Source organism: Callorhinus ursinus, unplaced genomic scaffold, assembly GCF_003265705.2.
Source record: "Callorhinus ursinus isolate GAN/ISIS: 27379988/994484 unplaced genomic scaffold, GSC_fseal_2.0 scaffold4, whole genome shotgun sequence".
Taxonomy (NCBI): Eukaryota; Metazoa; Chordata; class Mammalia; order Carnivora; family Otariidae; genus Callorhinus; species Callorhinus ursinus.
Window position 1 is genome coordinate 43,998,444 of NW_027397066.1, and position 108,741 is coordinate 44,107,184.

General features: G+C 38.1%; 1 protein-coding gene across 5 annotated transcripts; it reads left to right on the top strand.

The window, feature by feature from the left end:
- Positions 1-18,550: 18,550 nt before the first annotated feature.
- Positions 18,551-85,385, top strand: EXOC1 (exocyst complex component 1). 5 transcript variants are annotated; one of them, XM_073891712.1, is made up of 20 exons: positions 18,551-18,708; positions 22,945-23,078; positions 29,169-29,299; positions 39,692-39,851; positions 42,706-42,726; positions 44,218-44,405; positions 46,480-46,707; positions 46,918-47,050; positions 47,695-47,804; positions 55,346-55,495; positions 61,568-61,673; positions 66,180-66,224; positions 67,483-67,646; positions 68,204-68,311; positions 69,773-69,849; positions 70,398-70,626; positions 77,232-77,415; positions 79,848-80,047; positions 83,301-83,495; positions 85,133-85,385. In XM_073891712.1, the coding sequence occupies exons 2-20, from the start codon at positions 22,955-22,957 to the stop codon at positions 85,283-85,285; spliced, it is 2,706 nt and encodes a 901-aa protein (XP_073747813.1). In that variant the 5' UTR covers positions 18,551-18,708; positions 22,945-22,954; the 3' UTR covers positions 85,286-85,385. The 5 variants fall into 5 exon arrangements, with proteins under 5 accessions (XP_073747813.1, XP_073747815.1, XP_025743169.1 ...); XM_073891713.1 differs by lacking the exon at positions 18,551-18,708 and adding an exon at positions 18,745-18,888; XM_073891714.1 differs by lacking the exon at positions 66,180-66,224.
- The last annotated feature ends 23,356 nt before the right edge of the window (positions 85,386-108,741 follow it).

The window sequence follows — 108,741 nt, forward strand, 5'->3', positions numbered from 1 at the left end:
ATCTGACTTGGTATCAGCTCAGGTCATGATCTCAGGGTCATGGGATTGAGCCCCACATCCAGCTTCATGCTCAGTGCTGAGTCTGCTTAAGTTTCTCTCCCTCTGCTCCCCCTACTCTCTCTCTCTCTAAAATAAATAAATCTTTTTTTCCTAAAGATTTTGTTTATTTATTTGACAGACACAGCGAGAGAAGGAACACAAGCAGGGGGAGTGAGAGAGGGAGAAGCAGGCTTCCCGCTGAGCAGGGAGCCCGATGTGGGGCTCAATCCAGGACCCTGGGACCATGACCTGAGCCGAAGGCAGACGCCCAACGACTGAGCCATCCAGGCGCCCCCTAAAATAAAGAAATCTTTTAAAAAAAGACCAACAGTGCAATTTGCTAAAAAATTAGAAAATAATATGAACAGACATTTCATTAAGAATTGCAAATGACACTTAAACATATGAAAAGATGATTGACCTTGCCCATAATATGAGAAATTTAAATTAAATCTACAGTATGATCCTGTTTCTCACCTATTAGGTGGGCAAAAATCCAAAACTTTAACAATATGTCACTGGGAAAACAGGCTCTCTCATTCATTGCTGTTGGAAATGCAAAAGGGTACAAATCCTATAGGAGAGGAATTTGACAATGTCTTGCAAAACTACATATACATTTACTCTTTGGCCGAGCAATTTAATTTTTTCCTAGGACTCTATCCCAAAGATATTTTAGCAAAGATACAGAATGACACATGCATAGGCATGTGACACTGTTTACAAGAGCAAAATATTTCAAATAGCTCAACTAATCATCGTTAGAGGCTGAATGGAATAAACCGTGGTGCACACACACACAATACAGTACTGTGCAGCAGTACAAAGTGGGAAATAGTGAAGGCGCCAGGTATGCCCTGAGTGGAGGCTGTTAGCATGGAAAGCTGCAGGTGGGCTCACTAGAAGCAGGTTATCCTAGGTGATTCGTTAAAGACACATATTTGGCTTTCTCCTGTAGGTCCTAAGTTAGAAGTGGGGACCAAAATTAAGGAAGTTGTCAATTATTAATCAAGTCCAGGCCACTTGGACCAGGCTATTTGACTCTCTAGGCTGATTGTTACAGATAGTAGTTTGACTTCCTGGACTGGTTATTGCACCTACTAGGTTGCTTCCTAAGCTGATTGCTGCAGGTTGTGGGTCAGAGTTCTATTCATGCATGTAGTCTGGCCATGGCCCATTTGCATATTCAGAAATATCTTAATTATGGTGGTAGTCACATGACTGTATGCTTGTCAAAATCCACTGACTCTAAACCATATTCTGAAGTTTGTCACTCGTAATATTGGTAATGTTATTTTGAAACAATTATGAGAGTATTGAGTATTGTAAGATAAAGCATATGTTATCATGTTAATGTCATTAGAAACAGATTTCAAGCTTAAGAGAGAGAATACATAAGAATGAAATCAAAGAAATTAAAATCCTGAAGGAGGAATTTAACTGAAAATATTAATAGAAACTCGTCTTTTAAAAAATAAGCATGCATTTTCTAGATTTGTCCACCAAGACCTTGAAGCAAAGACATCATGAGCAATGAGCATCTTAGCTTTCAAGAGTTGTCTATAAATGCTATTCTTTACTGAAAAGGATGCAGATTGCTTAAAAAAAATTACTGATTCTACGTCTGGGGCAGAAAATGCACAAGATGAACATGGGACATCCTCATACACCAGGAAGAAAGGAAACTATCAAAGTCTATTGGGATCAGTCAAAGGACAAAGGAGCCAATTTGAAGTAGCTCCCACCGGCCTAGGATGGAGAAATCTAAGCGTAACAAAGAAAATGACTATAATAGAATGAAACACAGCAAATATATATATAAGTCCATGAATTTCATAATATTAAAAATCTCATTTATCATCATTGGAATATCTGAAGATTGGTAGATAAAAGAAAGATTCAAGCATGTATCTTGCCTTTTCTGTAGGAACTGTATTCCAGGGAAGATTTAAAGAAGAATTCCAAATAATAAATACAGGAGGAATGATAGAACTAGAAAGTTGCCGTTTTGCAATCTCTAATGAAATAATGGATTTAGGCAACAATTATCAGTGAATGCTAAAACTATTAGGGGAAAGTTTATGGGGAACTTTATAATGAAGGGACCAGGCTGACACCACTTGAACCCAATGAGCCATCTTAGTATCACTAGAAGTGGGTCAGCCAACCTGAAGTACTCATGAGGCGATGAAGTAAGTACATGGCATCACCAATGAAGGAGTCTCACCTGAATCTAATCCATCTTCTAGGTTCTAGCCACAGGAAATATGGAGAATGAAGGAATGAGCTAAATGACACCCAAATACAGAATGCGAAATTCTACAGCACCAGTGACTCAGTTTCCCTAACAAATCAATTTTTTAAAGCATGGAGGGTGGGTAGGAGCACTGTTTACTATTATCTTATTTCATAAAAGAGACTTAAGAAATATAGTGTCCAGGGCACCTGGGTGGCTCAGTTGGTTAAGCGACTGCCTTCGGCTCAGGTCATGATCCTGGAGTCCCTGGATCGAGTCCCGCATTGGGCTCCCTGCTCGGCAGAGAGTCTGCTTCTCCCTCTGACCCTCCCCCCTCTCATGTGCTCTCTCTCTCATTCTCTCTCTCAAATAAATAAATAAAATCTTTAAAAAAATTAAAAAAAAAAGAAATATAGTGTCCAAATACTACATGTGGACCTGGTTTGGACCCCGATTTGAATACACCAAGTATAAAAAGATAGTTTTGAAATAGGGAAATATGAACTTATAGAGTATTAGATATCGAGGAATGGGTTGTTAATTTTGTTAAGTATGATAAGAATGTGGTGTGTTTGTTTTATTAAAAAATCCTTATACACTAGATAAGATAGTTAGATACTGGGATATTTCTTGGTAATATGTCATGAAGCAGGGATTTATTTTCAAATACTCCAGGGAGGAAAAAATGGAAGACAATAAAAAATAGGATTGGCATAGTCATTATCGAAACTGGATGATGAATCCATGGGAGTTTATTATACCAGTCTCTCTACTTTTTTGTACATTTAAAATTTTCATAATAAAACATTTAAAAGTACCTTCATCTATTGTCCTGAAACAAAGATTGAAGATCATTTCGAAATACCATTGTCCTATAAAAGGAGCCAGAATTCCTTGAGAAGGGGCCAGGCAGGGAAAATACTAGATAAGTCCAGAACATCTTGTGCCAGAGGATGAGGAAGTACTCAAAAAAAAAAAAAATGGATGAGGAGAAAAGACTCAGGAGACAACTTGAAATAACTCCCAATGGCCAGGGCTGGAACAATTTGAGCAAAACTAATAATGGAAGTATTGGAACACAACCCAAAGAATAAATATAAAAAAAAAGAATAAAGTAAAGATGAGCACATACTAATGGAAATGAGTGAGTGAGGGGAGAAGGGAAAACTCTTCCTTACAGTACAATTCCAAATAATAAAAGCAGAAGGAATGAAGGAAATTAATAAACGCAGAAAAATGAGAGAAATAGAAAATCACCAGTAAAACACCACACAGTAATAACTGTTACAGGCAAGATCAACAGATGAATGCTAAAATTAGCGAGTGAAAGTGTAAAGAGAAATAGGATGTTTTCATAGCCTCAGAGTGTTTCCCTTAAAATATTTGTTGACTAAAAAGGGGGGAAATAGTAACTTTACAGTGGCAGATACCTGATAGACACCCCCTTAACCAGGGGATCAAGGTTAATATCACCAGCAGTAAGGGGACGTATCAATGTTGTGTGCCCCATGACATCATGCACAGAGAAAGGCACATCACTTTTGTAGTATTCTTCCCCAAAATCCATAACCTTCTTCTAACCATGAGAAAACATCAGACAAATCCAAATTAAGAGTCATTCTACACAACACTCTTCCAAAGTGTCAAGGTCCTGAAAGATAAGGAAAGACTGAGTGTATTCGCTAGGGTTGCCATAACAGAGTACTACAAAATGGGAGAAGCAGCAGAAATGTATTATCTCACAGTTCTGGAGGTCAAGCTAGAAGTTGGAAGTTAGCAGGATGGGTTACTTCTGAGAGCTGTGAGGGAAGGATCTGTTCCAGGCTTCTCTCCTTGGGTTGTGGATGGCCACCTTCTCCTGTCTCCAAATCATCTTCCCTCTGTACACATCTGGGTCCACATTTCCTCTTTTCATGAGAACAATAGTCATTAGATTAAGTCCCTTCCTAATGAACTCATTTTAACTTGATTACCTCTAAAAGGACCCTATCTCCAAATAAAGTCACATTCTGAGGTGCTGGGGTTTAGGGCTTCAACAAATGAATTTGGGGTACAAGGGGGGGACACAAATTCAACCCATAATAACACTGATAAACATATGGAGGAGGCTTAAGGGGATATGACAACCCAATGCATTATAGGATCTTAGAATGTATCCTGAAACAGAAAAGGGATATTGGTGGAAAAACTGGCAAAATCTGAATAAGATCTAAAATTTTAGTTAGTGATATTATCCTAAGGTTAATTTCTTAGTTTTGGTAATTGTACTATGGTTGTGTGAGATGTTAGCATTGGGAGAAGCTGGACAAGAAGTGTGGAGCTCCCTGTACTATCTTTACATTTGCTCAGGAAGGCTAAATTTTTTCCAAAATAAATTTTTTTATATCAGAGAGTTGATTTTTGATCAACTGTATGTGAGTTGATTTCTATGAAGTAGCTAAAAGATGAACAAGGCCGTCATATACAAACAGCATCAAAATGTGGAAAAATGAGTTAGTGGTGTCTCACTCCCTGAAACCAAGGTACCTAGTTATCTAGTTGCATTGAAAATGGAAATGCCCTCTAGTTGAGTACAACCTTGATTACACCTTTTAATCAAAACAGGCAGTTCAAATGACGATATGCTAGAAAAATCTCATATATTCCATGCCAAGTCTTACGTTGCCCTTTCCAACTAATAAAAACCAATACATATAGCTCACATGTTTGCTTCTCGGGTAAGGAGTTCAGACTGTGGTTAGCAAAGTGACCACTTCCTGCATTGGAGTGATGTCTTTATAGAGAGAATAAAGATAGTATCTTATCACTTTTGGACTATACACAGGAGGCACTCAAGATATATGTATTTATTTTCTTGACATGTAATCCTTATAAAGGAAGTCTGACTCTTTAAGTACTCATTGAAAACCTCATCATATTACATTATTTTGTGTTTTTTCTCTCTTCCCTTTGCCTTTTCTGTGTTTTTTCCAACTTGTTTTTAGTTTAATTCCTCTGCAAGCCAAAATGTCCTATTTCTCTATATTCTGTTCTTAAATATGTTTTCTTGTACTCCTTTTTACCCTAGCCACTGTAAGCAGTTTGAAATTCCCAGAACCTAGTTACCAAGACCAGCAGAATCACCCATATAGGCATTCAGGTTGCACACTACACAAGAGCACCACATCTAAAGGGGAATTTTGGATCACCCAGCTGATTTCTGCAGCAGTGGGGGAGAGCTCCCTCCTCCGTAAACCCTCATCTGCACTCATGGAGATTACCTAGCACACACTCTACTCTTGACAATGTTCTGAGCAGCAGTTGGTAATAGCTATTTTCACAACAATGCCATATAACAAACAACTACAAATTGGAATGCCTTAAAAACAACAAGTATTCAGCTTTTGCTCATGTATCTTTAGGATTTACTGAAATATGGCTGATCTAGGCTAGGCCTGTCTGAACTGGGCCGAGGTGGCCTCCAAGCTTCAGACTGAGTTCAGATTTGCTCCACATGTCTCTTCCTCCTTGGACCAATGACTACCCAAACTTTTTTTTCTTATGGTCAAAGACAAGAAATTTTTGAAATTTTTTTAAAAAGGGCAAGTCCAATTGTGCAAGCACATTTCAAAGTTCTCCTTATATAATGTCCACTAGCAAACCACTGGTCAAAGCAAGTCACCAGACCAAGCCCAAAGTCAAAGTACAGTGAAGTATACTCCACTCACCATGAGATCGTCAGGAATGTAAATGTATAATAGGAATACAGGGGAGTAATAGAGACCAATTCCATAATCTAACAAACCCCTCATGTTGCTTCTCTTGCTCACCTTCTTTTCTCAGAAGACTGAGCCATTCTGGCTTTGTTTCCTCATCTAGATGGATATTGGAAGGATGAATGGTAGCACAGTATGCATTCTGCCTGCCTGGGCTCTGGAAATCTCTCTCAGGGGGAGTTATTCAGGTCGTACAATAATATACTACCTAAAAATTTTTTTTTTTTTTGAGAGAGAGAGAGAATGCGCAAAAGCAGGGAGTGGGGTGGGCAGAGGGAGAGGCAGAGAGAGAATCTCAAGCAGGCTCCATGCTCATTGTGGAGCCTGACACAGGGCTCGATCCCATGACCATGAGATCATGACCTGAGCCAAATTCAAGAGTCAGACACTTAACCAACTGAGCCATCCAGGCACCCCATATACTACTAATTAAAATTTATTTTTTTATTTTAAATTAAGTAAAGTAAAATAAATTTAAGGCATTGCATCGGTGAGAAAGTAATAACCTCACAGGGTAGATATGCCCAATGGTCATCAGTTTTCATTCCAAAGTCTTTGGAGACATGATAAAAACTGTTCATCTTTGGGTTCCTCATGGTACATAATACAGTGCCTGCCCCCAAGGACATTTTATAAATATAAAAGTGAGATTTTATTCTGACAACCAGATTTATTTTTATAATAAAGAGACCTAAAATTTAAAGATATTTACATGATTGATTGTTGTCATACTTCCCATTTGCAAATGATACACATTTTTTTTTATCCTTAAGCAAATGGCAAATAAGCCTATGATCTTGGAAGTCCATTAACATGTTACCACTGAAGGCTGATTGTGAAAGAAACTTGGAAACTCTCAGTTTCTGAGTAAGTGGAGCCAAGTCCTGATAAAAGAGAAGTTATGGACACTTCAGCCACTTGTTTCCACAGCCTCTGAGAGTAGCTTATTCATGATATAACAACAGCCACTTTTCCCTTCTTGGGAAAGTCTGAGCCAGGAAATTATTTATTAACATAATTGTTTCCCAGATATTATATGTATGGGTGCTTAAAGAGATACATTTTTTAATCTTATGTAATATTTTTAATCATCTAATTCTCTATTTTAAAAAATCTTCTTTAAATTTATCTTTTTTTAGGGGCTCCTGGGTGGCTCAGTTGGTTGAGCGACTGCCTTCGGCTCAGGTCATGATCCTGGAGTCCCGGGATCGAGTCCCACATCGGGCTCCCTGCTCAGTGGGGAGTCTGCTTCTCCCTCTGACCCTCTTCCCTCTTGTGCTCTCTATCTCTCATTCTTTCTCTCAAATAAATAATCTTTAAAAAAAGATAAATTTTTTTAAAGATTTTATTTATTTATTTGACAGTGAGAGAGGGAACTCAGAAAGAGTGGGAGAGGGAGAAGCAGGCTCCCCACTGAGCAGGTGCCCCTATTTTAAAAAATCTTATTAAAAGAAAACATCAGTAAGAATAATGACGATTGGGGCATCTTGGTGGCTCAATCGGTTAAGCATCTACCTTCCCAGATTCCCCTATTTTAAAAAACTTATTAGAGGGCACCTGGGTGGCTCAGTCGTTAAGCGTCTGCCTTCGGCTCAGGTCATGACCGAGCCCCACATCGGGCTCCCTGCTCAGCGGGGGAAGCCTGCTTCTCTCTCTCCCACTCCCCCTGCTTGTGTTCCCTCTCTCGCTGTCTCTCTCTGTCAAATAAATAAATAAAATCTTTAAAAAAAAAAAAACTTATTAGAAAACATCGAGGGCACCTGGGTGGCCCAGTTGTTAAGTGTAAAGACCAGACTTAAACCCAGTTCTGCATGACCCAGTGATGATATATATCCACCATTTTGTGTTGCAGAGGACTATAGTAACATAAAGAGATAGTCATTAAAATACTACTATGTGCTTACTATGCATTCTCGGGCTAAATAATTAATCTGTGCCTCCATTTTCTAGTCTTTAAAGTGAGGATTATAAAGATTCTTACCTCACAGGATTGTAGTGAAAACTAAATTAGTTAATACATGTAAAGTGCTTAGAATAGTATATAGAACAGGGGCACCTGGGTGGCTCAGCTGTTAAGCATCTGCCTTCACCTCAGGTCATGATCCCAGGGTCCTGGGATCGAGTCCCACATTGGGCTCCTTGCTCAGCAGGAGGCCTGCTTCTCCCTCTCCCACTCTGCCTGCTTGTGTTCCCTCTCTCGCCGTGTCTCTCTCTCTCAAATAAATAAATAAAATCTTAAAAAAAAAAGAGAGAGCGAGAATAGTATATAGAACATGATAAGTGCATTGGTATGAGTTCCAGGAACTGAGAATACATCTGTGAACAAAACAGATAAAAGTCCTTGCCCTCATAAAGCTTCATTCTAGAGAAAGAGAAAGAGCAAGTAGACAAATACCATATACGTTGGGATGTAATGTCATAGTATTCCAGAATGTAATAAGAACCATGAAGAGAAAAACAAAGCAAAAATGGAAGATAAAGAATGCTAAGTTGGGACATTTATTTTATTTTTCATTATTTTTATTTTTATTTTTTTAAGTAATCTCTATACCCAATGTGGGGTTTGAACTCACAACCCTAAGATTAGGTGTCACGTGCTCTACTGACTGAGCCAGCCAGGCACCCCTGGGATACTACTTTAAATAGGGCTAGCATGGGACCCCTCACCGAGATAACATTTGAGCAAACACTTGAAAAAGATGCAGTTGTGAGCCATGCAGATATTTAATGGAAAATCATTCCAAGCAGAGGGAAAGGCAAGTGCCAAGGTCCAATTTGCCTGGATTTTGAATGGAGTTTGTCTGGATTTTTCATGGAACAACAAGGAGATCTAATGAACTAGACTAGAGTGATCAAGCAGAGTAGTGGAAGATGAAGTCTTGGTGGGTAGAGAAAGGAGCAAATTGTGTAGAGCCTTGTAGGTCATTGTATGACTTTTATTTTATTTTATTTTATTTTATTTTATTTTTAAAGATTTTATTTATTTATTTGACAGAGAGAGACACAGCGAGAGAGGGAACACAAGCAGGGGGAGTGGGAGAGGGAGAAGCAGGCTTCCCATGGAGCAGGGAGCCCGATGAGGGGCTTGATCCCAGGACCCTGGGATCATGACCTAAGCCGAAGGCAGACGCCTAACGACTGAGCCACCCAGGCGCCCCATTGTATGACTTTTAGAGCTACTGGATGATTCTGAGCAAATGGTAACATAATTTGACTTATCTTTTTTAAAAGGATCACTCTGGAGGCTGTGTTAAGAATGGACTGTGAGGAGACAAGGGTAGAAAAGCAGAGCATAGGGGGCTGTAAGAGACAGTTTGGGCAGCAGTAATTCAGGAGAGACATGATACTGGCAATAATCAAGGAAAGGGTAGCCATGGAGATGGTGAAAAGTGGTCAGATTCTGGATGTACTTTTGATGAGGGAAATCTGTGTTCTAAGGTGGCCAACCAACCCAGCAAGGGACTCCCAGTCCCAGCCCCAGGGCCGTTCCGGGTTTTCCCTCCTGCCCCGCCTGCCACACCTGTGTGAAAGTATATATATACATATATATGGTAAAAAAAAAAAAAAGTATAAATTACCCCCTTTGTTTGTGCCAGGGCTCAAACCTTTGGAGATCACTCTCCTCTGAGCCCACCGGCATTAAATAAAGCTCTTATCTTCCAAGATCTCTGAGTGCTGCTTGGTTCTTCCGTTGGGTGATCCAGTCCAGGTTCCCTAACATTTGGTTCCCTGATTGGGAAACCCAACCGCGCTGGCCCCTCGTTGCCACCGGTTTGGGGGCAATGGCGGGGCAGTGACAGAACAAGGGATCGGGATCGTATCAGAGAAGGTGCGCCCTGCCTAATTTTTGGCAGTCTCCTGTCCGGGTCACCTCGGGCCTGCCCCGCTCTACTGTTCCTGCCCTACTGGAGGAGACTTGGCAGGTGAGGACCCGGTCCTGACGGCGGATTCCGGTAAGGCCTGGGGCCCCAGGACCCAGACAGGCCCACTGTCGGGGTGGAAGGGGAGCCTGATCTCCTCCCAGAGACCTCTTAGAGATCTCACAGGGAGGGAATGTAATAACTTCTGGAGTGAATGTGTGAGTGAATGGGCAGTCCGACCTGGCTTGCTCAAGCGGACTGATTCTGTGACTCCACAGGCGGGCACCCGTAAGGTCCCCAGAAGCCTACGGAGTCTGAGTGGGCCCATCTGCAATTCCGTGGTGAAAACCATACGGTCTATGGCAGCATTGGAATAGTTTTTGATTGTAAGTCACAACGCTGAGACCCCTACAGCTAAACCTCACCCAGGCTCCTTCAGGACACAGCCAGATGGGCATCTGATTGGTCTCCTCACCACAGGAGGTACCCACCCCCTCTTGTCTGTCTCTGCATCACCACACACAGGAACATCACCATGGTGTCAGGGCAGAGTAAACCTACGGTTCTAGAGACAATGACCAGTTTCCGTTCATTGACTCCTGGCTAGAAATTGCCCAGACTCTTACCCCCTGGGTGCGATTTGCTTGCAATAGGCAAGGACAGTCCAGGGTCTTAATCACCTCATCCAAGTGACCTAAAGAAGATTGGCAAAAGCCCCAATCTCCACAAATCCTAGCCGGAGATCCCAAGGATGAACCGATCCTGCCCCCATCGTATGCACCCCCAAGACTGTCTACACCTGGCCCTTCAGCTCCAGACACTCCACCGCCATCGGTTTCACCAGCACCCCCAGGCCCAAAGGATCCACTTTTCCAGGACCAGAAGCCAGGCTGCATCCCAGGCTGGGTGCAAGCACCCTCCAAATGCCAGTAGGAGAGACATGGGAACCCGACAGACACGAAGAAGACTGGACGGTCCAACCCAGCCATTCCATGATGTATTATCAGCCCTTCTCCAACACCGACCTCCTCAACTGGAAACATAACACTCCATCCTACTCTAAGAAACCACAGGCTATGGTAGACCTCATGGAATCCCTCTTCCAGACTCATCGGTCAACCTGGGAAGACTGCCAACAGTTACTCCGCACCCTGTTTAACAGAAAGAAAAGGGGGAGAATAATGGAAGGTGCACGGCAGTACCTGGAAGAGCATGCACCAGTGGGAGTCATTGACTCTGCTGCCTGGGCTAATACGGCCGCACCAGAGGAGCGCCCAGCATGGGACTTCACCACAACTGAGGGAAAGGCCCACATCTGCCGGTACCAGGAGGCCCTCCTCCAGGGAATCCGGGCAGGAGCTAAGAAACCCATGAACATGACTAAGGTATCCTCGGTCACTCAACCACCGGGGGACTCCCCTGGGGACTACTACGGAGAGATTATGTAAAGTCTACAGGATATACACTCCATTTGACCCTGAGGCACAGGAAAGACAACAGATGGTAAACACCTCCTTCGTGGCTCAGGCCACCCTAGACATCAGAAAAAAACTTCAGAAACTAGAGGGTTTCACCAGGATAAACATCACCCAGCTAATAGAGATTACCAATAAGGTATACATGAACAGAGAGGTCACAGCCGAACGGGACCCCTGGCAAAAAGATGAAAAAAAAAAAAAAGCCTCCTCGCCACCGCCCTGAAAGAAAAGGATGACACAAAGGCTGGGAGACCCCAGCCACTGAAAGGAGGGAGACCCAGGACCCCCTTGGCAAGGGATCAATGTGCCTACTGTAAGGAGAAAGGGCATTGGAAAAACGAATGTCCCAACTGGGGAAAGGCTCAGAAGCCCGGCCACTACAAGGAAGAACCCCAAGAGGAGGACCTCATAGGCCTTGAGGGAATAAACTCAGACTGAGGGGGACCGGGTTCTTTCCTCCTGTTGGGCCAGTATCACCCTATAGGGACCGACCCCATGGCCAAGTTTATGATTAAGTCCGTGTTCACCCCAAGCCTTGCAGTCAAACCCCCAGAGTCAGACAGAAACTAACTCGCCTTGGCATATCCCTGGGTCCCCCATCCACATGCTGCAAGTATCTATAGCACAACTGTTAGGTGTGATTAACGCCTACCACCAAGCGCTTAACCACTCAAATCCACCCCTAACGTCTGACTGCTGGATCTGTATGAACCCTGGTCCCGTCCATTGCCTAGGTATCATCCTCAACCAATCGACCGTGTCACCTCCCACCTCGGCACCGGGGACCTCAGATTATCCCTTTCTGGCTCCAGTACCGCTGTATGGAAACTCTTCCTCTCCCGTCATGGGCCACAGTCAGGTCTGTGCGCCTAACAACACTTTTCTGGCTTGTGATCAAGGTCTATACATCTGCATCACCCCGCACAATCAATCATGCACGCTTGTCAGTCTCTTACCCGATCTTTCAGTCCTCCCTGGGAGAGACGTCCCACTTATATGGAGACCTCCTAGCTGCCCCCGGCGCTCCCCCAAGGCCATCCCTCTTCTCGTGACCCTACTGGCTGCTTCAGGTGCTGCCCTCAGCACCACCAGCGTCGGGATGTCACAGGTTCAGTACCAGGGGTTAACTCAACAACTCACAGCCAATTTTTCCACCCTCACTCAGTCGGCCCTGGCCCTGCAGCGCCAACTCGATTCACTGGCCTCAGTGGTCCTCCAAAACAGGCGCGGGGCCTTGCAAGAGGGGCTCTGCCTCTTCTTACAGGAGGAATGTTGTTTCTAAGCTAATGTGTCGGGGGTGGTCCAAGAAACTCTGACCAATTACAGGAACGAGTACATTGCCAGTGGGAAGCACACCAGCAGACAACTTGGTGGGATTCCCTCTCACAGTGGTTCCCTTGGTTCACGCCCTCTATTGGCCCCCTCCTAATGCTCCTCTCATAGTAGCATTTGGTCCTTGTATTCTTAATGCCCTTACTAGGTTTATCACTGCTCAAATTGCTAAGATCAGACTCCAGTTGCTCCTTACTCACTATCGCCCCTTAGAGAACGAAAATGATGCCCTCTAAACTAGGTGTTTTAAGGGCCATCAAAGGGGGGAATGATAAGGGAAATCTGTGTTCTAAGGTGGCCTACCGAGCCAGCAAGGGAATCCCAGTCCCGGCCCTAGGGCCGTTCCGGGTTTTCCCTCCAGCCCCACCTGCACGCAAAAGTGCCACAGATATGGAAGTAAAAGTGTTTAAATTACCCCCTTTGTGTGTGCTCTGGGCTCAGACCTTTGGAGATCACTCTCCTCTGACCCCACCAGCGTTAAATAAGCCTCCTATCCTCCAAGATCTCCAAATGCCGCTTGGTTCTTCCATTGGGCGATCCAGTCCAGGTTCCGTAACACTTTGGATAAGATTTCTTGAAAGATTGGATGTGGAATGAGAGAGAGAGAGAGAGAGAGAGAGAGAAGAGAGAGATACCATTAACCCAAATAGACAAAACTGAGGGAGAAGCTGTGTCTTTCATGAATCACTTTAAATCCTTCAAGAAGGATTGCAGGAAGACTTTCATGCATCACTTTAAATGCTTCCAGCTTCACCCCCTATTCTAAGTGTTGGGCAGTGACCAATTCTGTGCAGGTATCAACCAGTACCATAAGATCAATCAAAGTGGCCCATGGCATAGGTCACCTCAATAAAGTACTCTTGTATTGGTTTTTCTCCCCTATTTTATTTCCCCTGTGCCCTCATTCTGTTCCCTGAATTCATATTCTCAAATAAACTACAAGCATGTAAGCCTTCATCTTGGGCTCTGCTTTCAGGGGAACCCTGGGCACTAAAACTGGCTCTAGAAAGGAAACCTTCAATATGGGATTTTGGATCCTACAACACTGATCACAAGACAGAAAGGACCCCTGCTGGTAGTAAGTGGTCGGCGGTAAATCACAAGTGGTGATAACCCCTGGCATATAGTAACGTCACAATTACCAAGACTCTCAACTCTAATAGATTAGAATGAGGGGCAGACAGAAGATGAACCATTGCATTACGTGGTACATATGGTACTTCAGCATTATGGCAGCAATAATAATTATAAGATGGGCTGATGTCTGTTAACTGCTTTGGATGTCTTAACAAAAGAAAATGACAGGCTGTGTTCAATCAATCATGGCACATTGTGAAAGCTATAAGGCCTCTAGGGCTGTGTAGCCACAGAGCAGACTGCTAAAAATCAGCTCCAACATATAATCATAAGGGTGGCAGAGCTACAAAGAAGTCTGAATCCACAGCCTTGAAACATCACCCATGTCAAAGCCAGGTCCCTAATAGGAAAATAATGGGACCTTGAGATCCAGAATGGGGACATTTGTGTAGACATGCCTTATACTCCTATGCCTTCAGATTTTTTGTTACCCTCTGTGCCAACAGTCTCTTTCCTCCTGATAAAGGAAAGCAACCTCTCCTTGTCCAGAAATTCTGCAAAAAAATATATCTGAGGCAAGCGCCTCCTAATTTAATCTTATTTCCCTCAATACCCACCCCTATTACTCTTACCTCAAGTCTATAACCACAGTCAGATCTCAGCACAACCTATGTGGGGGATTGCAATCCTTGCCCTAAGGTTAATTAGACCAGGATTTCTCAATCTCAGCACTTGTGATATTTGGGCTGGATAATTCTTTGTTGTGGAGGGCTGTCCTATGTATTGTAGGTTGTTTATAGCATCCCTGGCATCTACCACTACATTCTAGTAGAACCCCTCTGACAATGATGACCAAAAGTGTTTCCAGCCATTACTAAATGTCCCTTACGTGTCAAAATCACCCCTGGTATGGGTTACTGAACGAGACTAACTGATAAGGAATTTCAAGACTGCTACAACATACCAATATGAACCAGGGGAATATCTGTGAGAGTGAACATTTAGAGTGTTAAACCAGAGGGATCAGGTTATAAGGCTGTCCGGGGGAGAATTTATATCCTGGGGCCATTCGCCTGTGATTCTGGATTTAATGTTTTGGCAATGACATCTAGAGTCAGTTCTAATACAAAACCTTGATATCTACTTAAAGTTTGGATATGATGATGGCCTGTGCTAAATGAGATGTTAGAATAATTCTGAATGGGTATTGAAAAAGGAATCAGAAGACAGAAACAGGAATGTTAGAATGAATTTATCGAGGTGCCTAGGTGGCTCAGTCAATTAAGCGTCTGCCTTCGGCTCAGGTCATGAGGCCAGGGTCCTGGGATCAAGCCCCTCATCGGGCTCCCTGCTCAGCAGTGAGTCTGTTTCTCCCTCTCCCTCTGTGCCTCCAGCTGCTTGTGTGCTCTCTTTCTCTCAAATAAATAAATAAATAAATAAAATCTTTTAAAAAAAGAATGAATTTATCACGTGAGACTAAAGAACCACCACTACAATGTGTTTCTCAGAAGTCAGGATGTTGGAATGAACTTGTGAAACCAAGTACCCATCACTTGGATATGCTCCCACAAGGGTTCTAATGCAAGTTACTTAACGCTCAGGTCATTTGTTTGAGCAGATCTAATGGTGCTAGAGGGATCTATGATAGATAAAAATCACTTTGACATTTCTGGAAAGCTCCCAGTAAGAGAGTTGCAGTACAGGTCCCTCATGTTCTGCAAGGCCATGCCTTCTGAGGCAGAGAACTAGTCACTGGGAAAACTAGAGCTATTTATCATGGGCTGCATAGGATCAGATCCATCAAGTCATAAGCACACAGATACAGCAGGAATGTATGAAGTATGGAAATGGTATAGGATTGAGGCTGAGCACATCCAGCAGACACAAGTAAACTTGTGGGTGGATCCAATTCCTGGCACGTACTTCTACAGCACAGACATCTGTTCATCAACTCATTCCTACGGCCTTTTGTGAGGTTCCCATGACCACCTAACACAGAGTGAAAAATTTAAACCTGGTTCACAGATGAGTTGACATATTAGGTTGGTAGGCAGGCAAAACTGGACCGCTGTTGCGCTATAGCTCCCCACAGGGATGGATCTAAAGAACAAAGGTGAAGGGGAATCTTCCCAGCTGGCAGAGCTTGGAGGAGTATTCTTCCTAGATTGCTTTATAGGGAGAGAGAAGTGGCCTGAAAAGAAATCTTTACAGATGTCTAGGTTTTTCTGTCTTGCCTGGAGTGACTCTGCGAACATCCATGATCACCGGAAGTATAACATTTGTGATTAACATTATCTCAACCAAGGAATCCATTTCACAGCCAAAAACCAAACCAACCACAAAGTGACAATTATACACATCACCATGGAATCCACTGATATTGAAATATTCCTCATCACGTAGAAGCAGCCAGGCTCATAAAAATAGTGGAGTGGCTTGCTACAAACCCAGTTAACAGAGTAGCTTGCTACAAACCCAGTTAATGTGCCTGCTTGGGATTGAGGTGTTGTCCTACAAGATGTGGTAAATGCTCAAAACCAACCAATAAAGAGTATCCCTGAACGGTTAAAGACATGGCTCCAGAAACCTAGGAACTGGAGAAGGATTGGCCCATCTTATCAGTGACTCACTTATAGATTTATGTTTCCTGACTCTCAAATTTGGGGTTTGCTAGATAATAATAATTAGTTCTCCAGGGGTTGGGTGGAGGGATATTTCCACCAGAATACACAGCATGGAATTCAGTGAACTTGAAACTCTATTACTTGGTCACCTTGGGCTTCGTTCTTGCCTTTAGTGGGCAGTTTTGAGACATCTCATGAAACTTCTCAGAAGGTCTTAAGAGATCAAGAAAGCATTCAAATGTGGTGATGACCAACGAAATAAAACATCATTATATTGCCTCTCCCACTTCCTTATTTTACTTTTCCTCCCCCTTCTCTTACTCTTGCTCCCTGGGGTCAAAGTCCCAAATAAACTACTGTACATAAGACTTTGTTTCAGCCTCTACTCTGGGAAAACCCAAGAGGGGAGAGGTGAGAGAAGAATTTAATTTTGGACCTATAAGGTTGAGATGCCTGACGAGACATGCAAGTGGAAATGTTGGGGAGGCGGTCTATACACAAATCTGGGGTTTAAGGAAGAAGTCCAGACTTCTGAAATGCTGTTCACTTCACAGCTTTGAAGAGGGTCACAAACATACAGTTGCTAAAAAGAAAAAAAGAGCATAATAGGACAAAATAGCACATGCAATTGTCACATAAATGTGTCGACAGTAAGAGTTCTAGTACTGAGCACAAAGGGCCAAATGGGTCTTTTTAAAGATAGGACTAGATACAGATCCTGCTCTTAAAAGGAAGATCATTTAATGAAATTGAAAAGCATTCCGAATAGCATTAACTAGAGCATATTAATCTCAGTAGCAAATAGGTCCTTATTAATTCTGATTTTTTCCAACAAATTATATATTCAGATAAACACTGAAATACTTTACAGAGCTTATTTTTCTCTTCCATCCCTGACAAAATGAGTCACTTCTCCTTTTGCAGTCCCGTGGTAGTCTCTTTTGTCTACCTTTGTTGTTGGGATACATCTCACCAAACTATAATTTATCCCTGTATTTCATTCTCTTTCCCCAATGAGAGTGTGCCCTCTTCTGAACGGGATCCCTGCCTTTGTATCTCCAGCACCTGACACAATGCCTAGTATAGAAGTGGCACCGTTTGTCAAATAAATGAATGCACACTTGAATGGATCCCTGCAGAACGTCTGCAAAGGGCTGTGTTGAGCAGGAGCAAGTTGAGCACACCTTTGAATTCCCAGCACACTTATCTGACCTGTACATCTCTTTGGTCCCTTATTTTGTATCTTATTTTATATGTATTTGTACCTACCAACCTGTGAACTTGTCAGGGTAAGATTTGTGTCTGAATCACCTCTGCACTTGGGTGAAGGTACCTGGCATAAAACCAGCGACAAGAATATGGAATATGAATTATCTGTTTTGCAACCAGCAACCTCGGCATCATCTGTGCTTCTCAAACTTAAATGTGCACAGGCGTCATTTTGTTAAGATGCAGGTTCGGATTCAATAGATCTGAAGTGAGCCAGAGAGTCTGCAGTATCTAAAAAGCACCCCCTGATGCCCAGCATCTGGTCTGAGGACCACACTTTGACTGTCAAGGTCACTACATCAATGGTTCTCAACGTGAGCTGCATTTTAGGATCTTCTCGGAAGATATTGAGAGTACTGAAGTCTGAGTCCCGCCCCTCAGAAATTCTGATTTAAGTCATTTAAACTCCCCATGCTAGAGTAGCAAGGACCTAGGGCTAACAGACCTTTACATATACAAAAAAAGAAAACACTTAATCGGATAGCTTCTTTTTTTGAGAGAGAGAGATATACAGAGAGACATAACATGAGCAAGGGGGAGAGGCAGGAGAGGGAGAAGCAGGCTCCCCGCTGAGCCAAGAGCCCAAAGTGGGGCTCGATCCCAGAACCTAGGATCATGACCTGAGCGGAAGGCAGATGTTTAACCTTCTGAGCCGCCCTGGTGCCGAAATCGGATAGCTTCTTAAATGAAATTGCGGAAAATATCTCAATAAATGACTCTTCTAAAGAAAGTAATAGCACGCAACACCAAATTCCCGGGTGCCAAGTCAGTCTCCGAGCGACAGAGGCCCCGCCCCTGCCTGTCCTTGACACGCCCCTCCAGCGAGACCTAGCCCGCTTCGCCACGCCCATCACCTCCTCTCCTTCCTTTTCTACGGGGTCGACTTCCGGCGTGGAGTCTGTCACGTGCCCGGAAATGGGAAGTGGTGGCTGAACGGCTCAATTGAGCTCATCCTACTAGCGGTGGCCGTTCCGGCCTTGTCCGGTCTCTGTCTTGGAGTACCCGCCTCGGCACAGCCGGGCTCGGTCCGGCCTTGCGGTAAGCCTTGGGCCGTGGCTGCCCAGTAGTTCCGGCGGCGGTGGACAGATTAGCAGACAGGCGGGCGCCAAGGTGAAGGGGAATCTTCCCAGCTTCCCAGCTTGGCTGCTGGCTCCGCGTCCGGGGTCGGGTACCTGTCTCTCCGCCGCCTGGCCTCCCTTCCTTTCCCCGCCTGTCTGGGTAAGGCGCAGAGGACGCTGGGAGCGTCCACCAATTCCTCGTTGTTCTAGGGGCTGGGAGACCAATTCTGACGCGTCCCTTCCCCGTTTCACCCATAAGAACCAGATTTCATTTGTGCAAAACGGCCCTGGTCATTTGCTCTTTGGCGTGGACCAGGAGAGGAGGGCGTGACAGTGCCTTCTTCTTTGTCCAAATCCACATTTTCTTCTAGATCTCTGAAGCGCATTCCCCTGTCTCTGTGCACAGTTTTCTCTTGTGGATGACAATGCTCCACTTGCTGAGTTGCCTCGATAGCATATAGGGCCCAGCCCACGCGGACTCTCACAATGACAAGCTCTTTGTCACGCAGGGTAATGGTCCAACTGAGTTTAAGGCAACAAGAACCAGTACAGAAAACAGTGGCTGACTACTTCTGGAACGTGGTCAGACATGGATTCTTAAACCTGGAAAATAGTTTTAAAGGATCTCTATTTATCTCTAATTTATTCACTGACTTACACAAAAGTAAAGACTCAACTCTTAGAATGTAAATGCCACTGAGGCACGATGTTCTTGTCTTCCTGAACATGCCTGTCATATTCACCTCTAACGTAGAATAGTGCATGGCACTTAGTAGGCATCAGTATTTGCTGAATGAATAAGGGTCACATAGTGCTTTCCATTATGCCTAACTCCTTTATGAGGTATAACCAGTCCTCTCTTGCTTTACACTTCCCATACACTCACTGTTGCTTTCGACCGAAGAGGGACTGTGTGGTAAAGGTTGGCCACTATTCTTCATTTGACCAGTTTTTACTATTCAGTTCAGGTTATCTCAAGAGGTATTTGCTCAGTACCTGCTAAGAAAGAACACAGAACTATGCTGGAGCATCTTTTCCTCTCTCTCTCTCTCAAGGGAGTTCTTGAGGTCTACAAGCTTATGATAACCAATTGGACAGCAAGTGCTTGATTATGTGGGAAATACAAAAAGTGCTCTAGCAATTGAGAGGAGAGATCAGTTTGGATTAAGATCATTATTGAATCAATTCTCATAACCAGTGAAGTGTAATTAGGGTTTGGAAAGATGATATTCCCTGCATGGAAAAGCAACTAAGCAAAGATGCAAAGACTGCACCTAGAAGAGGGCTTGGACTGGAAGATCTGTATTTGGGAAACTTAGAAAAATGTTGAGCAGGGGCATGTGGTGATGAAAGCTATGTTTTAATATTATTTGTTTACCCAGGGTTTGGGGATTGTGGAAACTTGAAAAGAGATAACCAGATACTGAAGTGTTAAATGGATATAGTTGATGTGAACCTGGATTAGTGTGTTAGCAGTGGGGACAGAAAGGAAGGGTAAATTATATGTAGATGAGGGGAAATCAGAAGAATGTGGCAGCAGATTTCATGTTGACAATGGAGGAGGAGAATCAAATATGACAGATTTTGAACCCAGACATTTGCTTACAGATGTGAGAGTTGGAAAAGGGAGTCAGGGAAACTATAGTTGTCATGTCATTTGGTGCTATCATTTTGCTTAATTTTGAAATGCCTGATATGTCTTTGCCGAGTTCTAGGAATACAAAGATGAAGAAGGTATGGTTATTTCCTACAAAGAGCTACTTTTAATGGGAGAGAGACTACAACTAGCTAGAAAATAGGATTTGTAAGTGCTATGTTAGCAGAGTAGAGGGAATGTTTGAGAAGTATAAAAGAATTATTCTTTATGTGTGTGACTACTTCACAGAAGAGGTGACATTTTAGCAGGATCCTGAAGAATGAGTTGGAATTTCCTGGGGGGAAAAGAATTACAGGAAAAGGAAATTGCATGAACAAAGCCCAGAGATAGAGAAGTAAAGTGGCCATTATCCAGTGTAGCTTGATCATAGGGTGGAGTAGAGCTTTTAAATCAATGTCTAGGCCCTAGAACATACTAAGTGATTAGTAACATGGGCACAAAATTTTGCGATAGGTGGAATGGACATTAGGATGGGTGAAGATGTAAAGAGATGGAGAAGAAAGCAGTTGGGGAAAATTGTACTCCATGGCTTCTAAATCTTCTGCCGCATAGATGGTGACATCATTTGCTGACACTAGCGTTGGGGATTGAAGAAGATAAATAAGATTTGCAACACACTGATGGGGAATAGGAAGAGGAGTCATCAAAGGAAATGTTAAAGGGTTGCTGAGCAACAGTGAAAGTCTAGCTTTGAACAGATTTAGCTATTTGTAATGAATGCAGTGAACATAGATACATGGCCTTCTTAAGTGGTATATGGTAGCCCATAAGAAGTGGAGAAAAATACAGTTCATGGAGATTGATAAAACATGGTGAACAAGTCTACAAACCGTAAGATAATTGAAGGAGAATGTAGGTGAACACTGCCTCCAGGCTAGGTTGGAAAAGAAATTAAGCTTGGAGAAGCCAGATAGATGATGAGAACAGGAAGGAGGGGGAGGTCAGAAGACTAGAGGCTAAGATGAGGTGGAAAAGGAATAGAAGTGGGAAGATGTGATTTTTTTGTGAGAAAAGCAATTTTTTGACTTGGAGCAGAGATCAAAATTTCACAGATTGAGTAAAATGTAGGAGATCCCTGGTTTCCAAAAGTGTCATTGTATTATAAAAATTTATTCTATGTCATTTATTTAAAATTCATAATCTCTTAATTTTCCCATAGGAAGAGTGTTAGAAGTTAATTTCCTAAGCAAAGTCACATGTATGAAATACCACACATTTGCATTGGAAAATAGTAATATACATACATACAAATATATATATTTGAAAATAAAGTTGAAAAGAGATTTTAAAAAGTATTTAACTTAAGTTGGTATTTGAAAAAAGACATTGAATTTAGTGAGAAAAATGAGATAAGTGGAAACCTCTTTATAATAGCTTTATTGAGATATAATTCATATACTATAAAATTTACCCTCTCAAGTGTATAATTCAGTAGTCTTTAGTATATTCACAAGGTTATACAGCCATCACTACTATCTAATTCAAGGGCATTTTCATCACCCCAAAAGAAACCCCATACCCATTAACAGTCCTTCTTGCCCCTAGCCCCTGGCAGCCACAGATCATTTTGTCTTTATGCATTTGTCTACTCTGGACCTTTCATGTAAGCAGAATCATAAAATATGTGGTCTTTTAACTGGCTTCTTTCACTTAACATAATGTTTTCAAGTTTCATCAATGTTGTAGCATATATCAGTACTTCGTTCCTTTTTTTATGGCCAAATAATATTCCACAGTATAGATGTACTTCGTTTCGTTGTATCAGTTCATTAATTGGTGGATATTTGAGTTGTTTCTGTTTTTTTTGGCTATCGTCAATAATGCTGCTATGAACATTTATGTACCAAGTTTTTGTGTGGACATATATTTTCAGTTCTCTTGAGTATATATCCAGGAATGGAATTGGTGGGTCGTATGGTAATCTCATATTTAACTTTTTGAGGAACTGTCAAGCTTTTTCCAAAGTAGCTGCACCATTTTACAATCACCAACAATATATGAAAGAGTTCTTTTTCTCCACATCTTTACCAATGCTTGTCTTTTTAATGTTAGCCATTCTAGTGAGTGTAAAGTGATAGCACATTTGGTTTTGGTTTGCATTTCCCTAGTGGTTAATGATGTTGAGCATCTTTTCGTGTGCTTATTGGCCATTTGTATATTTTCTTTGGAGAAATATCTATTCAAATCCTTTGCTCAGTTTTTAATTGTGTTATTTGTTTTTTTATTGTTGAGTTGTAAGCGCTCCTTATATAGGAAATTTATATTTAAAGATTGAGCATGGGTTTTTTTTTTTCTTAAAATTTTTTTCGTATCATAATATTTGGTAAGCACTTCCAGATATTTTAGAGTTTAATAACGTTCGTTCTCTAATTTCTTTTCCAATCATATGACTTTTTATTTTTATGATGTTGGTATGTTGATATATGAAATCATTCTTTCTATACTTATCAGCCATTCTTCCTATACTTATTAGATAATTTTTTAAATCATAAATGGAACAATATGAGATAGAATGATTTCAAGAATGAGCTTAATATCTATACTCTCCATTTTTTTCAGCTGATTAAAAATGACAGCAATCAAGCATGCGTTACAAAGAGACATTTTTACACCAAATGATGAACGCCTGCTGAGTATTGTCAACGTCTGCAAAGCAGGAAAAAAGAAAAAGAACTGTTTTTTGTGTGCCACAGGTGGGTATTTAGTAAGAAAAAGCTCTTGTTTGGCATTCTTTTATTGTTTTATTCCCCAGGGGACTTTTCCCCCTTGTTTTTAATACTCTCATTGTCTTGGGATGCCTGAGTGGCTCAGTCAGTTAAGCATCTGCCTTCTGCTTAGGTCGTGATCCCAGGGTCGTGGGACCGGGCTCCTTGCTCAGCAGGGAGCCTGCTTCTCCCTCTGCCTGTCACTCCCCCTGCTTGTGCTCTCTCTCTCTCTCTCTGACAAAATATATAAATAAAATCTTTATATATTCTCATTGTCTTTATAATTGGAAAAACTCTTGGGCCAACAAATTCATTTTTAAAGTTGTCTTTAATTATATATTGAGTAGATACAACAGAATCTATAGTATATATAAGGTTCAAAGACGGACCAAACAGGAACACTCATGTGCTTACCACCCAGTGTAAGAATATTACCATTACCTTTGAAGTGTCCTGTGTATCCTTCCCTAATCCCATTCCCTTCCCTCATTCATTAAGAGGTAACTAGTATCCTGAATTTTGGTTTGGTCTTTCCTTGCTTTTCTTTATCATTTTGCTATATATGTTTGTAATCTCAAATAACTTATTATGTAGTTTTGCATGTCTTTGAAATTTACACAAATTGAATCATAGTGCATATATCCTTTTGTGACTTTTTCCATTCAACATTATGTTCATGTTCATGAGTTTTCTCTTTTTTCATATAACCGTAATTCTTTCGTTTTCACTCCTATGGAGTGTTCTACTCTATGAGAGTACCAATTTACTTAACGCATCCTACCAGTGGTGAACATTAGGTTTGTTTTCCAGTTTTAATGTTCAGACAGCAGTTCTGTGAACATGTTTGTCCTTGTGTCCTCGTGTGTACAGGCAAGAATTTTCTAGGGTAGATACTAAATGTAAAATTGCTGGGTCATAGGCATGTAAATGCTCAACACTAATACCAAATTATTTTCAAAGTAGTTACACTGGTTTTCAGTTCCACAAGCAGTGTGTGTTTGGAGTTCTTTCTCTACATCCTACTTAAAACTTGGTTTTGACACTTGGTTTTGACAGACTTAATTGATTCCAACGTGGTGGAAATGGTACGTAAAATAGTATCTCTATGTGGTTTTAAATTTCACTTCCCTGTTGATGAAATTAAGCATCTTTTCATGAGTTTATTGGCCATTGAGTTTCCTTGTCTTAGAAATTTGCCTTAAAACCTTTTGCTCATTTCTCTGTTGTGTTGGTTGTCCTTTTACTGATTTGACAAGGTCTATATATTTACTAATCCTGTGTTGGTTATATGCATCCCAGTTTGTGGCTTGTGTAGTAGCTTTTTGATACTTTTTTTTTTTTAAAGATTTTATTTATTTATCTGACAGAGAGAGGCACAGAGAGGGAACATAAGCAGGGGGAGTGGGAGAGGGAGAAGCAGGCTTCCCACTGAGCAGGGAGCCCGATGTGGGCTCAATCCCAGGACCCCGGCATCATGACCTGAGCTGAAGGCAGACGCTTAACGATTAAGTCACCCAGGCACCCCAGCTTTTGATACTTTTTAATGAAATTTCTAATTCTAATGAAATCACATTAATCAATCTGATCCTTTATGGCTTCCACTTTTTTATCTTATTTAAGATACACTTCCCTAGAAGGGCGCCTCTCGGTTGGTTGAGCGTTCAACTCTTGATCTCAGCTCAGGTCTTGATCTCAGGGTTGTGAGTTCAAGCCCCACACTGGGCTCAATGCTGGGTGTGGAGCCTACTTAAAAAAAAAAAAAAAAAAAGATATACTTTCCTGAAGTAACAAAAGTATTCTCCTATACTATGTTCTAAAAGTTTTATAATTTTGCCATTCACATTCTAGTATTTAATTTACCTGTTTCCATGTTTGTAGTGATGAATGTGAATGTACCTATTTTTGGTCTCTCCTATATCTGGTTTTTATTTTGTCTTGTTTTGGTTCTTTTTTCTTCTACCTAAATTTTAGAGTCCACTTTGCAAGTGCCAGATTTTGTTGGGATTTTAATTGGAATTGTTTTGAATATGTAGTTCAGTTCAAAGAGAACTTGCATTTTCATGATACTGAGTCTTCTTGTCCACGGACGTGGTGTAGTTCTCCATTTACCTAGGTCTTCTTTAATGCCTTTCAGTAAGTTTTACAGTTTTAAAGGCTTTCATAAGTTATATAGTTTTAAAGGTTTTGCCCATATGTTGTATTTATTCCTAGATTTTTGATACTATCATAAATAATAACTTATTAGCACTAATACATTTTTAAGACTTTAATTTTTTTAAGATTTATTTATTTATTTATTTATTTATTTATTTATTTATTTGTCAGAGAGAGAGAGAGAGAGCACAAGCAGGGGGAGTGGCCGGCAGAGCAGGCAGAGGGAGAAGCAGGCTCCCAGCTGAGCAAGGAGCCTGATGTGGGCCTCAATCCCGGGACCCTGGAATCATGACCTAAGCCAAAGGCAGATGCTTAACTAACCGAGCCACCTAGGTGTCCAAGACTTTAATTTTTTAGAGCAGTTTAAGGTTTACAACAAAATTGAGGAAGGCGGTACACAGATTTCCCATATATCCCCTGCCCCCACATATGTGTAGTCTTCCCTTTTATCAGTACCACTGGAAACAGTGGCAACAGTTTGTTACCAAGAATGAACCTACATTGACACACTGCAATCATCCAAAGTCCATAGTTTACCTTAGGGTTTACTCTTGGTGTTGTACATTTGTATGGGTTTCGACAAATGTATAATGAAATATATCTACCATTGTAGTAGGAAAATACTCTGTAGGAAAATACAGAGTATTTTCACTGCCTTAAAAATCCTGCATGTTCTGCCTATTCATCTCTCCCCCAACCCCTGCCCTTTACAACCACAGTTCTTTTTACCATTTGCATGGTTTAGCCTTTTCCAGGATGTCGTATAGTTGAAATCATAAAGTACGTAGCCTGCTCAGCTTGGCTTCTTTCACTTAGTAATATACATTTACGTGTCCTCCGTGCCTTTTCATGGCTTGATAGCTCATTTCTTTTTAGCACTGAATAATATTCCATGCCTAGATGTACCACAGTTTATCCACTCACCTAGTGAAGGACATGTCAGTTATCAATTTGAAAATTATGAATAAAGGTACTATAAACACCCATGTTTGAATTTTTGCATGGACATAAGTTTGCACCTCCTTTGGGTAAATACCAAGAGTGTAAGAGTCTTTGGTTTTGTAAGAAACCACCAAACTTTCTACCAAAGTGGCTGTATCATTTTGCAGTCCCACCAGCAATGTTTGAGAGTTCCTGTTGCTACACATTTTTGCCAGCATTTGGTGTTGTCATGTTCTGGAATTTGGCCAAACTAATAGGTGTATAGTGGTATCCCATTGTTGTTTTAATTTGCATTGCCTTGTTGAAATAGGGTGTTGAGTATCTGTTCATATGCTTATTTGTTATCTATGTATCTTCTTTGGGGAAGCATCTGTTAATGTCTTTGGCCATTTTTAATCAGGTTTTTTGTTTTCTTGTTGAGTTTTAAGAGTCCTTTGTATAGGGGCACCTGGGTGACGCAGTCAGTTAAGCGTCCAACTCGGTTTTAGCTCAGGTTGCGATCTTAGGGTTGTGAGATGGAGCCCATGTCAGCTCAGCTCGCACTCAGCAGAGTCTGCTGAAGACTCTCTCTTCTTCTGCCCCTCCCCTACCATGTGCACAGGGGCTCTCTTACAAATAAATGAATCTTAAAAAAAAAAAAAAAAGAGTCCTTTGTATATTTTGCATAACATTCCTTCATTAGATATGTCTTTGGCAAGTATTTTCTTGCAGTCTGGCATATCTTCTCATTCTCTTGATGTTGTCTTTTGCAGAGCAGGAGCTTTTTAATTTTATTGAACATTAATACATTTTAAAAATCATTTATTGTTAGAATCTAGAAATACAGTTTGTTTTTATGTGGATTTCTGTGTCAATCTTGCTAGACTTTCTTATTAATTCTAATAATTTGTCCGTAAGCTCTTTCTAAATAGTGACATTTTCTTCCTTCCTTTATAATCTTTATATTTTTTATTTATTTTTGTTGCTTTAGTCTGCTGGTTAGGACCATCAGTACAGTGTTGATCTCAAAGGGAATGGCTTTTTAGTATGATAATTGCTATTGTTTTTTTGTTTACAATGTAAAGGAAGTTCTCTTCTGTTCCTGACTTTTTTTTTTTTTTTTACGATTTTATTTATTTATTTGACAGAGAAAGAGATAGTGAGAGCAGGAACACAAGCAGGGGGAGTGGGAGGGGCGCCTGGGTGGCTTAGTCGTTAAGCGTCTGCCTTCTGCTCAGGTCATGATCCCAGGGTCCTGGGATAGAGCCCCGCATCAGGCTCCCTGCTCTGCGGGAAGCCTGCTTCTCCCTCTTCTACTCCCCCTGCTTGTGTTGCCTCTCTCGCTGTGTCTCTCTCTGTCAAATAAATAAATAAAATCTTAAAAAAAAAAAAAAAAGGGGGAGTGGGAGAGGGAGAAGCCGACTTCCCGCAGAGCAGGGAGCCCAGTGTAGGACTGGATCCCAGGACCCTGGGATCATGACCTGAGCCGAAGGCAGACGCTTAACGACTGAGCCACCCAGGCGCCCTGTTCCTGACTTTTTACTTTTTTTTTCTTTTTGGTTTTTTATCACTGAATGGATGTTCAGTTTTATCAAATGCTTTTTCAAATCATTGAGATTATCATATATTTCCTTAATTTATTAGCGTGGTGAGTAATTGTACTTGACTTTTCAAATGATAAATTGAGTTCTTGGGATAACCTAACTCAATCATGATGTACCATATGCCATCAATTATATATTATTTTATGTACCAGTTAAAAAAATGCTATGATACTGCATCAATTGTTAAGACATATTCTGATTTCAGAGATATTAAAATGTGGGAAAAAAATGTACATCTCAGAATTGGTGAAATGAAATACTATCTTTTGTATATGGCCTTGGATTAAGTTTGCCATTGCAGTATTTGTTTGTAGTTATTTGTATATTTGTAGTTATAAGATTTTTCACTCATGTTCATTAATGACATGGTCCTATAATTTTCTTTTGTACACTATCTTTGTCCTTACAACCAAAGCAATAAAGTAAGTTGGGAGTGTTCCCTTGTTTTCTGTACAGTGGAATAGTTATGTATGTTTGGAATGTTTCCTTGAAAACTTGGCAAAAGATACCAGTAAAACTGTGTTGGACTAGGTTTTGGGGAAGAGATTTTTCACTTACTAATGCAATTTCTTCTTCTTTTTTTTTTAAAGACTTTATTTGAGAGAGAGAATGAGAGAGAGAGAGCATGAGAGGGGGTAGGGTCAGAGGGAGAAGCAGACTCCCCGCTGAGCAGGGAGCCCGACGTGGGACTCGATCCTGGGACTCCAGGATCATGACCTGAGCTGAAGGCAGTCGCTTAACCAACTGAGCCACCCAGGCGCCCCACTAATGCGATTTCTTTAATGCTTATAGAATTTTCCGTATTTTCTGTTCTTAAGTCAGTTTTGGTAAGTTACATTTTTTAGAGATTCAACCAATTCATCTAAATTTTTAAATGTACTGATGTTCACTCCAATCCATCCACTATTCTGCTGACAGAGTGATTTTTGGAAAGAAATTAGAGCATGTCATTTCCCTAATTAAAATCCTCTAAGAGCACCTCCACAACCTCAAAGGCCCTTTGTGATCTGAACTTCATCTTTTTTTGTGACTTCATTTCCATCCACTTTATTGCAAGAACAATCCATACTGAACCACTTAGTGTGGTTCTGAAATGGTGTTAGGCTCTTTCAAGCCCCTTTGGCTTCACATATGTCAGTCATTCTTTAGAGCTCATACTGTTCTTTCAAAACTGGTCTGCAGCTTTACTTAACAAGGAACCTGCCTCTGACCCTGTTGTCTGACTTAGATGTTCCCTTTGATGCTCTGAGCATTCCTCAGTCATGGCAGATATTAGGAAATACTACTCCTGTTTTAGTGTCATGTACACGCACCTGACAGCTGTATTTGCAATGAGTGGATGAATAGATGAAGAATAAGTGAGTGAATATTTCTGATGAAAGTGTGTTTTACTCAACAGTGACAACTGAACGCCCTGTGCAGGTGAAGATGGTCAAAGTCAAGAAATCTGATAAAGGAGATTTCTACAAAAGGCAGATTGCCTGGGCCCTTCGAGACCTTGCTGTGGTAGATGCCAAGGATGCTATTAAAGTATGTTTTTCTTAGTTCTTTGACCTATGTTCAGAAAGTGTCTTTCATTTTCTAATGTAGTAGTATGTCTTCTAAGATGATCTAAACTTCTTGTTTTGTAACCGTCTCCTCTACCAACTCACCAGGAATTAGTCTAGAGTGTATTATTAAACCTTCCATTCTCCCACTCTTCAGTCTCAAGCTACTAAATAAATCTGTATGCATGTTGGTTCATTGTTTTTGCTTTTTTTGAGCTATAGTTATGTTTGTGGACAAGTTATGTACACTGGAGCAAAATAACTATATATTTTGGTATTTAGGTTAGGTATATTTAGTATAAAATCCACGTATTAGTACACATTTTAAAGTGTTGTGAGTAGTTTTTTAAAAGCCTTCATTGTTTTGGTAAAACCTAGTTCAACATCATGTGTGACACTATAACCAAAGGGAGTCTTCCTTATTTCGTCTTCATGAATTAATGTAGAATCATCAGCTGAGGCAACCAGGCTACCCTTTTGAGGCCATGGTTTCATATTTGTGGCTCCAGTAAAGGAAGTGATGGTGAGTTACACACCTTATTTTCAGGAACTTAAAGAATAAGATATAAGAATGTAAATACTACACTTTTCACCGAAGCCACATTCAAACATTAAGAAAATTGAATAATGTAATAATCATGTTAAAGGACCACGTTTATTTCTGACAAGTCAAAGCTTGTCACAGCAATGCCCTTTTTTCAAAAAAATTAAGTAGAGCTCCTCTGGTGAAATTAAGTCCTCCTTCCCCTTCAGCCTCTCTAACCCTGCCCTGCATCTTCCTTCCTCAGGAATGTTTTGCATCACACCCACTTGTGATGGGGCTGATAGCAAGGCTTACATTAATGTAACTGCAGGTGCCCTTTGTCTTAACCCTTCAAGTCTCACACATTTACTTAAAAGGCACAAAGAAATAGAAGCTACCTTTGTAGAGCAATCCAATAAAATAAAATTCTGACTTTACCATGGTACAGACCTCTGGGGAACTAAAGTCTAGACAAATTGACAGGCAGTTGACTGGAGTGTAAAATATTTTTTAAATGAAGCAAAAACAACTTTAGGAGAGCTTTGCTTGTCTAGAATATGCAGTTCAGGACTCAGATTTCTAACAAATGTGGCGAATGCCTTTATATATTTTTTTAAAGATTTTATTTGTTTATTTATTTATTTATTTATTTGACAGAGAAAGACACAGCGAGAGAGGGAACATAAGCAGGGGGAGCGGGAGAGGGAGAAGCAGGCTTCCCAGCCAGTAGGGAGCCCGATGCAGGGCTCAATCCCAGGACCCTGAGATCATGACCTGAGCCGAAGGCAGACGCTTAACGACTGAGCCACCCAGGCGCCCCTTTCTTTAAGTATTTTAGTCACACTGGGCTGCCGCTGCTTTATCCCTAAGGGGCACCCAAAACACTTTAATAAATTATTTAATAAATTCTGTTACCATGGGAAAAGATCAAGAGTAGAGACTTTTTTGGTAGGTTTCTGTTTGGGTTTTTTGTTTTGTTTTGTTTTTTAATTTTATTTTATTATGTTAATCACCAACATTACATCATTAGTTTTTGATGTAGGGTTCCTTGTTTGCATTGTTTGCATATAACACCCAGTGCTCCATTCAATACATGCCCTCTTTAATACCCATCACCAGGCTAACCCATCCCCGCACCCCCCTCCCCTCTGGAACCCTCAGTGTGTTTCTCAGAGTCCATAGTCTCTCATGGTTCGTCTCCCCCTGCGACTTCCCCTCTTCATTTTTCCCTTCCTACTGTTTTTGTTTTTAACATATAATGTATTATTTGTTTCAGAGGTACGGGTCTGTGATTCATCAGTCTTACAGAATTCACAGCGCTCACCATAGCACATACCCTCCCCAATGTCTGTCACCCAGCCACCCCATCCCTCCCACCCCCCACCACTCCAGCAACCCTCAGTGTGTTTCCTGAGATTAAGAATTCCTCCTATCAGTGAGATCATATGATACAAGTCTTTCTCTGATTGACTTATTTCGCTTAGCATAATACCCTCTAGTTCCATCCAGGTTGTTGCAAATGGCAAGATTTTTTTTTATGGCTGCATAATATTCCATTGTGTATATATACCACATCTTCTTTATCGATTTCATCTGTTGATGAACATCTTGGCTCTTTCCATAGTTTGGCTATTATGGACATTGCTGCTATAAACATTAGGGTGCATGTACCCCTTTGTATTCCTTCATTTGTATCTTTGGGATAAATACCCAGTAGTGCAATTGCTGGGTTGTATGGTAGCTCTATTTTCAACTTTTTGAGGAACCTCCCTACTGTTTTCCAGAGTGGCTGCACCAGCTTGCATTCCCACCAACAGTGTAGTAGGGTTCCACTTTCCCTGCATCCTCGCCAACATCTGTCATTTCCTGACTTGTTAATTTTAGCCATTCTGACTGGTGTGAGGTGGTAACTCGTTGAGATTTTGATTTTGGATTCCCTGATGCTGAGCGATGTTGAGCACTTTTTCATGTGTCTGTTGGCCATTTGGATATCTTCTTTGGAAAAATGTCTGTTCATATCTTCTGCCCATTTCTTGACTGGATTATTTGTTCTTTGGGTGTTGAGTTTGATAAGTTCTTCATAGATTTTGGATACTAACTCTTTATCTAATATATATTTACAAATATCTTCTCCCATTCTGTCGGTTGTCTTTTGGTTTTGTGGACTGTTTCCTTTGCTGTGCAAAAGCTTTTTATCTTGATGAAGCCCCAATAGTTCATTTTTGCCCTTGCTTCCTTTGCCTTTGGCGATGTTTCTAGGAAGAAGTTCCTGCAGCTGAGGTCGAAGAGGTTGCTGCCTGTGTTCTCTAGGATTTTGATGGACTCCTGTCTGACATTGAGGTCTTTCAACCATTTTGAGTCTATTTTTGTGTGTGACGTAAGGAAATGGTCCAGTTTCATTTTTCTGCATATGGCTGTCCAATTTTCCCAACACCATTTGTTGAGGAGACTGTCTTTTTTCCATTGGACATTCTTTCCTGCTTTGTCGAAGATTACTTGACCATAGAGTTGAGGGTCCATTTCTGGGCTCTCTATTCTGTTCCATTGATCTATGTGTCTGTTTTTGTGCCAGTACTATACTGTCTTGATGATGACAGCTTTGTAATAGATCTGGAAGTCCAGAATTGTGATGCCACCAGCTTTGCTTTTCTTTTTCAACATTCCTCTGGCTATTCAGGGTCTTTTTTGGTTTCATACAAATTTTAGGATTATTTGTTCCATTTCTTTGAAAATAGTTGTTGGTATTTTGATAGAGATTGCATTAAATGCGTAGATTGCTCTAGGTAGCATTGACATCTTCACAATATTTGTTCTTCCAGTCCATGACCATGGAACGTTTTTCCATTTCTTTGTGTCTTCCTCAATTTCTGTCGTGAGTATTCTATAGTTTTCTGAGTACAGATCCTTTGCCTCTTTGGTTGATTTATTCCTAGGTATCTTAATGTTTTGGATGCATTTGTAAATGGGATCGACTCCTTAATTTCTCTTTCTTCTGCCTTGTTGTTGGTGTATAGAAATGCACCTGATTTCTGTGCATTGATTTTATATCCTGCCACTTTACTGAATTCCTGTATGAGTTCTAGCAGTTTTGGGGTGGAGTCTTTTGTATGTTAAGTATCATATCGTATGCAAAAAGTGAGGGTTTCACTTCTTTGCCGATTTGGATGCCTTTTATTTCTTTTTGTTGTCTGATTGCTGTGGCTAGGACTTCTAGTACTATGTTGAATAGCAGTGGTGATAGTGGACACCCCTGCTATGTTCCTGACCTTAGGGGGAAAAGCTCTCAGTGTTTCCCCACTGAGGATGATATTCACTGTGAGCTTTTCACAGATGGCTTTTATGATATTGAGGTATGTACCCTCTATCCCTACACTCTGAAGAGTTTTAATCAAGAAGGGATGCTGTACTTTGTCAGATGCTTTTTCTGCATCTATTGAGAGGATCATTTGGTTCTTGTTCTTTCTTTTATTAATGTATTGTATCACATTGATTGATTTGTGGATGTTGAACCAACCTTGCAGCCCAGGAATAAATCCCACTTGGTTGTGGGGAATAATTGTTTTAATGTACTGTTGGATCCTATTGGCTAGTATTTTGGTGAGAATTTTTGCATCCATGTTCATTAGGGATATTGGTCTGTAGTTCTCCTTTTTGATGGGGTCTTTGTCTGGTTTTGGGATCAAGGTAATGCTGGCCTTATTAAATGAATTTGGAAGTTTTCCTTCCAATTCTATTCTTTGAAACAGCTTCAGAAGAATAGGTATTAATTCTTCTTTAAGTGTTTGGTAGAATTCCTCTGGGAAGCCATCTGGCCCTGGGCTCTTGTCTGTTGGGAGATTTTTGATTACTGCTTCAGTTTCCTTAGTGGTTATGGGTCTGTTCAGGTTTCCTGTTTCTTCCTGGTTCAGTTTTGGTAGTTGATAAATCTCTAGGAATGCATGCATTTCTTCCAGATTATCTAATTTGCTGGCCTATAGTTCCTCATAATATGTTCTTATAATTGTTTGTATTTCTTTGTTATTGGTTGTGATCTCTCCTCTTTCATTCGTGATTTTATTTATTTGGGTCCTTTCTTTTTTCTTTTTGATAAGTCTGGCCAGGGGTTTATCAATCTTGTTAATTCTTTCAAAGAACCAGCTCCTAGTTTCATTGATCTGTTCTACTGTTTTTTCGGTTTCTATTTCATTGATTTCTGCTCTGATCTTTACTATTTCTCTTCTCCTGCTGGGTTTAGGCTTTATTTGTTGTTCTTTCTCCAGCTCCTTTAGGTGTAGGGTTAGGTTGTGTATTTGAGACCTTTCTTTTTTCTTGAGAAAGGCTTGTATTGCTGTATACTTTCCTTTTAGGACCGCCTTTGCTGCATCCCAAAGAATTTGAACAGTTGTGTTTTCATTTTCATTTGTTTCCATGAATTTTTTTTTTAAAGATTTTATTTATTTATTCATGAAAGACAGCGAGAGAGAGAGAGAGGCAGAGGGAGAAGCAGGCTCCCAAGGAGCAGGGAGCCTGACGCAGGGCTCGATCCTGGGATCATGACCCGAGCCGAAGGCAGACGCTTAACCATCTGAGCCACCCAGGTGCCCGTCCATGAATTTTTTTAATTCTTCTTTAATTTCCTGGTTGACCCACTCATTCTTATTTGAGCTCTTTCCAATTTTCCTCCTATGATTGAGCTCTAGTTTCAAAGCATTGTGGTCCGAAAATATGCAGGGAATGATCCCAATCTTTTGGTACCAGTTGAGACCTGATTTGTGACCTAGGATGTGATCTATTCTGGAGCATGTTCCATGGGACTAGAGAAGAATGTCTGTTGCTTTGGGATGGAATGTTCTGAATATATCTGTGAAGGCCATTTGGTCCAGTGTGTCATTTAAAGTCTGTATTTCCTTGTTCATCTTTTGCTTAGATAATCTGTTCATTTCAGTGAGAGGGGTGTTAAAGTCCCCTACTATTATTTTTTTTAATTTTATTTATTTATTTTTAAAGATTTTATTATTTGACAGAGAGAGACACAGCAAGAGAGGGAACACAAGCAGGGGAAGTGGGAGAGGGAGAAGCGGGCTTCCCGCAGAGCAGGGAGCCTGATGCGGGGCTCAATCCCAGGACCCTGGATCATGATCTGAGCCAAAGGCAGACACTTAACAACCGAGCCACCCAGGCACCCCAAATCCCCTACTATTATTGTATTGTTGTCGATGTATTTCTTTGATTTTGTTATGAATTGGCTTATATAATTGGCTGCTCCCATGTTAGGGGCATAGATATTTACAATTGTTAGATCTTCTTGTTGGATAGACCCTTTAAGTAGGATATAGTGTCCTTCTTCATCTCTTATTACAGTCTTTGTTTTAAAATCTAATTTGTCTGATATAAGGATTGCCACCCCAGCTTTCTTTTGATGTCCATTAGCATGGTAAATGGTTTTCCACCCCTTCACTTTCAATATGGAGGTTTTTGGGGGTCTAAAATGAGTCTCTTGCAGACAGCATATCAGTGGGTCTTGTTTTTTTATCCAATTTGATACCCTGTGTCTTTTGATTGGGGCATTTAGCCCATTTACATTCAGGGTAACTATTGAAAGATATGAATTTAGTGCCATTGTATTGCCTGTAAGGTGACTGTTACTGTATATTGTCTCTGTTCCTTTCTGGTCTATGTTACTTTTAGGCTCTCTCTTTGCTTAGAGGACCCCTTTCAATATTTCTTGTAGGGCTGGTTTCGTGTTTGCAAATTCCTTTAGTTTTTGTTTGTCCTGGAAGCTTTTTATCTCTCCTATTTTCAATGACAGCCTAGCTTGATATAATATTCTTGGCTGCATATTTTTCTCATTTAGTGCTCTGAATATATCATGCCAGTCCTTTCTGGCCTGCCAGGTCTCTGTGGATAGGTCTGTTGCCAATCTAATGTTCTACCATTGTAGGTTACAGACCTCTTGTCCCGAGCAGCTTTCAGGATTTTCTCTTTGTCTCCGAGACTTGTAAGTTTTACTATTAGATGTCGGGGTGTTGACCTGTTTTTATTGATTTTGAGGGGGGTTCTCTGTGCCTCCTGGATTTTGATGCCTGTTTCCCTCCCCAAATTAGGGCAGTTCTCTGCTATAATTTGCTCCACTACGCCTTCTGCCCCTCTCTCTCTTTCTTCTTCTGGGATCCCAATTATTCTAATATTGTTTCGTCTTTATGGTTTCACTTATCTCTCGAATTCTACCCTCGTGATCCATTAGTTATCTCTCTTTTTCTCAGCTTCTTTATTTTCCATCATTTGATCTTCTATATCACTAATTGTCTCTTCTGCCTCATTTATCCTAATAGTTAGAGCCTCCATTTTTTATTGTACCTCATTAATAGCCTTTTTGATTTCGACTTGGTTGGATTTTAGTTCTTTTATTTCTCCAGAAAGGGTTTCTCTAGTATCTTCCATGCTTTTTTCAAGCCCAGCTAGTATTGTTATAATCGTCATTCTGAACTCTAGTTCCAACATCTTACTAAGGTCCGTATTGATTAGGTCCCTGGCAGTCAGTACTGCCTCTTGTTCTTTTTTTTGAGGTGAGTTTTTCTGTCTTGTCATTTTGTCCAGAGGAGAATAGATAAATGAGAGAACAAAATGCTAACGGGGTAACAACCACCCGAGAAAAATATATGCTAAACAAATCAGAAGAGATCTGAAACTGGGGGCAAAGAAAGGGAAAGAAAAAAAAAGAGAGAATATGATCAAATATGATCAGGCTGGTGAATAGATCAGTGCCGCACACTAGATTTTGGGTGTATTTTGGTCTGTTAGAAGAAACTGCCTCCCAAAATTTTAAAGAAAAACTTATATATGTACAAAAATAAGGGTAAATACAACGAAGGGATGGCATATGACTGTAAAGATGAAAATTATAAAAGATTTTATAAAAGGAATTGATAAGTTGGTTGAAAAAAGAAAGAAGAAAAATTAAAAAAAAAGAAAAAAAGGGAGAGAATGTGATCAGGCAGGAGACTAGAACAAAGGCATACACTAGAGATTTAGGGTATATTTTGGTCTGTTAGAAGAAACTGTATCCCAAAATTTTTTAAAGAGAACAATACACACACACACACGCACACCAAAAATAAGATTAACTACAATGAAGGGATAGAATATGACTCTAAAATTGAAAAATAAAAAAGATTTTTGAAAAACGGATTGATAAGATGTTGGTTGAAAAAGGGAAAAAGAAGAATTCAAAAAAAATAGAAAAAGAAAAAATGAACTTTGAAAGACTAAAGAATCATGGGAAAAAAGCCATGAATTCTATGTGCTGTATTCCTCTAGTGCTGGCGTTCTCCTGTTCTCATTGATCGGTAAACTTGGTCTTGGCCGGTTGTTCTTGCTGATCTTTTGGGGGAGGGGCCTGTTGCCATGGTTCCCAAATGTCTTTGTGGGAGGCGGAATTGCCCTGCCCTGGCCCTCCGGCTAAATCATCTGCTCCATTTTGCTCTCAGGAGCTTTTGTTACCTGCAAGCTTTCCGTACAGCTTTGGAGGACTAGAGTGAAATGGCGGCCTCCCAATCTCTGCCCGGAGGAGACGAGAACTCGGGGCCCCACTCCTCAGTGCGCCCCCAGAGAAAAGCAGTCAATCACTCCCGTCTCCCCGGTCTCCGGCCGCACTCCGTGCTCACCCGGCCTGTGACCGAGCGTTTCTATCTCTGGCACCCAACCCCGTGTGGAGTCTCCAAACCCAGCAGATCCTTGCGGTGCGCTCCCGCGCCGCTCCTCCCGGGGGAGGTAGGGGAGTCTCCCCGATCTGCCGCTTGTTGGGTCCCTGCTGGAGGAGCAGTGGCCCAGCTGGGCCGCAGATCACAGTTTATGGCAACCCCGAGCTGAGAGCCCACGCCTTGGCTCCATCTCTGCAGCCAGCTTCCCCGCTCCGATACCTGGGAGCCCTACCGCACTCAGGCACCCCCGGTCTTCCTGTGACCCTGAGGGTCCTGAGACCACACTGTCCCAGCAACGGTGCCACCCCCCGCTTAGCCACTGGAGCGACGTCCCTCAGCGGAGCTGACTTCTAAGAGTTCCAATTTTGTGCTCCTTGGCTCTATCACTTGCGAGTAGCGGCTGATGGAGGCCCCCTCCCCCACCGTCTATCTTCCTGAATAGCACCTCAGATTCACTTCTCCGCGCGTCCTACCTTCCAGAAAGTGGTCGCTTTTCTGTTCAGAGAGTTGCTGCTATTCTTTTCTTCCATCTCCTGTTGAGTTCGTAGGTGTTCAGAATGGTTTGATCCCTATCCAGCTGAATTCCTGGGACCAGACAAAATTTAGGTCTCCTACTCTTCTGCCATCTTGCTTCTCCTCCCTCAGTAGGTTTCTGTTTAAGAGAAAATACTGTAAGGACTTTTTAGAAATGCGTCTTTATTAAAGAGCCTTTTTCCTTCAATAGTTTTGCACTTTATAACCCCATTGACTTGCATAATTCACTAACATTGCTGATATTTATTTGAATGCTTTCTCACAGCTGATGCTTCATTGCTGGCTTTCTTAATGAATGTTGTTGTTTTTTTCATTTTTCATTTTACCTAGGCACCTTGGCATGTGCACACTATATATGGATATAAAACATAAAATTTTTATACATAGCCTAACATTAGCCATTTAGTGTCACACATTGATTTGTGTGAGTGTTGCCACTGGAGCACTCAGCTTCTTTTATGGCATTATGGGAAATATTCCCAGGGAAGAGATCATTTCCCATCAAGTTTTAGATTAGTTGCCAATACTCTTAGATTTTTTTTATAAGTGATAATGCAATTACCTCTGTTGGAAATACAGATTTTTAATCTTTTGATGTTTCAGTTCTGCTTATTGAGCTAATTAGTAGTTTCATGCTACCGTAATGTGATTATTATACCAGGTCAAATCATGATCCCTAAATTATCCCAACCGTTCACAGTAAAAGTCTGATATCATCTCCCTTGCCTTTAAGGCATTTATTTACATTTTTCCCCCAAATGATACTTTGAATGAATCAGATATATTATTAGCCTTCCATTGGACATTAAGAACATTTTAATCTATTTTTAATTCCTTGGATGTGAAGAAAAGCATACAATACATCCATATGTTTTCATGTTTTAGATAGCAGTCCAGTGATTCTACATTCACATGGGAAATATTAGCCTGGTATGAAATCATGGCTGCAAGGTGGCTTAAGAAACAGAGAGCGTACTGCACTTCTCCCACAGGTTGAGCCTCTTTGTCATTCGAAAGAACTTCAAGGCTAGCCGGCATTTTTTATTTTTGAGGCACCTTCGATCATTCTCTTTTCAGAATTGAAAACAGAATCAGTCCCTGCTTTCACCTCATTTGTTCCTGGAAACCACAGCAGGATGTAGGTTGTATTTTTTCTCATATGTTATAATTAGAAGACATATTCTTTACTAAGGAGTTAGTGTCAGATCACAGTTACAAATAATAGTGCATTATCATCAAAGAATAGGTATAATTCTAAAGTCCCATATGCAATTTAAAAAGAAAAATTAGGTCCACGTCAAAACTGGAAACCATTGTCATCTTATAGACTAGGAAGACAGGACACAAACCTTTTACCTAGACATCCTACACTTCTACTCATATACTTAAGGGGCATAGGAAAGAAATTACCAAAACACTGTGTTTTTTTTTATCCAGCTTCCTTTGGGAGGTAAACAACGTTTTTCCTATAAATTGAATTCTCTGAACCATTCTCTGTAAGTCACTTAGCTGATTTTTAATGGAGATTTTTTTTTAAAGAACAGCTTCAACTTCTTTTCGTTTTATTGAAATATAGACTTTATAGTACTGAAAAAGGGATATGATCTAAAACAATATCTTTTGTATATTTTTATTTCAGGAAAATCCTGAATTTGATTTACATTTTGAAAAAATATATAAATGGGTTGCCAGCAGCACCGCTGAAAAGAATGCATTTATTTCATGCATTTGGAAATTGAATCAGCGATATCTCCGGAAGAAAATTGATTTTGTCAATGTTAGCTCACAGCTCTTGGAAGGTAAAGTTAAATAGAAATGCTTATGTAAAATCAAGTATATCTACAAGTGAATATATAATTTGACATTACTCAAAATGATTAGCACACTGATTTACCTTATATTGCAAAGGAGTTGAAAAATAATTTTTCTTATTGTGGAGTGATACTTGTTCATTATAGAAGTTGATACATTAAACTAAATAGATAAAAATCACTTATAAACTTAATCCTCAGAGATAACTGCTGTTAATATTTTGTTAGTCTTCCAATCTTTTTTCTATGCATATTTAAATACTTTCTTAAAATAAATTCACATTCTGTTTTCTAACATACTTTTTCTTATAATGAACATTTTTTCATGTTATTACTTACCCCAACATTTTTTTAGTGGTACCATAATATTTCATTAAATGAATATACCTTAATTTATTTAACTAATCATTTATTTTAAAATTTCGAATCTTTGCTTATTTTAAATAATTTTGACATGAATATCCTTGTAGTTGTATTTTTTTGCAGAGTGTAGATATAGTGGTTAAAAACATAAGTCAGACTGCTTGGGTTCAAATCCTGGCTTTGTCACTTACCATTTATGTGACCTTGGATTATTCTATGGTTCAGTTTTCTTTATCTCAGAAATAGAGATAATTAGTAGTATCCACTCCATAGGGTTGTTGTGAGGATTAAATTACTTAATATATGAAAGTGATGAGATCAATGCCAGGTATATAGTAAATAATAAATATTAGCTCTTATTATATAATCAGGATAAAATCCTTAGATAAAAGTTAAATAGGGTATTTTTGATCCGTATATCTTCAGGGATGTTACTATGGATTATTTTGTGTTATAAGACGAAAACTGTTATTTATTAAAAATGTACAGTATTTTATTCTTTAAAAATTTCTTTCATAAAGACATAAACATTGTAAGAAAATGGTTCTGTATGTCTTGTGGATACAATTTGTGTTGCATTCTTTATCTCAAAGAAAGCAGTTGAAATAATAGCTAGTATGCAAATGAAGAGTTGTTGCTCCTCTTATTAATTAAAAAACAGATTTATTCCAAATAATATATATTAGAAAGAAAACTGAGATTTGTCCTAAGTTGTATATTAGCATTTTAAAATAGGAGCTTCATTCTATTCTGTTAAAATGGAAATAGCCAATATTCAACCATTTTGACCTATAAAAATGGCCATTTCAGGTGCTTCAAACTATTCATTTACTTAGCCACTTGCCTCTGTCCTTTTTCTATTCTGTTTTACTTATTCCTTTTCTGTTTGCTTGTGGATATTTCCTTGAAATATAGTATTCCTTCCTAACACTTAGTAATCAGTAAGCCCGTTATTGGTTTCAGGTTTGATGCTTGAAACTGGCAGAGGCAAGTCACATCTGTCAGACCCTGTGCTACTCCCCTCAGTGGAGTTCTTGAGTAGCCCTCAGGGTTGACATCTCACCGGTGTTAGACCCCAGTGTCTTGGCAATTGAGTATATTGAGGGAATGACCTTCAAGAAATTGATGGTAATTTTTCATGCCTTGAATAGTGGTTTAATTTGTTTTGAACGGCTCTTATTTTATTTTACTTACTTTTTTTACCATTTCAGGGTTGAACATTTTGATGAGGGAATGATTGCTATTCTGTTTTTAAATATTGTGTATCTCCAGATGTTACTCGTTGCCTATGACGTGTTTTAAACCAATATATTTCATTGAGCCAACAGTATGGGAAAATACGTACCCTACCTGGTTTCCCTCATTAGGAAATATTACCCTAATCAATGAGAAGAATATTGCTGTTTTTAGAATGCCTAGCTTCAAAAAAAAAGGACATTTAATTTTATAAGGCCTAAAGCAATGTGTAGACATTTTCATGTTTATAAAAGTTACCCCTAATTCAGATCAATTTTAGGAACACTGTGAAGATCCTTAAGGATCTCACTATGAAAATCATTTTCCATAAATCAATAACTGGTGCTTTGGTTTAGTGGAGTCCAGAGAATAGTTTTCTCAATATCTGCAAGTTTGTTTTAATGTTTTAATGGATTTTGAAATCATAGTCATTGATTCCCATTTAAAAAAACAATAAATGTGTCTAAGCTTTGGGTGATGTTAGAAAACAAATAAGAAATTATCCTTTTAAGAGATAAGTAATCGTCCCAGTAAGACTTCACTGTGAATGCTAACAGTGGCAACTTTAGTGGTTTTTATTGGTGACAACTGAATATTTACGCTAGTAAGTGGGGTTTCTCAGCAGAAGGCTTTTAAGGTTTTTAAAGGAGGATTTTGTTAGCAGTTGAAGTAGAGTCAGGTTTTTGTTTGGCTTTTTCTTTTTCATTCTTTTAACCAGATTTTAAAAAAGAAATCTTTGACTTAAATCCTTAAAAGCCAACTTGAACGGATAACTCGTGTGTTCTTTTTAAATTGTTTCAATCTCTTCGTTTCTAACAGTGTTTTATGACTAATCTATTGTGAGGGAATGTCTGGGTAAAGTTTTGGGGCCTTGAGTGAAAATAACTAGACTAAATGCATGAGTCACAGCTGACCTAAAAATAATTCTTAGGAAGTGATCTATTTCCCAGTTTTCTCCAAGGACTAGACAGTGCTGTTTCTTAAAAGAAAGAAAAAATAGAAAGATAAATGTATTTTTAGTCATTGTTAGAAAAAGAATAAGAGAATTAACTCTGGAAATTTAGTTTCTGTGGATCTTTCCACTTTGTACTTGATTTGGACGTTGTCTTTTAAACTTTGATGTACCAGAAGTTCAAATGAGATATGGGTAGTATTTTAAAATTTTAAACCTGTATACTTTTCTACCCAGCTAATATTCTTTGCTTACTTTCCTCTGCTTTTTTCATACCTTTTTACTCTCCAGAACTGCCTAAAGTTACAGAAGGTGCGTAACACCTTTTCTTTTTATTCTATTCCATATATTTTTTATTACTTGCCATTGTTATGTATTGTTGGTTGCATATTTTATGAAATTGTGCATAGGGACAAGTTTATTACCACAAAATCCATATAGTAATAAAATTAATGATAGGATTCATTATTGACTTCCAAAGGACTGTTTCATGGAAGAGAAAATACTTCTGAAGCAGTATGGTCGTTTAAAATATTTATTTTAAATAATCTGCTTGTGTAAGGAGCTGTACAGAATGATTTGGGCAGTCCCTGCCCCCTAGTGGCTAAAGATGTGAGCTAAAATGGACTCGTTCAAAGGCCAGGGAGCTAGGTGATACCTGTCTATAAACTATTTATATACTGTAGTTCATAATTGCCTGTACCAAAAGTTTTGTTCCCCTTTTTTTTTTCTGGGACATTATCTAAATCTGTCTAATTATCATTCTTAAGAGTAAATCATTTATTACTTTGAGTTAGTTGTTTTTTTTCCTAGAACAAATTAACATATGTCCAGTCATGCTGAATGTAAGTATTTCATTTGCATACAAAATAATGAATATTTAAAGTGTCCAGAGGTGGTGATTTAAATCGTGTCCCATTAAGTTTACGAAAATCAATAACTTTATTCAGAGTTTTAGTTAAGGGGTAAAAAAAATTTTTTTTTTCACTTTACCTCTCCTAACCTCAAGCTTTATATAAAATCCCACAAGCTAAGTGTGCTTTCTCAAAAAATTGAACTGAAATGTTTATCCAGAAGACACCTTACATTTGACCTCTTGGTCTTTTGTTAAGCATGAAGACTAGTTAAATTTTTGTAATTTCAAACAGCCATGTTATTGTTGCTCTTGTTACTATAGACTTGTTGAGAAAACTTTTATACCTGATCTTTAGAAATTTTATTAATGCATGTGAAATTGTTTTAAACAAAGAAATGGAAAATTCATTTAATATTTTTAATACCCAAAATAAATTGTGAATACATTTTTCATTTCAACTAAAAGTTATTTGGAAAAAAAAACATAACAAGGACAAAAAAAGAACAGAAGAAAAATGTTACCTGGGGAAAAAAAGGAAAGCAAATTATTTTTTATGTGCCCTAAATTCATAGTCATTGTTTTGTTAGAGCAAAAACCACCTCAGATAGGAAAAAAAAGATTAGGCTTGTTTCCACATGTTTTGTTTCTGGTTTTGCATTTGTTTTTGTAGTTTAATTATGTTTGGGAAATTGTTCTAAAGCCTATTTTAACACTTAAAAGTGAGCAAATTAGACTGCATGCTTTGTATTTGTTATAATAAATGTTACAGTAAACATATTAACATGCATTTTTTTCATAAAAATAAGGGTTTTTTTTTAATATTCTGAACCATTCTTTCCTATTTTTCAGCCACTAAATGTGACCTGTGCTTATAACTGACTATAAGTACTGTGTTATTGTCCTCCTACTTTTTTACTACTTTATTTTTAATTTTTACCCTCTTTAAGAGTCTGTTCCAAGTGGAGAAAATCAGAGTGTGACAGGAGGTGATGAAGAAGTAGTAGATGTATACCAAGAGTTAAATGCAAGAGAAGAGCAGGATATTGAAATTATGATGGAAGGCTGTGAATGTGCAATCTCTAATGCTGAGGCCTTTGCAGAAAGGTTGTCCAGAGAGCTGCAGGTGCTGGATGGGGTAAGACCTTTTTATAATCTGTAAATGAATGATGTGTAGTGGATTGAGAAGACCGGTGATGTTCAGATTTTACTGCCTCAGCACCTAAGCCTTTATAGTGTGATTATTGCCGCCTCTCTCTGTAAGCACATTACCAGATGCCTTATCTTTCACTGCTCTTGTTTAAAAGACAGAACCATTCCTGTTAATCAGGCCAGTGAAGGCAGTTGGCTGAGGTTGGGGATTTGGGGAGGTTCTTGACACAAAGCAATGGAAGTAAAAGTAGCCGACCAGAAACCATCTTGGGGTTGCTTTCCCCCAGCCTCTGAAACATCACAGAATAATTCAGTGCAAAAGAATAGCATTTTTGTGGTTTGAAGAAAAAAAAATAGGTACAAATCAGAAATAGAAAAATTAGTTTGAAATAAGTGAATCATTTACCCAAATGGAGCAGAGTAAGTATACTGAAAACAAGGAGCTGGGGGAAAAGGATGTTTGGCTCCCCTGCTCAGATGTTTTGGGATAGGCTCTTTTTAATTTGTATGCACAGTTTCTGAGTCTATAAACTAAATGCACATCTTTAGAAAGTAAAAAGCTAAAAAACATAACTAAAAATAACACCACTAGTGTGAGATCTAGTGAGAATCTAGAACAAGAATCTAGAACAAGAACATGTGGTGTTTTTTTTTGTTTTGGTTAAACAAAGTAAGCATTTAAGAAAAACCCTCAGAGAATGAGGAATATTTTAAAGACAAAGAATTTTGACATTTTATACATGAAAGGTGTAGAATGTATGAGGTTGAACTCAGGCCCAGTTTACAGGTCTATAAAACTCACTGGAAGCTAAGCTTAGAAGAAACTTCAAGTTGTTAAAGTGGAATTTGTCCTGGACAAGGTTGAGCCCCAGGTCTGCTACTTGAGAGATCTATTCAGTGGCCCAGGGGCCTGCTGACTCTTACAGTTGGGCTGCACTTACAGTTGACTTATTATGAATAGCATATAAAATAATATGTGAAATTATAGCATCAACTGTCCAATGAAATTCTTTTCATTCCTGGTCTGGCCCAAGTTTTTTCCTCATACCCTGTTACCTGCCTTCTTAGTGTGGCTTAGTGGTTTATATTTTCTTTTCTAATGAGTATTGCATGTATGTTACAAGTTATCACCTTGCTTCCCAGTTTTATGTTGGATTTGACAGCTTCCATATTTCAGGAAATTTAGAATCAATAGTCAGAATCACTTAGAAAACAATGATAAGGGGATGGTGGTTTGTTCCTGCTTTGCCTGGAAAAAAACATACAGTAGTTGCAAAAGAAAGAAAAGAAAGAAGACAATAGAAGGAGCTATCTTATGGATATATAGTCTGTGGCCCTGTGGTCTTATGGTCGTGGCTCTTCCACATCATGTAAGTACCAATTGTACTACAGTTATAAATTAGTTTAGTGTATCTTTCAAACACTGATATACCACTGCTACCCTCTTGACTAAGGTATTACACAGGTGGTTATACTTTTTTTAGCATTTTACAACAATGTTAAGAAGTACAGAAAATTTTTGTAGCTGGTAGAATTGGAAGTGTCAGAAATGGGAGTATATCAGGGTGCCTGGGTGGCTCAGATGGTTAAGCATCTGCCTTTCGGCTCGGGTCATGGTCCCAGGATCCTGGGATCGAGCCCCACATTGGGCTCCCTGCTTGGCGGGGAGCCTGCTTCTCCCTATTCCTTTACTGTTACCCCTGCTTGTGCTCTCTTGCTCTCTCTGTCAAATAAATAAATAAAATCTTTAAAAAAAAAAAAAAGAAATGGGAGTATATCAACACTAATGATACATTGTGGGACAGAACCCTACTTGTACAGTCTGGGAAAATATAAAACACTGAGGCATGGTCTGTAACCCTGATAGGGAGGCAAGTGTATCTTCTTGAAATACTGTGTAAAAACGGAACATAAACATAAAGTGATAAACTGAAATAAATGTTTAGATGCATACCAATCTTTGTTACTCAGGTGTCAAAGGGATTTAGCAATATTTCATCTTACGCTTCTTTTATACATTTAAATAATATGAAGAGTTACTTTTGTTTTTCACTTTGTAGGCCAACATCCAATCAATCATGGCCTCTGAAAAGCAAGTGAACATCCTGATGAAGTTGCTGGATGAGGCTCTAAAGGAGGTAGATCAGATTGAGTTGAAACTGAGCAGTTATGAGGAAATGCTCCAAAGTGTAAAAGAACAAATGGATCAGATCTCTGAAAGCAACCACCTAATTCATCTTAGTAACACTAATAATGTAAAACTCCTGTCTGAAATAGAATTTCTTGTGGTAAGTATGTTGGTAAATTGCTACCACCAACAAAAAAAAAAAACAAAAAAAATATATAGTATATAAAACCCAGTTGTAAACATTTTCTAAATTCCTTCTGAGAGTAAGATTTAAAATAATTCCAAAGACCTTATGATACTATTGAGTAGCATCTTACCTGTAAATTTCCCAAAATTACATGTGCAAATGGTGTATTTATATATATTCCAGAACCACATGGACCTGGCCAAAGGTCACATAAAGGCCCTTCAGGAGGGAGATCTTGCTTCTTCTAGAGGCATCGAGGCCTGTACCAATGCCGCTGATGCCCTTCTGCAGTGCATGAACGTAGCTCTCCGTCCAGGTATGTTCATTAGAAATGATAAAATCTGACCAAGAATCTGAGACTAAGCCTGTAACTTGGTATAAAGCTTTTAACAAGAAATACATGGGGCAAGTGGTTTAGGGTGACTGTAGTATTAGCTCCTCAAACCAGTTTCACTTCTTTCCAAACGTGTTTCTGTTGGCACTAAGAACTTTTTCATTTTAGTTCCTGTGTTTGATCACCAGTGACTCTAGTTAACACCATGATTTTTCTCTGGTACAGTCTACAGAACCTAGCACAGAGTCGATGCTTTGATTAGACCAGAGAGCATGAGGTTTTGTTAGGCAAGTGGTTCCAAAACTTGAGTTTGCTCAGAATCATGGAGAGGGTTTGTTAAAACACATATTGCTAGGGCCCAGCCCCAGATTGAGTAGGTGTGGACCAAAGCTCCAGTGTCCACATTTCCAGCAATTCCCAGATCATGCTGATGGAGGACCACACTTGGAGAACCACTGTACTATACTGTTTTCTTCTCTTGCTTACCTTTTATAAAGCAGATGAATAAACCAATAAAACTTTGGGGTCTTCAAAACAGAAATGTGGATACTGATATAAATGTATTCATTGAAGATCAGAGAAATCTCTTTACCTGTTAAATCAGTCAGGAACTGTTCTGGTTTCAGGCCATGACATGCTCCTGGCAGTCAGACAGCAACAGCAGCGTTTCAGTGATTTACGAGAGCAGTTTGCCCGCAGACTGGCCAGTCACCTCAACAACGTTTTTGTTCAACAGGTAATTTTATTTCATAATAAAACTGGCATGTTTCTGTAGCTTTTTGATATATATGTTTCCACAAAAATTGTAATGTGTTTAGTTGGGATCACAGTATATTCTTTCATATGTTTATTCAATTTTGAGATCTTTAAATAAGATTTTTAAGTATTTGCTCATAGGTGTATGTTGGACCTCAACTGTCTCCTTAGGTAGACAGTCTAGTTCCTTTTAGCTAAAACTCTGATTCTAGAAATCAAATAAATAACTATGCTTACTTATTACAGATACCATTTATATGTTCTTATTTAGAAAAGTCCAAACTTGTTACATGTTTGCTGCTTAGCCTATTTTATTTTTCAGTATTTTGAGGTGAGAACCAGGACTTGACTCAGGTGTTTTAAATGTTTCATTGGCTGTGTGTATTTTTATATATGAGAAAAATAACTATGGCTGATTTGTAAATTCCATTTGATTTAATTTTATATAAACCCTTTGTCTACATTTTTATATGGAAAAGGAGGTTATAATTAATGTTGTGGCAATTATATTAATATTAATAATATTAAGAGTACCTTACAGGGATTTGAGTAGAAGGCATTTTAATCTGGCATAAGAAATTAGGTTTCTTATGTTTTTCATCTCTTATTGTTATTGGACAAAAAAAAAATTGAGAGAAATTTTGTTCAAGAAATGCTGTCTGAAACATTGGATTCTTGTTTTCACTTTGCAGTATTCTAAAACAATTGTATTTACTATATTTTGTTTCTGATTAGTTTACTCAGGCCCTCCTTCAACTCTATAACAGGTCCTACTTTCTTTCGGTGCCTGTGAGTACATCATCAGATTTGGCTCAAGCTTTTCTGATTCCTTTTTTTTTTTTTTCCTGTAAAGTTTGCTAAACTTAACAGCAGCAGAATCTTAAAAGATTATAACTTTACTGACTTAAGCTGCCTGTTAACCATATTTATAGCAGTTTTTTAATGTCCCATAGCAAAATGTTTATTTTGGCCAGAAAGGCATTTCATCTCCTTCTGCTTGCCTCTTTTCCTGTTATTCTTTCACTCACTCACTCCTTCATTTATTTAGAAACCTTTTACCAGGTGATTGGGATGCATACCAGACATTTACTTGGGATAGGTGAGAGGCTGATCCTGTCCTCAAGTGGCTCACAGTCTAGAGGAGGGAGGTAGATACACTTAGGAAGGGTCAATGTTATTGTAGTGGTCACACCTGGGAGCGTAACGGAAACCCATCTAGCTAAGGGTGCAAGGGAGACATTGGGGAAGACTCTCTTAATGTTTCACTTGACCTGAAAAATATCAATAAAAAGGTAAATCTAGAAGTCACACAGGAAATACTAATCACACTTTTTTGCATTAGTATTTTAATATTTATTTCTGCCCAATTCCGTAGTTTTTAAAAATGACATTGTTGATAGTGATGTTATCCACATTTGTAGAGGGCATTGGAAACGTTGGAATGTTGGAATGTTACTGTAGGTAAACAGTAGTCCTTTCTGCACCTTTCATTGTTTGTTGTAACATGTAATTAATTTATGATTTTGCTTCCTTGCCTTGTAAACTAATGGCTTTGTTTACTATGAATGCTTCCAGTTCTAAAAATCTAATATGTATTGTTACATGTGAGTGATGCATGTTGAAAAACTAGAATGTTGCAACAACCTAGGATATGCTGAAGAAAGTGGAGGAGGGTGTCCCAAGTACAGAAAAGAGATTTTTCTGTGTGTTGAATTCAGTGCATCAGGCTACCTAGCAAAAGAGTTGGGAAACATGGGTATTTTCTATTCCTGGTTGTGGAACAAATGAGCGTGGGAAAAGTTGATTACCATATTATAGTATATCTCTTTGTCAATCAGCAGATTTTCATTGTGTGCCTCTTAAATACTTGTTGTTTCCATATGTAAGAATAAGAAATGGCTTCTACACTCCAGATACTTCTAAGAAGGCTTTAAGACTAATGTGCTTAAAGCTCTACAGCAATGCATATATGAAACTATTAATTGTATGAGTACGTATACATAGTTTATATATGCATGTACAAGTGCTAAAAAGTTTTAATCAAAAGTAAGTTTACTGAGAATTTAGGTAGTCAAGTATGGCATCATGGATAAGATAAAACTTGAACAGAGTCTGCAATGCAGTTTTTGGCAAATGTATATATATTCAACATATGTAACTACCGTATAGAAGAATACAGTGGAAATAATCTGTTGATCACAACATAACAGTAATTTAAGAGCACTGATTCCCAGTCTTTTTAAAATTCACACATCAGTAAAATTAAAAGAAATAACATTTGGAGACTTACTAAGTCACCAATTTTTTATTTTACCAAATAAAAACTTTAAAAAAGAAATCTTGCCATCTACTTTCACTATCTTTTTATCTCGGCACTAAACAAAAAGAATATAACTTCAGATTTCCAGATTAAATACATTTCCCTTTATGAGAAACTCTCTGCCATCATTTTATTTGTTTCTCAGTGCCATAGGCCAGTAAAAAACATCTTCACCTTTGGGAATCACTGATCCAGAGCATGCTATGATACAGCTTTCATATTAGTCCTCCCACATAGCTATATTCCTTTAATGAAACTTGAAATGCATTTTTTAATATTCACTTCTTACTATATATACATATAATAGAGTAATATTTTTAACAATTGACTAGATTCTTTTGACTCTTCTAGATCTTACACACTCAGCTTCCATTGAAATTATAGACTCTTACCTATAATTTTTACATTTACGAGGGATTTATATATCTAAGAAGATATTCAACTAGAGAATCAGGTCAGTTACACTAATTAGGATTCCAATACTGAAAACACGCAGTCAGATTAAGGCTAACGAAATTGAGGAAATACTTGCATAAAATGTATGTATTTAAAAAACTCTTTTGGTTGTCTTTTGAAAGATTCGGCTTGAAAGGATAACTCTTCTCTGCCTTTTTTGTCCCCCTTGGGTTCTTCAGAGACCTCATAATTCTGTACATTTTCTTTTGCAATATGATGAGAACTTATTATCCACTGAACTAAAAGTACAACTGGGAAAAACTGAAATTGTGGGGGTTTTGCTATATGCTTGAGCTTGGGAATTTTTCTTTCAACGTATTTTTATAGAAACATCATATAGTAAAATAAAGCCTGTAAAATATACCACCAATGTCCAGTTCATTTCACAAAAATTGTTTCCTTAAGCGTGTTTCACCATTTCCTAAACATAGGTAAATTATCTGTAGTTAAAAGCTTAGGAAGAGTTAGGATTTTTTAAGATCAGCTTTTGTGATGTTTGTTGGAACTGTGCTCCTTTCTTTTTTCTTTAAGAAAACGAAAATAAACATGCCATTACACAGAAAGAGTTCCCAAATCTTGAGAATTTTTTCAGCATTTGAAATGAGTGTATCATTTCTGTTTGAAAATCAGTTACAGTGGTTAAGAGTAGGATGATGGAGCCAAACTTCCTGGATTCAAAACCCTGACTCTGCTACCTCCTAGCTGGGTGACCTTTAGCAAGTTAATTAACCTCCTTGCACCACAAACCCTAGTAATATATACACTAATGAAAATTTATAATGTATTAAGTTTGTAGAAAATGTGTCTGTCTTAGATTAGCTGAACACAGAGCTCGACAGGGGGCTCAGTCGCATGACTGCAAGGTCGTGACCCCAGCTAAAAGCAAGAGTCAGATGCTTAACTGACTGAGGCCACGCAGGCACCCAAGTTTTGCTATTTTTTAAATGAGGAGCAAAGTACTTTACAAAGTTATTGTGAACATTAGAATTTATATATATATAGAAAGAGAAAGAGAGCACACTCAACATGACAAAAGGCATTCAATAAATTGTTATTGTTAACAATTTATTATTATTTATAATAACTTTATTTTTTAATTTAAATTCAATTTAAGTAGCATATAGTATATTATTAGCTTCAGAGGTAGAATTTAGTGATTCATCAGTTGCATACAACACCCAGTGCTCATTCCATCAAGTGCCCTCCTTAATGCCTATCACCCAGTTACCCCATCCCCCCACCCTCAGTTGTTTCCTAGAAACTTTAAGCAATGTCTTAATTTTTTTTATTATATAGAGAATAAAGTTGTGTGCACATGAGAATTCTAGAAGTGACCATAACTTACACTAGTGATTGAATTAAACAGTTTAAATATGTAATTTTCCTATTTCCTATAGTTATTTTAGAACAGTTTCTCTAAAATTAAATCTTCCGTTAGCACTAATCACATTTAATCCATCTTAATAGTAATGGTTTGAAGATCATTATGTTCTTAATATTAGAAGGCAATTCTTCAGGTGATGGTGATCTAAAATGCTGTTTGCAAAAGAAAGCTTTGAATAGCAACATGTGAAAGAGCTTTATAAATTGTAAAATCCTCTACAAACAATAATTAGTTCTTCCATTTTTAGGGGAGAAGGTTTTTAATTGAAGAACTTTCCTGACACTAAATTAAGTAATATAACTTAACATGTAATGGCTTGAGTAAACAGTTGCAGAAGAACATAAACAATAATTTTGAATCTTAAATCATTGAGAAAAGTTAATGAGAAAGACTGGGATGATGAAAGATGTCTAATATTATTATTAATAAAGAATTTTAAAAATTAACCTTTGGCACCTATAATGAGACATGAAGTATAGTCCAGTGGTAATAACTGTGTGTTTTATTTAAAATGATTAATTCTTTTCATATTTATTGTTAGTCTTTACCTCACAGAAAACATGTAGGTGCCCAGGCATTCCAAATATATAGAATAGTTGCATTTTTCAACACTGTAGCTCTTAGTCCACAATGATTCTTTTGGAAGATGTCATTGTTTTATATTTAGTCAGCCATCCAAAAAAGAATGTTCACATAGGTCCTTGCTCCCCTATCTAAAACTCTTGGGGTCAGTTGTGTTTTTAGAATTTTTCAGATTTTAGTAAAGTAATATAGTACATATACTATGTATTATATAACCACTCCAGGAGGGTCTGGAGCAGGGCCCTGTGATTAAGCACACAATGTTCCTACAGCAAAAAGTATGAATAGTCATTCCAAACACTATAAATAGCCTCATGTCAGTTCAGGTCAAGTTTTGCCATTAAAATAGATTTGGCACTGAATTTAAACAGGTTTTAGAGCTTTTTGTATTTTAGAAGTACAGAAAGGGATTGTACACGGTATACCTTGTATATAACATCTATAATAGCTATGAACTTGTGTTGCCTTGCCCTTTCTTTTTCTTATTTTAAATTGGTCACCCTAGTTTTCTGATACTCTTCTGCTTTCTCTAGTCTAATTTCCTAAGTATCAATAATCTTAATCTTAAGTAATATCAGTAATTTTAATCTTTTTTCAGTAATCTTAATCTCAAATAATCCTTAATCTTAGAAATATACTGATTATTCTACATAGTTTTATATGGAATTTCTATATAATGGGTCCTTATTTTTTTTTTAATCTCCATTTTAAATTGGGGATATAATCTTACAAGAAGAAAATTCTCCAACAGGCTGATTTGAAAGCTTTAATGAAGAAGGAACTCAACGATGGTTTTAGTACTTGGCATGTCTTATTCTCCTATCTTTCTTGCTCTAAAGGTACTTCTCAATTGCTAGAGAATTCTTCATTGCCTTAGACCAGGAATTTTTTTCTGGATAGTCTGTAGTTAAAAGAAATGGTTTAAAAAATCCATAACCAAAGTTCTTATTTTGTGTCTATAGTAAAGCATATAAATTAGATAGAGAAAAGAAATGTCTTTTAAATTAAAAGAATTTAAATTCAGGGGCAACTGAGTGGCTCAGTTGGTTTTGCCTCCAACTCTTGATCTCAGCTCAGGTCTTGATCTCAGCGTCATGAAATCGAGCCCTGTATCAGGCTCCGTGCTCAACACAAGAGCCTGCTTGAGATTCTCTCTCCCTCCCTCTCCCTCTGTCCCTTGCCCTCTGTCCCTCGCCCTGTGCTCTCTAAATAAATAAATAAATAAATAAATAAATAAATAAATAAATAAAATCTTTAAAAAATAAAAATAAAAGAATTTAAATTCAGGATATTTATAAGCTAATTTATGTCAGCTAGTATAATACACATACAATTAGGTTTAGGTAACTTGACTAGGAAATGAGTTAACCAGCACCAAAACTCAATCACTGTGTCATTTTAATAGAATGCTAACAAATAAGTTCTGACTAAGCAAATTAGATTGAGTCAGAATTACATCAAATAAATCCATATTGTTTTTCCTTTTCCTTGTTCTTGGGAACTTATATTTTCAAGGGGGAATTTACTCCTTTAATCTTTCAACTCTTCATCCCTTAGACACTAGCTTTGAGTTCATGACAAATATTGACAAAGTAGCAGAGAGAGCTAGATTGTTTCCAAAGAGGGCTGGGAAGATTTTTATTGTGTTTGTTTGTTTGTTTTTTAGATACCAGTAACTGGTAGGCATTTGCAGTTTTTGAGTCTGGTTAAAATGATTTTGTTAGATATGTTTTTTTTTTTTTTTTTTTTTTTTTTGCTGGTAGTCTTTTTCTTGTTCCATGAGTCATTGTTTGCGTATAACACCCAGTGCTCCACGCAGAACATGCCCTCTTTAATACCGATCACCAGGCTAACCCATCCTCCCATCCCCTCCCCTCTAGAAGCCTCAGTTTGTTTTTCAGAGTCCATAGTCTCTCATGGTTTGTTAGATATGTTTTTAAAAGAAAATGGAAGTGTGACTCACATGACTAAGGTTCCAGTTCTTCCCTCCAGCGTGACCTGAGTAAATCACTTAAGCCTTTAAGTTTCAGTTTCTTCTAGAAAATGAGCTCATTGGAACAGATAATCTTCCAGGCCTATATTTTTCAAAACAAAAGTCAGGATGCATCATCTAAGACTGACTGATAACTTACTAATTTATTTACATAAAAGCCTTGTCAAGGTTTTTAAATAAAATCATGTGTAGTTATTTAACAAATTTCTAAAAAAACTAAAATTACACTATTATTAAGTATTATCCAGGAAAGCCCAGGATATCATCATCTGTGGTGCTTCCTAGTTCTAAAAGTTTATATCCTATATGTCCTTAATCTGTTGTTTTAAATATTGTAAACTCTAATAGTAGAAACACCATAGATATAGACAATTTGTTTTGAATGACTTCCCTGTTTGATGTGTTTCTCGGTACAGTTGTATCATGAGGTTTATTTGCTTAGTAAATAGTAAAATGTACGGTATGGGAGAGACAGACTTGATTAAAACATTCATTGTCAACTCCTTTAGAAGATGAAATGGGTAGTTGATTTATCCCAGAGTGCCATTCTTGCATGTTTATGATTATTTTATGGTGATGAGGTTCGGTAGATTTACACAGGATGATAAAAGAAAACAAGTAAGTACTCAAGTTTTTATCCCTCTCTTCTTTTGCTTTTCTTTGGCTACATTTGGTCATTGTTTAGACTTTTCAATCGCAACATGTTTCTTTTACTGTCAACATATTTATTGACTTATTTACAATATCACCAACATATTTATTGACTTATTTACAATATCACTCTAGGGTCATGATCAGAGTTCAACTCTTGCTCAGCACTCTGTTGAACTGGCTTTACCCAACCATCATCCATTTCATAGAGACTTGCTTCGATATGCCAAGTTGATGGAGTGGCTGAAGAGTACAGATTATGGAAAATATGAGGGACTAACAAAGGTATGAGTTTGATATCAATTACTCACTGAGTATAGAATATAATCTAGAATCAAGACGTCATGTATTCAGTTCTCCAAGTGACATTTGAAGTACTGTAGTACCTTCTTAGTGAAGCAGAAACTAATTGAATTTCTGAGTGCTCATTAAGGGAGAACACTTATTTTATTTAGTTGGGTAAAGAAGAGCTAAATTTCGAACTTCAATTTAATATAGTAATAGGCTGTACTGTGGCCTTAAGCATCATTCGGTTTCGTTAAGTGCAATAATTATTTCCTGAGTTTCTTTACAAGCAATATAGAAACTAGAGACTAGAAGATATATAAGTAAGGTGTTTGCCCTCTAAGAATTCATAACCTGTTCAATGAAGCAAGTACAGAGTGCCTCTTTATTAAGCAAGCATTTCACTATTCCAGGCACACGGGGCCTAACAAGCCCTATTTCTAGAGAGCCTCACATCTGACTGGGAAGAACAATTACACTTAAAACAATCAGCAAAACATTAAGTGCTAAACTGAAAATGAGTTTAAATGCATGGCAGTTTAGAAAAGAAAAATCCATGTCCTAAAAACTTCAGGGCAGAAATTGGACTTGAATTGAGTTTTAAATAATCAATGGGATTAGATAAACTAGCAAAGAGGGAAAGGGTATTCCAGGGATGAGGAGCAAGATGTGCAGACAGAGGTGGGAAAATACGCCCTTTTGTCAGGACAATGGAGAATGCAAGCCTATGAAGCAGAAAGTTCATATTCTGGAGCAGTGAGAAATTATGTTGAAAAAGATGAGCCATGAGACCTAACAGCATGCCTCATACATGGGAAAAGACTAGATGAGGCAAATTCATAAGAACCTAATATAATAATTCAGATGAAATGAAATCTGACCCAGGAAGATAGTGGTAGGAATAGGGAATAGGAACCAAAAGAGAGACTCCAAGGAAGGGACAGGATGATGCCAAACTTTCTAGGCTTGGAGATTAGAAGAGCAGTGCCAGAAACACCAGCAACTGCAGAAGATGAGTCATTCGTTCATATATGAATTGAGCACCTGTTATGTTCTACGTAAGTGCTAGAGATACAGCACCAAAGGAAACGGGCAAATGCTTGCCTTCTCAAAGCGCATGTTTTGGTTGAGAAAGACTTGACAAAAAAGTCAGTTGTGTAGTATGTTAGAAGGTACTGCTGAGTGCTCTGGTGAAAATAAAGCAGGGAATGCTGGGAATGGGGGAAGACTATAGTTTGAAATAAGGCATCATGAGAAGATAACATCTGAGCATAGATTTTTAAAATGAGCAAGGATGTGGGGTGCCTGGCGGGTTCAGTCAGTAGAACATTCGACTCTTGATCTCAGGGTTGTGAGTTCGAGCCTCATGTTGGGTGTAGAGATTACTTAAAAATAAAATCTTAAAAAAAAAAAAGCAGGGCTGAGCAGTGCGAGTTTCTTGGGGAAAGCTTTCCAGGCACAGTACAAGTGGTCTATGGCAAGAGCATGCCTGGTGTCCTGGGGGGAGCAGCAAGGAAGCACTGGGGTTGGAGCCCAGAGCACCAAGGCCTGGAGCTTAGAAGGAAGGTAGGAGAGGTAAAGTGGGGGTGGGGCGGGGCAGATCTGGAAGGGACTGTGTGCCATGGTAAGGACTTGGCTTTTACTGTGAAGGAGCTGGGGGAGGGGGTTTTGGTAGGCTTTGAGCAGTAGAATGACATGATCTGATTTAGCTTTAATAAATGGCCATTGTGGCGGGAAGCCATGGGTACAATACTTTTGCATTTCTGCTGTGACCTTTAGTATTGGAATTGACCATGTCACTTAGGGAGCTGAAGAATTGCTACCTAATTCCAGTATATAAATAGCTATATTTATATATCAGATATAAGAGCAGTTTGCTTAAAATTCTGAAATACCCTGAAAAACATGTAAACTCTTTTAAGTTTTTACGAATTTGGAGTTTAAAAATTAAAAAATTAAGTAATGCATAACTTAATTTTAATAATTAGTAATAACTTAATTATGTGGACAATATGACCTGAAAACAATGTTCTCGAATTGGAAAGAGTGATGTGTTTTGTTTCTTGGAGTGAAAACAAAAATATTGAGATTGTTAATATAAAAGCTCTTCCCTTCAACCCATGTGCTTGTGACAGAAAATTTCCTAACAGAATTTAGATAGCAAAATCATCTTATTTTTTGCTAGTTTTGCTAGCCAAAGTTTTTCCTAGTATTACTCAAAAAATGGTGTTATCTTTCAGAGTGTTTTATAATGAAGATTATTCTCTCTCAGGAAACTAATGTTTATACATGAACCCATTTTATCTTCATACTTACTGAAATAATTATTACAACTTCCTCTAGTGTTAGGTTCATGCTTCATGAGAAGGCAGAGGATTAGGTAGAAATTTATGAGCACTATGATAAGAAAAAAGCAGGGTGTACATTCCTATCAATATATCAGTATGAACACACTTGGCATGAGGACATTCTTGTATATCAGTCTTTATGTTTTCTCCTCAAAGTGCCTTTGCCCCCTTAAAGTAAGATCTGGCTCCCTTTACTTCTAAACTGAGATAAGAAAGAGGACATAAACCTTGGTAAAATAAATAATATTTTTAAAGTATAATTTAAAAAAAATGCTTTTCAAAAAGAATATAAGTATCCTGGGGTATTTATATATATCTTGTCAGCTGTTTTAGATAAGACTACTTTTGTTTTGCAGAATTAGTCTTTTAAGTGTTCTGCAACTCTACTGTTGTGTTATATTTTGTTTTGTTTTGTTTTGTTTTCATTCAACAGAATTCTGATTTGGAGATATCTTAAGGAAAAATATTTACAGTACTGGAATTCTTCTTTTGAAGTTTTAGGAGGATTAATATTTTGAATAATTAAACATTATTATATCTCCTTAAGAGTTTTGTGCCAACAAGTGCTTTGCCCCTAGTGAATATTCAAATAAGTAAAGTAATCAATAAGCTTTTTGCCTAATTGTGTTCTCAGTGAGTATTATTGCCCTATCTTTATATATAATGCAGTATTCATGAATGTAATTTAAGTGAAGAAACAAGGCGATAGCCAACCTAGCAATGATTTATGGAATCATTCTCTGCTCACAGTATAGTTTTGATTGACAATATTAATGAGCTTTTTAAATGAAATTAACTTATTTCCCAGGAATGTTACTTGATCCTGTGGTTTGAACTTTTGACAGACTATGTATTTTACCTCATAATCTAATTTGGTTGCTGAAGTTATCAAAAACAGGAATTTTATTAAAAAGGAAGAAGGAAGAAAGGAATGAAAGAAGGAAAGAAAGAAAGAAAGAAAGAAAGAAAGAAAGAAGGAAACAGACAAACCAGTACTTCTTTAGTAAGAAATAATAATTAAATGCAGATACTGTTTGCACTTGATTGGGTGTACACAGCTCTCATGCTTTCTGGCAGGAAAAAGAAAAGCCTTTTTCCGTTCTTTAAGGGATAAGAATCAGTAGGCACTGCCCCAGCTCTGCTTAGGGCTGAATCGAGTTTTAGTGTACATAATTAGAGCTTAGGGAAATAGTTCAACTGCCCAGATTCCTTCTTCCCCAGGACTACAACCCCTATATGTGGCTGTGGGTTATTCATGTAGGGCAGTTATTAATAGAGATGTTCCATCCATGCTTGGGGAGGAAATGAGCTTTCCTCTCCTAGTAATCTCCCGAGGTTGATGGTCAGTCTTGAAGATTACCCAGATTTCTTCTCTCAACCTCAGTTCTGCATTTGTGGAATTTACCCATTTGTGTAAAGAAAAAGTAAAATATAGAGATCTTGGTAAGACTGCACAGTCAACACAATGTAAAGTTGAAAAGACTGCCAGAAACAACAGTATTTAAACTCATGATAGTTAAATGTAAGGTGCTGTATTCAAGGTGCTAAGAGGCACCTCATAAGAGACATCCTTCAGAATTTGGTAAATGAATGAACTGATGGTTACACCTGTCTGTGGTCTTTCCCACCAATGAGTTCTGTTATGTAGCTGGAAAAAAGGTATCCAGTCATTCAAGTTGCAGTGGAAAAGGGGGTGATTTTCAGTAGTCTGCTCATGTCACTGTTTTCTAGATACCAAAGAGCTGTTTTGAAATTGTTTAAATTGCTTGGGGAGTAATGTGCACTTTAGACAATTTGGGTATTGGAATGCAATCTGTTATATTGAATGATTTGAGTAGAAACCACAGATGAAGATTTCATAAATTACGTGAAACTAATTTTCTGTTTGTCAACTATTTACTGATTTGCAGTGATCAGTATTTTTATGAGAATTTAAGCTTGAAAAAGTGAGACAGCCCAGTGAAATAGGAATTAATTTTAGGGTATATTTTAATTTATATTTGCTTTTAAATTTATGCAAAGATCATAGGAAAGAATTGCCCATTTGACTGTTTTCCTTACAGAGACAATGTGGGAGATATATATGGATGGCCTACAAACTGAAAAACCAAGGATTTATATACTATGTTTCATCCAAATACTATTTTATAAGGATATATCTATAAACTAAGAAAATCAGTGGTAAACTATGAGTCAGGATACAAATATTCACATAATATATACCTTTTGAAAGGCGCACCTGATGTTTAAAGCAACATAAACCTGCTCTAGAGCTGAATGTATTGGGGAGCCTGGGTCGCTCAGTTGGTTAAGTATCTGCCTTCAGCTCAGGTCATGATCCCAGGGTCCTGAGATTGAGCCCCACATTGGGCTCCCTGTTCCTCAGGGAGCCTGCTTCTCTCTCCCTCTGCCTGCCGCTCCCCCTGCTTGTGCTCTCTCTCTCTCTGTCAAATAAATAAATAAATCTTAAAAAAAACTGAATATATTAATTTGAAATTATAAAGGAAGCTGAAGCTTAGATTCCATGATAAATTTAAAAGAATAACCAAGTACAGTTTTTCTCCTGTGGATTTATTTAAATTTAGTCTCTATATGGCATTTAACTTGGGACTTGGTAAAATATAGGGTCTCCCACTGGTGAAGAATCCTTCCTGAGAGCATAAAATATTTTTATGTGATAGTAAGCAGATATGATGAAGAAGTAAGTTTGTAAGCATACAAACAAAGTTATAGATGTTTCCATTTGAGCTAGAATAAATCCAATTTGTTTTTAAAAAATGATTGTGAAAACTGTAAGATGTGCTAATTATAATTAAATTCTTGTTGAAAATAACTTATTTTGGTATACCTAAATACCCTAAGCTTATTGAAAATAGCCTATTTTTTTTAAAGATTTTTATTTATTTGACAGAGAGAGACACAGCGAGAGAGGGAAACACAAGCAGGGGGAGTGGGAAGCAGACCTCCCGCTGAGTGGGGAGCCGGATGTGGGGCTCAATCCCAGGACCCTGGGACCATGACCTGAGCTGAAGGCAGTCGCTTAATGACTGAGCCACCCAGGTACCCCAAAAATAGCCTGTTTTTGATATACCTTAATACTCTAAGTTGACAGGCAACACTGACTGAATGTGCTCCTTTGTTGCTGTTGACTGTCCGTCGGTATGATTGTTTTTAAAAGCAACATGGCAGGATGGAGGAACGGCTATAAAAATTCCCATATTCTTTGGCCCTGTATTTCTACCCTTAGGATATGATTCCAAGAAAACAATTCATTAAAGATGAAAAGGTTATTGTAACATCGTCTATCATAGCAAAACATTGAAACCACTTAAGTGGTCTCTGCTAGGGGATTGATTTGCTGAATTGCGGTACATCAACAAAGCATAACACTGTATAGTCATTAAAGTGTGAGACTGGAGAAACATGATTGCTCTGACCCAAATATCTTATATAGTATGAGTGCACCTCTATTTAAAATATATGAAAGATAATGCATAAAAATGAAAATATAAGTGTGATTATGTTCAACTTCATATTTTTGTGAATTGCTGTTTTGATGCCTGTTCAGTTTTTTTTTAAGACAGAAAATAGCCAACTTTTTAAATCCTATGAAATACATCAGGATTTTAGACCAGAAAGTTTAAAGCAAGCACGAAGGATTTGGGGGAACTGAATTGTTTTATTTGTTTTATTAATAAGAAGTACCTGTTACTTTTATTTTAAGAATTACATGGATTATTTATCACGACTATATGAGAGAGAAATTAAAGATTTCTTTGAAGTTGCAAAGATCAAGATGACTGGCACAACTAAAGAAAGCAAGAAGTTTGGTAAGCTTAGACACCTCACTTCATTGTTTTTATTCTATTAAAAGTGGTTTTATTTATGACAAATAATTCTAAGACTTTTCAGAGCAAGGTGGAAGAAGATACAGTAGAATTGATGAAAAAGTAAGTCTGATGCATTGGTTTGATTTATAGTTACTTCACAGAACAAATATTTGTATCTGTAAATATGGCTTTTACTAAAATTCTGTAGTAGATGAATCTGACAGCAATTGTGTATTCATGCCATAATTGAAAGCATCTATTCATGGGAAAAGTAGTTGACCAGAAAATGAATTGCAGTCTGGTCGAGAAAGTACAAGGCTAAGAGACATGTTGAGAGTTCAGTTTCCAACTTCCTTAAAAGGCCTTTTTTAGCAGTTGGTGGCAAGTCATTGATCTCTTAAGTCATTGCTCTTTATAGGGAAATGAAAGTAATTCCTGGCTTCTTACTTCTCACTGGCTATTTTGAATCAAAAAGAAAGTTTGTGTTTCCTCCCGGGTCAAGCTGTAAAAATGTCACCCAAATTGCTCCTGTGATTATAGTTATTTTTCCTAAGAGATATTTTTCAAGCATGCTAAAATTGTTGCTTTTAAGTATGTTAAGTGGACAGACGGAAACATGATTTGAAAAGGTAACCAGTGAAAGTATCAAGTTGCGAGGAAGGTGATTTGCCGCGGCCACTTTCTGCTCTTGCATGTACCCATCTCTGGAGTTCCTTTTTGGATGGAGTTCTGTGCCTATTCAAGTCAAAACCTGGCCTTAAATGGCTACAATGTGTACTCCTCAGTGTGTCTGCATAGTTCCCCTTTAGAATAATGAGTTTAGCATTTGCTTGTTGAAAGGAGCCTATGCCCTAAGCAACTTCTGGTAATCAGGAAACAGGATTGAAATTGATAGCACATCCTTCCATTCTTATCCTTTAGGACAGAGAAGACTGTCTTTAGTGGGTAATTATTTAGTAATTCGCTGTTGTTGTTGTTTTTTAATTCAACACTAATATATTGATTATACTAGTCCGGACTTTTGAAATGTTTTGAATCTGTGTACAAATATGTTACACTTAGGTAAAGATACTGATAAGAATCTTGGGACCATAGGCTTTTGGAAACAGAAATGCTAACTCATCCTAAAGGTTATTGTTCTTAAACAGCAATGTGTTTATATCCTTGTTAATGTTTCACTGTGGGTATGTTATGCTTTTTTTTTTTTAAGTAAGCAGCATATTAATTCAGTTACATGTTTAATGTTTCCATTTAGTATATTTGTCACCACTTGTTAGTGAACCATTGTATTTTGAGAGAACTCTTCTACAGTATATGAAAACTGGAGGCAAAAGGGAAATCTTTTTAAAATTATCTCCTTAGGAGGTCATTAATCCCATTATCATAATAATTTATCAGGCCTAAGGTTCACATTGAGATAAATGACATAACAAAAATGTAATTTGAAACAAGTACAATAGTATCTTAATGGTATCATTGCATTAACCTGAAAATTAAATTTTTTCTTTTTCTTCCTCTTGGGAAGTTCTTAAATTATTTTGTTTAAAATATTTTTAAATTAGAAGTTTAGAAGGCACTTTTATAGTTTTAAAATAGCATTAAAATCACATTTCTTCTTATGTATCAAATAATAACAGGAGAGTAATTTGTAGTGGTTGATGGCACCAGAAAGTCATAGTTTCAGTTATTTTGATATCAGCTACAAGAGAAGAAAAACTAAATCATAAACAGAATTCAGAGGAAAAGTTAAATACAAATGACTTAAATTCTAAATAAGGTAGAATGGAAATTTTTTAAATATCTTTTCAGTGATTCAAAATGTGTTTAAATCAGCTTTTAATAGTAATTATAATTAAAATAGAAACCTGAAATTTTGGAAAGATAACTTGTCCATGAATCAAAATGAAGTAATTATAAATAAAATTTAATTTTTTTGTTTCTTACTTGCTCTGAAAATTCTGGGTCATAGATACTAATAAGAATAGAAAGTCAGATTGAATGTACTTTACAAAAGGAAATGTATAGTCAATATAGTCATAGAGATACAGGGGAATACTCTCTTTTTGAACCACTTTTTTTTTTTTAAGATTTTATTTATTTATTTGACAGAGAGAGACACAGCGAGAGAGGGAACACAAGCAGGGGGAGTGGGACGGGGAGAAGCAGGCTTCCCGCGGAGCAGGGAGCCCAATACCGGGCTTGATCCCAGGACCCTGGGATCGTGACCTGAGCCTAAGGCCGACGCTTAACGACTGAGCCACCCAGGTGCCCCTTTTTGAACCACTTTTGACTCAACTTTAACATCACTTTAATTCACGTAATTCAGAATAATGTTAAAATACCAGCAAATATCTTTTCTTTGTGTTAAGGTCTTTACATAGGTAATTGCCTTTTTTAATTAATAGGTTTACTTTGATAAACTCAGAGGCATGAAATTTTCCCCTCAAGAATGATATTTTGGTAAGGTTTCTTCCCCTTGTGTTCTACAAATATACTTAATGAAATGGCAGGCAAACGAAATTTAGAAATTATTTTTAAAATCACCAATTTTTTCTTTCTACAGCTGAAATAACACACACACACACAATTATTTTAGTCCCTTAACATATGCATTTATATAATTACTGCTTCCCTTGTATTTAATATTCCAAATCTTAAAAGTGGTATGTCAAAATTACATTTTGTAATTTTGTAACAATGTTACAAAAAAGCATTCTATGTTTCTCTACTAAACTAAGAATCTTGTTGGTTCCTAGAAAATTCATTTAATAAATGTTAATTACCTATTATATAATAAGCACTGCTAGGTACTGAGAATGCAGCAATAAGCAAAGACCCTACCTCATGAAGTATACAGTCTAATGGGGATTATTTAAAGATATGGAAAAGGTTACCTGAAGGGGCACCTGGGTGGCTCAGTAGGTTAGGCATTCAACTCTTGATCTCAGTTCAGGTCTTGATCTCAGGGTCGTGAGTTCAAGCCCCTACTTTAAAAAAAAAAAAAAGTTATCTGAATACTGCTTGTTGCTGATAAATAATATAGGCTTTGATGAGCCCCAAATTATAATTAATTGGCACTACTAGTAACTGTATTCTTCATTGGGTACAAAAAAAAAAAGTATGAAGTGTCAGGCTTTGCTCTGAAACTGGTGAATTTAGTATAGTGACACCTTAAGGCCTCCAGAAGGTACTGTTCAGATTGGACAGCTAGTAGCTCCAGCATGATCCCTGCTTACCACTTTAATGTCTAGCCTTGGTGTTTCATACTCCCTTAAGCTTCATGTAGCTAGGGCTGCACAGATAGATATATCCCTGGTATGACAAGTTAGTAGCTTTTACTTGGGTTTTGCCTTAAAGTTTGGTAGGAATAGTGACAAGTTGATACAATGTTCTGTTTTTAAAATATTCCCAGGTTATAGTTATATTCTTTATTTTTCTCTTTAATTCTATAATTTCTTTCTTTGCCTTTCACATTAACTTCTAATTTGAGTTCAGAATGTTTCACAAGATGATCTCTATAATTGATCTAATAAATATTAGAGAGAGAGAAGTTTTAGAATAAAAGAAATGCCAAATGGCCCTAAAAGAGCTCAAATTCCTGTATTAAGCCTATTCCTTTGGCTTTAGCCTCCAATCCACCCATCTCCTGATAATTAGTATTTTGATATATACTTGCCATTCTAGGTGTTCATAAAGCCAGTTACTAAGTAGTTCAACTTGATATTTTGAAATGAATTTAAAGCCCCACTCATGTAATTTTTTATCAGATATGGTATAACATTGTTCAGTACAATGGAGACTCCTCTCAGGAGTTTTCAGGGAGTGAGAATGTTGATGCGCTTAATGTCTAAGTCTACAACTTCATTCTAATAAATTTCCACTTTATTATATTTTTACTTGACCATATAATCTCATTCATATGTGGAATTTAAGAAACAAAATGAACGAGCAAAGGCAAAAAGAGAGAGAGAGACTAATCAAGAAACACTTTAAAACTATAGAGAACAAACTGAGCGTCACCAGAGAGCAGGGAGGGATGGGTTAAAGAGGGGATGGGGATTAAAGAGTACACTTATTATGATCGAAATAAAATAAAATAAAATGACTTAAAAAATGTAAAAAACACTTTTACTTGAACTGTTTTTTTTTTTTCAGAAACCAAAACTTACAAATGTAGTCTTTTAAATTTTAAGCACGCTAGCTCCATAAACTTAAAAAAAAAAATCATTTAAAAGTATTGGGGAAGGGGTTGACAAATATAGATATTTTTACCTGAATATTTGATTAAAAACAAAACATTAGACTAGTAAAGTTTTTTCTCTCAGAATTTGTCAAACAGTAGCTGACCAACTAAACATATGTTGCACCTCTTGTTACTTGATGCTCATGGTTCTTTGCATGTGTCTTTTAAACTAGAGCTTTAACTTCCTCTTGTGCATGGTTTGTGCAAATTGCAGTTTATTAACTTGTCTTTGTCTTTGATGCTTGCAACCTAATCCATCACAGCTACACTGCCTCGAAAAGAAAGTGCTGTCAAACAGGAAACAGAGAGTGAGTATGCTTAGTGTATTAGTAGGTATTCTCGATGCATGTTTGTTTAATGTCTAGAAATTAGTTTTTGTCTTGAAAAAAGTTACACCAAAAATATTGATTGCTCTGAGTTGCCAGGTTCGATGAAGAAAACCAACATCATGGTTGTGGTATGACTACATTCAAGAAATGTAATTCAAAATCTATGGTGGGTAGTCAGAAATTTATGAAAAGGCTTAACCATTAAACTTCTTTTCAGGCTGTGTTTAGAAATTATAAAAATTCTTTAAAAAAAAGAAATTATGAAAATTCTTATAGATATGGTCAGATTTTGCATAATGAAACCAAAGTTTGTCTTTAATTGTCCTTATTATGTCTTCATCTGTCCCTTCTGACCATCAGCAAATAATATAGGTTAATTCCGAAATATTTTAGAAGATTAAAAAAATTATTTATTGTTTATATTTAATTCTGAATAAAAATGTTACATTTTCTTGTAAAAATGAAAGCCTTTAATTCCTTGATAGATGTAGAATATTGTCCAGCCACATTGTTCTCATTTCTCCTCAAAGATGTCCCATATTATGTAGTTCATGATGTATATATTATATTTTAGTTGTATTTTAAGTATAACAAGTTTTCAGGGTGGTTTTTTCCTCTTCATTTTGTATAGTTTTTAAAGAGCTGTAGTTAATCACTTATTGTAAAAGCAGAGTTTCTGGGTTCAGGAATGTTTTAAGTTGAATCATATGTAATTGACTTTTTGTAGGGCAAGAATGATCGAGTATTGGCAGATTCGTATGGTTCACCCCAATATTTTCATTTAATGTGGAGGCTAGTAATATTGGGATATGGCCGCTTTCTTCAGAAACAAAAAAAGTCATTAAAAAATAAGAATAAATAAGTCATGTTAGCTAGTACATTAAGGAGTCATTGGCCTTCATCCATATTTATGTCTTTTGAGTAGGAAGGAAATCTTCATCTACTTTAGTCTAGAAATATGGCAACGTTGGTGGTATTGGGCAGGGTATAGATTATGTGATCTTTAAGACCCCTTTCAGTCCTATTCTGTAGATTGTAGTTTCACTACTCTTTGTAATATGCTCAAGAATAGGACACAAATGTTAATGAGAGAGCAGAACACTCTACAGCCCGCCCCATGCGGTAGACTTGGGCGATAAGAGCACTGAAGACAAAGACAGTAGAAGACAGCCCTCATTTACGCTATGGGTCTTTTATTCATGAAGGTCACAACTGTCAAAGTTTTATTATTTCTTAGGTCTTCATGGAAGTTCTGGGAAATTAACTGGATCTACTTCTAGTCTAAATAAACTCAGCGTTCAGAGTTCAGGGAATCGCAGATCCCAGTCATCTTCTTTGTTGGATATGGGAAACATGTCTGCCTCTGATCTCGATGTTGCCGACAGGACCAAATTTGATAAGGTAAAATAATATAACAAGTATGTCTTAAACATTAACATTAGTTTTCTAATAGCAGTTTATTACTGCTTTAAGTGTGTTCAAGGATTTAGGCTATGTTGGCTCTCTAAATTAACCATATCTTTTGAATTCTGAATTTGTAAAAAATACTAGTCAAATGGCAACTGAAATGTGTATTATCAATTCATTGACATAACAGCTTAATTAAAATTTATTATAAATCATTAAGAGCTTGTATCTCTTTGAGCCAATTACAAAGTAAAGAGGAAATAACAGCTTTTATGAAGCTAAACTGTTGTCTGCGATGCATTAAGTTTAAAAAGTTTGTCTCTGTGTTCCTCTTTCCAGATTTCAAGTGAATAATTATTGTGAGTTTTATTTTAGGTATGTCTGGCCCTGTTAAGCCTTGATACTTCTGCATCGTCCTATCAATCTTGGAATAGTTTCTTTTGGGATTCTGTTGAGATTATACATAAAGCATCTATGATCCCTACAGAAAAGTGAATTAAATGTAGAAGATTTTTTTAGCATTTGGTGCAGTTCATTTTTGTTTTCTTCAGATCTTTGAACAGGTACTAAGTGAACTAGAGCCCTTGTGTCTGGCAGAACAGGACTTCATAAGTAAATTTTTCAAACTGCAGCAACATCAAAGTATGCCTGGAACCATGGTATGGCTCATATTTATTTATTGGCTAACATTGATAATCTGTAGGATAATTAGCCTAATTAATTGTCACACTTTCAGTATCAGAACAGAAAAAGAAAAAATTTATGATGTAAGGATTTTTTTCAGTAATTTTTGTCATACCACAAGATAATAAAAACAGTGATAGTTGGAGTTGGAGCATCTTATTTAATATTCCAGATTGTCTTTGACCTAAATATCCTCTAACTTAGTGAGGGGGAAATGTCTGAATTTACTTTGTAAAAAATATTATTAAAAAATAAATTTTAGCATTTTAGTAATCACCAAGAAAAAATACAATTTTCAAAAGAAAAAAATATTTGCGTGTGTATACCATGGTCTAGCAAAAAAAAAAAAAAAAGAAGAAAGAAAGAAACAAGCCCCAAATCTGAACCTTGCCTATGCCTTTGTTACTAACTAGCTCTGAGACCTTAAACCAAGTATTTAATCCCCAGTTTTCCTTATCTGTACATTGAATATAGTAATACCTGTTCAGCATGCCTCTCAGGTGGCATAAATGTAAGAAAATAAAATGAGAGGCTGCTGCAATATTTTGAAAAAGTTAAAAGCACAATGCAAATAAAATGATTTTTTTTTTAAGATTTTATTCATTTATTTGACAGAGAGAGATACAGCGAGAGAGGGGAACACAAGCAGGGGGAATGGGAGAGGGAGAAGCAGGCTTCCTGCTGAGCAGAGAGCCCGATGTGGGGTTCGATCCCAGGACCTTGGGACCCAAGCCAAAGGTAGATGCTTAACAACTGAGCCACCCAGGCGCCCCCAAATAAAATGATTTTTAAATTAAGGTCATCTTGGGCGCCTGGCTGGCTCAGCTGGTAGAGTATGTGTCTCTTGATCTCAGGGCCATGAGTTTGAACCCCATGTTGGGCGTCAAGCTTACTTGAAAAAAAATAAGGTCATCTTAAAAAACAGAACCAACATATAAAAAGCAATCATAAAATGAATTTGTTGTTATAAGTGATGGTGATAGTAAATTTGCTTATTTGTTAGCCTTTCTAAGAATTTTTAATAGCGTTTTTTAAATGCCAGAGTTTTATTTAAACATTGATGAAATTTCTTTAATTTTTAAAATTCTCTCTTAAAAGTCGTTTCTGGTTTTTTGAGCTGCCCTCCCCCATTCTCACACCCCCTCTGAGCCTCCTGTACCTTCTGTGTCCCTGCTTTCCCCTCATGTGCATACACACAAGCACATCTTCTCAGCCCACAATAATTCTCAGATAAAATCTAAGAACAAAACATTTCATAACCATTCTTAAACAATATACTAAATTATGTAGTTTTATCAGTAGTACTACCTTTAAAAATCATTATTCTTCATAATGTATTCTCTGCTAGGAATTTTAAGACTGAGTAGGCTTTTGCTGTATAAACTAGTCAAATTGTTGGTCTTTTATTATGTAAAGTACCTGAATAATTTTTGCAGACTGAAGCAGAGGACCTAGATGGAGGAACATTATCCCGGCAACATAATGCTGGCGTGCCACCACCTGTCTCTTCTGAGTATGTGTTTGTTACTGTCATTGATCAGGGGTGCGGGGACTTAAAATTGAGCCTGAAGGAGTGTTGTTCAGTGAGGAGCCAGATGATTCTGGTAATGTGACAGCACTCAGAGCACTGACCTGTGTGCCCAGTGTCTTCTCAAACATCTTACTGAGTTAAAATTGGTCCTATTGTCTGACCCTTCTGCTCTTTTTGGCTCTAGTAATCACAGAAAGATGCAATCAGTTTTAATGTTTGCTGGTAAGAAGTAGCATTTGAATTGCAGGGTATTTCTCAGAAATTACAAAAGCACATTTCAGGATCCAGCTTTACAAATGACATGAAGTTGTACTTTGAGTAATAAAACTTAACTTCAGAAAATATTTTTATGTTGGAAAAAAATATTTTTATGTTGAAAACTGCTGTGAAATAATTAGGTCATCATATTTGGACATTTTTCATTGAAATGTAAAATTTTAGTCATTTTGTATATTTGCAGTGGATTAAAGTTAAAGATCAAGACAGGAAACTTGTAATAAATTCCTATATTTTTTATGTTTTCTGAACAGGAAAGATATGATTCGTCAGATGATGATTAAAATATTTCGCTGCATTGAGCCAGAACTGAACAACCTAATTGCATTAGGAGACAAAATTGATAGTTTTAACTCCCTCTACATGCTTGTCAAAATGAGTCATCATGTGTGGACCGCCCAGAATGTGGACCCTGCTTCTTTTCTGAGTACTACATTAGGAAATGTTTTGGTGACTGTCAAAAGGAACTTTGACAAATGCATTGTAAGTTGTTGGTTTTTTTTTTTTTAATAACTTAGAATTCTAATCATTGCAAAAAATAGGTAAATGTATTTAAATCAAGAGGTTTCCAGTTTTCCCTTGAGTGATCTACTATTCACATCCCTCAAAGCCCCGAAGCAGTGTTGGCTTCAATTTATAGGCACAGAGTTCGCTGGATGCTACTATGCCAGCTAGTTTCCCTTCTATACTGCGTGTGAATCTTGGCAAGTTCTGGAGTAAATGCCATACAGGCGGCAGCTGCTTGAGAGATCCACTAGGTAACTGAAATCTCAGTTAACTGATGAGTGACCATAGATCGCATAAAACAATTGAAACTGTCATTTGGATTTATTGTTGTTCTTTTTAAAATATGTTCTGATAAGAAAATTAATAATTGGATTAGTTTAATTGATTCTTTAAATTACTTAATTAGGTTTATTAGTTTACTAGTTTAACAGCTTTAATTAATTCTTTGGGGCACCTGGGTGACACAGTTGGTTAAGTGTCTGACTCTTGGTTTCCGCTCAGGTTATGATCTTAGGATCCTGAGATGGAGCCCCACATCGGGCTCTGTGTTCAGTGAGAGCCTGTTTGTCCCTCTTCCTCCCCCGGTGCGCCCCCCAAATAAATAAATGAATAAATAATTGAATAAATAATTGAATAAATAAATGAATTAATAAAATATGTCCTGTTAAAAAATTCTTTAAAAAAAAATAGAGAATATATTATTCTTATGTTAACTTCCAGCAGTCATTATGTTCTTCCTTCTAATAGGAAAGAAAAATCATTAACAATTGTATTTTCGTCTGCTAGGTTTTGGTAAGCTTGTCGGTATGAATTGGGCTGGGCCAGGTTCTAAAACAAAAGCTTCATTTTATTAATGTAGTTAGCATGTCTACCATTTGAATATTTCTACTATGTAACGTCTAAGTTATAACCAGCTCTTGAATATCCATAAAATAATAGGAGATAAAAATATTAAGGGCAATTAAAATCCACATCATTTTTGTACTTGTGAAAAATAATATTTATTGAGTTTTTAAAGTATAAAGGCAATCTACGTTCACTATAGAAACTTAAATGTCGCCTCAACAGGCTTGTTAATCCTCTTTCCTTGCCACATAACTTCACTTGGTATTTGAAATACTATGAAATTTGACCGCTTAAGGCTTACCCTCCTCCCTTCCCACCTTCTGCAGTGACGCTAAACCTAGAGGGTCTGACTGCAAGCTGAGAGCCAAAGAGAAAAGTAAGAGCTGCCACCAGCTAAGATAATGGGTCCTGTATGACATAGCAGGAACACTAAATCATGAGGACACTACATTTCTAGACTATGAAGGCTTTGTTGCTTTTATCAGTAAAATATAACTCTATGTAACACCTGTTAATCCAACAGAGCATAATTGTTAAAAGCATAGGATGTAGTGTCAGATAAATATAGATGTGGGTTCAGATGGAGTGCTTAGCACACTGCCTTGCACAGAAAAAAGCCTTAGTAACTGATGGCTCATAATGGTGGTAGTAATTAATAATAGTTCATTAAACAATGTTCATGTTATTCTCAAGACAGAACAGTGGAAAAAGAAAGTAAAATGAACTTAGACAAAGGTATAAACTCAGTATTTTCTCATAAAATTGCATATATTTCTGAAGGCTCTATCTTTTGTCACTAAAGGGACATCCCTCTGTATCTTATTTTAACTGATGTCTTCTCACAGTGTCTGGTGGATAGTGTGTACTCAGTACGTGTTATGTTTTGGTATTTGGGACAAGATTAGGACCTAACACATACCTTGAAAAGGTAATAAATGGGCCTGTTTGTATTGAGCCAAAAGCATGAATGTCAGATGGCTGCAGAAAATGGAACAGATAGCACCTGAGTTTGGCTCTTTCAGCTGGTGGCCAAGCTCAGAGTATCTGCTGTTCTTCAAAGAACGGGACTAAGAAAGCTAGCCTAGCCTGAGCTAGAGCTGAAGTTAGAAAGTAAGTGACATACCAGGTACTACCACGCTGGGCTCTGCAGTCCCATACATTTCTTATCTGCACCTAATTTACTTTTCAGGACTCTTTACACTATAGTGATAAGGATTTGCGCTCTTAAACCTTTGAGAATGATATGATTTGGGTAAAATGCCATGGACAGAGGATGGATAAGTAATATAGTGGTGTGTGCCTCGCATCAAAGTTGTAGTTTTAGTCATTGAATAACCTCTATGTCAAGCAATCAGCTGCAAATAATGTATACATTGAGCTTGAGAAAAAGTTTATTTCTATAAGATTTAATTCATTGATGGCTTTTTTTTTTTGAGAGAGAGAGTGCACATGCACACATGCGTGTGAGCTGCGGGGGAAGGGGCAGAGGGAGAGGAAGAGAATCTTAGGCTCCACACCCAGCACGGAGCCAATGCAGGGCTCAATCTCACAACCCTGAGATCATGACCTGAGCGGAAACCAAGAATCTGATGTTTAACCGACTGAGCCACCCAGGCGCCCCCTAATGGCTCTTTTCTTAAATGAATGCATTGTTTCTGTTCTACCAGTTACAACGCCAGAAAAGACAACTGTCATTTAAAATATGTCCTGTTGGGACGCCTGGGTGGCTCAGTCGGTTAAGCGGCTGCCTTCGGTCCAGGTCATGATCCCAGGGTCTGGGAATCGAGTCCCACATCGGGCTCCTTGCTCAGCAAGGAGCCTGCTTCTCCCTCTCTCTCCCTCTGCTTGTGCTCTCTCTGTCAAATAAATAAAAAATCTTTAAAATAGGGCGCCTGGGTGGCTCAGTTGGTTAAGCGACTGCCTTCGGCTCAGGTCATGATCCTGGAGTCCCGGGATCTAGTCCCACATCGGGCTCCCTGCTCGGCGGGGAGTCTGCTTCTCCCTCTGACCCTCTTCCCTCTCGTGCTTTCTCTCTCTCATTCTCTCTCTCTCTGAAATAAATAAATAAAATTTAAAAAAATCTTTAAAATAAATAAATAAATAAAATATGTCCTGTTAATGTTTAAGTATATTCAGGCTATAATTATATCCTGTGCCTTTATGTGCCACACTGAACAGAAATCTTCATGCAACTTAATAACCACTGTAGACCAGCATTCATAAATTAGTGCTTACTGTGTACCAGACACAGGTCTAAGCACCTTGCACACATTATCTCATCTAATCTTCACGACCTCCTCCTGCCTCCATAAGGTAGACTCTCTGAGAGATTATGTTACTTTGCTCGGGTCGACAGTAAAAAGTGACGGAATTAGTATTCATACCCGGAGAGTCTGGTTCCAACACCTGCAGCCTTACACTCCCCTCTCTACTGCATCCATTTTTACTTTTCACAATGATCAATACCGATGAAGTGAAATACAAGGATACCTCCGAGTTACTGCAGGCTCGGTTGGTCCAGGCTCCTGCAATAAAGCGAGTGTCACAATAAAGTGAGTTATTGAAATAAAGTGAATTCAGATGAATTTTTTGGTTTCCCAGTACGTATAAAAGTTATGTCTATGTTATCCTGTAGTCTTTTAGTGTTCAGTAGCATTATATTTAAAAAACAATGTCCATAACTTAATTTAAAAATACTATTGCTAAGAAATGCTAACCATCATCTGTGCTTTCAGTGAGTTCTAATCTTTTTGCTGATGGAGGGTCTTGACTCCATGTTTATGGCTGCTGATGATCAGGGTGGTGGTTGCTGAAGGTTGGGGTGGCTGTGGCCGTTTCTTAAAATAATACAACAGTGAAGTTTTCCCCATTAATCAACTCTCCTTTTCACAGTTTCTCTATTTGATACTACTGTGAAAGAAGTGGAACTTCTTTCACAAAATCGGAGACAGTCCTCTCAAACCCTGCTGCTGCTTTGTCAACTGAGTTTATGTAATAGTCTCGATCTGTTGTCATTTCAACAGTCTTCACAGCATCTTCACCAGGCGTCAGTTCCATCTCAAGAAACCACCTTCCTGACTCATCCATAAGAAGCAACTCCTCATCTATTAAAGTTTTATCATGAGATTGTAGCAGTTCAGTCACATCTTCAGGCTCCATTCCTAATTCTAGTTCTTTCACCATTTCTACCATATCCGCATGTGCTACAGTTACTTCCTCCACTGAAGTCTTGAACGCCTCAAAGTCCTCCATGAGGGTTAGAATCCTGTTCATGGCTTACTTTTGTCCTCTTCCCATGAAGCACAAGTGTTCCTAATGGCATCTAGAATGATGAATCCTTTCCAGAAGGTTTTCACTTTCTTTTGCCCAGATACATCAGAGGAATCACTATTTATGGCAGCTTAGCCTTACAAAATATTTTTCTTAAATAATAAGACCTGAAAGTTGAAATGACTCCTCGGCCCATGGGCTACAGGATGGATGTTGTGTTAGCAAACACGTAAACAGCATTGATCTCATTGTCCATCTCCATCAGAGCTCTTATGTGACTAGGTGCATTGTCAATGAGCAGTCATATTTTGAAAGAAATCTCTTCTTTTTCGGAATAGTAGGTCTCAACCGTGGGCTTAAAATAGTCAATAAATCGTGTTGTAAACAGATGAGCTGTCATCCAGATTTTGTTCTATTTATAGAGCACAGGCAGAGTAAATTTAGCATAATTCTTAAAAGCCCTAGGATTTTTGGGATGGTAAATGAACATTGGCTTCAACTTAAAGTCACCAGATGCATTAGCCCATAACAAGTGAGTCAGTCTGTCCCCTGAGGCTTTGAAGCCAGGCATTGCTATCTCTCTAGCTAGGAAAGCCCTAGATGGCATCTTCTTCCAATAGAAGGCTGTTTTGTCTACACTGAAAATCTGTTGTTTAGTGTGGTCACCTTTATGAATGATCTTAGCTGGATCTTCTGGGGAACTCGCTGCAGCTTCTCCGTCAGCACTTGCTGCTTCCCCTTGCACTTTATGTTATGGAGATGGCTTCTTTCCTTAAACCTCATGAACCAACAGAGGTTGGTAGCTTCACACTTGTCTTCTGTGGCTTCCTCACCTCTCTCAGCCTTCACAGAGTAAGAGTCAGGGCCTTGCTCTGGATTAGGCTTTGGCTTAAGGGAATGTTGTGGCTGGGTTGATCTTCTATCCTGACCACTAAAACGTTCTCCATATCAACAAGAAGGCTATTCTGCTTTCTTACAGTTTGTGTGTTCACTGGAGTGGCACTTTTAATTTCCTTAAAAAAAAACTTTTCCTGTGCATTCACAACGTGACTGTTTAGCACAGGAGGCCTAGCTTTCGGCCTGTCAGCTTTTGACATGCCTTCCTCACTAAACTTGATCATTTTTAGCTATTGATTTAAAGTGAGAGACATGAGACCCTTCCTTTCACTTGAACACTTAATTGGCCACATGTCAATATTGTGTCTCAGAGAATAAAACTGTGTCTGGACTTAAGAAGAGGGAGAGAGATGGGGGAATGGCTGCTTGATGGAACAGTCGGAACACATACATTTATTGATTAAGTTTGCCATCTTATATGGGCATGGTTTGTGGCACCCCAAATGAAAGATCACTGATCATAGATCACCATAATAAATATAAGAATACTGAAAAAGTTTGAAATATTGCCAAACAGTTACCACAGTGTGACACAGGCGTGAAATGAGCAAATGCTGTTGGAAAAATAGTACTGACAGACTTCCCAATACAGGGTTGCCACAGACCTTCAATTTGTTAAAAAAAAAAAAAAAAGGCAGTATCTGTGAAGTGCAATAAAGCAAAGTGCAATAAAATGGGTATGCTGTAGCATTAAAGACAGTATCAAGTGGTTGACAGTATTCCACAGGACTTTCTAATAATAATGCCTATAGCCTACAAAGAATACTTTTCTAAGCCACATGTCCTAGGATTTTCAAGTTATGCCCCTAAAAGCATTTATAAAATTTTAGGTAGAAGTAAAAATGTCTAACAGTATTTGGCAGTGTAATTCTTACCTAGATGCTCGAGAAGTACGCAGAACCATAATTGAATTCATGGATCTTTTTGAACCCAAATATCTAGGTTTTGTCTATATGAGACATCCCTTTTGTACTTTGTCGCCATCATACACAAGCACTTTGCTGAAATAAATAGAGAAAAAATAAGTAACTAATAGATAGATACATGGCAAACTTATGTAGTGTAAATCCATTGTAGAAATGCCTGTTCTCCTTCTCTGTTCTCATATCCACAAATTAAAAGAACTGGTCTATCCAAACACAAATTTTACGCTAATGAGAACTGGAAATGACTATGATTCTCAAACTTGGCCACATGGCCACCAACTAGAAATAACCTAGAGAAATCCTGTGCCTGCCCTGGTATCTACTCTGCCCCAAAATGAGCAATCGCCTTATACTTATCTTTCATGAATGATAGAATTGTTTAGTGCTTGTTTTCACTTTGAACAAAAACTTGAGCTTCACAAAGTTTGATTGTATCTTGTTTTAAATAATATGTACTTTTTAAACTATAAAAGTAGTGTTTCTTGGTTATCCCTGTTGTATTAATCTGTAATTAGTAAACATCCAAAATGTTCTAGATACTAAATTATGTCTTTCCCCTATGATATATACATTTGCTTATGATTATATGTTGTTTCTAACGTGCTTGGCTATTTCTCTCCCTTGCTTTCTGCCTAACTGTAGAGTAACCAAATAAGGCAAATGGAAGAAGTAAAAATCTCAAAGAAGAGTAAAGTAGGAATTCTTCCATTTGTTGCTGAATTTGAAGAATTTGCTGGACTCGCAGAATCGATCTTTAAAAACGCTGAACGTCGTGGAGATCTAGATAAAGCATATACTAAACTTATCAGAGGAGTATTTGTTAATGGTAAGCTTTGTTATGTACTAAAGAATTTTTTGGTTCCATGTTTTCACTATTTATGGTCACTTAAGTTGGGGGATAGATATGTTCATTATTTTCCATATTCTATAGTCTTATTTAAGTTTTCTGAAAGGTATTTCTTAAACCTGAAAAAATAAGCAGTATGTAAAACCCATTCATATTCATCAGGAACCGCTTCTGTTTTAGTTCATATGGGATTATCGCTATGCAAAATTGGAATTCCTTTTTTAATCACAAAAAAAACAACCTTTTTAAAAAATTTTAAAATGGGATTTTACATTTGCATTTTAGCAAGAGTCTTTGGGAGATGATAGGCAGTATAACATTAAGCAAATCAATTTACCTCTTAGGCCTCGGTTTTCATATCTGTCACATAAGGTAGAATAATGCTAAACTGCTGTCTTCCTGTGGCAGATCCCACAATTAAGTTACAGAAACTGTATGATGTGACATTTAGTTTGAAATAAATGATCTGCTTGCATATATTCAGGAATTTTAAAAGCTGAAACAATTGACAGGAAGTAGAATCATCTAACCAATTACATATGACATTTTTGGTGGAAGCATGTCTAGGGGAAAGATAGATAAATTACATGATTGAATGTTTGTATGGTAGATATTTCTTTTAAAATTCCAAGTAACCTTGGGGCGCCTGGGTGGCTCAGTTGTTTAAGCATCCAATACTTGATCTCAGCTCAGCTCAGGTCTTTATCTCAAGGTCATGAGCTCAAACCCCAGGTTGGGCTCCACTCTGGGTATGGAGCCTAGGTAAAAAAAAAAAAAAAAAAAAAAAAAATTGAAATTCAAAATAGCTTTGCTTTGTCTGACTGTAAGGTAATATATGCTCATTATACACCTCCAAAAATCAAAAAACACATTTTAAAAATAGAGAAAAAAATAAAAATAATTTGTAATTTCATCAGGAAAGATAACATTTAATTTTTATCCGTCCAAATTTTTCAATATTTCTCCTTCATATATATGTGCATATTGTGTGTGTATGTGTGTGTATGTTCTTGAATGTAAAAGTTTTTATCATACCTTACACTCTGTTTTGGAACATGCTACTCTATAAATTTTAAGGCCTCTTTTTGTCAATTTATATTGTAACTAATCATTTTTAATGATTGCATAGTATTCCATGTATCATTATTTATTAAATCTCCTATTAATAGGCATTTACTTTGTTTCCAGTTTTTTGCGTATATTTTTGTATTCTTGTCCAATAGTTTCCTTGGCGTGAATTACTGGAAGTGGAATTACCAGGTCAAAAGGTTTACATAGATCTCAAGGCCTTTGCCAAACTGGCTCACAGAAAGGTCATACCAGTTTAGTGTTCTGAGCAGTTGGTGAAAGTTTTCATCACGTCTCATTAATGCTGAATATGAGTCTTTTTTTTTTAAAGATTTCATTTATTTATTTATTTGACAGAGAGAGAGAGACGCAGCGAGAGGGAACACAAGCAGGGGGAGTGGGAGAGGGAGAAGCAGGCTTCCCGCAGAGCAGGGAGCCCGATGCAGGACTCAATCCCAGGACGCTGGGACCATGACCTGAGCCGAAGGCAGACGCTTAACCAACTGAGCCACCCAGGCGCCCCTGAATATCAGTCTTTTTATTCTTTGTCAACTTAATAGACTTAAATTGATTTTGTTTATGGTATTTTTTTTTACTATGCAAGAGCTTTGAAATTCCATGTCAGATTTATCCATCTCTCCCTTTATGATTTTTGGACCATCTGTAAAAAAGTCATGCTATCACAAAATTAATTTTTTAAAGATTTTATTTATTTATTTATTTATTTATTTATTTGACACAGAGAGAGAGAGAGCACAAACAGGGGGAGCTGGAGGCAGAGGGAGAAGCAGGCTCCCCGCTGAGCAGGGAGCCCGATGGGAGACTTGATTTCAGTTCCCTGGGATCATGACCTGAGCTGAAGGCAGACGCTTAACCGACTAAGCCACCAGGGCGCCCCAAAATTATTTTTTTAATTAGCTTTATTTTCCTTAGTACTTGTGATTATATTTGCCTGTTTGCTTTTTACATTTTTAAGTACTTGAGCGATTTAGAATTTGTTTGGCTGAAAATGGGAAATAGGAATCCAGATTTATTAGTGTATTCAAAAGGACCAGCTGGTTGTCCTAACACATTTTGAATAATTCATCATTTCCCCCACTGATTTGAAAAGCCACCTTTATTATATACTACATTTCCATATATATATATGTATATATGACTATTTTAGAGTGATTTTTTTATTAGGGCTAGGTGGATATGAAGAACCTTCAGAATATCTTAAGTCCAGAAATGTGCTTACTTCTTAAACTTACAAATGAAAAAAATCACATAAATATTTTTATAGCTAAATATGGTAATACTCATGTCAGGATGTTAGTATGTTTTTTCTTTTTTTATTTTAGTGGAGAAAGTAGCAAACGAAAGCCAGAAGACCCCCAGGGATGTAGTTATGATGGAAAATTTTCACCATATTTTTGCAACACTTTCTCGTTTGAAAATCTCATGTCTAGAAGCTGAAAAAAAAGAAGCCAAACAAAAATACACAGATCACCTTCAGTCTTATGTCATTTACTCTTTAGGGCAACCTCTTGAAAAACTAAATGTAAGTATATATTCATTCAGTATTATTTTCCTGATTTTGAATCTCTATACATATATTTATATATGAAAAACATAAGACATTCATCCTAATTTTGCTCATGCATTGATGCAAAGGATAATGAAGGAGGGACCCAGTTATCAAAGGTTCCGGTGTACTAAGATACTGCTAGGTGCTCTGTATGTTCTTATTTTAATTGCTGTAAACAATGATGTGGGGTAAGGTAATGTTAACCCATTTTACAGATGAAGAAACTGAAAGTAAATAAACTTGCTTGAAGTTACAGTAACTGGCAAGTAGCAAAGCTGGGGGATGAACCCTAGATTAGGCTTTTCCGTTATACCAGACTCTCTTATTTCATACCTCACAAATGGCTGATCTTTAACCTTAGCTCAGATGAAGATTTTGAAAACTTTTATCAAGATAAAAGGAAAACCAAAAATTGTGTTTTTCATTGCCTTTTTCTTTCCCTTCCTTTCCTGAACTGAGAGTCATTCCCCACAGCATATTTGATCATTAAAATTAAGAGAGGATGGTTTTGGAGCACCTGGGTGGCTCAGTTGGTTGAGCCTCTGATTCTTGGTATCAGCTCAGGTCATGATCTCAGGGGTGAGGTCAAGCCTCGCATCAGGCTCTGCACTCAGCGGGAGTCTGCTTGAGGATTCTCTCTCTCTGCCCTTCCCTCCGCTTGCATGCTGTCTAAATATATAAATATATTTTTTAAAAGATTTTATTTATTTATCTATCTGCTGTCAACAACAAATGCTTAAAATATATTTAATCAAATACAGAAACAATTCCTTCTAAAACTTAAGAACAGATACTCCTTTAGGGTAAAAGGTCTGTCTCAGACCTAAATCCTATGTGATACCTAACTGCAACATCAGTCATTCCCTGTGAAATCAAATTTAAAGCAGAAACATTGCTAGATCCTTTAATATTTAACATTGTTATGGAAGCTCTAGCCAATGCAATAAGAACTGAAACATAAATAAAAGATATAGAAAGAAGAGTTAACGGGGCACCTGAGTGGCTCAGTCAGTTAAGCATCTGACTCTTGATTTCAGCTCAAGTCATGAGCTCAGGGTCATGAGCTCAAGCACCCGCATCAGGTTCTATGCTGAGAGTAGAGCCTACTTAAGATTCTCTCTCCCTCTCCCCCTTCCCCCTCCCCACCCTGCTCACATGCACTCTCTCCCTCTCTCACTCTAAAGAAAAAGAGAGTCAAGATTATAATTACCTGAATATAATACTTTGAAATTACTGATCTATGATAATGTAGCAGGATTCAAAATAAATATATAAAAAAACAGTTTATTTCCTGTGTGTCATAATAAGCAATTAAAAGTTTATGTAGAAACAAAAATTTAAAAGCACCAGGAATAGACTTGTCAAAACAATTATTAGCAAAAACAATAATAATAATAATAATTTAATGAAGAACAAACAAATAGTAACTGCCAAGAAAATTTTAGAGAAAAATGAGAGGGGGATTGGCTTTTCAGTATTAGATCATACTGTATAGTGCTCAAATACAGGCATGCCAATAAATAAAACTACATATTTAAAAGACAAATATATTTCAAAGACTACTTGAGATGAATATTTATAACAATCCAGTAATCAGTAATATAAAATATAAAATACCTTTTTAAAATCAGTAAGAAAAGCACTAAGATCCCAATGTATAAATGGGCAAGGGTTCTGAATATACTGTGTAACATATGAAAGCAGGTTAACTTCATTTATAGCCAAAAGAATTGTGAAATAAAAAAACAAATAAATCTTTTTCACTCATCAAAATGCAATGATTTCTTTAAATTGTGATAATGCTGATGATAATATGGTAAATAGCAGTCTCATGTACTGTTGACAGAAATATAAATTGATTGAACTTTCCTGGGAAGCAATTTATGTGTATGAAGAATCTTCAGAATACTTACCATTATTCTCCTCAACTGAGGAATTGTAGTCATAGAAATTTGTGCTGAAAAGTAATCAGTAATGTGGGTAAATAGTTATGTATGAAAGATATTTATGACAATTTTGTTTATAATAAATTTCTTTTAATCTGAGTAGATTTTAACAACTTTAAAAAAAAAGTGAAAAAATATCCAATGAGGAATGAATGTATAAATTATAGTTCAGTCATTAGATGGAATATTATGCAGCCATTCAGATTTATACTTTGGAAAAAAATATAAATATTACATAGAAAATACAGCATACAATATTATAATCTCACTTATGTACTCACATCAAAAGACGAGAAGGAGGGGTACCTGGCTGGCTCAGTCGGTAGAGCATATAACTCTTGATCCCAGGGTTGTGAGTTCAAGCCCCACTTTGGGTGTAGAGACTACTTAAAAAATAGAATCTTTAAAAAAAAAAAAAGACTAGAAGGAAATCTAAAATGTTAACACTGGTTATCCTGAGTAGTGGAATAATAGCTGATTGTTATTTTATCCTTCATACTTTTATATATTTTCTAGAGTTTTACACAGTGAATAAATTTCACTGTTTTATAAAGAGAGTTTTTTTAATTTGGTAATAAAGGCAGTGCTTAGCCATTATTTCTTTTTTTTTTACATTTTTATTTTTATTTATTTTAGTTTCTTTTTTTTTCTTTTTGTAGTTTCAAGTTTTTGTTTAAATTCCAGTTAACATACATGTAATATTAGTTTCAAGTATAGAATTTAGTGATGCATTACTTACATACAACACCCAGTGTTTATCACAGCAAATGCCCTCCTTAATACCCATCACCCTTTGAGCCCATCCCCCCATCCACCTCCCTTCCAGCAACCCTCAGTGTGTTCTCTGTAGTTAAGAGTCTCTTATGGTGGGGCACCTGCACCGCTCAGTCGGTTAGGTGTCTGCTTTTGGCTCAGGTCACGATCCTGGGACACTGGGATCGAGCCCCACATTGTACCCCCTGCTCAGTGGGGAGCCTGCTTCTCGCTCTCCCTCTGCCTGCCACTCCCCCTGCTGTGTGCTCTCTCTCTTGCTCTCTGTCAAATAAATAAAATCTTTTAAAAAAAAAGTATCTTATGGTTTGCCTCTCTTTTTGCCCCCTCTGTTCATTTCTTAAATTCCACATGTGAGTGAAATTATATGGTATTTGTCTTTCTCTGACTTATTTCGCTTAGCATAATACTCTCTAGCTTCATCCACATTGTTGCAAATGGCAAGATTTCTTTTTTTGATGACTGCATAATTGTATATGTATTCCACATCTTTTTTCATTTCCTTGAAGCATTTCTTTGAAGGCGTTGAAGCTCGAGTAGCACAAGGTATAAGAGAGGAGGAAGTAAGCTATCAACTTGCATTTAACAAACAAGAACTTCGTAAAGTCATTAAAGAGTATCCTGGAAAGGAAGTGAAAAAAGGTCTAGATAACCTCTACAAGAAGGTTGATAAACATTTATGTGAAGAGGAAAACTTACTTCAGGTATGCTTCATTCTGTTAACCATCCTAGATTGCACATCTTAAAATGTTTTGCTTTTCTTCAAATGAGTCCTCTAGAAAGGCTACAGATTTTCTAATTTTAGTGCAGGAGGAAATTTCCATAAAGTGCCATAAAGTACAGACCAGACTAATGAGTTGTGAGGAAAAAAGGAATAATATTTATAATATGTTTATATGGCTATTCCTGTTCATTTTATATTTCTGCTTTGTTGTTTTGAGGCATGAGTTGTTTTCTTTTGTTTGCGGGTGGGGCAGGGTTTTTTTAGGCTTTTTGTTTTTTAGATTTGAGGGGAGTAACTAAATGGAATAGAGTATAGTACAGTGGAGTAATTTTGAACATGGGAGCCAGAGTTAGAAATGGTTTCATAATCTGGCTCAAGATTAAGCTGCATGACTTTGGGCAAGTCACTTAACCTCTCTGAGCCTCAACTTTCTTATTTGAAAAGTGGAAATAATACCTCTCTCATATAGTGGACACTACTATTATTGTATTGCCCATTTTATAGGTAAGAAAATCAGAGCTTAGAGAGGTAGAGAAACATGACCAAGATCCCACAGCGAATGGATGGTAGAGCCAGATTTAAACCCCAAATTGGGCTATTTTTCTTTATGAACCATACTGAAAGGCCCAGAGATGAGGGAGAATAATTCTGACTTCAACATCATCAAAGCCTTTATTGCATTTGTGTTTGCCTCTGAAAGTCAGATAGTTACAGATAAAGTGCGAGGAGTCGCAGGTAGAAGAAACACCATGAGCTAAAAGATGTAAAGCAAAAAGTGTAATACTGTTTAGTACGTAGACTTAAGGTGACAGGAATTTAGGATTTATGAGATTAAGGGTTTACAAGGAAAAATCCTGGAAGAATACATTCCCTTATCTGTCGGGTAGTGATGACGGTCATAGCACCCACCCTCACCAGGTAGTCATGAGACTTAAATAGAATAATACATATATAAAGTACTTTGTATTGTGCTGAGACAGAGTAAGCATCAATAAATGTCACCTGTTAGTATTAGCTAATATGTCAGTGTATATATCAGATTCTGCCTTGATAGTTATCTACATAGTAGTTTCCACTGCTAAATCATAAATCATTGAATTATATATAATCTGTCTCATTTGAGTATCCCTTACGTTATCAAGCAGTGTTTTGTATCATCAATTTTAGATAAATGTTTAAACTTTCATCTAGAATGAAATTTAAGCTGTAAGTGTTGCATTTCATCTAATTACTAGTCTTAGTTCTATGTATAATTGTGCATATTCACATCTCTATTGGATATTGTAGTAGATATAATAATAGCTAAAATGTAGTGAGTGCATACCATGTCAAACACTGTTCTAAGCACTTTATATACATGCACTCATTTAATCCTCACAAGAAACTTATGAGGAAGGTATTATTGTTACTACCCTGGTTTACAGATGAGGAACTTGAGGCCCAGAGCAGTGATGTAACATACTCAAGGTCACATATCTTGTAAGTAGAAGGAGCAAAGATGCAGGTTCTTAACCATTACACTCTGCTAAAATCTTAGACTATATCTTGACATTATTTCTACGTACTTGATTTTATATTTCCATTCATAATTTACTTTTATTTTCATTTTTATAATAGGTGGTGTGGCACTCTATGCAAGATGAATTTATACGCCAATACAAGCACTTTGAAGGTTTGATAGCTCGCTGTTATCCTGGATCTGGTGTTACAATGGAATTCACTATTCAGGACATTCTAGATTATTGTTCCAGCATTGCACAGTCCCACTAAAAAAGAAGAGATAAATGAAAGAAGTGTCTACTATTATATATATATATGTGTGTGTGTGTATATATATATATATATATATGAAAAGAAAAACAAAGATTTAGGTGCTAGGGAGCCCTTGTTGCTTTAAGTCAACAGACTGGGTAGGAGGAATAGTTATATACAACTTGCCTTATCTGTGTGATTAATAACATGAGACCTACCTGTTGCAGGTGGTCACTTGGCCAAATGTGCTAACAGAGGCATGTGAAAGGAAGAACAGCAAATTAAGTGTCCCAGAAAGTGACAAAACCATACTTTTGACAAGTTTATTTAATCCGTTGTGGTAGAAAAGGTACAACTCCAATAAATGTATCATTAAATGTTTAAAATTTTTTAAAAACTTCTGAAAGAAGAAAAGATAAATGAAAAAAGCACCCTGAGTACACCAGACATTATTCAAAATTATCAAGTAACTGTTTTGAGAACCCAGACTTAGAACATTATGTATTATTAAATGTCAGATAAATGGGTAATACCATACTACAAATATTCAAGAGCAAAAGTACCAATTTATGTAGCAGTTTTATTTGCCCAATAGGTTGTGTACTAACTTAAAACATTTCTCTCATCACAAAATGCCTTTAGCATTTTTCTATGACTGAACAGAAAGTTTTCTTTTATTGCCTACTTTCTTATATTTGTCAATGGTTGTCCTGTGTGTAAGGCATTGGGAATTCTTCAGTTTCCACTAATTCACTATTGCCTACAAATCATGGAACTACTAAAATAATTGTACAAATTTTTTTCCCCTCTAACTAATGTGTATATGGATAAGGGATCTTGTGATGATCAGTTGTAAACTTAGATTCTGAGAATTATGTGACTCTGTGTGGCAGTGAATCTGAAATAAAGAAATTTTCAAAAAAATTTTTTTCAGGAAAGTTAAAATTTGATATTCTTAGATCTGTTCTATGCTATTTTTTTATAAAGGCAAATTCTTACAAATTCAATATACAAAAATTAATTACATGTTCATTTACCACAAAACACTTAAAAGTATAATAAGAAAAATAATAGCATCAAGAATATTTAGTATTTAGGACTAAATCTCACAGAACACTGTACTATGGACTGAATTGTGCCTTCTCAAAATTCATACCTGGAACCCCTAACCACCACCCCCCCAACAGTGTGACTGTTTTAGAGAGAAGGCCTTTAAGGGGGTGATTAAGGTTAAGTGAGGTGATAAGGATAGAGCCGTGATCCAGCAGAACTGGTGCTCTTCTAAGAAGACACCAGAGCTCTTTGTCTGCCATGTGAGGACACAGCAAAAAGGCAGCCATTTGCTAACCAGAAAGAGAGCTCACTAGAATCCAACCATGTGGCACCCTGATCTTGGACTTCCAGCCTCCAAAACTGAGAAATTTCTGTTAGCTAGCCCACTCAATCTATGATATTTTATTATGGCAGCCTGAGCTAATAATATAAGATGTATAAGACCTTTAGGAAGAAAATTATAAAACTATTGAAAGATATTACAGAAAGCCTAAATAAGTGGAGGACTATTTCATGTGCCCAGATAAGAACACATAACACAGTAGAAATGACAATTATTGTCAAATTTAAAGATTCAGTATAGATTTCCAATTTCCAGTCCTATCCATAAGAAACTTAAGTCACCTCTCCATTCTAACAAGTGAAAAACTGAACAAACTGAAAAATCAACTCTTCTTAGATCTGTAAGAGCAGTGAGGTCACAGGGCAAACCACTGCCACAATCAGAGACCCAACAGGAGAATACAGAGAATCATGACTTACTGGACCGGAAACCCCCAAGCTGAAACATCCATAGGAACCAGTGTCCAGGTAGGGAAAACTGAAGTGTAATTGACAAACTGACAAATGGCTTGAGGCTGAGTGTGGGTTAAGTCTGAGAAATAACTCCTAGTCATTGGGAGTCCCTCGAATATTTGTGAGTTTTACCTCCTGTAGTTCTACCAGTGAATGTCAGAGAAAAATCCCCTGTGCTTCTGGCTGGGGGATGAAGAAAGGATCCATTTTGAAATATGGCAGAGTATTCTGCTCCTGACAAATTGTGTTCTCAGGAGAAACATATTTAACCGGAGCTTAAATGACCTAGGAGAAGGGAAGTACCCAGCTCCAGCTGGCTCTAGCCTTACACATGGAGGAAGAGAAATACCCAACTTCAGTCCATTCTATGTCATCTTTTCCCACATAAAGGGGGAAGGAGAACTGAAAAACACAGGTAAAGTTGTGCCTGGAGGTACAGGCTCAGTAAAAGACAGACCTATTCATAGGACTATAAACAGTTCCTCTCCCCCAACACCCCACCCCCACATTACTAATGGCCTATTTACAGCAGTTCTTTTTACCTAGCACATCACATCTGGCTATCAAGGAAAAAAATTACAAGACATATTAAAAGCAAAAAAACAATTTAAAGGGACAAGCATCAGAACAAGACAGATATGACAGGGTTTGGGGAATTATCAGAGCAGCAGTTTAAAATAACTATAATTAATATGGTCAGTGCTCTAATGGATAAAGTAGAACACATGCAAGAACAGATGGGCAACGTAAACAGAGACAGAAATTTTTTAAAGAAAACCCAAAGGAAATCATAGTGATCAAAGCACTGTAACAGAAATGAAGAATGCTCTTGACGAGCTTATTAGTAGATTGGACACAGCCAAGGAAGGAATCTCTGAGCTTGAGGATATCTCAAAAGAAACCTCCAAAACCAAAAAGTAAAGAGAACAAAGACTAGAAGGGGAAAACAACAACAGAATATCTAAGGCCTGCGACAACTACAAAAGGTATAACATGCATGTAATGAGAATACCAGAAGAAGGGAGGAACAGAAGAAATATTTGAAAAAAATAATGATTGAGAAATTCTCTGAGTTTGTGTCCAACACCAAACCACATATCCAGGAAGCTGTTGCAAAAAACAAGCAGAATGCCCAAAAAACTACACCTACACATATCATTTTCAAGCCTCAGAAAATGAAAGGTTAAAAAAAAATCCTGAAAGAAGCCAGAGTAAAAAAAAAGTCTTCACTTCTAGAGGAACAAGGATAAGAATTACATTTGACTTCTCAGAAACCAGGCAAGCAGAGAGTGGAGTGAAATATTTAAGGTATTAAGAGAGAAAAAAACCCACCCACCTAGAATTCTATACCCTGTGAAATTATCCTTCAAAAGTGAGGAGAGAGAAAGAGTTTCTCAGATGAGCAAAAACTGAGGGAATTTGTTGCCAATAGACTTGCCTTAAAACAAATATTAAAAGAACTTATTGGGGTGCCTGGGTGGCTCAGTCAGATAAGCATCCAACTCTTGGTTTCGGCTCAGGTCATGATCTCGGGCTCATGAGATTCGAGCCCCAAGTTGGGCTCTGCACTCAACAGGGCGTCAGCTTGAGATCCTCTCCCTCGGTCCCTCCCCCCCACCATGTGCTCACTCTCTGTCACTCTCTCTCAAATAAATAAATCTTAAAAAAAAAAAAAAAAAACTTTGAAGAGAGGGAAAAATAAAATGAGATGAAACCGGAGAGAGAGATAAACCATAAGAAACTCCTAATCATAGGAAACAAACTGAAGGTTGCTGGAGGGGAGAGAGGTGGGGGGATGGGGTAACTGGGTGATGGACATGAAGGAGAGTACATGATATAATGAGCACTGGGTATTACATAAGACTGATGAATCACAAACCTCTACCTCTGAAACCAATAATACATTACATGTTAATTAATTGAATTTAAGTAAAAAAATGGAAAAAAGGAAAAAAAACTTTTTTAGAAGGAAAATGATAGTGAAAATGAGTGAATTTTAGCTACACACAACATTGTAGATAAGTACCAGGAAAATAATGTTGGATGAAAAAAATCACAGAAGAATGCATACAATATGATTCTCTTAACATAAAATTCAAAAACCTTCAAAATTAAACACTATGTTTAGAGTCACAAATATGGTAAAACTAAAGAAAAGCAAGGGAATGATGGCAAAATTCTGGAGAGGTGATTAAGGGGCAGGAAGGGAAGGGTTGGTATCTGGCAGGTACACATAGGATTTTTTTTTTCTTAAGATTTTATTTATTTATTTAAGAGAGAGAGAAGGGGCAGCAGCAAGGCAGAGGGAGAAGCAGGCTCCCCACTGAGGAGGGAGCCCCATGTGGCACTCAATCCCAGGACCCTGAGATCATGACCTGAGCCGAAGGCAGACGCTTGACCTACTGAGCCACCCAGGTGCCCCCAGGTACTCATGATTTTAAAGGCATATTATAATAAACTGGGCAGTGGGCACATGAATTTTATTGTATCATGATTCTTTATCCCTTACATATACCTTATAAATCTTATTTTATATCAGTTCAACATTTAACTTAAAAACACTAAATCAGGGGGGCCTGGGTGGCTCAGTTGGTTAAGCAACTGCCTTCGGCTCAGGTCATGATCCCAGGGTCCTGGGATTGAGACCCGCATCAGGCACCCTGCTCAGCGGGAAGCCTGCTTCTCCCTCTCCCTCTCCCTGCCGCTCCCCCTGCTTGTGCACTCTCTCTCTCTCTCTCTCTCTATCTGTCAAATAAATAAATCTTAAAAAGAAACCACTAAATCAGATTTGCATGTGTGCCTCTTTACTGATATACAATAAAACCTGAACATTCAGAGGTAACAATCTGGGACCAAAAGAAATCCAGTGACTTGATCAAGATCCAAGCCAAGTATTAACAGAGCTGATACTTCACATGACACTGAACTCCCTCTCCAAGTGCTGGCCTTTCTTTTTCTCTAGGATAACAGGAATGATACAAATACACATCACATCCAAGGACCAAACACTGTCTAGTATCTCCCCTAGCAGGCAAAAGCAATGGATGACTCTCACCAGCCACAGTTTTCTGGACCCTTAGATCTATACTGCTGTTTGCTAGAAGGGAACACTGAACTTCTAAACAAAATGCTGAAAATGATAATTTAAAGAATAACTGTAGGTTAAAAAGTACTGAGAAAGTAAAAATAGCTATACCAGGTTGAATATGTAATAGACTGGTGTCAAAGGAGTAAGATTATGAATCTCATAGTTCATCTGCTTTGGGATCCTCTGCATCTGTGCTTTTCAAACTTTAATGTACCTATGAAACAAATGGGGATCTTGTGAAATGCAGATTCTGATTCAAAAGGTTTTGTGTGGTCCAAGATTCTGCATTTCTTTTTTTTTCCTTCAGATTTTATTTAAATTCTAGTTAGTTAACATATAGTGTAATCCTGGTTTCAGGAGTGGAATTTAGTGATTCATAGCTAACATCCACTGCTCATCACAACAAGATTCTGCATTTCTGACAAGATCCCAAGTAACATCAATGCTGATGCTCTAAAGGCCAGCTTGAACTTCTAAGCTTCACGATGTAGAGTTATATCAAGGCTACCTCTGAACAGATCAGGATGACTTGTGCTTTTCTTCCTGGGGAGACAGCTGACCCTAAATGCCATGGTTTTAAGAGTTCTGTTTTTTAAATTTAGTGGCACTGTGCCATAATGTTCACTCACCTAAATTTCTAGGTGAGTACAGTACTGAGTGCATTTAGGACTAATTCGTGTTTTCAAGAGGATGGGGGAGCAGTCAAAAAGCAGTGGGGTAGACAGAAAGAGGGGAGAGATATAAAAAAAAGTGGGGAAGGCGCATACTAAGAGGCAATGGAGAATACAGCAAACAAGACAAAGCAACCATCCATCTATAAGCAAATTGCTTGTCCAACAATCTTAAGAAAGCAGCTTCTCGGGGCGCCTGGGTGGCTCAGATGGTTAAGCGTCTGCCTTCGGCTCAGGTCATGATCCCAGAATCCTGGGATCGAGTCCCGCATCGGGCTCCCTGCTCCTTGGGAGCCTGCTTCTCCCTCTGCCTCTCTCTCTCTCTCTGTGTGTGTCTCCCATGAATAAATAAATAAAAATCTTTAAAAAAAAAAAAAAAAAAAAAGAAAGCAGCTTCTCCGAGATCAACATCTCAATTAATTTCACTTGTCTATGCACGATGGTGGGTCTTTCTAGAAGTTAAGTATTTGCCTAGTTGGCTAGAGGAAAAGTAGTGGAGAAGCAGTTAAGAAATTGAAGGGATGTGCCCTAATCTGAATTTTATACTTGTCTACATTTAATTCTGAACAGCCTTTCCTGATCTTCTTTAATTTAAATTACATTGCCCTATAATTCTCTGAGAAGAGCCTATTCTCTTCATGGCACTTATTGTAATTTGAAATATGTTTGTCTTTTTACTTCTCGGTATCTTGTCTCCCCTACTTAGACTGCAAGCTTTATGACTCGGATCAAGACCGTTTTGTTTACGAGTATCCGTCTACCACATGTAAGTACTTAAGAAATATTGAGTTTAAAAAGTGAAAAGTGAATAGGTAAAGCCTGAATTGTTAATTCACAGAGGGAGGAAAGTGTCACTCCTATTTCTCTACTATTCTCTTTAATATAGACAGCACAACCATCTTCTGAAATGCAAGTTCCATTAGGGCAGAATCTCTACCTACTTGGTTCACTGATTGAGCTAAATGCCTAATTGGCTGCCCCGCCTTAAGTGCTCACTAACTAGATGTTGAAGACATACTCATTCTAGGTACTGAGTGAAGGAATTATTATAAGGAAACTGACCCACAAGATAAAGAAAAATTGTGCTCTGCTCAGCATTTACTTTGTACACATAGGGTCTTGCAAATATAATAGTATAAATTCAACACATGCTTGATGAATTGAATTCATGGAGGACCTGTTAAAAAAACTGAACCAAGTAAATTTGGAGATCTATTTAGCTTTATTAAATGATTCATGAATCAGGGGCACCTGGGTGGCTCAGTCGTTAAGCGTCTGCCTTCGGCTCAGGTCATGATCCCAGGGTCCTGGGATCGAGCCCCGCATCGGGCTCCCTACTCAGCAGGAAGCCTGCTTCTCCCTCTCCCACTCCTCCTGCTTGTGCTCCCTCTCTCGCTGTGTCTCTCTCTGTCAAATAAATAAAATCTTTAAAAAAATAAAAAATAAATAAATGATCCGTGAATCAGGCAGCATCCTATCTAGCGAGGGGGGCAGGGGGCCTCCAAAGGGCTACAGAAAGGAAAAGGTTTTTCAAGGCACGACAAGGATGACAGGAATGGGGAGGGGGAAGGATTATTTCATGTGAGGTCACTTTCATTTGGGGACAAAAGAGTTTTAGTAGATGGATTACCTCATCTCCCTTTGGGAGATGAGGAGAGTCTGTGTGACAGATTCCTTATTAATGCTGACCAGAAAATTCCTGGCTGGTTAAAGGTTATATTCCGGGTGCAGGGGGGCGGGGCAGGGGAGGAGTGTTAAAACTGAAGTTAGGTTAGATATTAAGTCTTGGTTTGCTGATGTGGCCTAGGTGACACCATTTGGGGCCTGTGGTTTTCTTTTTAACAACCTAAATGAACGATACCTTCTATAGAATTCAGATATGCTGTCTTTAGGAGGGTTTTCTAGACCTACTTCTGTAAATTCCTCAGATAGCCACTGTGGGCTGTGGGGCCTTTCTACGTTTTCTTGCTAACAGAGCTCTACTTTTTACAGGATAGGAACATGGCCAAACAAGGGCAAAAAAATCAAGATTGGCATAAACCATTGGATCTCAACCTGCTATATATTAAAATCACTGGGGAAATGTTTAAAACCAATATCCTACACCCCACCCCAGACAAATAAGTAAGAATTTCTGAAGGTGGGGCCCAGATTTCTTACAAATCTCCTGGATGATTATAATGGGCAACCAGGGTTGCACTGGTCCCAGACAGCTATGACAATCCTGTTCTGCTTTGCCTGTGTTTGGTTTACAGGTTATGCATCTATGTGACCCAGCTCTGGTCACTGAGATATAAGAGAAAATCTGCTAAGAAGTCCTAAAAAAGACTTCTACCTTGGTAAGCAGTTTATAAGATATGTAGGATCGATCTTTTGCCTCTACCTCTTCTTCCATCTTGATGTATCATGATATGAGATCATTAGAGCTGCAGTCATGAAGAGACACGGCTGACACACTCAGATGACAGAGCACAAAATGCAAGAGTCTGGGGGCACCTTGGTGGCTTAGTCGGTTGAGCCTCTGACTCTTGGTTTGGGCTCAGGTCATGATCTCGGGATCGTGAGATCGAGCTCCGCATCAGGCTCCGCGCTTGGCAAGGAGTCCACTTGTTCCTCTCCCTCTGCTCCTCCCCCTGCTGGCTTGCTCTCTTTCTCTCAAATAAATAAATAAATGAAATTAAAAAAAAAAAAAAGGCAAGAGTCTGCTTAACTCTGAATTTGCCCAGCCTTCTTGTTATGTGAAATGATTCGATGTCTTTATTGTTTATGCCACAGTTTTTCTGTGACTTGCACACAATTCCCTTTCTCTTCCGACTTAAAATATAACCCTTACTCATTCTTTCATTCATAAAATGCATTCATTTATCAAAATAAGATGCATAGCAGTTAAGCGCATGAGCTTTGCAATCAGACAGCTCTAGAGTCCTGTTTACCTGTTACTGGTTGCATGTCTCTCTAAGCTTTGTTCCCTCTTCTATAAAAACAGTGGTGCCTACTTTATAATTTCATCATGAGAATTAAATGAATTAATACGCAGAAAGCTCTTAGCACAGAGCCGGCACATAATCAATAATGGCCCTTGCTGTTACATGTCTGCTCTGTACTGGAAGTTTCCTCTCGTTGCATTAAATTAAAAGAAAACAAAAAGCATACCTATTCTAAATGATATTCAGTAATGCATTTGATTATTAAATATTACCTCAGAACTTTCCAAGGCACAGTAATCCTAATTTAACATCTTGTTATTCACAATTTATACTTCAGAATCCTCACATACCTCTCTGAGTATAAGATCTGTAACGGAATAGTGATTTGTTTGTTTTCTAGAAGCATTGTGTTCAAAGAAAAACATATTCAATCATCAGTAGTCTGGCTCCATTCATTTGCAATTAAAATTAGAAGGTGAGATGTGGTAGCAGACACTTTATTGCAGATTAGAAGACCAGTATTTCATTTCATGAATGGTGTTGTAACCTTGATTTTACTACTTAAGGGGAGTATCAAGTTATTGTTTTTGCACTAGATGAACTGGCATATTAGTTTTATAGTCATGTGCCCATTTCGTACTTTAAGGCTAAGTAAAGAATAGAAGATATGCCTTTGTTTGGAAAAGGGAGAATGAACCTAAAATCTTGTTGGATTAATATGAGAATGCTCATGTGAGCATTCTGAAGTGAGAGGTATTAGGTTGGTTTCTTGTGTCCAGTATGAGAAGAAAGTAGAAAGATTTTACTGAGGAATCAAAGAAAAACGTAGATCACAGAATGATATGAGTGCATGAATAGCAAATATGTAAAAAAAAATGTATGAAACAGTAGAAAGAATAGGTGCAATTATCTGCAATTTGGGGGATCAGATTTAATTTCCTTAATGGTTATCTGTACGTTACTATTAATCATTAGAGTTTTCTATTCAACATTCATTGCACAATGGATTAAACATAGGGTGAAAAAATTCTTCCCCAAACTTTCACACTAATTTCCTGGGTAACCTTAGGCAAGTGATTTAACATTTGGGGGTTTTGAACAGCACAATCATGATCCTTTTGTGTTTTGTAGATGATTTTGATAATGATGTGTGCAGAAAGGTTTGAGGGTTCTTTTGGAAGAAATTTTACATTGTTTCATTAGAATTTAACATATCTTGCATTTGCCATAATTTTTTTAAAGCCCTTTATCTTTGGATGGTTTTTCTGGTCCAAGAGCTCTTATCAGGTTACCTCCCATGCTTTGCCAAGTTGTAACTAAGCCAATATTGATTCTCTGCAACTACTTTGAGCTCAGCACTGACCAGTCAATATTATAGCACTTAGACAAAGAGAACTTTCTAAAAGGATTTCTAAATAGTGGAATAATACATTTAATCCAAAACATTATATGCTCTCATAAGAAAGTTTGTAGGCCCTAAAATTTAATTTGAAAAAAAATCTTTAAGTGATGTGTATTAAAATCTACTTATTATAACTTGTAATTTTATAAACCAAATTTACTTTGAATTAACTATAGCTATGAATGTACTATTTCTAACTTGTGCTCATAATAATTCATTTCCATGTTTGTTTATTCAGGAGGTGTAGTCTGCTGTAAGATTGATCAAACTATAAAATTCATCACAGTGATCAGTTCTGTAAATAGAAGAAAATGGGGGGACAGTTAATAAGAGTATAATAGACCAAGTACTTGGTTACTGATGAAGCCTGTAGTAATGTGCCTCTCCTTAGGGCATCAGCCTAAGAATGGTGATTTCTCTGCTTATTCTCAGGATTCCTCTGCCTGAAAAATCATATTGTTCTTCATCAAGGGTACACAATTTATCAAAATACTCTAGAAACAAATACAACTATTGCTCATTCTATATCACAGTAGAATCATTCTGGATCCTGGTCACTATCCATCACAGTCCCTGTGCTCTAGAAGGATTAGGCAAATGACTATAGTAGTTGGACCAACCAGACTCTCCGTCTCTGCCAGGGATCTGAATCTTGAACAGAGTGACACTTGAGTGAAATGAAGGCCCTTGGAGTTAAATTATTCCAACGATCAGGGCGCCTGGGTGGCTCAGTTGGTTAAGCGACTGCCTTCAGCTCAGGTCATGATCCTGGAGTCCCTGGATCAAGTCCCACATCAGGGTCCCTGCTTGGCAGGGAGTCTGCTTCTCCCTCTGGCCCTCCCTCCCCCCTCATGTGCTTTCTCTCTCTCATTCTCTCTCTCTCAAATAAATAAAATCTTTAAAAAAAAATTATTCCAATGATCATACCAAAGAGACCATATGTCAATGTCTCCTCTAAAGATCACCAGAGTTGTTCTGGTTTCCATTCCTCCCAAGGTCCAGTGGTTCTGTTTTCCTTTGATTCTGTGAATCACCCAATATTCTTCCCATATTGAGGGCAGGGAGTGGTAGGGAGCACTTCAGTTAGTTTCTGTAACTTGCAATCAAAGATCCCCAACTGAAGCAGGCAAAACACGTATATACACAAAATCAAACACACTATATAAGACAATAAATGATAGATGCCAAATGAATGATACAGACAGTGTTGTAATAACTCAGAGGAGCTAGATACATCTGTGGTCTGATAAAGTCAAGACAAGGAAGATTTTGTAAAGGAAATGAGACAGGTGTCATTGAGTTACTGCCACCTACCCATTGGACAATATCCATGAAGATCAGTGACAGTATAGCACTGAGCTAAGAGCTCAGACCCTGAAGCCAGAGAGAATTGGGTTCAAATTCTGGCTCTGTCTGGCTGTATGATCTTGTTTAAGTGAGTTAGCCTCTTTGTGCCTCCATATCCTTTATTTGTAAAATGGAAATAGTAGTACTCCTCTCATAGGTTCATTGTAAGAATTAAATCAAATAACATTTGTAAAATGTTTAGCACAATGCTAATAAGTACTCAATTTTAAAAAGAAATGAATCAATCGTGTATTTCTTGGCAATGGTTGAGAAATCAAACTCAACTCTCCAGAATGAATGGATAAAATGGAGCAACATAATTGGTCCAAGAAAATGACAACACATAAAAGGGATCCATTCCTTTTTCCCACCACCCACCCTATCTCCCTCCACACGTGCACACATTTTCTCGGGCTAGACGGAGTCTCATTGAGGTCTTTGCCTGGGAAGCCATTATCCACTATTAAATGTCTTTAATAATTTGCTAATGGTGTTTCATCAGCCCTCAGTAACCTGTGAGATAAGCATTGTTGTCACTAATGCCCATAGAGAGGCACAATGAGTAAAATATCTTCACTCAAACAATCCAGAAGAGGGGCACCTCGGTCACTCAGTCGGTTAAGCATCTGCCTTACACTCAGGTCATGATCTCAGTGTCCTGGGACTGAGCCCTGAGTCTGGTTCCCTGCTCAGCAGGGAGTCTGCTTCTCCTTCTCCCTCTGCCTCCTCCACCATGTTCATGCTCTCTCTCTCAAATAAATAAATAAATAAAATCTTAAAGAAAATAATCCAGAAGATTGAGAAATTGATTTTTATTAATTTGATGTTTTGCCTAATTCATAGTCTATGTTCCTTTAATATATGGCCAAATAAGACGAGGAAGGCAACTATTTTAATATTTCTTTTAACTAGGAAATCTTTCAGGATTTTCAAACAAAAATTGCTTTCGCTTTCCTAAAGAGAAAAACTACTAAACCCTAAGCTCATTGAGGGAGATGTAGGCCAATGAATAAAATACATTATAGGTGACATGCTAGAAGTAGGTCGAGATGAAGTAACTGATTCTAGCTGGGACACATTAGGGAGTCTTCATAAGTCTTTTTGCTTCTACTCTGTGTAATTCATTCTTCTCACAGAAATCCAAATGACATTTTGAATCATGAACAAATCACACAGACTTCCTATTTGTACCTTTTGTCCCCGTTACTATAGCTACGTAACAAATGACCTCAGACTGATGTGAGGGAAAAAACCCATTTTTTATGCTCATGAATTCTGTGTGTCAGGAATTCAGACAAGACACAGCAGAGATGACTTGTCTCTGCTGCATGGTGTCTGGAAGCTTAGCTGCTGCACTCAGAGGTGGAGGCTGGAATCATTTGAGGACTCACCCTCTCACCTGACCGGTGGTTGATGCAGGCTGTTGGCTGGGAGCTTCAGTAGCTCTCCACACGAACCCCTGCAGGTGATCTCTCTGTGAAGAAGAGTTTGCACTTCATAGCATCACGGTCGTTAGGTTCCAAGGGAAAATGTCCATAGAGAGAGACAGAGTAAAACTCTACTTTTTATGACCTACCTGCCAAAGTCACATGGTTTTCCTTCTGCCATACTCTATTGGTCAGAGAAGGGATAAGCCCCAGGCCTAGGCTCAAATTGAGGTAACATAAACCCCACCTCGCAATGGGAGAGTTTCAGGCCCTTTGTAAGAGGAGTGTGTGAATGGGATTTATACTGGTGCAGCTACCTTTGGAAAATTCCATTTGCCACACTTTTCAAAGGTGCCTGCTGCTCTTAGAAAAATTCAAACTCCTTGAATGGTCTGTAAGGCCCTGTGTAGTTGGGATTCCCACCTACCTCTCTGAACTCATCTCCTACCTCTCTCTCTAATTTCCTGTACTCCAGTCACACTTTTGTCCGTTCCATGAACTGATTAAACCAAACGTTACCTTAAATACTCTGACCCCAGATCTTTATAAACCTGCTTCCTTGACGTTCAGCTCCGGGCTTATATGCCACTCCTCACAGAGGCCTTTCCTGGCCAGTTCTCCTACCATTATTCTCTGTCACTTTACCCCATCTCATTTTCTCAGTCACCTATCCTAACCTGAAGTTAAACTATTCACTTATTTGTTTATTCGTTTATTTTCTACCTCCCACCTACATTCCCCACTGAGAGCAGGATCCTTGCCTGGCTTATTCCCCTCTCTGTCTCCGAGCCTAGAACAAGGAGGCTTGGCACATCCTAGGTGTTCAGCACATATTTACTGAGGGAACTGAGTGAATAAGGGGGCATCGTGTTTGAGGTGCCTGGACAGTGCAGTCAGTTAAGCATCCGACTCCTGGCTGCATCTGAGGTCCTGATCTCAGGTCCACCGATCTCAGGGTCATGGGATCAAACCCCACGCCTGGCTCTGTGCTCAGCACAGTCTGCTTCAGACTGTCTCTCCCTCTCCCTCTGCCCCTCCCCTCCACACCCGTGCTCTCTCTCTTTCTCTCTCTCTCAAATAGATAAATACATCTTTAAAAAGAGGGGATGATGTTTGTTCCAAACCTTAAAAGACAAACAAGTGTGTTGTTTTTTTTTAAAATAGTTTTACCAAACTATAATTCACATATCATACAGTTTATCCATTTAAAGTTTAAAATGCAATGGCAATAATATATTCACAGTTATGCAACCATCACCACTATCTAATTTCAGAACATTTTTATCACCCCAAAATAAATGCCATCCACACCCATTAGCAGCCATTCTCCATTCCCCCCAATCCCTGGCAACCACTAATCTACTTTCTCTATATATTTAGATTTACCTATTCTGGACATTTCATATAAATAGAATCATACAATATGCAGTCTTTTATGATTGGATTCTTTCACTTAACATAATCTTTTCAAGCTTCATCCATGTTGTAGCATGTATCAGAACTTCACTTCTCCTTTATTGCCAAATAATATTCTATTCTATAGACATTTTATTCATCCATTTATCAGTTGACAGACATTTGAACTGCTTTCACATTTTGGTTATTGTGGATAATGCTGCTTCTGAACATTTGTGCACATGTTTTTGTGTGGTCAAATGTTTTTATTTCTCTTGAGTATATTACCTAGGAATGAAATTGTTGGGTCATAATGGTAACATTTTAAAAATTTAAATTTAATTTTAAACTCCAGTATAGTTAGCATACAGTGTAATATTAGTTTCAGGTGTACAGTACAGTGATTCAGCACTTCCATACATCACCCGGTGCTCATCACGACAAATGCCCTCCTTATTCCCCGTTGCCGATTTCACCCATCCCCTCATGCACCTCCCCTCTGGTAACCACCAATTTGTTCTCTAGAGTTAAGAGTCTGTTTCTTGGTTTGTCTCTCTCTCTTCATTCCTTTGCTCATTTTTTGTTATTGTTTTTTCTTAAATTCCACATAAGAGTGAAATCATATGGTATGTGTCTTTCTCTGACTGACTTATTTCACTTAGCATTACACTCTCTAGCTCCATCCATGGCATTGCAAATGGCAAGATTTTATTCTTTTTTATGGCTGAATGATATTCCATTGTATATATATATATACCACATCTTCTTTATCCATTCTTCTATCAACGGACACTTGGGCTGCTTCCATAATTTGGCTATTGTAAATAATACTGCTGTAAACATAGTGGTGCATGTATCCCTTTGAATTAGTGGTTTTGTATTTTGGGGGTAAATACCCAGTAGTGCAATTATTGGATCGTACTCTATGTTTAACTTTTTGAGGAGCTGTCAAACTATTTTCCAAAGCGACTAAACTGTTTTACATTCCCACCAGCAATGTATGAGGGTTCCAATTTTTCCATGTTCCTGACAATACTTGTTATTATTTGTCTTTTGGATTATAGCCATCCTGGTGAATGTGAGGTTGTATTTCATTATGGTTTGTTCATATGGATGTTTATTCATTCCTGATGGAAAATGATGTTGAGCATCTTTTGAGGTATTTACTGGCCGTTTGTATATCTTCTTCAGAGAAATATCTATTAGTTTTAAACTATTTTTAGTTTATCTTTTTATGAATGTAAGTCCCACATCAGATATATGATGTGCAAAAATTTTCTCCCATTCTGCAGGTTGTCTTTTCACTTCATTCGTGACATTGTTCATAGCACAAAATATTTTCTTTTGGTAAAGTTTAGTTCATCCACTGTTTCTTTTGTCACTTGTGTTTTTGGTGTTGTCCCTAAGAAACCATTGTCTAACAAGCAAATGTTTTTATATTTCAGGAAAATTCAGTAGGAGAGAGATATAATAATGATGAGGGGAAGCCATTGGATAAAGTCATGGGAGAATGAAAGCCCCAGGCAAAGTGTTTTCAGAATTCAGTGTATCTGGAGGCTGAGGGAAAGGGGGTTGTCTATAGTGCCTGGAATATGCAGAGGAGGGGTGAAGATTTGGGAGTCATTGCCATGGGGATAGTGGCTGAATTCACAGAAGCCCAGTCTACTGAGTAAGAAGGGAAGAGCTCTGAGGCTTGAACCTAGGAAGTACCAACATTTAATGGGATTAGGGAAGAAAAGAAGCTCACTACAGAGGTTGACCAAAGAAGTGAGAGAAGGCCAAGAGATGTTGTGTCACAAGGATCAAGACAGCAGCAGTTTCCAGAAAGAAAGTTATCATCAACTCTGTCCAATAAGATAGTGTCCAATGATGGTTAATAAGACAAGGGCTGAAAAAATCCACTGAATTTGGCATTTGGTGGGTCATGGCTGACCTTGGTCAAGGCATTTCAGTACTTTAGTAGCAGAGAGGAAGGCTGATTGTGGTAGAATTGAGTACAAATAAGAGATAAAGGACAGGTTTACAAATAGAAGGACGACTCTTTGCAGAAGCTTGATTATGAAGAAAGGAAGGATAATGTCCCAGACAGGGACCCAGGAACAAAGCTGGGACTTTATTAAAATGATCTTGAGTTTGTGTACCCATCAGAGTTCAGTGCAGGAAATAAAAAACATTCTAGGTATTTCAAAAAGAAAGGCATTTAATTCATGATATTATGTGCTTTAAAAACTCAATGGAAGGGACAGGGGGCCAGAAGTCAGAAGCCACCAATGACTTTCAGCTTCAAGATCACATCACTACAGCAGCAATCCATGGCTCCCACCACTGCTACCACATAGCTTCCCTACTCTGAGATAGAAAAGGGGAGGAGACAGGTACTGGTTCAGATGACTATAGATGTGGATGCAGGAAGTGGAGGTTTGCTCCTTCTAGTGGCAACCCAAACACATCTTGGTTAGAAAGACAGCCCTAGTTTCTAGAATGGAAAGTAATTTGTAGTTAACTTTGAGCATTATGTGCGAAGCACCATGATAAGAATGTGTTTAATTCTTATAACAAGCTCACTTAGTGAGGTCAGTTTTCCCAAGGCCATGCTGCTCAGAAATGATGGAACAGGCTGTCTATCTTCACATGGGCTTCTGTGACCGTGCAAGGACAGAGATGTCTGCTATCTGCCCACTTGGGACACAGGAGGGAAGAGGGGCTGCTAGCCTCAATTGATCTTCCAAGAAATTGATTTGGAATCCTCCAAAATGACCTGGGGAAGAACCCCATTACCAATCCTGGGAACGAGACATAAACTGGGTCTTACTTCTTATTCATGCACCAATAATCTATTCACTAGATTGGTATGTCTCGTCCTTATTTTAATCAGACTGCCAAAATTATTTCTTTTTTAACTTAAAAAAGAATCATAATACTGCCTTTTAAAACACTGATGAATCCAATTGATCAGTCACCAGCACATTCCATTTCACCTCAGCACATTAGATAGCAGAGGCTGTATTGGCTGTACTCTAGAACACATCCAAAATAAAATAAGCATGAAAGTTTTGGACATTATTGCTATGATATCAGATATTCACATAAAAGCACAGAAGCAGTGATGAAATGCCTTGTCATCATCCAATCTTCATTATTCAGTATAAGGTCTCTGAAGCATAATAGGAAGCATTTAAAAGAACACTGTAAATAATCTCATAATTTAATCTCTGTTCTGTTTTAATCAGATGCAATCCTATCAAGAAAGCTCAAAAAATGACTAAGCATCTTAACAAATTTATATAACAGTAAATTTTTTCTTAAACACATTTTATGTAATCTATATTATTTCATAATTCATTATTCAATTATTTATTCATTCATCAAGCATTTATTGGGGATCTCTGGTGCTACAGAGGCAAGCTCAAAAAGCTCATAGTGTAATAAGGGAGATGGACAAGTAAAAAAGATTCAACCAGACTGCTTACAGTAATTATCTTTAGGAAAAAGAGTAAAACAGGGGTCAGGTCAAGGAAAATATTAGCACTTTCTTAGGGACTTTGACTTTGTAATCTCATCTATTGTTTGAATTCCTCTACAAGCATATATAGTTGATAATTTTGAAATGTGGTAAAATGTAGATGTTAGTTAATAAGGTTAATATTATACAAATTATCAGCATGATTTTTCTCTTTTGCTTTTCCTAGCACATATTTTTCCTAGTTTATACAAGACACCAACCAGTCTCAGAGGGAGATTAAGAGATTTGTTATAGAATGAGAACATTGATTGCTTACTGGGTGCCAGGCACTGTTCTAAACAATTTACATGTAATGCAAAGAGAAAGATCAAATTAGTATTCAGTTTCTGACCTTCAAATAAGATTATGCAGCCAAACAATAGCCTCAAAAATAGGTTATTGAATCTAGAGGTGATTCCCTAAATTCTTTTTTTTTTTAAGATTTTATTTATTTATTTGACAGAGAGAGACATAGTGAGAGAGGAAACACAAGCAAGGGGAGTGGGACAGGGAGAAGAAGCAGGCTTCCCACGGAGCAGGGAGCCCGATGCGGGGCTCGATCCCAGGACCCTGGGATCATGACCTGAGCCGAAGGCAGATGCTCAGCGACTGAGCCACCCAGGCGCCCCCCTAAATTCTTTTATTAAGCTTCATCCCCCATCCATTAGAAACCAGGCCTGGACGACTTGGCTCAGACAGTTCTTTCCTTGAGTAGAGAAGACACTCAGTTAAGGAGCTGTAACTAGTCTGTGGTAGAAGGAGAAAGTGAGGAGGAAGCCATTCGTCTTCAGCCCCAGAACTGTGGGACGAAGAGCAAGACAGGACCACAGCCATCAGACACCCGTCCTGAGTATGTAGTGTGGGACCAGGGAAGCTACGGAGGCCAGGAGGAGGTCCTTCTCCCTCCTTCCCCATCCGAGACTCTGAGAAGGGGCCTCACTGCAGGCTGCCTCATGTCACCCCAAGGAGGGCCAGCATGGCCAGGCAGGGAAAATCATGAGACTTAACTTGAGAGTCACCTATACTTTCCACATGAGGCCCTTGTAACTGAGAATATCTGAGAATCTGGCTGGGGATCCACAGTGCCTGTGAAGTAGGTGAGGGACTGCAAGATGGAATGGGATAAAATGGAAGTCACAGCCAGCCAGAGGAGGATGTAATGGTGGGAGGAGGCCAGGGAAGGCAGAGTGAGTCAGAAAGGGCCATCAGAAGGAACAACAGAGACAGAGAGATATCCATGCATCACATCAGCCACAGGCTTCAGCTCAATGCCAGCAATGCCAGAGCAACCTAGTGGACAAGAGCAGAAGAGGTTCCCAAGGACCAGTCTTCCCCTCAGCTGCAAGGTCAGGCAACTCCACACCTCCCCACAGGCATCCACACAGCATCTTGGAGCTGAAAGGGTCAGAAGTCTGACAGACTAAGCTTTTATTTTCCAAGACAGACCAATATCACCTTTTAAAGGGTGTGTTTAAATTATTGGATCAGATTAAATTTAAACCAGGAAGGATGTAAATGTTCATTGTTTTTACTCCTCACCAGCAGATGGGGATGGAGGAAGAAGGCTGGATTAGTTAACAAAGGGACTACAACTTCTCCATATTACGGAGATGTGGTGTGAGTTAAATTCACAATCCTGCTAAATAAATTTAAAAATCAATTACAATACAGAATATTAAATGCTATGAAATGAAGCATAGGGTGCTATGGGAGCTCTACGCAGCAAAATAATTGCTGTATTGAATCAGACCCATAGCACATCCAGCCCAGGATTTGGTCTTTCTAGTGAAACCTCATGTGTTGGGCACTAGAGTAGGGAGCATGGCCCATTTTGACTTTGTATGTCATCAACTGGAAAATTGAGAGTATTCCTTGAAATATTACCAGCTTTTCATAATATTCTACTATATATTTGGCATCCATTGATTTCTCTAACTCTTCCTTTTTTAATTTTATTGTATTATGTTATGTTAATCACCATACATTACATAATTAGTTTTTGATGTAGTGTTCCATGATCCATTGTTTGCGTATAACACCCAGTGCTCCATGCAGAACATGCCCTCCTTAATACCCATCACCAGGCTAACCCATCCTTCCACCCCCTCCCCTCTAGAACCCTCAGTTTGTTTTTCAGAGTCCATAGTCTCTCATGGTTCATCTCCCCCTCCGATTTCCCCCCTTCATTTCTTCCCCTCCTGCTATCTTCTTCTTCTTCTTCTTCTTTTTTTAACATATAATGTATTATTTGTTTCAGAGGTACAGGTCTGTGATTCAACAGTCTTGCACAATTCACAGCGCTCACCATAACACATACCCTCCCCAATGTCTATCACCCAGCCACCCCATCCCTCCCACCCCCCACCACTCCAGCAACCCTCAGTTTGTTTCCTGAGATTAAGAATTCCTCATATCAGTGAGGTCATATGATACATGTCTTTCTCTGATTGACTTATTTCACTCAGAATAACACTCTCCAGTTCCAACCACGTCGTTGCAAATGGCAAGATTTCATTCCTTTTGATGGCTGCATAATATTCCACTGTATATATATACCACATTTTCTTTATCCATTCATCTGTCGATGGACATCTTGACTCTTTCCACAGTTTGGCTATTGTGGACATTGCTGCTATAAATACCGGGATGCATGTACCCCTTCGGATCCCTACATTTGTATCTTTGGGGTAAATACCCAGTAGTGCAATTGCTGGATCGTATGGTAGCTCTATTTTCAACTTTTTGAGGAACCTCCCTACTGTTTTCCAGAGTGGCTGCACCAGCTTGCATTCCCACCAACAGTGTAGGAGGGTTCCCCTTTCTGTGCATCCCCACCAACATGTGTCGTTTCCTGACTTGTTAATTTTAGCCATTCTGACTGGTTTGAGGTGATATCTCATTGAGGTTTTGATTTGGATTTCCCTGATGCCAAGCGATGTTCAGCACTTTTTCATGTGCCTGTTGGCCATTTGGATGTCTTCTTTGGAAAAAGGTCTATTCATGTCTTCTGCCCATTTCTTGATTGGATCATTTGTTCTTTGGGTGTTGAGTTTAAGAAGTTCTTTATAGATTTTGGATAATAGCCCTTAATCTAATATCATTTGCAAATATCTTCTCCCATTCTGTTAGTTGTCTTTTGGTTTTGTGGACTGTTTCTTTTGCTGTGCAAAAGCTTTTTATCTTGATGAGGTCCCAATAGTTCATTTTTGCCCTTGCTTCCTTTGCCTTTGGCAATGTTTCTAGGAAGAAGTTGCTGTGGCTGAGATCGAAGAGGTTGCTGCCTGTGTTCTCCTCTAGGATTTTGATGGACTCCTTTCTCACATTTAGGTCTTTCACCAATTTTGAGTCTATTTTTGTGTGTGGAGTAAGGAAATGGTCCAGTTTCATTCTTCTGCATGTGGCTGTCCAATTTTCCCAACACCATTTGTTGAAGAGACTGCCTTTTTTCCATTGGACATTCTTTCCTGCTTTGTCAAAGATTACTTGACCATAGAGTTGAGGGTCCATTTCTGGGCTCTCTATTCTGTTCCATTGATCTATGTATCTGTTTTTGTGCCAGTACCATACTGTCTTGATGATGACAGCTTTGTAATAGAGCTGGAAGTCCGGAATTGTGATGCCGCCAGCTTTGCTTTTCTTTTTCAACATTCCTCTGGCTATTCGGGGTCTTTTCTGGTTCCATACAAATTTCAGGATTATTTGTTCCATTTCTTTGAAAAAAGTGGATGGTATTTTGATGGGGATTGCATTGAATGTGTAGATTGCTCTAGGTAGCATTGACATCTTCACAATATTTGTTCTTCCAATCCATGAGCATGGAACATTTTTCCATTTCTTTATGTCTTCCTCAATTTCTTTCATGAGTATTTTATAGTTTTCTGAGTACAGATTCTTTGCCTCTTTGGTTAAATTTATTCCTAGGTATCTTATGGTTTTGGGTGCAGTTGTAAATGGGATTGACTCCTTAATTTCTCTTTTTTCTGTCTTGTCGTTGATGTATAGGAATGCCACTGATTTCTGTGCATTGATTTCCTATCTTGCCACTTTACTGAATTCCTGTATGAGTTCTAGCAGTTTTGGGGTGGAGTCTTTTGGGTTTTCCACATACAGTATCACATCATCTGCAAAGGGTCAGAGTTTGACTTCTTCTTTGCCAATTTGGATGCTTTTTATTTCTTTTTGTTGTCTGATTGCTGTGGCTAGGACTTCTAATACTATGTTGAATAGCAGTAACACCTAGTCTTCTTAAACATTTTTAACATCTGCACTGTCTTTCAGAGGCTTTAATCTCTGTAGAGGATATTTTTGAAACTTCTGGGTTTTTTTTTTTAAGATTTATTTATTTATTTATTTTGAGAGAGAAAGCATGGGTGAGAGGGAGAGGGAGAGAGAATCTGAAGCAGACTCCACACTCCTCTTTCCCATCCTCATTTCAATTCCTCCTCTAACCAAGTTGCTAAAGGAAGGAGAGGAGGGGAGGGGATAGGAAATTTCTTACTTGACCAGTTTTGCTGTGAACCGATGTCTGCTCTCTGGCCCTGCCAGGTGTCTAAACCTCTTTCTTTGTTGTTATGGGTGCTTTGGAACCCCCCTCCCTTCCCGAGGGCTCTCTCACCTGCAGCTCACCTGCCAAGAGTCAAGGCATCCCTAGTCCTAGAGGTCTCTTACTCCTCTGCCCTGAAACTGGCACAATCTCCAATTTCCCTTCCTGTAGACCTTCCTAGACAGGACGCTTTCCTGTTAGGGTTTAGCTGCAGCCCACAGAAGTCCCTCTAGATCAGGGCGCATGGGTGGCTCAGTCATTAAGCATCTGCCTTCGGCTCAGGTCATGATCTCAGGGTCCTGGGATCGAGCCCCACATCGGGTTCCCCGCTCGGCAGGAGGCCTGTTTCTCCCTCTCCCACTCCCCCTGCTTGTGTTCCCTCTCTCGCTGTGTCTCTCTCTGTCAAATAAATAAATAAAATCTAAAAAAAAAAAAAAAAGAAATCCCTCTAGATCATTTAAATGGAAGGAGCCTTACAACCTGGTTATAGGAGGCCGACAAAAATTGGAAGGGCTAGAAGAACAGGCTCTAGGCAAAGCTTCTAGAAACAGCTACCAATGCCAGGATTACATCTCCCTTGTGGTCAGGAAAGCTTTCATGGGCAGGATGAAATCTCTCTTGATTTGAGATGAAGAGACAAGCTCTCCAAAAATTTTGGAGATCACTTTTAACATTCTGTTACACTGCTAATAAAACCCTAACTTGGTCTGGGAATGAATCAAAACTGATTCAGGCCTTCTTTGCCAGAGACTGCTCTTGGGGTGGGCATGGAACCCAGTTCTGGCCAATAAAGGGAACTCTATTATGGGATTCTGGGTGACGTTTTTCTCCCTGATGACAAAGAAGCCTTTGGGGCAAAACCCTTTCTTTTTTCCTTGTCATGCAATCCCGGTCCTCTGCCCTCACTTTTTTTTTTTTTTAAGATTTTTATTTATTTGAGAGAGAGAGAGAGAGAGAGCACAGAAGGAGAGGGAGAACAGACTCCCAGCTGAGTGGAGAGCCCGATGTGGGGCTCGATCCCAGGACCCTGAGATCATGACCTGAGCCAAAAGCAGACACCCAACCGACTTATGCCACCTGGGAGCCCTATCTGCCTTCACTTCTTGTATTTGGTGTTGTTGCATATAGACCTGTTTCTTAGAGTTGTGACAGCCATCCCACAAAACAATGGGGCAAAATGTCTGAGGATAGAAGCCATCCACTGAGAAGAGAGAACGTGGATGGATGAGAAGTGATCAGGTCCTTGATGGCATTGCTGAATTGCACACCAAACTAGGACCAGCTACTCTCAGGGATGTTGTCAAGTGAGACCATGAAATGCTTT

What these genes read in the sequence shown, in the direction of transcription:
- EXOC1 (XM_073891712.1), top strand. Translation starts at nt 22,955, where the DNA reads ATGACAGCAATCAAGCATGCGTTACAAAGAGACATTTTTACACCAAAT. An exon ending in CTGTTTTTTGTGTGCCACAG is followed by an intron (nt 23,079 to 29,168) that starts GTGGGTATTTAG and finishes TTTACTCAACAG; the next exon opens with TGACAACTGAACGCCCTGTG. An exon ending in AACCTCTTGAAAAACTAAAT is followed by an intron (nt 80,048 to 83,300) that starts GTAAGTATATAT and finishes ATTTCCTTGAAG; the next exon opens with CATTTCTTTGAAGGCGTTGA.